Consider the following 121,215-nt stretch of genomic DNA (forward strand, 5'->3'; position numbering starts at 1 on the left):
CATGCATTTTTCAATTATTGATGATTGATTCTTGCTGTTATTATTGTCTTCGTTTTAACACATAATTTCACCAATTTCAGCAGTCCTGAAAACCTATTTCTGACCATAACTTGAACATAGTCAACTCATTTCTTGGCCAAGCCAATAAGGAAAGTCGTATTACCACTCTTTTGACGCTGTAACTCCCATCTTACCATGTGCCTATTCACTGAATGCTATTTTATTTTTTTTTTTTACGCGAAAGCAATGAACCTTGCAATTTACTCGGAGAAATTTTTTAAAGTCGTCTTCTCAATGATCGCTCATGATGCTTCATGATTTATAAGTCAGTGAAATTTGCTTAGGGTTTGCTGGTAAAGTGCTAAGAAAATGTCTTTATTTTCTTTATTCTTGTGTATTAGCGTATCTGCAATGTGTCTTGATGTATATCCCAGTGTAAGCATGTTTTCTTCAATGTGAATGTGCCACGTGCAGCGGAGAGAGTTGGCATAGCCTGAATTTACAGGTTATATATGCGTGCATAATTTGGTGAGCTGGTTTCAAAGGTTTTAGCGAGTCGCCTGCTGGTGTCGGCGTTTGCTTTCATCTATGAATTTCGCTGTCGTGACCGGGCGTGAATTGGTCAAGACGTAGCGTGATCGACCCACAGAATCCTGCCGCAATTGCTCGTCTACTTAGATTCAGGTTCCCATTAGACAACCCTATGTGGTTAAAATTAATCCGGAGTCCCCGAGCGTGCGCGTGTGTGTGTGCGTGCGTGCGCGCACACGCTACTACTGCTTGTGTGTTACTGCTAAAGTAACACACTGACGAACATAATGTGGATTACGATGAACATAATGGGGATTATGAATAACATGATGGGTATAACATAATCCGCTCAGCAACTACCGTTTTAATGGGAAAGGAAGTTTTGCAAAAGCTGGCTTCTTCTCACAACCACTCTTATTGTGGAGAAGCTAGGTTTAAAGGCACCCTCTTGAAACACCGTATTCACAATCGAAACTACCTCAGCACTTGCTGCTACAACCTAGCTGTTTAATGCATTTAAAAACCCTTTTCATTGCATAGCTACCTCTTCTTCGGCCCTGTAACGTGGGATGTAGAGTGTTATTGCGACAGCAATAATAGGGACACTTTAGGCAAGTTTCCGTCGTCGTCGTCGCCGTCAACGTAAGGTTCCGCATAAAGTCGAAGTGCGATAAGTTCCTATCGCACCCCGCGCGCCCACGTGCGCCCAAATACAAGTTAATGCCGTAGCACTGCCGCCGCGACGTCACGGGGTGGCGGCTAACACGTGCCGGAGGTTTGGCGCCGTGCTGAAGGAACTACATGGATTTACGGTTGCAGTAACTTTGCTTCATGAAGCATACTCACGCTATTTGCATGTCTCAATGTGAACAAACTCGGTAAAGACTTTGTCAAGAAAAACACGCAAGAAACAGTGGAAGAATGTGGACGAAATCACCGTTTGTTAATTTAGCAGTGGCATCCGCAGTTTTTTGGTTCATTAGGGAAGAAATTTTTTTTTTTTTTTAGCAGTGCATTCCTACTGCACCGCAGCACATGTTTGAGCACCACTTCACTTGTACGCCCGTCAACACGGGCGCCAAAATCAGACGAATCGTCTCTGATTATCAGCACTGTAAGGTAAGGTCCGTCACTACCTGACGCGGGCTGGGCAGGTATATAAAGAGCTATTTCTTTGATAACTCTTCAACAACAGCTTTCTTATGAGCTACAGCACTGGTGACAAGCGTCATTGAGTGTACCAGCCCACCTCGGTCTAGTGTTTTGATGAGATCATAGTGCACTTTAGCAATGGAGACACCTACTTCTTTTTTCACTATCAGTGCCTCCGTGCATCTTTCGCGTGTGAGTTCTTTTTTTTTTTTTTCAATGCAACCTATAGACGGCGCATCCCGCCGCCGCGTAGACCAAGACCGGTATGATGCCTCATCTTCGAAAGCGCCTCCTGAGACAACACTACGTTGCAGCAAGTAGTTGTCTTGCTTGTTTCCCTAGGTCAAGGTCCTACCATCGTTCATCAACGCTACAACTGCCAGCTGTGGTGGCCGTCGGCAGCGTGCTCTGCAACCGCAATTTGTTTTCACATTCCCATGCCTGTCTTACAGACATGTGGTATTGGGCGCCAGCTAACTGCCTTTACTTACCAGAGCGGTCTTCTTATGAGTCCGTTGGAATTTTGTCCAGCAGAACGTAAGGAAACTTGAGCTCATCAAAACGGTACCTGGTGCTTGCACTAAAGCGCTGTGTTGTTTGGGAAGGGCGGCAAGGGTCTCTTCCGTTATCTTACCATTGTCGTAGCTCATCGTTGTTTCCTCCCACAGTACTAGCCAATCAAGGAGCCTGTGCAGGAAGTTGATTTTTGGATCGACCAGTTAAAACACCGGTTTTTAGTACTGAACAAGAAGAAAGGGGGTTAACCGAGCGGCCCGTTTTTTATTCATCATATCATAAGAAGCCAACAAACACTGACATCAAAGACAACAGAGGGGAAATTACTTGTGCTTAAGAAATAAAATAATGTAATGATAAATTAATGGAAATGAAATTGGTTGAAAAAACAACTTGCCGCAGCTGGGGAACGATCCGACATCTTCGCATTACGCGTGCGATGGTCTACCAATTGAGCTTAAAACTTAAATGTTGAGGTTTTACTTGCCAAAACCACTTTCTCATTATGAGGCCCGTCGTAGTGGAGGACTCCGGAAATGACGACCAGCTGGGGTTCTTTAACGTGCACCTAAATCTACCCATTGAGCTACCGCGGCGCCGTCTCCCCATCCACTTTCTTGGGTATTTATGTTTCCTAGTAGAACCCTTGGAGTGTTAGTCAGCAGAAATCATTCCCCACCTGCGGCAAGGTGTTTCTTTTTTTTTCATGCATTTTCATTTCCATTAATTTATCATTTCTTTATTTAAGTTATTATGCACAAGTAAATTCCTCTATGTTATCCTTGGTGTCAGTGCTTGTTGGCTTCTTATGATACGGTTCTTGGTACTGGTCTCTCAGGTGGTCTCCTTTGCGCTAGTTTTCGCGTTCACAACGTTTCACCATTTCACGATAACCTCAATAATCGTCGCCGTTCCTTCTCAATGGTACAGGTTTTGCTTTGTGCCAGTGGCTCCATGGCCACGGGGTTACAGTGTTATTATATATTTACAAGGCAAGCTTCACATCTTGTCTCTACAAACAGGGTTAGCCCAAATAGCTTGTGGCTTCGTGTTCGCTGTGTTCTCGCAAGGTTGGTGTAGTGGATCCGATTCCGCCGCCGCCACCGCCGTGAGCGTCTGCACAACGAGCGGATGTTTATGTTCGCGGCGCCGGCCTCCTCCCCGGCGTGGAAGTCACGTACAATAAAGTTTCAGTTTCACCGCCGCTCGGCTGCTCGCCGGTCGCTCTCAAAGTTCGGTCTCTTCTCTCTGCGCGCGTCTGTCTATAGCGGACGCATTTCGCGCCCCTATAGCTTGGTGACCCGGACTTAGCAAGCTCACGCAATGGACGACGAAATGAACACTACAGTATTGAGCAACGACGCCCCGGCTCCTCAGCCCCAATCAACAGTGCCAGGCGACATCCCTGCCCCCAGCGCTGCCATGGACGCCATTTCCAGTGCCCAGCTGAGGCTGCCGCCGTTTTGGCCGAAGAATCCCGCCGTGTGGTTCACGCAAGTAGAAGCCCTCTTCGATCTGCGGCGCATCACATCGCAACGTGTGATGTACCTGCATGTCGTCTCAGCACTTTCCTCCGAGGTAGCTGATGAGTTCGACGACGTCATGAGAGCCCCACATCCGGCCACGCCCTACGACCATTTCAAGGCCATAGTGCTCACACGCAAAACCGTGTCCGAGAGAAGCCGCTTGCAGCAACTCCTCAACGCGGAAGAACTCGGCGATCGCCGACCATCGCAGCTATTACATCGGATGCGACAGCTACTCGGCGACCGTACCCAAGACTCCGAGAGTCCACTATTGCGCGAGCTGTTTCTGCAACGCTTGCCTCAGACACTTGTCGTGGTTTTGGCAGCTGCGGATGATATGCCTCTTGACAAACTGGCAGAACTCGCGGACCGCGTGAACGACTACTCCGGCGCAAGCTCCGCTGTGTCCTCGACCACTGTCACATCAGACCTCGAGGCCCGGCAATCTCGCCTCGAGGAGAAAATTGACAGGCTGATGGACACCATGGCAGCAATGCAGATGGACAGGCCTCGTCGCTCTCCACTGGCGAGGGGTGGCTCACGTTCGCGTTCCCGTTCCCGCCCAAGACACACTTCTGACGGCTTCTGCTGGTACCACACCAGGTTCGGCGCCAGCGCTGCAAAATGTCGACAGCCTTGTCGCTGGCAGGGAAACATGGAAGCGAGTCACTAATGGCGGCGCGTGACTCAACCGCTACGGGAAGCCGCCTATTCTACATCACAGACAGGATCGCAGGCCATTGCTTTCTTGTGGACACTGGTGCAGAGGTAAGCGTCATTCCTGCCTCTCGCCAGGACCGACACCGTTGTCCGAGGACTGCGCCTTTGCAAGCTGTAAATACATCCACAATCGCAACATATGGCCAACGCTCCCTCACCATTGACCTGGGCCTGCGTCGCATATTTCGGTGGATTTTCATCCTCGCCGACGTGCGCTTCGCCATATTAGGTGCGGACTTTCTTACCCATTTCGGTTTGAACGTGAATCTCCGCTCCCGTCAACTTGTGGACTGTACGACCAGCCTCTCCGTACAAGGTATCCTCGCACCGCTGTCCGCCTCTACGCAACCAGCTCCGCATTCGCCATCATCAGAATTTGCCTCTATCCTCAGTGAATTTCCTGAACTTACCAAACCTACCAATTTGGAACTTCCAGTGCGGCACACTGTGACGCACCACATCGTCACCACGGGTCCTCCAGCGTCCTGCAAGCCACGACGTCTTGCTGGAGAACGCCTCGCCACAGCTCGCAGAGAATTTGATCACATGCTGCAGTTAGGCATAATCCGCCCATCGTCAAGCAGCTGGTCATCTGCCCTACACATGGTGCCCAAGCGCGACCCCGCAGATTGGCGCCCTTGTGGAGACTATCGTGCATTGAATGCCCGCACTGCTCCCGACCGGTACCCGCTCCCGCACATTCACGACTTTGCTACCACTCTTGCTGGAACAACCATATTTAGCAAGATTGACCTAGTCAAGGCATATCATCAAATTCCTGTGGAACCAGCGGACATACCGAAGACTGCCATCACAACACCTTTTGGCCTATTCGAGTATGTCCGTATGCCATTCGGGTTACGGAACGCAGGCCAAACTTTCCAACGCTTCATCAACGAAGTCATACGCGGTCTGCACTTCGTCATCGCCTATCTTGATGATCTGCTCGTGGCAAGTTCTTCACCAGAGCAGCACGCTGACCATCTGCGGTTGCTGTTTTCGCGACTGCAGGAACATGGCTTAACTATCAACACAGCCAAATGTGTCTTTGGTGTTGACAACGTCGAATTTCTTGGACACCTTGTCACACCTGAAGGAATCAAGCCATTGGACAGAAAGGTTCAAGCTCTGCGGGATTTTCCACGTCCAACGTCGCTTCGCAAGCTCCGCGAATTTCTCGGGCTTCTGAACTTCCATCGTCGGTTCCTGCCGAATATAGCGCGCATCATTCTACCTCTGACCGACATGCTGAAGGCTCCAAAAACACCATCTGCGATCTTGGGGTGGACATCCGAAGCAGACGCCGCCTTCCAAGAAGCCAAGAATGCCCTGGCACAAGCCACCCTCCTAGTGCATACCCTAACTGACGCGCCCATGCGGCTCATCACCGACGCCTCCTCCAGTGCCGTTGGTGCAGTTTTACAACAATTCCAGCAGAATCTGTGGTGTCCACTCGGTTTCTTTTCGCAGAAGATGAAGCCGGCAGAGACTCGATACAGCACTTTCGACCGCGAACTCCTCGCTGTCTACCTTGGCATTCGCCACTTTCGCCACCTTCTCGAAGGTACCGTGTTCCACGTACTGACGGATCATAAGCCACTAACATTCGCTTTCCGTGGAAACCACAGCACACACACGTCCCGGCAAATTCGGCACCTGCATTTTATTTCCGAATTCACAACCGACCTACGGTACATCGAAGGACCCGTTAAATCGGCTGCCGATGCCTTGTCACGTGTCGACGCGCTTTCCACTGCTGCTGTGGATTTCGACATCATCGCAGAGGCACAACATTCTGACAACGAGCTGCGTGACCTGCGTGCAGGGTCCACATCTCTCTCGTTTGCTGAGGTGCCACTGCCGTTCTCCTCAGGTACGATCGTCTGCGACATGTCAACAGGCTGTGCCCGTCCATTTGTGCCTTCCTCGCACCGTCGTCAAGTTTTTGGCAAGCTACACGACTCGAGCCATCCAGGTGTTCGCGCCACTCAGCGCCTCATCACCTCCCGTTATGTGTGGCCCGGCATCAACGCAGATGTCCGCCGCTGGGCTCGAGAATGTCAACGCTGCCAACGTGCAAAAACGACCCGCCACACCAAGTCACCACTTCAACCCTTCCGTCCGCCTGACTCTCGCTTTGACCACGTTCACATCGACATTGTCGGTCCGCTGCCTTCATCGCGTGGTAAACGATACATCCTCACCTGCGTTGACCGCTACACGCGCTGGCCTGAAGCGTTTCCCGTACACGATATTACGGCGCCAACCGTGGCGTCCGTATTCGTAGCCGGTTGGATATCTCGTTTCGGCTGCCCCAGCGTGGTAACAACCGACCGCGGACGGCAATTTGAAAGTGAGCTCTTCGGAGCGTTAACAAGCATCCTCGGTATCCGCCACATCCACACAACTGCATACCATCCGTCAGCAAATGGAATGGTGGAAAGGCTTCACCGCCAGTTGAAAGCCGCCCTCATCGCCCGCGACGCTCGAACTTCATGGGTCGACGACCTGCCGCTAGTTCTATTAGGCATTCGGTCGGCCATAAAAGAGGACCTCGGGTGTACTGCTGCCGAAATGGTCTACGGGACGACACTACGTCTACCCGGCGAATTCTTCGCACCCCCTGCAGTCCCCAACCTCTCGCCTCCTGCCTACGTTGAGCAACTTCGGTCACTCTTCGAGCGCTTGCGACCTACATCACCTCGACAGCGCTTGTTACGAACTTTCACCGGTGCCACCAGTGTTACGACATCCAACCGGTGCCAGCAGTGTTACGAACTTTCACCGCTGCACCACGATTACGGCTTTGTGGTCCCGTAGCGCTCGTCACCCGTTTCGTGACAGAGCGTTGGTAGCGAAGACTCCGAGCCTGGCGTCGATGAGAATAACAAAAGGGACTTTATACATTATATACAGGTTATCATACAGGACATGAACGGATCGGCACTGGGGCCGAGAGCTCACACAAACGCGACTGTTCTCGCACGACGGCGTCCGGCGAAAACGCGTGACACATCTCACCCCAGTCGGGAGCGACCCTCTCTCCAGGTGGGGTCGGCGGATCCTGTTTTCGAGCGGCGTGTCTCTGCTTTTATAATCCCCGAGGCCCATTGTCACTCAACCGGCCCAATACAAAGTCAGCACACGACGGTCGTCCGAGGGGTCCAACCAGCGACCGCGCTGGCCACCCGGTTCAAAGTTCGCGCGCGCGGTGACCTCCAGGCAAGGGAGGTGCGGCGCCGGGCTGTCGGGCACACGCGGACACGTCAAAACACGCTGCTCCGCCGAGGCTTCTCCCGCACGAAGGCGCAGCATCTTGACTTGTGAAGGGAGAATTATGGCGCTCGCAGGATAGATTCTGCATCTTGCAGATTCGGGATCCGGGCTTGTGGTAATGGCACAACAGCATCCCCGCCCTCAGATAAGGCGCCGGGAAGACGAGCTGCCTCCACGTGGCTCGGATGCCAGGCGCGCACGTTCGTCAGGCTCGTCCAAGTTCACGTCCAGTGTCGGGACGCCAGGTAACCTCACGTGCCCAGGTCCGACTCGCCAGGACAGGAGCTCTGCTCACCACGTCGTCGCCAAGGCACCTTGACCAGCTCCGCTCGGGTCGTTCCTAAGACCTTGCTTCTCGCCACTGGTCCCGCTTGGTCGTTCTGCAGCTTGCAAAACCGACCGGCAAAAGGCAACACCCAACACGAACAAGTGCCCTCTGTCTCCCGTCAAACACCAGACAAGGCCATAATTCAAATCAACCTAACTAAATTGCTATCCCTCTTTTTGCTCCCGCTGCAACAAGAGGCAGGTGTACGATCTAGCACACAAGGCTCAAACAATCAGTTTTCAAATCAACAACTCAACAAAATAGAAACAATTATTAATCAGCAATAATAATTACAAATAGAATGGTCCCCTTGAAATCACTTGGACCGAAAACATACTTCTGAGGAAGCAAATGAGGTCATTCATTTTTCCCGGCGATATTTTCGCGGAATCTGAAGCTGCTTATATTTGCGACCCTGCTTATCCGTGTAGCGGCGGTACAATAAGCCAGGTTCCTTGCCAAATGAAACCCCCTTTTTTCCCACTCCCCGTTTGACGCTCTTCCTCAGATCGGCTAATGAACAATCTTCCTGTTGCTCGCGAATCAGACTTTTTCTTTCAACTGCAGCCTGCTCCTGCCGGCTGGCGGAAACCGGAGCGAGTGCGGAGCCCGCGTCGCCTAATTGCGGCGTCGAGTCTATATCGCGGCTAGCACTGCACGCGTCACTCCCACTCACTTCCAGGACCCGCTCGTCTAGGCCAGCCTCCGAGCTCTGCCTCTCCCGTGACTGCTCGCCACTCAAGTTACCGTGATCGGTCCGTGTGCCGCACCGCCTTTCGCTTCCCGACGCTAAGTCAAGTTCCCTCGACAGCGGGCGCGCTTTGGATCGCGTGGGGGCCATGTACGCCACGTCGGCAAAGAATGATTTGCCGTGATCCCTCAGCAACTGCTCCGAGCTATTTGAGAAGAGGTAGGAAAATTGCTCCGGGAGGGCGGCTGACACAGCGGCTTCGGTGTTAAGTTTTCCAAACTCTCCTTCAATGCTAACCGTTGCGATCGGTAAACAGACACTCTCCTTCTCGGCCACTTGCCGTATCCTAACGCACTCTCCCGTAAAATCACTCGAGGAGACGAAAGACGGGTGAACAACGTCCATAGTTGCTGCAGAGTCCCGCAGTGCTCGGCACTTCTTGCCGTTTACCTTAATTTCCTGCACATAGGGCTCCAATAGACGTATGTTTTTGTGAGTTTCCTGTATCGTTGCAAAAGCAATTCTCTCTGGGCAGCTTGCAGCGATGTGCCCTTGCTTTTTGCAATTGTAGCAGGTTAACGGTCTCCGTTTTTCAAAAGAACGCGTCATTTCGTTTCGCTGTTTCGGACCATCGTCATCATTCTGAGATGCATTCTGTCCATCCCTTACAGTTTCTTTGGGAAGGGACTCGTCGTCCCGAAACTCGCGACGCGTGATTTCCTTCCGTTCGTCGGGCTTCCCGTAAAACCCATCTCTTCTATCTGCTTTTTCTATGCGCACTGCCTTGCTGTGCAAGCTGCGGCGAGTGTAATACTCTTCCGCTAACTCTGCTGCCTTGTTTAGCTTAACCTCCTTTAGCCTATCTTGCAGCCAGAGCCGGACATCCTCATCAATGCAACGGTAGAACTGCTCCAACGCGATGCATTCGACAATTTTGTCGCGGTCGTCGTACACCTCTTCGCCCTTCAGCCATTCCACCAGGTCGGCTTTTAGACGAAACGCGAAGTCAACATTCGACTCCTTACCCTTTTTTGCATACCGGAACCTCTGCCGGAAAGCTTCGGGCGACAATTTGTACTTCCGCAGTAGCGCTTCCTTCACATCACTGTAGCTCTCAAACGCCTCTTTCGATAAGCAAGTTATTACGTCTGATGCCTCCCCAGGAAGCAACGCTAACAGATTCTGTGCCCAGAGGGATCGCTCAATGCTATTCCGTTCGCACACGTGCTCAAATTTCACGAGGTATTTGGCCATATCCTCTCCGACGACAAAGGGTGGAAGTTGATCGCGTATTCTTGGAACATTAGAAGTGAGACTAGGCGCTGGCGAGCTATTTCGGGTCTCCAACTCTTTCATTTTAAGCTCGTGCTCACGTCGCTCCCTCTCTCTCCTTTCCTCCTTTTCCTCCTCGCGAAGTTCCTTTTTTCTCCTTTCCTCCCGACGTTCATTGATATCCGCCCAGACCTCAGCGGCTTCCTCAGCCGTTACGTCCCCAGTCCTCATGACCTCAAGGATCGCATTCTTTCTTTTGGTCGAGCCCAACTCAATGCCCAACTCCTCACAAATTTCGAGAAGTTCCTTCACCTTGTACTTCTCCATCGTTCACACTGTCCTCCTGCTGTTTACCCTTTTTGAATATACCTGCCGTACGCTACTATAACACTACTAGTAAGACATATGCAAGTATTTCACACACTGCCCTGTTTACCCCCTTAGCATCCCCTGGTTTTCAAAACACTCTTACTAGGCTTGAAACACACAAGGTTATCACAATGCAACACCAAATCCTTCCCTAAGCTACTATAACCTGTGTCAAAGAAAGTCTGGTGTTTGAGGTAAACTTCAGGCACTCACCGCGCCGAGGTAGCTGATGCCGGTCAATCCCGTAGCTGCCATCCAGTGTTACGAACTTTCACCGGTGCCACCAGTGTTACGACATCCAACCGGTGCCAGCAGTGTTACGAACTTTCACCGCTGCACCACGATTACGGCTTTGTGGTCCCGTAGCGCTCGTCACCCGTTTCGTGACAGAGCGTTGGTAGCGAAGACTCCGAGCCTGGCGTCGATGAGAATAACAAAAGGGACTTTATACATTATATACAGGTTATCATACAGGACATGAACGGATCGGCACTGGGGCCGAGAGCTCACACAAACGCGACTGTTCTCGCACGACGGCGTCCGGCGAAAACGCGTGACACATCTCACCCCAGTCGGGAGCGACCCTCTCTCCAGGTGGGGTCGGCGGATCCTGTTTTCGAGCGGCGTGTCTCTGCTTTTATAATCCCCGAGGCCCATTGTCACTCAACCGGCCCAATACAAAGTCAGCACACGACGGTCGTCCGAGGGGTCCAACCAGCGACCGCGCTGGCCACCCGGTTCAAAGTTCGCGCGCGCGGTGACCTCCAGGCAAGGGAGGTGCGGCGCCGGGCTGTCGGGCACACGCGGACACGTCAAAACACGCTGCTCCGCCGAGGCTTCTCCCGCACGAAGGCGCAGCATCTTGACTTGTGAAGGGAGAATTATGGCGCTCGCAGGATAGATTCTGCATCTTGCAGATTCGGGATCCGGGCTTGTGGTAATGGCACAACACGCTCCACTTACGACGTTTTCGTAAGCAAAGACCTAGCTGCCTCAACTCACGTGTTCGTGCGCCGCGAAGGCATCCGGCCCGCACTTACTGCACCGTACGACGGCCCGTTCCAAGTGCTACAGCGCGGAGAAAAGACTTTTACTGTTTCTGTGAACGGCCGTGAAAACGTGATTTCAATCGACCGTGTGAAGCCTGCGTACATGGCAAACTTGTGCGTTCCTCTTGCACTCCCCACTCGTTCCCCGACCGATTCTCTCCCATCCGTACCCTGCCCCGTGAGCAAGCACGTGTCCTGGGCATCAGCGCGACAGCAGCGACCTTTGTATCTACGGGGGGGAGCCCTGTAGTGGATCCGATTCCGCCGCCGCCACCGCCGTGAGCGTCTGCACAACGAGCGGATGTTTATGTTCGCGGCGCCGGCCTCCTCCCCGGCGTGGAAGTCACGTACAATAAAGTTTCAGTTTCACCGCCGCTCGGCTGCTCGCCGGTCGCTCTCAAAGTTCGGTCTCTTCTCTCTGCGCGCGTCTGTCTATAGCGGACGCATTTCGCGCCCCTATAGTTGGTGTTGGATATCGCGTAATCTCAAGCGAGAGGCAGGACGACGCGGTCGCTCGCTCATGCTGCAGCCCTTCATCACACTAGCGCTGGGACAGCGGTTGCCCGCGGTCATCGATTTAGACCTGTTCATGTCCGCCTGTGCGCGCATGACACCGTGATTGTTAATTTCATTAGTAAGCGAACATTTAGTGCAATTTATATGGCCGTCGTTAAAACTACGACTTTTCAAGTCTAACGCTTTGCTGTCGCTATCAGTGCTTCGTCTTTCAGACGTAACTGTGCCTTTCTTCTTTCTGGACATCTTTGAGAGAACTGTTGTGATGGAACGGCGCGCCATTTGTCTCTTCGATTTCTGTGCAGTGAGATGGACGGCCAGATAAGTGCTGGAGCGCATGCCACATTCGTGACTCAGACAATGTAGTCACCAGAAACTGCATCGCTGTTCTACTTAGTAGCACCATCTCGAAAAGAGTTATAGGGACTTAAACAGCAAAAACAAAGAGAAAGAACAAGGAGAGAAAGGGAAAAAAGAAGGAAGAAACCAAGGGAACAACAAATGAAAGAAATATATAAGAAAAAATTATTTTAAATAGTGAAAGCGCAACTATCAAATTGATTAAAGCCTAATAACTAGCTGCTGTTTCCTGGGATATTATTTGATTTCTCATCGCACTAAGACAGAGTGAAACCATTGCGTTAATAGCAGCAGCAATAAACGCAAAAATAACGCATGCCTGTAGAAACAAGTTTCTCGTGTCTGCCCTACAACCTTATGTGTAGCCTCATGGTACCGCTGCAACCCGCATGCTCGGCGCTCCTCGCTACTTTCCTTTCGAGAAGCTGCGTCACACCGATAACGCGCATGCCGTTCGTGACTGGGAAGTACCGGGCTTCCAGCGTTAAAGAAAGGAAACGCGGGCAACACGGATGACGATTATTGTTGTGGGACAAGATACGCCCCAAAAGGGCGTAAATATTTCTAAGAGTGTAAAAACAGTTTGCACCCTTTGGGGTGCATATTTGTCCCACAACAATAATCGTCATCTGCCTTGCTTGCGTTTCCTTTCTTGAAAACTCGGCGCTCGCTACTTTCCTGTCGAGAATGCTGCGTCCCGCTGACAACGCGCATGCTGTTCGTGACTGGGAAGTACCCGGCTCGCAGCGTTAAAGGAAGGAAACGTGGACAAGACAGATGACGATTATTGTTGTGGGACAAGATAAACCCCAAAGTGAGTGAGTGAAGTAACTTTATTTTGGTCCAGAGAAGACGCAGGGAAGACCCCGCGCCACCCGGCTAGTCCCACGTAGGGACCGCCAAGCCGAGCTTGACGGCCCGATCGCGGGCACTCTGGACGGCCAGGGTTTGGTCGTTGAGTTCGGGGTTGCCCAAGAGCGCAGCCCACCTATCCTCGCTGAAGGAGGAGCCGATGGCTTCACACTCCCACAACACATGGTCCAATGTTGCCCTTAGTCCACAGGCAGGGCAGTCCGCACTGGGATATCTTTCAGGGTATATGACATGAAGAACCGCGAGGTTAGGGTATGCACGGGCTTGTAGAAGTCGAAGGGTAACCGCCCGCGCCCTACATAAGGCGGGGTGCGGGAGGGGGAAGACCCGTGGTGTAAATTTTTCTAAGAGTGCTGCAGTGTCAGAGTTGTCAGCCGTAGCTGTAGGAAGGAGCTTGACTCTTCGTCGGGACTTAGGAGAGCAGGATTTATTTACATTATATACATCTCAGACAAGACATATATCGACAGTCTATAGCATGACTCCCGTATGGAGCCCGCAAGACTAACATACAGCAAACAGTCTACGAGCACACAGCTCACGAGTGCATTTAGAGCATAACAACGAGCACACAGCGAGCACTAGTACATATCTAACATGACAACGAGCACACAAAGAGCACACTCTAGCAGCCGGCAATCGCTGCTTATAAGCACATGGTCCCCCCTTGATTCCAAGCGGATGGAAACATTCGTCCAGTCATCGTTCGACGTCACCGTTCGACGTCACCGAAGATGACCCGCCCTTTTGGAGGTGGAGGAGGGCTCACATACACGTGCCGCACACACGCACTGGTGTCAAGGTCCGGAGCCGACGTCAGAGCGGTTTCGTAGAACTCTGCTCCGTCCCGGGTGGCGCTGCTGGGTAGCACATTGACTGGTGTCTCGAAAAGCTCATGGGGAGGTTCCACCAATTACCTCCCCTCGAGAACTCCCCTGAGCTGACCCCGCGCCACGTGGCTGCCGGTTATTCGCAGTTTTCCGAAGTGCGCCCCGTCTGGTTGGATTGGAACACGTGCAGCGGGCTGAAATAGCTGGCACGTTGTCACCCCGTACGGCCATTCCTAACACCGGTCACGAACGGCATGCGCGTTATCAGTGTGACGCAGCTTCTCGAAAGGAAAGTAGCGAGCGCCGAGCTTTCAAGAAAGGAAACTCGGGCAAGAGAGATGACGATTATCGTTGTGGGACAAGATAAGCCCCAAAGGGTGTAAATATTTCTAAGAGTGTAAGAGTGTTGTATCTCATTGTTCTTTCTTGTGTCCTTGTCATTTATGCGCAACTCTGTACATAGTGGCATACTGACATGTCCAAACCTTATCTTTCGGCGTATGCAGTAGCTGCAAAGCATGGCCTTTGAGATTGGTTTTATCATTCGCGCCTATCGCACGTTGACAGGATGATTAGGAGGGACGCGGACAAGACCAACTTCGAATTTTTACCTGACAAATCATGTGGATACTCTGCTGCGTCCACAAACATGGTACCCCTGTCTTTGGCATGGAGATCGATGAGCGCCTTGGCCCTCGCCGCCCGCCGCTCTTTGTGGAACTCAGGGTTCATATTTCTTGGTACCGGACATACCCGTAGCCGTCTACTAATTGCGTCCGGTACAGGCACCTCTGTATTTCGGGTCCAATTTCGACTGCAGGGCATTCGCCGCTGCAGTCGTCGGGGCATCGACCGGTGCAACTAGAACAGCGGCGAGTGTGCGGACTCGAGGGGCGCATCAAGCCGAGGAGGTGGCCATGGCTTTGGCCATCGCCGACCCCGAGTGCACGACTGTGCTCTGTGATTCTAGGACGGCAGTGAAAAATTACGCCAGAGCAAGGGTGTGTGGTGAAGCCGCGCGTGTGTTGCGTGTGGTCGATCTCGCGAGTGAAAGTCGGTGTGTGGTGATAAAGTGGTTTCCGGCCCACATGGGCAGTGATGTGTCGGATCGCGGCAACGCTAACCACAACGAGACGGCGAACGCGGCGGCGCGAGGACTAACCAACCGTGCCGCTGCTACTACAGCCGACCCGTCGTGGTGGTGGGAAACCAAGGACAAAATGACTTCCTACAATGAAATTGTGAAATGGTACCGACTAGAGCGGAGGACTATGCCGCCACCTCATCCGGGCTTGACCCGTAAAGAGGCGGTTTTATACCGACAACTTCAAACGGGGTCGTTATTCACCCCGGTGCTGATGAGGCACGTGTGTCCAAGTGTTTATGAAAGTGATCTGTGTTGTGTGTGCCGAAAGGAAAGAGCCACTGCAGCTCACATCCTTTGGGACTGCGCTAAGAATCCGCATGAAGCTGCAACACTAACAACGATCCCGCCGCGGCTCGAGGCCGCAACGAGATGCTATGACCAAGATGTTCAAACCCAGGCCGTCCGGCAGATCTCGGCGGCCCTCGAAAGGCAACGACCGAGCGAAACCGGAGGGAGGCTGCCACCCCAAAGGAGGGGCAGGCGCGGTCGACCAAAGGGAATAGTGCGGCCGCGGCCGAAGTAGAGGCGCCACACGCCGCGAAGACGTCATGGCCGCGTCACGGTAACGCCTCCCTAACAGGGGAAGGCTAACCGTTCTGCAGGCGTTCAGAACAAAGTTTCGTCACTCACTCACTCACTCACTCACCTGACAAATCAGGCAAGTAACAGTGTTCCAGATCATGAAATTTAATGATGTTGTCAGCAGGAACAAAGTACCGCTAAGTAAACCTCGCAGGCCGTGCTGGCCTGAGTTAAGCGGTCAAAGCGTCAAGGTAACGTTATGGATGGATGGATGGATGCAAAACTTTAATAAGGTCCTGAGGTACGTGACTCAGCGCGCCGCGAGCGGCTTCCACGTTGGGACAGTCAGGCCTTGCCCGACCGCCGCATCGTGGCCCCTCTGGACAGCCCGTAGTTGCGCCCGGGCATCGGGGCTCTTGATAGCGGAGAGCCACTTGTCCTCATTGATTTGTTCTGTGCTTCGTAACGAGGGGCAACGCCAGAGCATATGGTCTAGGCTAGCGATGTCATTGCAGTGCCTGCAAGAACTAGTGGCATAGGTGTCGGGATAAATTTTGTGGAATAAAGCCGGGTTGGGATACGAACCTGTTTGCAATAATCTGAGGGTCAATGCCTGCGCTCTATTTAACTTCTTGTGTGGAAGGGGAAAGTCTCTCCTGCCGAGATAAAAGTGCTGCGCAATTTCGTTCTATGTGGTCGGTTGATCTCTGTTATAAAATATTTCATTGGAGAATCCTTTCTGCATGATTGGACGTTGACTAACGCCAATCCATCACTATCATCTCACCATCGAGGTACCACACGCGTCATAGTCACCATGTTGGGAACATCACCAACCAAGACGTACTTTTAGTAGAAAAAATGAATTTGCGCTTACCAGTGCTATGCTTGCGCTAAAAGGTTGCGCCATTATAGATATATCAAAGGTACCGGCCGGTACCGGCTATGTCATCTTCGGCCTTTGCAATTCAGAAAAGCATGTCCTTCGAGATTCGCTTTAATTATTTTCTCAGGCTTAGCGTCACAGGTTTGCATCCAAGAGGCGCAGAAAAAGACAAACTAGTAGTAAGTGTTATATTGCACAATTATATACATAAAATGCAATATTGCTGCAAAATTTGAGCAAGAACAGGGCAGTGGTACGCGGAAAATCCTTTTTCAACCATTTTTAGATGAAAAGCGCACGCCCCTTTATGAACTAGCAACTATGGTCTTTCTGTTCCGCGCGGAAAAAAATGAGAAAGTGCGGGAAACACATTTGGCATATGTTTGGCGGTAAGCGCGGCGCAGAGCTTGTGACTGTTTGTTGCTCGCTTTTGTGTTAAACCGTGTTATTTGAATGGAAATATTCACTTTTCCGTGCGAGTATAGCGATTGTGTTGTGCTGCGTAGGCACTGAACAGCTTGCTGCTGTGAGTGAAGGTTGTCTGTCGAACACCACCACAACGAAGACGCCAGGGAGACGCCGGAGTCGCTGCTTCTTCATGACGCCATAGATAATGGCAATTCCTCAAAATATATTGGCGTGAAAGTTGCTGCCGCATTCATTGTTACAATTATGCATAAATTCCGGGAAGACGTCAAGGATACTATACTCCAGCTCGTGAAGTCTCTCGAGTGCCCTATTTGGTAAGCAACTTGAATATTCATGTGTGAGGCAACCTTCGTTTAGCGTACGCGTTCGCGTAGCACTTCAAACGTAACAGATGCTTCTGTGATGGAAATTTTGCACTCAAAGTTCCTGTAGTAGTTTGTCAATTTGCAGTTGTAGTCTTGTGACTGAACTAATTGGGTGCCATTTGGTAATGCGCAAGTGAGCTGCCTTCCCAGTTTTTGTAGGGAGCGCGGACGCTTACCTGAACCATACAACTAACGGCAAATCGATCTCAAATCGTAAAATTTGCTGCTCAGTACTGCCTAAAGCCCTAGTGTGCACACTTCCTTAAAGTGTGTTTCGTGTTGCTCTGTCATTTACTCCGAATTGCTGTTTGACCTAGCTTTGTTTAGACCAATGCCTTGCGGTCATATGGCACTTGGAATATTTGATTGGTTGTAAGTTCTGGTTTGGTCAGCTTAAGAGAACAGGCTAATATTAGCTATATCAAGTATATAAGTTATTCAAGTATTGGCCAAATGAGCTCGTATACCATTCACACAGCCAATCACACTTAATGAAGCCTGTAATTTTAATCTAATGTGTGAGTCGAATCTTTGATAATAGCAGCTTCTTTTCAAGCACTTGCAGTTTATTTTTCAGTTTTTGTACAGCCTTCTGTATTATCGAAAACCAAGAGACACAGCCTGTGAATGTAGGTGGGGGGCAACCCCTTGTGCCGTCATAGATTTCCGTAATGCTTTCAATTTTGTGGGACGCGCTGAGATCAGCAATGATGTGAACGCTGTAATTGTGTGATCTATGTCAGTTTCTGGAAAGTGACCGTTTCCAGCTGCGACATGCAGTGGTCAATGTAGGCACCGCTGATAGACGATGTCACGTCGGTGGTAACTTAATAAATGAAAGCTTTTACATGTAGCCCTACAAAACCTAAATGGGACCAGTGCTTCGTAGTGTTTGAGCCGGGAAAATATGACTAACAAAAACATATCAACAAGGTTCTATTGTGCTTCCCAATATGCTTCTCATCTTGTAAAGTGTAGCACTGCAATATAGTAAAATGCTGTGGCAATTACATCGGTGAAACTGGTGAAGGAGGAAAGAGTAATGACGTCAAGAATGTTACCATGTTTCAAATATACAGAAAGCGCCTCTTAACACAGCTGCATCATGTGTTGGGCTAATGTTCCTATATGCTGTGGAGGAAGTTAGACTGCTTGAATTTTTATAATTACAAGCTCTGCATTGTACTGTTATATCATGTTGCCTCTTGAAATGTTTCAATGAAAGTCCTCTTCCGTGCAGAGTAGAGGGTCAAATGGGTCTGAGTAGTTCACAAAACTTTGACCCAATTAGTGTTCTCTGCAACATTTAACATACCACCTGTCAGGCAGGTGGTGGTCAAATCCTCCATTATATAAAATACTAATTCTTAATTTTTCTTTTAACCTAATAATGTGGCAAGCCATCTGCGGCAGCAGGGAGGTATCTTCAGTGCAAGCAGCACTTTTTGGACATCAGTGATGGGAATGTATCAGTCACCCAGATTGCTTAAACTGACTTGTTTGTCCCACTTGAAGCTGCAGTTTAGTGCCTTCTTGCTAATATATTAGTCAAGAATGGATAACACGCCTTGGGAACTTTGAAAGTGCATTCTGGTCATTAAAGTTGATGCCTCATTGCTATATTGATGCTTCACCTATAGCCTTAGCTGGGAGGTATAGAGGCAAACTTGTTCAGTAAAGCGCATTATTGCTGTCCAGTAGCTAGAGGGTGGTCATACTTTTTTGTACAACTGTCTTTTCTTTTTTCTTTTTCAAATGTGTAGGAAGTTGACATGGTTTTATATAGAAATACTATGCCTGTCACCTATGTCTTTATTTTCATATATCTAAGAAGACATAAATTTCTTCCTCTATAATGCAAAGACTCATGTCCACAATTTTGGCTGGTCTTACCAAGGAGTAAAATCTTGGATATTTGGTTTTAAGCTTTTCACCACCAAATTTATTGTTTAGGCAGAATATCATTGAAGAAGCCACCTTACAAAACAGCCCTAATGCTTTGTTTGCTTCCAAAAGTAATTAGCTGATTCCTTTTTTTTTTCTGCAGCCTGGAAATTCTGCGGGATCCATTGTCGACAAGCTGTCATCATCGATTCTGCAGGTGTGTGTTTCAAAATAGTGTTTCTAGAATGCAGTGAGACTGTTGTAACATGGCTGCTTTACTGTTTTTAGATTATGTCTGGAAAAAGCCCTCCAGGACAAGTACAAGATTCCATGTCCCCTTTGCAAAACTGTGGTCACAAAAAGGTACATGCAAGTCATTCTTTGTGTTTACTGTGTATTCACTGGACAGTGTTGTAACAGTTATGCACACACCTAGATCCGATCGTGTGATACTTGCAGAGGGCCTAAAAATGTTCAAGAAAAACAATAAGGCTTTGCCAAACAAAGGAAGCTACGCAGCCTTAAACAAATCATGGGAATGAAAGAAAGGCAAAAACCACATAATGTCAAGAAAAACTAAATATAAAGTGGATAATTTTGAAGGAACAGAAACTGGAACACTGTGAGGCTCTTTAAAAGCATTTTTGTGCAGCTCAAATAATTAAGAATGTCGCCTTTGGATAACTAGCACACAAAATTGTCATTGTTTTAGGAAGAAAGGTTTTTTTCCTTGTTTATTAACAGTGTAAGTAAGAGTGGGCAGGTCCAAACAGTTTTATTTGCAAAGGAAATGAGCTTCATAGCTATAAAATTATTGCATCTATATGGCTCAAATTGTTGTACATAAAATTTAGACATAAAAATAAGTGAGAAATTTATTATTTCTTTTCTATGAACCGTAGGCAAATTTAATTTTTCTGGGCTATCTTGCTAAGAAGTATCAATAGCCCCAATAATGAGTTCTAGTGTTTCGAAGGCCATAATATGCTTTACTTTTGTGCATTAGAAGTGACTACTTCAGTTGTATATTTTTAACATTTCCTTGCCTTGTTTTCTTTTACTTCGTGCAAATTTAGCTTAAATAAATGGTCACTTCTCTAAAAGAAAGGCTTGTGGTGACCCAAGACATTTTGTACAGGCTTTTCTAGAATTTCTACAGTCTAATATTTTCACGCCTAAATTACCTTGGCTTTTTTTTAGAAAACGTTTGACACATGCTATTCATCCCATTTTAGCAACGTTCTAATAAATCTCTAGTGTTGTCATGACATTGTTTAATAGCAATGAGAAAAGCATGAAAAAGGGGGTACCAGCGGAACACAAAGGACGCACACACAATGAAAAGGCATTACACACGGACAGACGCTGGAAAAACATCTGTGGCCCAATTGCCTTTGGTCAATTTTTGTTGGCAGGCAGCTGATGCTTTCCTTTAGCTGCGCACTGAGAAGGTTACCAAAATATACAAAAGTGTCAAATTGTAAAATCTTCTTGGAACTATTCACTGTGGCTGATGTAAGTACTTGACCAATGCTCTAAAAGTCTTGGCCAGCATGCTTAAGCTGCATAAGTGCTTTAGTATTACTGTGGATTTCTGAATGTGTGGCCAAGGCAGCAAGGTTGTCTCAGACATTGTTAACGCACAATTCTGATCACATCATCACATTTGGCGACTGTGGTAGCTCAATGGCTGCGGCGTTGCACTGCTGGACAGGAGATCACAGTGGCTGTGCTTGGATGGAGGGGGAATGCAAAACTGCTTGAGTACCATGTTTTGGGTGCATGGTAAAAAAATGGCTGTGGCTTAGCTAAGGTTAAGCCCAGGATGCAAAGCATACTAGCCTTTATTTTAGTTGTTGAACCACTGTTTAGCCTGGTGAACTGCTGTTGCTTGGCTATATTTGGTTCGGCTAGACGAAGAAACAACTCATGCGTTACTCTGCTTCGCCTTCAAGAGTGGAACGCGACAGCGTTCCCGTTGACCCGCCAAGGGGTGTAAGACAATGGGCTAGTAGTAGTAGTATAAAACTTTTATTTAAAAAAAAAAGAAAAAAAATCACATTCAGGTCCAGTGGGTGGGTCCCTCAGTCCAGGGCCCCACTGGCGATCGCGGCACGCCGGGCTTGGTCGAGAAGGGCCAATTGGTCCTCCCGCACCGTGCTGGCTAGCCACACCTCCCACTGCCTACTGTAGGAGTTTTGCCCCATAAGGGGTGATTGGATTTCTTGTGGCCGACTCTGGCACGACCATGTGATATGGTCAAGAGATGGCCGCCCTCCGCACCAAGGGCAAGTGAATGGGCTACGCCGCAGCGACTACGCGCCCCGCATTGGACGCGGTGAGCGTCGAGCAACGCAGCGTTCGGCGCGGCAACGAAATGTGCGCCTGAGCAAGCGACGCACGCCTGAGCCTTAGAAACAGCTCGTTTCTAAGGCAACGCCGCATTCACTAGAGGCGCTTTTGTACCGCTTTGAAGCATCGTACTCGTGGCTCACTGGTAGCGTCTCCGTCTCACACTCCGGAGACCCTGGTTCGATTCCCACCCAGCCCATCTTGCAAGAGTTGAGCCAAAGCCACCTAGAAAATCAGTCTCTGTAGCACGCCGGAACCTTCGCTTCTCATTACAACGAGCAGCTCTGTCTCCAGGAGGCATCTCACCTCGTGAGTGTTTAGCAGAGGCAAGCGCAGCTGCTTATATACCGCCGCGACGCCGCGAGCGACGGCGCGAGTTGAAGCCCCGTTTCTCCTCTGTCGTGACGTCACGGTGTCACGTGGTATTGAAGGCGACACCGCCGCGCCTGAGGAGCTGGGTTGAGCTCTCGTAATATGCTTCGCATAATAATTCCACATGGTCAAAATTAATCCAGTCCTTCACGGTGTGCCTCATAACGAGATTGGGGTTCCGGCACGTAAAGTAGTTTGATTAACTTAATTCATTCATTTTTTAATTTATTTATTTGCTTATTTATTAGTACCCTCAAAGAAAAGACAAACATTACTGAGGGGAGCAGTTTGACAATTCAGCTAGTGTGAAAATTTACAACAGCAGCAATAACAGCCAGCTTATAACAGCATTTAAAGTGTGAAAGAACAGAGAACACAAAATAACACTAAGTCGTTAGTGTTATAAATGACAAATGGTAGAGTTAAACAATGAAACATGACTACCATATAGACTCGTGTAAGGGCCTCACCAATCTAAGGGCCACAGCCCCAACTAAGCACCCCAAAATTTGGAGGAAAAAATTTCTGACAAAGAAGCAATTGTGTTTGGTGCCCCAATGCCCCCCGCACACATTGGTTAATTTTCGTGCATTGTGTACTTCCGCGTGCCGCTACTAGATGGCAAAAGCTGTGTGTTGACCTTGATGACCTTGATCTAGGGTGTGCACAAGTCGATGGCAACACTGGCACCATTTTGACCTAGAGGTTTGGTCCCGCGTAAGGGCCATACCTCGTCAAAATTGTGAAAAAAGAAATACGGCCCTTACAGAAGTCTGTACGAAATTGTGGCAATGGTAGAGGGAAAGCCATTCCAGTCATAGCATGTGCTAGCATTTAATGAATAAGGGAGGATTTTGGTTTTCCATATTACAGTGCCTACTTTATTTGTGTGATCAAGTCGTGAGGATATGTATGGAGGCGCAAGTGATGCAACTAATTGTTTGCAAGTGATGAGGGTTCTGCTCGGTGCTTGCAAGTGAAAAGGATGCTATTCACAACGAATGCGGTTCTATTCTATAAACAGAATGCATTTATACTCACTTGAACATTTAGGTGTGCCAGTGAATAGAATTTTTCATTAACATTTGAGTAAAGGGTCAGCCGCATGGTGCAGGAGAAGACTTATCAATGCTGTCATTTGCTTCATGTGCACTATTTTTGTGCACCAGAGGGAATTGAGACATATGGTAGTTTTAAAAGTGCTTTGCTACACAACCTAGTAAAATTAATGACATGTTGTCTCAAATTAAGTCAGCGTATGAGCACCGTGGTTGCTTATGAGCGCATGGTGCCTTGCTGTCTTTACTGCTTATCACACTGCAGGGCACCTAGACTGGTTTGAGTGTAATGGGCAGTAGATGTCAAGATGTAGATGTCAAGCTAAAGTTATCTAATCCTACCATTTGGTACTGGCAAACCCTTAGGTTTTTTTTTTGTCTATCTCATCTCATGCACCATCGAGTTGAGGTGCTTGCAATGTTGCTGCTGGCATTCCTTATCACGTCAGTTGTTGCGAGATTGCTGGTATCTACCAGGGTGCTGTGCTTGTATGCAACACTAAACCCTGCTATCACTTTGAACATTTGGCCTTTCAGGCAAAACTGCCAGATTTTTTTATCCCACCTTTGCACTGGAAACTTGCCTTCCTTTTTGTACACATAAAGAAATAAGCACTGGTGTTTGCCTGCTTTTGTTTTCTTCTTTGTTATTTCGTGCATGAATAATTGTAAGTTTCATATGCAGCTATGCTTCAACCTTGTTGTTGCAGGAGTCTCACACAGAGTGACCTCATAGTCAAGCTCGTTGATAAGGTGAAGCAACTGGTGTGTGCTGTCAAGAACGATGCAGGTGTGGAAGGTGAGAGTTGGCAGCTGCTACTTATAGCTAAAGGGGTAGTGAAACACTTTTCTTGAAACCTGAAAAACACACTGGGATGCTAACATATTTAAGCAACTATGTTTCTGAAGAAATTTTTGAAAGTACCTGATATGAACGGCGATGTATTTAGTGCAGTGCTTATTTTTCGCATTACACCCCCCTCCCCTGCTCAACTCATTGGTTTTCCAACGAGGCGATGCTGATGGCAGTGCCCTGCCTACAGCTCATTTGTCTTCTTTCTATGGTGTGCTTATGGTATACTTCTGAAGTTGTGTCTGACAAAAGTACCTGAGAGTGACAAAGTAGCAATGACAGGGCATACAGGATGCATTAACAACCACCACTTCCCTGTTTTCTAGATATGCAATTGTGATAGTAATGCATGGCTATGAACAATCACCCAGTGGCTGCCATCTATGGGCACTCACACTGGTTGTGATGTCATGGCTGATGTAACGTGGCAGATAAAGAGCGGAGGTTTTGGAAAGTCACAGGAGAGAGCAAGAAATCTGCTTTTATGCGAGATTGTAGACTTCCTGCTCTATGCAGTGGCAAAATAATATTTGGCTTACGTTCTCACATTGCAGCATTAAAGAGTTTCAGTGCACCTTTAAGCTGCCCTACTAAAACTTCTTGTGACTCTTCAGACAGAGCTGCAGTGGTGCAGTGTCTGCATTAGGTCAGAACACCAAGCGGCCCCGACCACCGTGATGCTGCGTTAGAGCGGTTTTGCCGCCAACTGTGCTGTTGTGGCCAAAGAGCAAAGCTCCAATTTATAATTAATTTAGCCAAAGTGAAAGTTTGTTTCTGTAGATCTTTAAATTTTTCTTAGAACTAAGTTTCAACTTAACAACTTAGGCAGTTTAACGTGCTATGGTGAGTCCCGCAGAGTGCTGCAAAATATAGTATGTAAGCAGGGCAGTGCCTGACGCATGTTTCAGAACCATGATTTATAGGGTGTGCGTGTGCCTGTAAGTTGGGTCAACTTGCAATAACTTGAACTCAGGTTATTAAAAATTTAGGTTATTGCTAACAAATCTGAAAGTTTAGTTGGCTCTCTGTACCTGCGGAGTTAACCTTAATTTCTTCTTGCGTCTTCCATTTTCATTGTCCTATTCCAGGAAACATGTCGGTCATTTTGGGTGAAGCAAAAGGGAAGAAGGCCAGTTAAAACATTATCGACCATTCCTGTGTCACTTAGAAAAGGGAGCGGTGACTAATATATGAGGTGTCATCTCATGGGGTAGCAGTGGTATGGCACCACATGTCCTAAGGCCTCAGCGTCAAAAAGGAGCACAGCTATCAGCATTCTTTGGTGCTAGTGTCTATTAAATATTGCTTACCATCCCAGTTGTTCAATGAATGTAATTACTTTTATGGAATTTGCACTAGAGTGTTAAATAATACTTTTAAAAAAATATACGGGGCAGTAAATCTACTGTGTTATCCTTCTTTGCATCTTCAGTCACATCACCAAAGGGCCAGCTAGAATCGGCAGACACATCGCTGGAGCAGCCTTCAGTCCTTTCATCTGTCCAGAAAGCGGTGACATCGTGCAAGAGTTCCCTGACATTTGTGAGTTTCCCTTTGGTTCAGATCCCCCACTATTTGTATGGCATGTACGAAGCTTATGTTTTGCAAATAGAGTGGACTCCTCATGAGACATAATCGTAATGTAATTGTAAGCATATTCGCAGTTATTGACAGTTTTTGCTGGCACTCAGTGGCCCCATCCTGTAGTTAATTATTCACTTCTCAATATCGTTGTTCTTGGGAAGGAGGCTTGAATGTTCACTCTTCAGAATTTGAATTTGCTAGAAGCTCTCTTACCTGCCACGGTGTGACGTGTAGTCGCGCATCAGGTCAGAGTTTCAGTTCTTGGCCTTGGCAGCTGTATTTCAATGGGGGTGGAATGAAAAAACACTTGTGTGCTTAGCTTTAAGACTTAGATGTGCATAAATTTATAACCCCACATGGCTGAAATCGATTTGAAACCCCCATCTATGGCATCTCCCACAAACCCGTGGGTTGGTTTTAGATGTCAGAGGCCCATGATTTGATTTGATTAGAACAGTTTGTCTTGCTTTGTTCTCTCCCCCCCTGTGTTATAGGTGGATGCTTACCCAGTAACTGCAATATGAAACCTGCTTTGCTACATTACACAAATAACCATGTCATCCTCCACTGCATCCACTCAAAGCAACTGCTGTTCCTAATGTGATTATTTAGTTTAGGCAGACATCAAAGGCAAACATTGAATCTTGAGAATGTTAAATTACAGCTTTAGAAACCTTGCATTGTTTGTTTTATAGGGATTATTAGGTCTCAGTGGGGATTGCCCAAAATACTGCATTACTAGCACAGCTAAAACACAAAATAGCAAAATAGTGGCCTTAAAATAGGCAGAAAGGGAGTTTTAACACCCGTAGTGCTGGTTATAAGTGAATTTCGCCTTTGTGTGGCTCCATGGCAGTGCGAGTTTCACATGATAGTGTAGCATTACAGCAGCGTGCTCCTTGCTGCCGTGAAACCACATCTGACAGGAGTACTGACATCATGGTCTCATAGTGACGTTGCGCCATCGGTGAGTAGAACGGCGTCCGCAGACGGCGCTACGGCTTTTCTGCGCAAAACACAAACGCGCGGCCAGAAACAGAGCCAAGACAGAGCCGACAGCAGAGCGAAAGCGGGAGTATGGTGGCTAGCGGAAGGAGAAACGAATTACGTCCCACATTACGTCCCATGGCACACGGAGAGTCCGTTTTCGTTAAACTATAGGCTACGGCGAGCTCGCAGCGTGGTCGGCGTGGTCTGTGAGAAGTGACGAGCCTTTTCGCACTCGCAACAGGGCATAAAAAAGTGCGAATCGACGCAAAACTCGGCCTAGAAACGTGCTTCGCCACAGCCGACCCAGATGTCGTTTCCCGCACCGCCACCAGGCGCCGCTACTATACCTCAAGCTCCAGCACAAGACGCCCATAAGCTGGTACTTCATTCTATGACGCAAACTTCGACGCTCGTCGCAATGGACCCTGACACCGACAGATTGGCTCGCGATGGTGGGCTCAACTTCAGCGATTTGAGCACCGACGAGCGCGACCTGCTGCTGAGAGCTCGCACTGCCGGCGTCGTTGCGTACTACGACGGCGGTCTCAACACCGACTCTCCGGAGCGGGAAAGCAACGAGGGCTTCCCACGACATCACATGGACGTGGCATTCTCGCTGCTTGTTCCAAATGAAAGTTTCGCGAGCCAGCAGAACCCTCACAGCACGACGCGATAACGAAAGTACTGAAACTCCAAAGCGTGCGCGGCGCAGAGTCGAGCGCGCAGAGTCGAGTGAAAACGAAACCTTTCGAACACCCATATTACTGAAGGGTAACGTCAAATTGTTATTTTTTCTTAGAATCAAATAGACGTAGACAAGCAGCATTTTTTCCCATCTTATAATCGAATGAAATGATATTTTTAATACGAGTAGTTGAGTATTAGTAACACAAATTATGAGGAGTCCTTTCGTCATCAGGCTAGTACCGGAATGCCGCTGGGGGGTCTCAAATCGTGTCATGCATTTACCTCAATTTCTCGGTTACTAAAGCTCTGTTCTCGATTAAATTCACGCCTTAGATGTTCTAGAACATTGCTCTACCACTTTAACTTGAGTTTCTGGTGTCCCTTTAAATTCGTTATTATTTTTGTTATTAAATGTTTGTGCAAGCCACCTCAGGTCTTGTGCTTCGAGACCAATTTTAGTATTGATTTTAAATACCTTATAAGTGTTTCCTAATATTCGTATTCGCTGAGTGCAGTCTCACGAGTGAAAATGGGTTGTGCAGTTTCTACAACTTCAAAAATATGTGTCACTGCTTTTGTAAAATAAGACACCATTCTCTGTCAATTTCAAAATACTACAATCACTTGTCTTCTTCCATCAGGGCTCACGTCCAACGACCAAAAGGGCATTTGTTGTGCATACTGGTAAGCTCATTTTTTCCCACATTTTGATTGTATGTACAGCCGAACTTTGCTATAATGAACACGGATATAATGAATTATCAGATATCAATGAAGTCATACAGTAGAACCTCATTCATACATTTTAGAAAAAAGTGTGCGTGGAAAAACATACTACAGTGAAACCTCGTTAAACCATAGTTGGCCGTAGCTCAGAATAACTACATACTAAATGGTAGTACTGTTTGACTGAAATAGCAGGAGATCGCCCACTTACCTGCCGAAAACGGAACTCAGAGAGAGTGCGATGAAAGGGAAAAAGGTATGCAGTATTTATTCACTTCGCGCAACAAAAGTGTTATTTTTATTTGATGCCGCAGCGGCCTAGCACGACTACAGCGGCCTCAAACTTACTGAAGCTGCGTACCAGCTTTTCAGCCAGCCCCCTCTTCTCGGCAAACACTCGCATGGCAGATTCCTCGTTGGCATTACATATTCTCCGTGCACGCGCGCAGTAGTGCTGCAGAAGTCTCGGGGGCACATTTTCATTGCTGGGTGCCGGAGTTTGGAATACTTTTCGTTTGGAATAGTGTTACGTTATCGCGCCCCTGTTCTCGTTGCGACGATTGCATTCATTAGGCTGACGTAACGCCTAGCTTTTGCCACTGTCGGGCCTGAATCGCCCGTGCTGTCGCTTTCCGTGTCGTCCTTATCACTGTCGCTAGGCGACATTTCGGGAACAACTCAGGCAGCGATAACGAAAAGTCGAACCTCATAGCCGACATGTCTTCGCGATCGCAGCAGCGCTGCCGAGCAACTTCTTCGCATTCCAAATGCGATGCACCATAGTCAACAGCAGATCCTTGTCGCGTGCCAGCGCCGACTTCGCGTCACGTTCGATAGCACGGACGATGTCTAATTTTTCTTCTATGCTGAGCACCTGGCGTCTTTTTTATCCAAGCTGCCGAATGATGCGAGTCCTCGCTTGCACGACGCCATAAAGCTCTCTGGCACGGCGTCGAAATGATTGTGACGTTGATGTGGCTTCACGTGCAAACGCACAGGGTGCTTGGAGGCCGTTGTTCCGATCTCTGAGGCTTGTTCTGCTGGGCCGCCGATGGAGACGATGCACCGCCGTGCATAGAGTTTCTCACTACATTACCTAGAGGGAAATCTTGCGCTGCTGCGGTGTGGTATGCATGGGAATGCCGGTATATTGTCACTTCGGATTGGCATCGTTCTCGGAGAGACAGGACACCTTGAAGACACGCTTGGCAAGTACCGTTCCGTCTGTCACAATGATTCATTTTCTACTAAAACAGCACGTGAAGAGCTGTTTTAGTTTTATTATTATGCGAAAACATATTTTGTTTATCTATGAGAACTTGTTATTGCCTGTACGACTATATCTTGCTTAAAAAGTATCAGCGGGCCGCTAAAGTTGTAGGACAGACGGCAAGGTTCGCGTTTGAAACAGGTGGTCGTCTGTTCTTGCTTTTCTTCGCCTGGTCATGCCATTGTAGGTGAGTAAAGATGTAATATGCGTGAGTAGAAACATTTTATGAAGATTTTACTTTGAAAATGCGTTATTTGTGTAGCCATATCCACGTTTTAGACGAAGCCTCTTACAACACCAGCCAACACGAGCCTCGTAGACACATATACCGTCATTCCCATGACAGCACAGTGCCTCCTTAAGAAACTCCTATAGAAGGTGGCGCCAGATTTCCCTCTAGGTGTTATTGTGAGAAACTCTATGCTGCTGTCTTTGCGCGACCAAAAGTTGAAACGCTACGTTTTAACTGATGCGTATGCAATAAGCTGGTACGGTTTATGTGGATACAAAACACATGTTCAATGGCCGCTGAGTCGGGGATTTGACTTTACTGCTTTTAAAACGAAACTACTGTTTAAGCTGGTACGGTTTAACGAGGTTTTACTGTAACCGCGAAAATGTACAATCCGAAGTCACTAAAAAATTTGGCAGACTCGACTGTAGTTGACATTTACCTAAGGCGAAGTATTCCCTGAATCATTGCGGCACGAGACATCGATGCGCGCTGTACTGGTGGGGCCCAAGCAACTCGAGATTCACATTGTAATTTTTCCTGCTTTGGCAAGCTTATGTTTGCGCTCCTCAAATTTGGCCTGCATCAGCAGCTTTTTTGGCCAAGGAATTTTTGTGATAAGCTTGGACATGTTCATTCAGCGCAAATCGTTGCAGCACGAGATGCCGATGCATGTCGAGCTAGTGAGGCCAGAGCAGCCCAATGCGAGCATTGTTGTTTGTTTATGGTGTGACAGTCTGAAATGAAATCGAGCTGTTGGGCTTTGCCGGAATACAAACCCGCCAGAGTGAAGCATGATGCTCACTTTGTAGCTTTGTCATGGTAGCTGCGGCAGCAGAAGGCTACTGTTCTCGATAGTGTGGACTTCGCACCTTTTCTTGTTTACATGGGATCAAGCAGCTGGAAAACATATCATGCGATCGCAATTTGGCAGTGTACTGAACGTTAGTGCCAAAAGATTGTGTTTTCTGAGAACCTATCAACCGGCAAAAACAAGGATAATTGTATTGACTAATTCTTGATGCGATTGGCAACCTTTAATGGCCCCAGATGTTTTAAGCCCGTCTCCTATCTACTCTATCCTCTTATGCCAATGCAGTGTACAAAGTTGTCTACCAGCTCGGGCCACTGCTTGTGTGCTCGTGGTGGTACCATCATCACTCAAGCTTAGTCGTCTGACTCTCGTCGTGACTTCCTCATCATGCCTTCTATACCGACCCAGTGGTCCAATTTCTAAATGGCTTGGTCCACTGTGTATGTGCTCGTAATCATTGCATCGTCGTCATTCCAGCTTTGTCATGTGACTTATATCGTACCGTTCTTGCCCTGCTATCGTCATCAGACAATCATCATGCATTCGTAGTCATACCATCATCATGATTCCATTAGCGCTTTTCCATCGTCGCCACTCCAGCTTCATCCAACTTTCATCATTTCGTTGTTGCACAATTGTTACCGTACAGTCATCGGGATACAATTGTTGTGATGCCATCTTCCTCTTATGGTTGTCGTCATCCCATTGTTTTCATACAATTGCCATGCCATCGTTGTCATTGCCTTCTCATTACACAGTCGCCATGATGCGCTCATTGTCATAGGCTTGCCCTGATGCTGTCGTGGTCCTTCCATCTTCGTCAATTGAACTTCGTAGTCTGACTCTTGCAGTCATCACACAATCGTCGTCATACCATTGTAATAATGTTGTTCACATTATTACGCTGTCGTTGTACCATTGTTATCACTTCAGAGACGTTGTCCCATTGTCGTCGTACATCAGTGATGTCCAAGGCATTTGTTATGTTGGACTCTTGAAGGCACATGCAACACTGTCATTGAGCAGTAAGTGATGTGCACTGGGCACTGTAGGTTTGGTGATCACTCTATGTAGCTGGACAGTCTCGAGTTACTGCTGGTCATTCACACATTATCACTTTCCTGTCCGCGCCTATTCCCATTGATAACCCGCTATCTATGGTTGCAAATGCAAAATTTTTTTTGCCGTTTTCAGAGTGCTCTCGGACAGCTAGCGGCATTTATTGCATTATTTAGGAACTATTTAGTGAGTTTCGATTTTCTTTTTTCCGCTGCGTGCGAATATTGAAAGTGCCTCCGGAGAAGGGACATGGTGGGGGGGATAAGTGCTCGCAATTTCTAAGATGCATCGTGCATGGAAGCATTGCATTTCTACCAATTGTAATGCATCTGCACGCAAGGTTTTGTACTTCAGAAGCAGCGCTGATGCGGAAGACAGCTTTGGCTTGTCAGATTTCATAACGCAGTTTCACTTTTTACTCTGAACCGCTTTAAAGCTGCCATGCATTGATAAAAACATATGCTGCATATTCTAAAGGTCACAGTTCTTACCTGCAGGGTGTTAACATCCTTCACTCTAGATTATTTGCTGGCGGCCATACGGGGAGTCAAGTTTCACAGGAAAAAAAGGCTGGGAGTCGACTTCAGCATTGTGCTAGAGCTAATCACTAGGGTTAATTATTTTCCTTTGTATTGCAAGAACTTTTTTTCCCTAGAAAGGTATATTCTGGTATATTGCACGGGTCCTCTACGTTGAAAATATGTATATTCTGAATTGTTTTTAAAGGTTTTTCAGTGTGAAAGCAACAATGACGTTTTGATATCTTCTTTTTTTTTTCTAAAAAGTAAATCTTTTCAAATTCTTTTGAATAAACATGTTATTTGGAACTAGCACTTTCGGAAAGAAAATTTCTTCTTCTTCAATTTGATACTATACACTTTAGTACCAAGCATGCTCTGTAATTGAAAAAAAAGCTTTTACTAGACTACCGAAGAGCTGCTGCTTTTCCCGCGGGCAGGAAGGTGCTAATTGCTTATGGGCTCAGTACTTAAAAGTGATGGCCTCCTGTCTAGCGCAGCTTCAGGATTTTTGTGCCCCGATCACATACTGTGATGACCAACGAGACCTCTCTTCTACACTGCTGATTCGTCCCAGCAGGTAGCTGTTACTCTGCCACTGTTTTACTACAAAAAGCTTAACATCATCTGCTTTTGCAGTTGCAACTTCCAATGAAAAGAGGAGCATTTCTGGCTTCTCATACACAAGCGAATTCAACTGTTTTTACAGTGAATTGTAACTGCTTTTACCGGCACAACTTGTGCATGATGCTTCTGAAGAAATTCTGCCATGGTGTCTTCAAGTTCATTATGAACAGTGTAGCTGCTGCAGAAGGGCTTTTTCAATCAGAATCAACAGTTAACGTCATTTCATTTTCTGTTCCTGGAAAGCCGCCACGGTTGCTTAGTGGCCATGGTGTTGTGCTGCTAAACACGAGGTCGCGGGATTGAATCCCGGCCACGGCAGCAGCATTTCGATGGGGGCAAAATGCGAAAACACCTGTGTACTTAAATTAAGGTACACGTTAAGAAACCCCAGGTGGTCTAAATTTTCGGAGTCCCCCACTACGGCGTGCCTCATAATCAGATTGTGGTTTTGTCACGAAAAACCCCATAATTTTTTTTCTGTTCCCGGGAGCATTAAAACGATGCAGTGTCACCATGCTCCCATTTACTTATATGTATTCTCTCACACTGTTTTCTGATGTACAGCCTTAAAGTCAAGCCCAGGACTTGCAATTTTGCACTCTGAGAGAGTAGTAAAGCACTGCCAGTAGTCGGCACTCATATACTGCTGGTAAATAAATTCAGGGCAGGGCCGTAGGAATTGCTGAAGTCAGTCGTCCTTTTTCTCATTGTAGTAATACAGCATTTGAAGTGCCAAAGACCTCTATATAAAGTGAGGGGGTACATTTCACTAAACTTACTTAACCTAGATTCCAGTTTTTATGGTAGCTTGCAAATTTGTCTCATCGTTATTGCACGTTTCAGCACATTCTTAGTCCTTACGCTTCGCTGCTCTGTAACAATATATATCCATTGTAGTTTGGCAAGTACGCAAGATAACAAAAGCATACATGATAACTAAGGTTCAGCGTTCTTGATTCCTAGAATTCAGCATACCTTTAAAGTGCATCTTATAGGTACCCGTTCATGCAGCAAGCAAACGCGAATTGCATCGGGGACGAAAGACGCAAGAGTGGAGAAATAGGTGGGTGGAGAAATGGGGTGCAGTGAAACCATGAGGTGGAAAGCAAAGAAGGAGGGTATCGTGAAAGCATGAGAAGAAAAGTGTAGTGTGGCGACAATGGCTACGTGATGGCGTCGGAGTATCGTGCGTCATCTGGAAAGTCTGTCTGCGGCGGCTGCTGTGAATCATGCCCACGTGTCCCCCATGCGCTGCCTCTCACAATCTCCATATTAGCAAGGCAGTCATGCCAGACTTTGCTCTGTTTGCAATGCGCTGCATGAGACAGATTGTCCGTGCCAGCCAATATCTCGCAAAATGAAAACACCTACAGAGCCGTGCTCTAATTTAGCATTAGGGAGTATCGTAATCGTCGGTGAATTTTTTGTTCTTATTGCCAACAGAAAATTCTTCTTTCTTTTTTTCATGTTTAATTTTTCATGTCAAGCTCACTGTTCCCCCCCTCCCCCCTTGTGAACATTTGTTCCACTAATTTTGCAGACAGTAGAACATGTATGTGACTACAGCTTCTGCTCTTCAACACTGTAGTCGTAACTATGTAACCAATACTCAAATAATAGTTTCCGAGAAGCAGTTTAGCAAGGGCACAGCGCTGTATGACCATGTGACTATTCAGGATTTCAAAGTGAGTGTATTTGATATCCAAACACAAATAGAATGAGACTTTATTTGAAACATTATGCAGGTAATAGCTTCATCAAATAATTAGAAAAATGGCTACGGATACCGAAAATTACGGTAATATCAGTGAACTTGTTCATCCACTGTAATTACAGCAGCACAAAGATTGCAGCGAACCAGAAGGCTCCCATGACTCTGTATACCCCCCACTTATCATTATTCTTTTTTGTTGCATTGCTGGCAAAACGGACACAGATAATAAATAGATTAGAGATCACGTCATCATCATCACATGCAGTGCTCGGCAGTATTGAAGATACATGTATCTTAGATACTATCTTAGATACTCTTTGGATATCTTGTATCTGTATTATGATACGTCTGCAAGACGTGCATCAGCATCTGTATTTCAGGTACATGAAAGAATGTATCTTGTATCTTAAGATACAAGATACTGGCTATTACAACATCACCATGCGAAACTATAAATGTTGGCTTAACCCCATTTCTCAAGCTGATACTGCTGCCATTAAGCTACCTGAATAAATGAATATGTCGCTAATGAATGCTTTAGACCAGCACACAAGTAGAATATGAGAGGTCATTTCAACTTTGTGTTCTCTGTATACACAATGCGTCATAAAAAATATCACTACCAGTGTTGTTGCTGCTCAGCACCTGTCTGGTGATCCGATATTGCGTAAACGGCAATGCATTTATGGACAACATAAAACTCTGTAGTGATATTTACACCATGGTGCAGAGGCTTCTTATTGAGGTTTGTGGCATGCTAGCTGGTCGGCAAGCTGAGCAGCGACTCCCATCACAAAAGTGACAAGCGAAACCGCTGACAGCGCAGCGTATCAAAAGCTTTCCCGATAAGCAGCTATAGCAGCCCCAATAAATTGTTTCAGAATGAAAATATACGTTGAGCGAGAAAGACACATTTTAAGATACATTTTAAGACACATTTAAGGCATAGATTTAAGATAAGGTTGGTCGGAGTTCAGAAATTTGCAAGCAAAAATGTTTCTGCATATGGATTTGCTGCTCTATTAATTATATAGATCTATAATAAGAAATTTGCAAATTTATCGAAGTATCTTAAGATAGAAATAGAAAGTATCTCATCGGATATTATAATTGTGGTAGTACTACTTGGTATTTGTATCTCAAATACTTGTTGCCCGAGTATCTTGTGTCATATCATGGTACAATTGCGGAGTATCTTTGCCGAGCCCTGATCACATGTGATGTAAAACGAATTTGTATCAACTTGCCCACTTTTCTCTCCTTTTCAGCACGCTTCTCGTTACGCTTTCTTATAGCAAGCATCACGACTGATAAGAAAGTTATCTCAAAAGAGCATGGAAAAAGAAACAATTTTTTTCTTAGTGCAGTAACTTTGGTTCATGAACTTTTGTTGTTGCGACTCATTCTCACTCTTTCATGGTGTCCTCTTTTTACTTCAGATGCAGACATTGTTGGTGCTGTTAGCAAAAAGCCACGGTCTACTTCCACTACTGTGTAAGCTTTTCATGCTTTTTTTTTTATAGTAAAATGCATTACTCCATTTTCATAATCAAAAAGCAGTGTTTGCACCAAATGTTTGCTTGTGCTGTAAAACCTTGTTGCTGTGTTCCCCTTTCATATGTCCATGGCAAGGAACATAGTGAATGCTACATTCAAGGCAAATGCTTTGAATAATGTGTTCACAGATAGAAGTCTTAACACAACATACAATTGCTGCATACTCAAGAACTCAGCTATGTTGTTTATCAAACTCCATATCTCCTAATGTTTAGTCCTATCCACAAATAGACTGGAATGAGATTGGAAATAGCTTTCTGGGAGTGAAGCTTTGACGCCAGAGTTGAGCCTTGTTATAGAGAAATGGGTTATAGTGAACTAATGGACTTAACAAAGCACTTGTATAGCTCCTTAAATTCTATGTAAATGCAAGCATTTAAAACTAATTTTAACCAATAAGAAATATTGCTTGGAAGCCGCCATAACAACTTAGTTCAGAATAAAAATTTACTGATAAGTCTGCACCAATTAGGCCAAAATCTGGTGGGATGTAATGCTGCTAGTAACTCGCCTGAAGCAGCAGTTCAAAAGTCTTGCACACTTTTAGGAACATAGGCTATGCACCAAACTGGCTGCACTGCCAAGTCTGCGGCAATGCCTCTGAGATCTGGTGGCACATCAAACCTGCCTTGGCCATGTGCTGAAGGTCTCGGAGGCCATGGAGGGACTGCACCTGCTTGTGTAGTCTATGCCATAGAGTTTCTTACAATAATTACTAGATGGAACTCTGCCGCTAGTGTCTACGGAAGTTGCAAAAAGAACGGCTGTACCAGCATGGGAATTATAGGAAGTACATGGATTTGCTTAGACTTCGTCTTTTTGGCTTCAAAAGGCTTTGTGACTTTGTAGACCAGTCATTTTCAATAATGTACTGTGTAGTAAATGATTAAACAAACATCATTAAAATTGTCCGACGGCAGGATTTGAACACAGGAACCCTAGAACAGATGCCTGATATTGAAACGATTAAGCCACGAATGCATGTAACGACACGCAAGTGCAACGCCCTTATGAATTTATCACGGGCATGTCATTGCCTTGAGACGCTTGGTGCGTTTCGATTTGGCCACCTGGACAAGCTCAGTCGTTGCAATTAATAGCAATTGTGCATGTTGGCGGCGTCTTCTGCACTTCGAAGAGTATATATTATGCTGAAATTTAGAACAATAAGATTTATATAGTGTAATATACAAAGCCACAAGAACGTATGAATCCATAAGCACGAAGATCAGATGAATCCATGTACAGTCGAACCCGGCTATGTCGAACTCGCAAAAAAACGCCGATCAGTTCGATATAGAGCATAATTCGATGTAAGCCTGCTGAATAATTGGATGTCATAAAAGCACATATAATTAATGAAACCACTTTATTGATGAAACTAGCTTAGTTTCGCATGAAATAGTCCTGCATTTCTTTCTGCTTGGGCAATTTTGCTGCCTGCGACGCACGCACTTCTCCACATTGTCTAAGGAGTCGGGAGCAGCTGAGGCCGCAACCTTCTGCATTCGTGCAGAAGCACGGGACTAGTGCGAGCGCACCAATCACTTCGGAGGATGTAGGCACAGGACCGTTGTTGATTCCTCATTGTGCCCACTTTCACTTGTGCTCGGTACGATGTAGTCTTCGTTTTCGGGCTCTCCCGTGGTCGTGACACTATCATTTGCACTCACAAACTCGTCCACTGTTGCTTTGTCAACAGCTTTCGGAAATTCTGACAGCTCGTTCCAAGTTTCGGCAACACCGGCAATGGCTGCGTCGCATTCACCAGAATTTACGGTCGACACCGAGCACGCGGAAGCCGGCACGGCTGAAGCAATTTCGGATGAACCACTCGTACACGGCCGTGCGCCATGAGCACCGGGGCGAGAGTTTGGACTCTTTAGCCCTAATTTCCCCCTTATTTTTCAAGATCGTCCTGAGAGTTCCTCGGAATCATTCACGCTGCGGGGACACATCCGACTTCTCACCGCATTCGACCCGATTTATGATTTCGAGCTTCACGACGAAAGGCAAATTCTGACGCTTAATTACGGCAACACTGTGGGATAAGGCCCACAAGGCACTCACACAATGTACAACATGATGGACAAGAAAAGCGCTAAGACAACTTGCACTTTCGCCATTTTGCGCGACGAGGGCACAAGAGCCTCTGATTGGCTGTCTGAGCAAGCGCTGCGGGCGCGCCAGGATCATTTTTTGCAGGGTGGTGTCAACGCACGGCCTACTGTATAAACCCTTATGCAGTAGGTCATGCGTCGACGGCTCGTCCGAAGCAGCGCAGTCACAATGGAGAGAGCGGTCGCGCAGCGGTCGCGCACAATGGAGAGAGCGGTCGAGCGGAGAGCAGCCGCGCTGTTGGGTTTCCCCACAACCGCAAGGGAAAGCCAACTTTTGGGGGCACTTTTCCGCCGCTTGATGTTTGATATATCGGGAGTCGCTGCCATTTTTGTTCGATGTAATTTTTGCTATACAGTCGACTCCCGTTAATACGAAGTTCACGGAGACCGCAAAAAACTTCGAATTAAACGAACTTCCAATTAAGCACAAAACACAAAAAACAGCACTTTATTTGTGGCGAAATCGAGTATTTTCTCTAAGAAAAATAGTCGGTCATCTTTCTTTGCTTCTTCTTGCCGAATCGCACTGCTGAAAGCAAGTTCTGCAGGCTGTAGATGTGGCGGAACGCTTCTTCCGCGTTACCTTCAGCGGCAAAGAAGTGCTCCGCGAGAGCAAGGCCCGCAGCTACATCGGCAGCCTTAGGTTGCGGCTCGCCTTCAACGTCATCGTCGCTTTCCTGGGTCGCTTCCTGGGGCCGAATAATCTCTACAATTTCGCTATCCGTCAGCGCACCGCACGTTTCGACTGCCTTGTCTACGGCGACGTAATCTTCAAAATTGACGTCCCCGAGAGCATCACCAAAATCAGTGCCGCCAAGCTTGCTTGTTGACGCTTCCTCTGCTGAAATTTCAGAGGCATCCTCCGAAGAAGCTGCCACAAAACCGCAAGCCCTGAAGCAGTTTGCGATTGTTTCTTGCTTCACACGATCCCATGCTCGCGCCAACATGTGGATGGCACTAAGCAGGCTCACCTCGTACTTTGTGGAGCTATCCATACACAAAATCATGCGCTCAAGGAGGTGCCGCCTGTACAGGACTTTAACATTCTTGATGATGCCTTGGTCCATTGGCTGCAAAACAGCCGTCGTGTTTGCAAGCAAAAATGGGAGGCGTATTGCACTCAAGGCTGGCACATTCACGTGAGCACTGCAGTGATCGACAAGGAACAACACCTTGCGGTTCGAAGCAGCAAACTTGCGGTCCAGTTTGCTTATCCAGCTCTTGAAGATTTTGGCCGTCATCCACTCTTTCTTGTTCGCCTCATAGTCCACAGGCAGCGTCTTCACGCCTTTAAAACATCTCGGCTTCGCGGCTTTCCCGATCACAAGTAACCGACATCGTTCCGTGCCAGTCATGCTTGCCGCAATCAGCACCGACACTCTCTCCTTGCTGCGTTTGCCCCCAGCACAGTCGTCGTCCTTGAATGTCAGGGTCTTCTCTGGTAGAAGCCGATAGAAGAGTGCAGTCTGATCGGCATTGAAGATGTCTTCCGGTCTGTATTCGGCGAGATATTCACGCAGCTTTCCGTCCTTCCACGTGGCGCATGTTTCCTGGTTAACGGATGCCTTTTCACCACACACGCTCTTGAAAACCAGGTCATGGCGATCTTTAAAGCGCGTCAGCCATCCATCGGACGAAACGAAGTCATCGATCCCCAACATTGCTGCAAGCGTTCGGGCTTTCATCGCAACGATGTCTCCGCTGAGAGGAAGTTTGTTGCTCCTGGCCTCCTTAATCCAAACCAGCAGAGCCTTCTCCAACTCTGGGTAAGCGTCGGTGCGCATTCGCTTCCGAGAAGTCTTGAACTTGTCGTTCTCAAATGCATCGATTATTGTGCGCTTGTTCTTGATGTAGTTTGAGAGCGTGTTCGGCTTGATCTCGTACTTCCGCGCTGTGTCTTGTTTGGCGGCACCTCCCTTCTCAACTTCCTTCAAAATCTCGACTTTCATTGCCAGGTCGAGTGTGCGATAAGAGCCACGGTTTGCCATGGCTATAAACTGCGCGACTAGGTACAGTCAATTCCGAATCACCCGTGGAACAACCTAGCCTACGAGCTTCCCGCACAAAGGCGCTCGACCAACGCACGCCTCGACATACGCTGCGCACGCTGCAAGACTAATCTCGCACAATCTCGCCACAGCCAGTATGCAACGCTGCATGCACCTATGGCACCCGCGTGGCCTCGGCGATCAGCTCCGGCCACGCGCGGCAGCCGCACATGGCCACCCGCCGGAGGTGATCGCGGATACCACGGCAGCCGTAGCAATGAATAATCGCGCCGCTCCAAGAAGGATGGCGTTGTGGGCGGCTGCGGTGGCGATGACACCAATGCGGAGCACGGAACTGTTGCAACACTTGAAAAATTGCACATTCTACCAAAGAATGACGGTCACCTCGAGGATCCCGGCTGAAAATTAACTTCCAATTAAACAATATTACTGGATGAGGACTTCGAATTATCGAGCGATTTTTTCTATAGGATTACATGCAAAACTGACGGGACCAGCACTTCACTTCTAATTAACCGAAAATTCCAATTAAGCGGCTTCGAATTATCGGGAGTCGACTGTATATACTCATTGTAACTATGCCGTGCCCAGAAATGGTTCGATATATAGAATCATTCGATGTAAACGGGTTCGATATAGTCGGGTTCGACTGTACTTCCCATCATTCCCATGGTGGTACAACGACTGCAGTGCCAGAGTTCCGTCTAGTAATTATTGTAGGAAACTCTATGGTCTATACCACTGATTCCTGCGTTCTGTGTGCATAACGCACTGCGCTTTGGTTTAGTGTTGTAGCATTACTATTACTCTGGAATAAGGCATGAACAGTGGAGAATGATGCATGCTGCACATGCACATGCACAGTGATGTTCGGGGTGTTGTGTTCAGCTCTTGTGTTCTCAGCGATTGTTCAGCTTACAACCTTTCTTGAACATGCCAGCAAAATGTTACAAGGCACTGAATTTGTACAAATCTTGTTGCTGGACCCCAGCATAGGGAAAATGATTTTGTCGTTCAGAGGTGTCCACTTGCGTCTAGTGACGAGTGTTGTACGAAATCAATGTATAGCATTGCTTTGCCCGTGCACCCTTGAAACCCTGAAAAACAGGGTGAACGGTTTATGGCTATGCTGAGAAAATAAATTTACACATGTCTGCTCTTTATTTATTTTCTTCATGATTCATGGCAGGCTGTTTCATCAGTGTCAGCTTACCTGGTATAGCAACTGTGCCCACCCCACCTCCCACAGTCAGCATTAGCCGGGGAAGTGAACAGTGCTAATAGCAAAGTAATGGCTGTAATAAAGTCTTCTTGGTTCCCTCCTTCGACATTATTATGTCAAGGTTTTACTATATGCTGCAGTTATTCAATTATAATGCAGTCACGATTCATATCTTGTCTATTAATAATAAAACCTCATTCATAAGGTGAGAAAGAGGCCAAGGAAAGAAAAAAAATATACACACTAATATAAGCTGATATAAAGTAGCTGCCGGTTTATTCAGACTTGCCTGGGACTGCCCAATATACTGAATTACTAACACAGCCAATATGAAACAGAGGGCAAGGGAGCTTCAACATGTGGAGGCTTGGAGAGGGAGGGGGGTTCTCTAGGAGATAACGAAATTCGATTGGTGAAAACTTTCCCCTTGAGGTGTGGCTTGACCGCAGCTTGTGCCATTTGTCTGTGAAGCCACACCTCAAGGCAAAATTTGCATATAGTTCACATTCTACCTTTACTGTTAAAGGGCAACTCCAGCATTTTTTTCACCATGTTCGGATATTGTCATTTTCAAATGGCATAGACAGTCCTGTCACTGGTAGGGTGGTTCAATTTGCTTATAATCTCATTAATAATGTTAAATAACCAATAAAGAGGTATCAAAGCTCAATCGGGTTGCTGCTTCGTGTGACATCTGCAATAAGTCCATAATGTCAGATCCCACACTGCCATAATGTAATGTAATGTAATGTGTAAGCACGCAGAATGTGTGCTAAATGTGCAGTACATGTGGTGCTAATACCAAAAAGTGAAGCTGACTGTGTCTTCTGACAACATGGGGAGCTTTTCCAGCTCTCTCGAACTAGACAGCGATAATTTCAGCAACGATTTCAGCGACGATATGAGCGCTAAAGGATCGCTGTTTGCTTTTGACCCGCCACCACCACGCGAGGCAGCTGAAGTGCCCCAAGCTCAACTCATTGTGCTGCGGCAAGACGAAGAGAAGCACCAGTTACCATGCCTGTCAAAACGATTGTTGGTGGTCGTCTCGTAGAAAAAGGAGCCAGTCATCGTTTCTGGGTGAGGTGGCAGTGTAGTCCCCAACGTGACAAACACAGGGTGTCATACATTCATGGGCACAAGTCGGGAACACGCAACCAATCTTTTAAATTCATTTTCATGAAAACTCAATGACTTGCAGTTACATACTTTGGCACAGATAATCGGAGTGCAAAATAGAGCATAAATTCAAAATTTTATCAATATTCATGAACACCTGTATGTCGTCGGAGTTGGCCTTTAACTCTTTCGGGACCGGGGAAAAAACAGGCAATTCTGATGGGTGTCAAAAATTATTTTTTATTACGAATAGTCATTACGCTATATTGCTGCAATGTTTATCCAAATGTAGCTAATTAGATGGTCTTTCATGCATAAAGAAAGGTTAGACTTAAAAGTGATATATAATATTTTTAAAAAAATCTCAAATTCAAGATTTGCTGAAAGAACAACATAAAAAAGTTGGAAAAGTCATGGATATACAAGTGGAAAAACATAATAAAAAAATTCAAGATATACAAAATGTGCTACAATGCCTCCTTTCTTGCTTGTGAAAATTTGGCACGCGTATCTACAACTGTCTTTTTTTTGTGTGAAATCTAGCTTGCACCAGTGGTCAGCCACTCAGGTCCCACGGTTCTTGTGCCACTCGACGAAGCAGTTCCGGGCAGTCGTAAAACACAAGTGAACTTGGCATGTGCTGCAAAAGACATTAGTTTTGAGCTCGATTTTCTTCTGCTCATAGCACAGCTTGCAGTTTCTGCGTTTTGCCACTTTTTCCGGCTTGTGGAGTGCATGTTTTGCGACGGGTGGTGGAGGCGTGTGTGTTTGCTTGGCACCGTCAAGATTCAGAAGCTGCCGAATGAGCTCTTCTCTAAAAGCTAGGTGGTCAAACCCGGCAGTCCGTGCCAGCTCAGGAATCTCTGGGTGCAATGTGCGGTGAGCTTGGAAGAGTACGAAACTGTTCACACATGCAATATCGATGCAGTGGAAGAACAGAGTCTTCCACCACCGTACGCTTCTCATGAGAACATTATAATATCCAATCATTTGATCCGATTTATCTACGCCTAGCATGCCAGCATTATAATCATGGATCAGCAGAGGCTTTGTTATAGATATCTGAGTCCAGGAGTTTTGCCTTCTTTCCCTTCTTTTTGCGGTGACCGTGTCATTTGCAGTATGAACCGTGCTCATCATGTTGACAACACGCCGGTCTTTCCACTGAAGGTACAGGATGTTCTGATCGCGCAACCATCGAATGTCGCCACGTCGAGCTTTTTTTTCCCACCGTGCATCCTTCAGTTCGGCAGGAAATCCTCGGCGATCCTTGCGTGTGGTTCCGCAAGCCAATGTTTTTTGGCTGAGAAGATGACTGAACAGGCTAGTAGAAGTGTAAAAATTGTCCATAAAGATCCTGTAGCCCTGATCAAGATATGTGACACAGCTGGCAAACTACGTCGAAAGCTAAGCCATGGGGCCCTGGCTGCTCACGCTTACCGGTATACACACTAAACTGCACAGTATATCCGGTGCCAGGGTCAGCTAGGACCCACAGCTTGTAGCCCCATTTTGTTACTTTATCTTTGATATACTGTCGGATGCCTGACCGCCCTTTCGATTTCACCATGCGCTCATCCACGGAAAGATCGCGATGTGGCTGGAAAAGATTCGCTGACACTTCGTTCATGTGTTGCAGGAGCCACCACATGTATCGGAGCTTTCCTCTTGAACTTTGAGTGACATCGTCCAAGTCTGCAACTTGCAACATTGCGAGTAGAGCTATGAACCGGCGTCGCCGCATGATCCGTGGTGGGAGCAGACCGCTGTACAGATCTCCTACGTTCCAATACAGCTTCAGCCGAGGAACCTTCACAACGCCCATGTAAATTACGAGTCCGATAAACTTTAGCATTTCACTCGGGGTGACTTCTTCCCAAGATCCATCGGAACAAGCATGCGTTGGTTTTTCCAAAATGTGAGTCCAAGCATACTTGTTCGTGTTGTCACAAATTGTTTCGATCACATTCATCGAGAAAAACAGAAGAAAGAAGTCCAGAGCAGTCAAGAATTTCTTTGATCCGCTTCTGAGCGCCACGCCCACTTCTGCGTCCAAGTACACGCCAGGTTCCCGTCGCGGCGAAAACTCAATCCGCTTCTGCGCTGGCGGCAGCAGATCATTGCCGTAGCTTGTTGAGACCCTATCAAGTAAAGATAAAATAATGAGAACATATAGCGAGCCCGTTCACCTACTCCAGAAAGAAATGAATGTGGAACTATGCTCACCTTCGGCTACTAGATGAAGTCCGTGGCTCATCATCATCCGAATCGGAGTCCGAAATAAAATCGGAGCTGCCGAAGTCGTCTTCAGACTCTTCGCTGCTCGGTTCATCAAAAAAATCCGTTGCCGAAGCAGCGGAATCGCGCGATTGACGGCGTTCTTTTCGAGCGACCGGACGCGAGCATGACGCCATTTTCCACTGCGTCCGCCGCCGCCGCAATCGAGAAAATTCTCTCTCGCGTATCGCCACCTGCTGGAAATGAAAGAAACTATGCCGAAACCGAGAGTCTAGTTCCTGACGACCTCCTAGATGGAGCTACATGTCCAAGCGCGCGGAAATTTGAACGGGGCAGTGCGCGCAAAACCGTCGATCATATATGATCGATGGCCTATGGGCCGGTCCCGAAAGTGTTAAGTTGTTTAATTCTCAGTGAGGGCTATGTGTGCAAAAATAAGGTAATGCCTTAGATGCCGGATTGGTACAATTCGTGCTGTCATTTAATATCTGGATCACTGGAGATAGCGCACTGCGGCCGCCATAATAAAGCAATAACAGGCGGGGGGTGCCTTCAAAGATAAGGATACTGGGGGGGGGGGGAACTGACCTTATATTAGAATAAATAGGATAACTGTTGCCTTGGCTAGCATCTGGCTTGGCTTTCACTTCTCCTCATAAACTTATAGGACACAAAAGCAAAAAAATTTAAGCTCTAAATATCACAGCACATATGCCCTGTGCATTTTGCTATGGCCTCTGTCATTTCATAGGTATGTGCTGGAGACATGCTCAATAACAATTTCTTCTTTATTACAGGCATGACAAGCTGGGAGCATCTAAGGACATCGAGTCTCATGGAAGTAATAGCTCTAAGAAACCAAATGAGAGCTTGCAAAATGGCAAAGATAACGGTCATGCTAGAACAAAGTTAATTCACGCTGCACATGCCAAGTTATCATCAGTAGCTTCTGCTAGCATTACCGCTGACAATGTGTCCCTGACATCAACATGCTCAGTGAGACAGGAATGCCATTCAAACTTCTCAGAAGCTCCCATGGACGCAGAAATGCAGCTATGCAACCTGGGCACTGGCAGGAACTTGGAAGAAAGTGGTGAAAATCAATCTGAAAAGGTGCAAGATTGGCTTAAAAAGTGCGATAGCATTCCTCAGAAGAACCCACCTTCAGGACAGGAAAGGTCTGAAGCTCAGGAAAGCTGCAATGTTCCCACAGAAAAACAGCTTGGTTCGAACCGCTTCTTCACCATGGCCAATCAAGAATCTAGTGTTTCAGCAAAAAGAAATTCAGTGCTAGACGTTTCAGACACTGACCCATACAAGTTCATCCCAAGTCAAAAGTCTGTGCAAGCAGCACAGCGCGGTAAGAGGAGACGGCTCCGCGGGAGTGGCCGTGCAGCAGGCCTAACGGCAAAGCGTTCATCACGAAGAAAGTCTGACCATCAAAAGTCTGTGTGTGAGTTTGAGAATTTGAGAGACCTGTTTGCAGAAGGGGAGGCCCAAGAAAAAGATGATGCCCAAGAGCTTGAGATAGAGCTCTTTGTGACGCCAGGTGTCAGGCCCTGTGTTGAGAAAAAGGTTGTTAATCAGAGAAGGTCCCACACAACAGCAAGAAAGCGACCAAGGAAGATTAAGAGCAACCTACAGCTGAAGCCGTTGGAAGAGCAAGCAGAGGAACTTCAAAGAAAAATTTCAGAAGCTGAAAGCCATGAGCTTGTGATTGTGAAAGCTTTGCCTGAAAATGTGGAGGGCAGGCACACTGAAAAGATCAGGAATACTAATGCTCTGAAGGATGTTTCCAACCTGAAGGCCCAAGTAGAAAATAAGGTGCAAAATGTCACCGCATCGTCAGTGCGTATGTCGCCAAGTGAAGAAGAGAACCTGCTTCAGCAACCTCCTCCCGAGGTTGATGAGCCAATTACTTGCCAAGCAGGAAAGACCAGCACGATACTGCACTTCAAAACGCGTGTCGAACCAACGAAGGAAAAGGATATTGTTGATTTGTGTTCTGATGATGAAGGGAACAGGGTGGAAGCTTCCGAGAAATGCAAAGATTCAGCACCAGAAGGCATACCTGGCGAGGTGAGACCTGATGAGAGTTGCATTCACAATGACACACATAGAAATGCAGCCACCTCTGGTGGATCTTCTGCCGATGTCCTTTGCAGTTTGGGAGGTAAAGGCACCAAACAAAGTGACAGTGCTCCAGATGAACAGTGCCAGAAGGACAATCAGTCAGAGGAGCAGAGTAGTGGCCGTCCACTGTCTCTCAAGGACTTTGAAGGAATGTTCAAGAAGTCAAGCAGGAAAACATTTGACCTCAATGCTAGTACACAGGATTTGGAATCGCTCGGTAGTGGAGCGGTGGACACCCTTGAACTGATGACAGAAGTTTGCAATAGCCTGAAGCAGGTTCCGGCTAGTGAACCAGATATAGCCCCAGTGTATGATGAGCCACAATCTACAGTCATACACACCAACTGTGATGCAAACCCGCAAGTCAATGTACCACAAGTGAGAGATACAATGTTACCTCATGAAAATAACAAAGTAGACGGGTATTCTTGCTCTAGTAACAGTGCACACATGAGCAAAAATGACAGACACTCATCTTCGAGTTCCATCAGTTGTCCTGCTTCAATAGTTACTCCTGTTGTTGAACCAGGTGCCAAGGATGGTAGTGAGGATTTATGTCACGTGACCAATACTGAATCAGCTTGTCCAGCATGTAATGCACACCTCTCTTTAGTATGTGTGGATGGCATCATCAAAGTAATACTCAAAGGGCAGCCACAGAAGCCAGCCCTCGTAGAAGTAGGAATGTGCACCGAAAGGCCTTTTACAAAGGTCATCATTTGTAGAGAAGCTATGACTCAAACTGAGAGCTCTGATATTAAGGAACTTGATCCCGGAAGCTTTGGTGATAGTTCCTCAAGTTTGCCATCGCCTCACCTGCCGTCGATAGCACCTGATGCCATGCAAACACAAACTGCAGTGATTGAAAATGGTGCAACTGGCAAAGTGCTTCATAACACTAAGGATCGCTCTGTTTCAAACACTTCAATCCAGTGTAACAACAGTTCTGCGAGCGCCGCCTTTAGTGGCCTTGAGGAAGAGCCAGTCATGCTTGGTTTTGTGCAACATACAACACCGGCAGTTGAGGTTGCAGTGCTGAAAACTTCGAAAGAAAGTGTGGACTCCCACCATGCTAATAAGCAGATTCAAGGCACAGAAATACTATGCGAAAATACGGAAGATCAGGCAGTCCTGACAAGCCGATCTAACCTCTTTCAAGCATCACAGTTTGGGCTGAAGACAATTGTCGAAGACACTGAAGAGATGGACACTACCCCATCGATAGAATCAAAGAATATAGACAAACTCCCAAGCAGCAGTAGACCTTTGCTAAGTGAAGATAATCCTCCCAAATGTGATTGGGACGAAAACAGGGAAAATCAGAGTCAGCTTCAGTGTTCTGCTGAGAAGTCCCTGTTAAAGAGCCAAAATGAAGCCTTTTTGAGACGAGAGGGCGCGAAACTTCCAGAGCTTGGACGCAAATGTTCAGGTAGTGGTCTCCCTTCATGCCACCCTAAAAGAGTGCTACCTCAATATAAACAGAGCATAGGCTGCAGTTCCAAACATGATGGAATGGAGACAGGCAATAATGACATCAATTCTTGTAGTGGAGAAGAATGCTTTCCATCATACAAGCGTATGCACCAAAGCATACAAGAGGAGCGTCATGACCCCGAGGCATTGCCTACTGAAAACACCTGCCACCAGCCTGCACCTACCATGCATTCGTCTGGTGTCGCTAGTGGGCCAGTACCAGAAGCAAAGTTTGACCAAGACCTAAGCAGTTCTGTGACGCCTTCATTTGCAACAGCCTACGATGAATCTGATTTGCAGAAGGCCTCTTCACTTCGTGCACATGGTGCGTGTTCCCCTGAAAATGTTGTTGCCAGTGGTGGTCTCGAAGTAGTTGCCCCAAACCAAGACGACGGCCACACTTCGGAGGAGTCTTCACCATGGTCTTCTCCAATTCTCATCAGAAGGGCAGCTCCGCGAAGTGTCAGGAACAATGCAAGAAAGGCCTTGGTGTCCAGTGACACGACCTCTCGGGAAGAGACGCCTGACTCCTGCGAAATCATCGAGGCGTCTTCCAAAGCTGATTCAGGGCGCAAGTCATCCAGGCAGGTGCCTAGTATGGCCGTGGAAAGTGACAGCGACAGTGATCCTGTGACAGAATCGGAGGCCGAAGAGCTCCTGAGGCGTGCAGTGCAGGAAGACAACAGCGAAGAAGCTGCTGTCATTTTTGCTAAGCGAGCTGTTGCACCTCTTGAAGTAGGTAAAAAGCCACGTGTGCCAGTGCAGCAAATGTTGAAGAGGTCTTCCTTGTCTCCAGAAAGGCACCACAACATCGGGCGACCCACTCAGCAATCTGGAACACCTTCGCAAGGTGCGTGAAAAAGAACTGTTAATCTCAAAATGTGCCCCTGTTCATCAAACAGCATAAAAGGGGTGCTGAAAAATTCTAAACTTTACTATTTTATGAAATATCTTTAACATGCATTTAGGAAAGGCGTCTGGCTGTACACTATATATGCCAATCAAGATGTAAATTGGTCATTGTTTTGTCTGAATATTTTTTTCTTGCAGAAATTAATTCTGACAGATATTCACCATTATACACACTGTAAACATTAAGTTATGAGTGCTTGTCATATATGACTACTTTGTTCCAAATTTCAATGGGGATGGTTTCATAGTGAACCTATTGGCAAGGCTGGTGTATCAGCCGACAGAAGTGCTAAGCCATGTTTTTTGCACTGTGCCAGATCCCAGCTAAATCAATAGCTGAGGCCATTTTTTTTTTTGTAACTTTTGAAGAGCACCATTTTCAAACTTATATCTTTAAACTCTTTATTACTTTGAACTGATCAGAAGTTTGTTGGCTAACAACACCAAAACCAGCTTTAGGCTTGTGTGCTGTGGGCATTCTCCGGTACTTTGGTAGAGGTTACTAGTTTGTCAGTCCCTTTTAACTACTGTGAACATGAATTACATCATGCTGTTCTGCCTATGTCTTGTGTCGCCGTCATTTCTGTTGTGACGGCTATGTGCATAGATTTTGTAGGCCATAGTTTTGCAATGATGTATCAAGAGCCGCAACATAAGTGTTGTTCCCCCTCTTGACTTTCTCTTTCCCAATGGCACTAAGTGCTTGCTGTATTTACTGGAGATGTGAAATTTCATGAAATTTTGAGGGGCACGAAAGAAACTGGTTTCTTTCAGAAAACTACGAAAATTTGAAGATAAAAAGTAGATTGCGCATGGAGCTATGAAAAACCCGACACATTTAGTTCTTTAACACTGAAAAGAATATAATTGTTAAATTATTGCACCGTAAAAGTCCCAGCAGAGCTTCCGGGTTCAAAATCTAGGCACGATTTCACATGAAGGCATTTATTTCACAACAAAGTGTCAAGACTGACATTAGTGTCAATCTGCGTTTGATTAATTTCTGCTTGACATGTCAATACTTCACTGTGCAGTGGACAAAGCCTTCTGGACGTTGAGGTTCGAGTGCACGTACACTAGTTTTTGCAGGCAATCCGTTGCAAGTCTGTTTTGTAGCTTGGTGTGCACATTTCCAGTCTCTGACCAGTTTCTTTCACAGGCCGCAGAAGAAGGGGGAATCTGCAGTATGCAACAGGCCAGAGAGCTCAAGGGCGGTCTTTTTACTGTGTCTCTATCGTCGTCCCTTCCTTGTGTTTCAGGCTGTTGTGTAAGTTGCAATCAATCGACTAGCCCCGCAAGCAATTATACTTAAGGGTTGGTTGAAGCAAAGTACTTCCGACCATGTGGATGGATCCAGGTGCTTCACAGGCTCCCAAACTCCTTCTTTTGACCAAATTACCTTGCAGATTCTGTATACTGCGACGTTACTCAGAAGTTTCCCGACATACAGTGAGAGGTGCTCTGCCTGTAGAGAAATCCAGTCAAACGTGAGCACGGTCTGCACGTCACCAAGGTTCTTGTCATGATACGTTGGGTCTAATAGATTAGCAGCGATGGGAATGGGTCGCACACAAAACGGCTCATGGCCGTAGATTACACGCATTATATGAGCCTGTTCTCCTTGCGTCAAGGATCTAGTTTCCAGCCTCGCTGGGATCTCCCCTTTGATGGAATGAAATACTTCGAAGACGTCTGACAACAAGGTCTGGTCAGACTCAAGCTTAGTAATTGCTGGGGAGACTGGTGTCACAAAGTCCAAGCAGCTGCAAAGGTCCTTCCAAAACACATTCTCATCCAAGATGGCCTGGCGTATCAGTTTGGGCACCTCGATATCTTCCACATTACAGTCGCTTGCAGTGCTTCTTTGTTGTTGAGAAGACTTTGCAACGAGAGGGTGACAACGCCCAAGCTTGTCTTGCTAGCCAATTTGAGCGTTCTAAGATTTCCTTTATCGTTTCTTGACTCCTGTTTTCGTTGGAGCACAGCAGGACCTACATGAGTGCATTTCACATATTTGATTATTTTCATGGACATCTCATAAATTTCTTCAAAAGCTTTCAGGTGCCTAAGATCGTTGAGGAGCAGGTTCAGTCCATGTGCTGCACATGCATTGGTTGCAATGTGTGGAAATTTTTCAACAACTTTCTGGCGTGCTGCCTGCATGTTACTCGTAAACATTGTCGGTGACTAGGGCAACTACCTTGTGTCGTTGCAGAGAGACAGTGACGTTAGAGATCTCATTGCTCATGTAAGCCGCAGTGTGCCGGTTAGTGCCTGTTTCAACCGATTCGTAGAACATAGGCCTTGGTGTAGCGATGGCATAATTCGTGAGTGAATCTCTGCAGATGTTGGTCCATCCATCAGTGAATATGGTAAGGCATGTCGTATTCATCAGAGTCTCTTGCACATCAGTTTTTGTACGTTCATACTCAGCGTCAAGCAGGTAGCCACTCAAAACGTAACGGCTAGGTGGATTGTATGAAGGTTGAAGCATCTTGAAAGCAGCAAGCCAGCACTCGTTTTCCGCTAAAGAGAATGTGTTTGTCACATACACAGTCCTAGTCAAAGCTTCATCAATATTTTGTTGCATTCCGGGTGTGATTTTGTTAAAAGAAGAGAGACATGTGGATTTTTTAATTGAGATTGCTTCCACTGAGATACTGGAACTTTGGTACTCACTTGATGAAGCCGCCGCCGAGCTCCCAGATTGTTTGTTTTCAGATGGAATGTCGTGCAGCTCCTTCACCTCTTATGGGCACATTTTGCAGGACAACAGATGTTTCGTAAGGCTTGTAGCTTTAGGGAAACCAGGCGATGCATCACAGTACTTGCAGAATGCTTGCAGCTCTTTCCCCTCTGTAGGCAAGTCACACTCATCCGAATGTTTCCAAACGTGCGGCCGCAGACTAACCATTGTGGAAACTTAGCTATATATGCTATGGTGAAGTACTGGTGAATATTGTTACGCGAAGGATCAGTCGGTAAGACGAGCAACTATTTGCAGGTTATATTTGCAACTGCGGTTGCAACGCTGACCGGTTAGATTAACAGTGCGAGCCCAGTTCATTCTTCCTTCTCTTTTCTCGCATGATGGTGCCCACGCGCCTCGTTTAAACTATCAAATACCACACGCGTGTAGCATAATCCCCCGGCCCAGAAGCGACGTCCCAGAGCGGCTAAAGGTCATCACTGGAAGGGTGATACTGCTTCAATCGTGTAATGTGCATGATATCACTGGGCTGCGAAGCAGATAGGGTGTCGGGGGCAATCTCGTAGCTGACGGGAGTCACGGGACGAAGCACTCGGTACGGGCCTGTGTAAGGAGACAGCAGTTTTTCTGACAGGTCGACCGGACGTGACAGAGACCATAGAAGCACCAAAGAACCAGGCGGGAAGTGTACGTCTCGGGTGCCAGTCGTAAAAACGCCTTTCACTCTCTTGGGATTTCAGAAGGCAGTCACGGGCAATTTCCCTTGCGTGGGCTCAGCGCGATGGCGTCAAGTGCATATTCACTGGTCGGTGCCGCATGAACAGGGAGGGTTGTGTCAAGGGGCAGTGCTGGTTCTCGGCCGAACAGAAGGAAAAATGGAGAATAACCGGCTGTGTCGTGGCGCGAGCAGTTATAGGCAAATGTGACAAACGGTAGAGCGAGGTCCCAGTCAGTGTGGTCTGAAGAGAAATATTTCGTGAGCATGTCTGTGACAGTGCGATTGAGACGCTTTGTGAAACCATTTGTTTGCAGATGGTATGACATGGATAGCATGTGCCTCGTGGCATAGGACTGCAGGATGTCTGCGATAACTTTTGATGGGAATGTCCGACCGCAGTCTGTGAGAAGTTCTTGCGGAGCTCCATGTAATAAAATCGCGTCATGTAGAAGAAAATCTTCGGCATCTGTGGCGCAGCTTGTAGGAGGCGCTCGGGTGATGGCGTAATGAGTGGCGTAATCCGTGGCCACAGCGATCCACCTGTTCCCAGAGGTAGAAAGAGGAAAAAGGTCAAGTAAGTCCAAGCCAACCCAAAAGATTGGTCTGTGGGAAGCTCGAGTGGTTGAAGATACCCAGCAGGGAGCGTCGATGGTGTCTTGTGTTGCAGGCATTTCTCACACGCAGCTACGTATCTTCGAACGGAGCGAGCAAGCCCTGGCCAAAAGAAATGTTGGCTGATCTGGTCGTAGAAACATGACACATCCAGATGACTGGCAGTGGGGAGGTCGTGAAAATCATGGAGAACAGCCGAGCGAAGGTGTTTAGGGATCACAAGGAGTAATGCAGGGCTGTCGGGGTGAACGTTATGGCGGTAGAGTATGCCATCTTGAAGTGTGAATAAGTGAAGGGAACTGTCTGCAGGTCATGATTCCAGGCATTCAATGATGGTACACAAGGACGGGTCACGGCGCTGCTCGTCGGTGACATGGAGCAGTGGTAAAAGAGAGAACGCAGGTGTCGGTGTCAGTATCAGACGTAGAGGTCGCGCCTTCAACTGGATAGCAAAAGAGGCAATCTGCGTCCTGGTGTTGGCATCCAGACTTGTAAGTTAATGCATAGGGGTATTCCTGTAGTCGAAGGGCCCAATGACCGAGTTGGCCAGTAGGATTCTTGAGCGATGAAAACCAACAGAGTGCATGATAATCTGTGATTACTGAGAAGGGCTTGCCGTATAAATATGGGCGGAACTTTGAAACAGCCCAGATGAGAGCAAGACATTCGCGCTCAGTAATCGAATAGTTGCGCTCTGCAGTTGTCAGGAGCCGGCTAGAGTAGGCTATACCGCGGTCGTGTTCTTGTTGCCGTTGCGATAAGACGGCGCCGATCCCATAACCACTGGCATCGGTTCAGACCTCTGTAGGTGCGGACGACTCAAAGTGGGCCAAGACCGGTGGATTGGCGAAAATCGTAATAAGGCGTGAAAATGCGGCAGCCTGAGGGGAACCCCACAAAAAAGGCATGTCTTTCTTCAGAAGTTCAGTGAGTGGTCGAGCGATTGCTGCGAAACCTTTCACGAACCTTCGGAAATAAGAACAGAGCCCCACAAAACACCGGATGTCTTTGACGGACTGAGGTAGAGGAAAAGCTGTTACTGCTCGAACTATCTCCGGGTCGGGTTGTACTCTGGAAGCATCGACGAGATGTCCTAGCATTGTAATCTGTTGGCGCCCGAAGTGGCACTTCGATGAGTTTAATTGGAGCCCAGCCTTGTGGAAGACGTCAAGGATAGCTGCGATGCGCTCAAGGTGCATCTCAAATGTAGGAGAGAACACAAGGACGTCGTCGAGGTAACAAAGGAAAGTTGACCGTTTGAAACCTTGAAGCAGAAAGTCAATCATCCATTCGAACGTGGCGGGGGCATTGCATAAACCGAACGACATAACCTTGAATTGGTAGAGGCCATCTGAAGTGACAGAAGCGGTCTTTTCTTGGTCTTGCTCATCGATGGAATTCTGCCAATAACACGATCGAAGGTTGATGGACAAAAGGTATTTGGCACCGTGAAGACGAGCATCGTCAATTCGTGGTAAAGGGTAAACGTCCTTTTTAGTAATTTAGTTTAGGTGGCGATAATCAACACAGAAACGCCACGTGCCATCTTTCTTTTTGACGAGCACGACCGGCAGCACCCAAGGACTCGACGAGGGCTCAACAATGCCTCTGGCAAGCATCTTGTTTACTTCCTGCTGAATAACTTGCCGCTCTGCCGTGGACACGCGATACGGTCGGTGGTGGATGGGAACAGCATCACCAGTGTTTATCTGATGCTTAACAAGGGACATCTGACCAAGTGGTCGATTGTCAGTGTCAAATATGTCGCGGTAAGAGAGCAAAAGGTGATATATGGTGGCTGCTTGGTCAGGTGCGAAGTCCGGAGCAACCATGGGACGTAATAGGCTGTCGAAGTTCAAGGCATCCTGCGGGTAATCGGGAGGATCTGGAGATGCGTCGGCTGCAAAAGCAGTGACGTGGTCGTCTGTCACTGACCGGAGCGTGGCCACCGCTATGCCTTCATGTGGCACTTGCTTCGTCAAGCCAAAATTGATAACGGGGAGACACATCCGATTAGTTGCAAGGGTTACGACGGAGTGTGGCACAGAGATGTCGCGTGCAAGGTCACGAAGAGGTGAGACGTCATAGTCGCCATCAGGCACAGTTGTCGTTGAGGCCAATTCGACAAAGGTTGGGGCTTTTGAAGGTAAGGGAACGAACGCTGTAATGCAGAGGGTGTTCGGTTGTTTGGGGCGAATGTCTGAAAGAAGAGGAAGCTCAAGGCACAGCGTACCAGTGGCACAGTTGATGCGGGTAGAATGCGTCGTCAGAAAGTCGAGCCCGAAGATTAGGTCATGAGGGTAACTGGTCCGCACGGGGAACAGAACTGGAATTTGGCAGCCAGCAATTCCTATGGGAGCAGTGCACATACCCATGACAGCAACAGTGGTGCCAGTGGTGACTTGTACGGCTCGAGTGATGGCAGCCGTAAGAACTTTTTTAGGCGACTACGTGGGTTAGCATTCATTACGGACACTTGTGCTCTAGTATCAATTAATGCCGTCAACGGGACACTATCTACGGCTACTTCAGTTAGGTTTGTATTGGTGAAGAGCATCAACGGAGGATTTATGCAGGACGAGTGTGATGCAGCACTACCTCCAAGAGCTGCAAGGCCTAGTTTTCCGTCCATCAGTTTGGCGAGGAAAAGCAGCGAGGCTGGGGTGATGGGGACTGACTGCGTTGAGGCGATGGTGATTGCACGGAGGAGCGGCTGTCGGGAGATCAGAAGTAGGATACGGATGGCGAGGTGAATAATGGCGAGCATTGGTGTATGGGCGAGGAGCAGGGAATGAGCTCCTGTACGGCGGCATCCAGGTGGTGTGGCGGGGGAGGGATACATGACCAACGCAGTGGCAGCAGAAGCAGATCGGTTTGTCGTCTGGGGTTTGCCATTCAGCAGGATTGTGTGGTCTGGGAACGAAATACGAATGGGAATGGGTGCTGAATCAGGTCGGGAGACAGAGCAGGTGGTAGGGATGCCAAGGTTTGCAATTTCTTGCCCCACAACTGCTTGAATAACGGAGATAGTGGGGGCTGCTTTGTCAACGGTACCATCAGGGGGTCGTGGATGAAGGGAGGCCGGCTTGGCGCTTCAATCTCACGGCAAACGATATGTGTGACGTTCTCTTGAAATGGTTGTTTGGCGGTAAGAGCGGAGCAAGAGGACGTGGCAGGGGTGTTTGAGAGTCGTGAAAACTGTGGGACGACGCGGCAGCTTTTGGCTACCTTGAAGCGGCAGCATTCTTTGACGATGGTATCTGCGGTAGAAACGTTGTTATAGACGAGCAAATCGAAGGCGTCGTCCGCGATGCTTTTTAGGATATGGCCCGCCTTGTCAACCTCGGTCGTGTGCTCGTCAACTTGCCGGCAAAGTGCGAGCACTTCCTGCATGTAGGAGACATGCACGAAGTCGGTCGACGACTGGACACGGGTGGAAAGCTCTTTTCGAGCGGCCTGTTGGCGACCTGACAGGTTGCCAAGTAGGTCGCGAAGCCGCTCTTTGAAAATGTCCCAGCTGGAGAGCTCAAACTCATGGGTGCGAAACCAGACATGCGGTGCCCCGTCCAAATAAAAGATCACATTGGCAGGCATGATAGTAGGGTCCCAGTGGTGGCTTTGGCTAACACGCTCATACATGCTGAGCCAGTCGTCGATGTCAACGTCATTTTGGGCGGAGAATGTCCTAGGATCATGGAGACTAGGAACCGTAATGGAAGTCGCGGTTGGCGCCGCCGGTGTAGGTGGCGACGGGGTAGTTTCATCAGAAGCCATGGCTGAGGAGACGACGGTGCGACCGCTTCAGAGCTCCGTGGCGACGACGGGAACCACAATGTCATGCGAAGACTGAGTCAGTAAGATGGGCAACTATTTACAGGTTACATTTACAACAGTGGTTGCAGCGCTGACCGGTTAGATTCACAGCACGAGCCCAGCTCGTTCTTCCTCCTCTTTTCTCGAGTAATGGCGCCCATGCACCTCGTTCAAACAATCAAATACAACACGTGTGTAGCAATATGACTGAAATAATTGCATGTTAATGGGAGGACTATATACATTTAATTAGGAAAACATATTACAAGAAATAAAAACTTCACTGAAGTGCCCATCCACTTGGTTCACTCACATATGCTCTGTACAGTCGAGTTTGCGGATACTCTGGCGCCATTTGCCACAGCGATGTGACAGCACTGGGCAGGTGGCTCTGCGGATTGGCCAGCTGTCCATACACTGCACTTCATGTTGGCCACGGTTGGAGCAGGTTAGAACACCGCAGTGTCACAGTCACTTCGAATCAAGATAGCTCCTGATTCGGATCAAATTTCCCAGTTTCGATCAAGCGTGGTCGCTGCTGCACGGTCCAACAATTTGAATTGAGATAGTGTAGCCAGAGGTTTAGTTCAATTGGCATAATAGTGCTGGCGTCAGCCTTTTAAAAAAGGAACATTTAGGTACATCAAAAGAAGTGGCATTGCAACAGAATTTCGCAGGAAAGCTCTGCAATTTTTTTCTTGTTCTTTTTTTTTCAATTCATCCTGATTGAAAAAAAGAATGACTGAACTTTCCGAAATTTTCAATGTTTCCTTCAACAGCTCACATCTCTAGTATTTACTCTTGATAGCTCACTAAAGAACAGTGCAGTATGCAATGATGCTGTTAACACATATATGCATAATGTTATCTTGGCAGTCAAATTTGCTTGAAAGTTGGTTTTCTCGCAAAGAAAAAGTGAATGTACATGAAATGAACATGCGAAAATGTATGCATGGATTGGGTGCATGGGGTATTCGAGGACATAGCGCCGACTTCAGGAATAGCAGCAATATTTCTGGCAAGATTAGATATTATACCAATTTTTTAGAACTTTTATATTGTTTCTCAGGCAATTTCATAAAACTTTTCAATGAACACAGCCTTAATGATTCGGTTTCAGTAATGGCCCTCTGCTCAGATCAGATAGTACTTGTTGATGTTGACTAATGCTTCCATAACAGCAGCCTTTGGTGAGTATTTAGCATTGTGTGGCTATTTGTTAGTTTTCCTCTCTCAGTGATGCCCCCCATACAGAGCAGTGTAGTGGGTTTATAAGTATTGGGGACTAGGACACCAACTCGAGGTCAACATGGCGACAGAAGTTCACAGCCATTCTTGGGTTGCACAGCTCCTGTGGGAAGAACGAAATCTACCCCTTAAGAGTGATTCCTAATATTCTCGCACCCAGAAAGTCTGTCTGCTTGAAACCTAAAGCTGCCCAGCAATGGCCATTGTGGGCTTTTCAAGGTCATCACTCGTGATGGCCTCCACTTGCTGTAGAAACTGAACTGCCTGAATGATGTCTAACAACTGGCAGTGTTTTACGTCTTTTTCCTGCAGATGAAAATTGGCCATGAGCTTTTGTCTCAGCCCAACAACAAAGGATTTTGCCACATTTGAGGAGGTGGCCAAAGTGCATGTTACTATGAGCAGCATGTAAGGCGACTAGGACTGCATATGGTTTCGTTGCCTGTGTCAGATTCGAAGCTGCTAGCCTGGTATAATGTGCTAGATAGGTGACAGGCATTGCTGAAGATGAAGTGCCTAGACAGATAAAATTAGAATGTTAATGTCTGTGGCAATCCGGAGCTACATCCTCAAACACCTTGTACACCTTCTGTGTGCGTGAATGTACACTACTCAGCGATTCAAATGCAATAGTACTCAAACCACATGGTGGTTGGTGCTTATTGTGCCAACACTGAGAACATGCAGTTGCTCTACCCTCGTCGTATATCAGAATGCATCAACTTGGTGTCCCCTGCAACAAGTGCCAACAGCCATGTGGCCCAAGTATCACATTTGAATCACTGAGCTCTGCATGTATGTGAATGTAGAAAATGTATGGCAGCCTTACATTTGCATTTCATGTGTTCAGGGAAATACCACAGCCACTGGAAGAAGCATGACAGCTCCATGAACGATGGTGAGTGGCCATTGTGCTGCCAACACATTCCACATTCTTGTGCACAGTGATGGAATCAGCGATGTATATGTGTCACCTTATCGCAATTCTCTAAAGGTGACAGCTCCGAGAATACTGGCGGACGCAGCATGGCGACCCCTATGTCAAGCACACTTTCAGAAGGCCTAGACAGAACACTGGTAAGAAACAGGCCTCTTTTTTGTCCCTCTTTTTCTCTTTTGGAACAGGGTTAAGTACACTCATTTTAGGATCAACTTCATCAAGTTGAGGAACTGTGGTGTTTCTTCAGTTTTTCCAAGATGTAGTGCACTTATGGTAAGGTGCAGTTCTGATGATTCCTAAGTCCCCTTCTTGTTCGTTCTAAAATGTGAACATTTGTTTCGCTTGTTTACAAATGTGAGTGAGGCCCATGCGACCTTGGGAGTGTATAAATATATTTTCCTGATAGCGTTGTCCCAGAGCAGGCGACACTATCAGTCGCGGCGGCGGAGTGCACATGAAAGTGTGGCTGGCTACGCTCAATTCTTCCCGCCAAGATGATGTATGTGGCATGAAACCGTATCATTCATTGCCAACCCCTAATTTATCAAAATGATTTGGTTTCTCATTCAAATTTGCTTTTCTTGATTCCCCTATAATTTGGAAAATTCTGCGGGCCCTTTCCATGTAAGAAATACGTATCGGTTTGTGGTAGTACTTACTTGCATAAAAGGTTGAATTTCTATAGAACGAAATTTCGATATAACAAAGCAAATTGACGATTTTACCAACTTCGTTTAGTGAGGTTTAACTGTAGTAGTGTGACCGTGCTTCTAAACGAATTAGCAGGAGATTACAAGCATTGCTCAGCACTTAATAGAAATTGTGGAATGTCAGAAAAAGCACTTTTCAGCAAAAAAAGATACAAAAAGAAGTATCACATTTTTACTACCTCTAGTTCTTTTTTCCTTTTTCACATCTACTATACATGCCACAGTTCTCATGCTTTCAGAATAGCACCAGCATTTCCTCATTTCACTCTATAAAATTTAGGGTTTTGCCCAGGTTAGGGATTTCACCCAGGTTAACTGGATAAATAAAGTGCCAAGGTATGTATGTTATGTCATTCTCGACCATCTCCGGTTTCTTAAGAATTAGTGCCTTTTTAGAGCCTGCAAACAGTCTTTTCCTTAATGATCCCTTTTGAAAAAAAGAAGTTACAAGATGAGCACTGTTTGAAATATGTTATCAAGCTTAAATGTATAATGCATAATTCTGCAGATCGTGCTCGTGCAATCGTGAATGAAAGTTTGGAAATCATGGCTGTTGCTGAAATATTTTCCAGCCTGATAACACGTTGTACAATGCATATACGACTAGTGCTGTGCTCATCCCTATTGCATGCTGAATGGCTGTTCCAGAAGAAAATTACATTTCTTGCTGCTTGCCTCCAGTTTTTGCTCACAATTATTTGTGAAATTACCCCCTTGTGGGGGGAGTTAAAAAAAAGTAAAAGAATGGCTTCTCTTTAATTTTTCTTTAAGGTTTTCGATTAGCGAAATTCCACAACTGATTATGAATATTGGAAAAAAATGAGCTCTGAATGTAAAATATTTTCTTATTTAAAAAATAAATGTGAAATGACGTTTGCACAGAGTCCATTTGGTAAAGAATCTTATATGCTTAGGTACATGAGGCTTACGTACATTAGCACTACTGGGCAACTAAGGAGTTTGAAAATCGGAAAGCCACCTTTAGTTATCTGGGGCACCGCAACAATAGCACTCATGGAACAAGGGAACTGCGTGTCACCAGATGCATGCACAGTGTTGCATTCGTTGAAGGGGACAAGTGTGATATTACCGCAACACATTATTTTAATGGGTTACAAACTTGGCGAGACTGGCCAAGTAAGAAATTGTGACAGCAAGCTCATATACAGGGTGCTCCAGCTAACTTTAGCCAGAGTTTAAAATTATGCAAATGCCACATAGCTGGACAGAACAAAGGTAGTGTTATTTGCCATTGCTTGGATATACCCAAACTATTTTTTTTCATTGCACCTAATTAGATAGTCTTAGGTAATTAATCAACTTTTCAAATATGAGATGAAAAATGTCAATGAGGAAATCGTAGAGTGACATGAGAAACTCCCAATACAGCTTTCTGTTCCTCAATACGTGCTACATAAAAGTGTTTTCCTGAGCGTGAAAGAAGCACGCAAAGTGCCTCGAGTGGCCAGTCGAGCTGCAGTTTTGTGTGCATTTGCACTCCTTTCAGGCTGAGAAAAACATTTATGTAGCATGTATTGAGTGACAGAAGGCTTTATTGGGAGTTTCTCATGTCACTTTACAATTTTCTCATTTACACTTTTCATCTAAACATAATATTTAAGAACTTAATTAATTAAGACTAATTATCTAATAGGCAGAATGAAAAAAAATAGCATGAGTATCTCCAAGCGATGGCAAACAACATTACCTTTGTTCTGTCCAGTTACGTGCCATTTGCATATTTTTAAACTCTGGCTAAAGTTAGGTAAGGCACCTAACTTTAGTATGGTGTCCTACCTTCAATAAGAATGGCTGCATGACTGCGAGCGATTCTTATTGAATGAATGGAAATTGTTGAGCTAAGTTACCTGTCCAGCATGTTCAACCAGGTAACAGTACCTCTGTGCAGCAACTGCAGTCCCCTGCAGCAGAATTCAGAATGCTAGTCCTTTCTTCCCGCATCGCTCTGTCCCCCTCAAGACTATAATACAACCAGTGTTGTTTTCCGTAATAGTATTAGAAAGAAACACATATTCAGCAATTAGAATAGTGAATCATCGAATAGAATACGAATGGGATAGGAGACTATCCACTTTGTATTTGAAATTTCAAATATTTGCTCACTCATATTTATCTTTTCAGACAATGCATTTATCAGACACCCACAGAGCACTTTTTGGAATTTCTTGCTACGAAGTATATTTAGCAAAGATGTTAACGAGTTTCTGCATTGCATGCTAGGTCAGAATCTCGACCATTTCAAATTTGGAAGTGTGCTTCTAAGGAGCAATGTGAGGATGGCCGACATGATGTGCCATCATTCCTACTTGTATTTGGGAAAAACAAAGCAGCCAGTGGAGTGGTGGCTGTGGCATCCAGCCCAGCCGAGAACAAAAGTAGATTCTTTTCACCGCTTGCGACTAATGACGGCACATGATGAGGATGCGCAGCAATCACAATGACACTACATACTTGCACTTAATTTCTTTCCTCCAAATCAGAGAATTGATGTTCCATGATAACGAGTTAAGATCAGTACCATTCATCCGTAATGTTTCAAAAGATAATTGTTAGGCCACTTTGGGACCTAACACAAATATAGATTTGGCAAAACTTGTGAAAGGTGCTTCTGGTACAGATGGTGCTTTCCGATTTTCTTTCGTGTTAACCACTTTTTCTCAGAAAACATTGATCATTTTCTTTCTCATGGCTATTCAGTCAGAAAGCCCATTTTCTTTTTCATCAAGTTAAATATACTATGTAGTCGCAAAAGATGCGTTGCTCCGAACTTACTGGAACATGTCTGAACTAACTTTGGTTACCTGTGATCAATTTTTGATCTTCAAACCTTTTGCCTACTATACAGAAGGAGAAGCTGCTAGAACAAGACATTGAAGAGATGAAGAAGCAGATGATGATGTTGGAGAATGAGCTGCAGAAAACCACTGTTGGAAAGAGAATAACTGACAGCTACTCCCACAAAGATTCGTCTGCCAACAACGTCGTTGCCATGAATGGTGAGTCAAGCTAAAAATTTTGTAGCTGAGTGGCAAAGCAGTGTAGGAGAGAGCTTGAATCTATGGCTTTTTTTATGTGTGTGCCTCAGATCAAAAGAGGAAAAAGAATTATGCAAATGCCGCACATTGTGAGAATTGAAAAGAAGAAAAAACTTCAACCAAAATTTGTTTTAAAACACAATGCTTCGGAGCCCGACTAGCTCCTTCTTCAGGGTTGAGGTGGCGTGAGGCGTAGCAGTGCTTATATGCGTTTTTGGCACTTTGACAGGCACGTTGATACTTCTTGTAAGCCTTGAGAATAAATGGCAGGAAGTGTTCCTCGTGAACGATTGATGTTATACCCCTGTCACACTGGATTTTTTAATGGCATTCAAACCGAATGGCATTAGCATCAAACGAATTTATTTGGTTGCTAAACAATTAAATTTAATGCCATTAAAATTGAATGTATTCCGCAATAGAATGAGTTCGAGAAATTCATTCGGCTTCACACTCAAAGCGAATGTATACTCTCCACCCCAGAGACAAGGCAAAATATGACATTGAGCATTCGTAACTTCAGAAGCACTTATGTAAAGAGGTAATTAATTTTGCGTGGTTTAACTAGAGACAAGCTGTACGGCAGGCTGTCACAAAATGTTTTTACTCTCCACCTCAGTGGCGTTTGGCGGCCATCGCTTTGCTAGTCGGCTATACTGTAAACAATCGGGTGCCTGTATGCACTTGTTTCCCACTTCTTAAAGGGCATCTGCATCTATTTGACTATCGAGCATCTTCCTCTGATCAGTATGCGTTGCTTGCAATGCAAAGCATGCATAAAGTATTAACTGCTTCACTTACTCAAGGTGTCTACCAACCGGGAAAACCAAGATTTCTCAGGGATATTGAGTCGTCTGGAAATACTCAGGGAAACTCAGGGAATTTGTGCTTCTATCAGGGTAAAGGAGCTGTAACTTTATTGAAAGGGAACGAAAGTCGCGGTAATGCTGGCTCGAGTAACAGAGGGATCGTAACGAATCGTCTTTTGATGCTGTGTCATTGGTTAGAGGAGTTGCCAGTGTACAGTCAACAACTGACTTTCTTGATGCATGATAATTCAGACGGCTTCGCAGCACCAACACGTGCCCGATAGAGTCAATGTATAAGAATGTCTGAAATTTCAGACGCGAGAGCCCTTCGCCATCCGATTTTCCGGACTTTTGCCGCGACCGCAGGTCTGAAACGGCATTGATCAAAGCCAATACTGCCGTTTTGATTATCTCGCCACCTCGAACCGGCGCTCTCACTCGAAGTCCATCCGCTGGCTCCCATAGCCACCACCGTGGCAACGCTAGGCCTAGCTGCTTCGACGTTCACTATTAAGCTTCTTGATGTTTTGTGCCGTGCTTTTCATTAAAAGAATTCGCCACTGCCAAGAATGGCACCGACTCCACCTTTGTGGTCCTCGCGATTGACTTCGAATTTAGAAAAGCACGATGCGTTGCATAGTGCTGGTTCCCGAAAGTCGGCTTCGCCTCAGTACAGTAGTGTTACGCGGTGAATCATACACGAAAGTATTGTGGTGAAGCATAACAAGCGTGGAAAGAGGCAATTGTCATGGGAAACGGTATGTATTCCTTCAATATACACGCAGGCACCCGCAATCTCCTGTCACGGTACAAGCACCGATATGCTTAATAAGTGTATTGGCATGCCTTCAGAGCTTCTTTATATGTGCCTGCGGCGAGTTTAGCCCTTAAGGGCGGTAAAAGACGTACATTCATTTTTTCGGAATGCCCGATTTTTCTGATGTTCTCGCGGCCCCTAGGGAGCCTGAAAAATTGGACAGTGACTGCACAACTGACCAAGAAGATGCTTCAAGTGGTCCGTGAATAGGGAGGACCTATGCATTGAGGAACAAATGAGAAAGGAAGCCTGTCGTCGCTTCTTTTAAGGTGCTTGAGCGCAAAAAACAAAGTGTTGGCTCTCGCTGAGAGGCAGTTGCCCCTAATACAAACCAAAAGGAACTCTTTAAAGCAGTAAAACACAACACTAAGCCGTTGTGTGTGATGATGATGATGAGTTGAGGTTACCAGCCATTGAGAGAGAATCTCCCTTGTGACAAAGTTCGGGTCTCACACCAGTAAGCTTGCTGTCAGTTGAAAGAAATAGCTCATCTTCAAAAATATTTGCTTCTGTATGCATCTCCTTTTTATTTGCATTTGGGAATATTCGACAATCTGTGCTGCCACAATTTTTTTAAGATAATTTCTTTTTGCTGTGCATTTTACGAACCCCTCCTTTCTGTTTTCTTTTTGAAGAATATAAGCACTACTCCTTACTATTCAAACTGGATTAAGTCGTTTTTTATTTTTTAACGTGCTTACTAGAGAGCGACAGCATCGGGAAACATGGTGTCAGCCTGTCTTGACATAAAACAGTTCTGTGTACCTCAGGGAATTTTGCAAAGGCACTCAGTGAAAACATGGAAAACTCAAGGAATTTGGAAACGTCAGCTTAGACACCGTGCTACTGCAACTGAGCATCGTCGTTCAGCGCTGCCATGTCAGTCATACTGTTTGCCTGCAATTTATTGGCTATGGCTACTTCACTGGCTAAGCCTTGTCTTTGCCTATAGTGGCCAGACATTCGGGAATTAGAAATTTTATGTGTGCGTTATTTCAATGGGGCAATTGCCTATATTTATATTAAAATAGATTGACTTTTCAGACATCTACACATACCTTGTTCTACTTTTCTCACAAATTTTTCGGCAATGATTGCCATTAATGTCATAACCGAACGACATTTTTTTCCTGTGTAGCACTACCACGGGTCGAATGGCATTCGTTGCATCAAATGTCATTCGAATCTAATCATATTCAAATGTCCAGGTATTAGTCATTACCTTCCAGATGTGCTACGATTCCCAAAAGAGCTGCCGCCAGTGGTCGTTTTCTCTCTCCATGATGGCACTATCGGAGATAAACTTTTGATCAAAATTAGTTGGAGTTTTCCTTATCTTTAATTCAGTGGTCCCCGACCAGGCAGATATCTGCCAAATGTTTACCTTTGATTGTAGAAATGTGTTATGCAAAGTGATTAGCAACTATCTGGCTATTCAACACCACTTGGCATTCCATAGAGCATCACCAGATGGGTCAACATGTTTGAGTAAGGCAAACAAATGCTTATGTGACGTGAGCAAACGTGTGACAACAGCAGCAATGAAGTTGCGGCGGTGACTCACAGATATGGCAGATACAGCCATGGCATGACGTCTGAGTTATTGTACTCGGGCAAAGAAGCGTTACCTGTTTTGTTACGGCCTGGGCCAATCCCAAAGACAGTCAGTGCAATGTAATGTTGAGTATCAAAGCTCTAGCTGCTATTAGGGAAAAACTGGGAAAAGTAAGGCCAATGCCAAAGCCGGTGCACTGCTACATAAAAAGCAGTCACCGCTATAGGAGAAGCATGGGGGAAACTGATGCACTCTTACTTTTACAACCAACCCTTTGCAATGCGACATGACGCATGCAAAAGAGCAGTAAGGTTGACAGTTAGCAATCATGAATTCCATTCCTGCATATGTAACCTGACAGAAACTGGTGCATGCACTTGTGTTCTCACTTTTAACCCCTTCTGTGCCTCGTTATTGTTCTAAATTCCGGCCAAAAATGGCCAAATTATTTTTCAAGACCCCCAGTTGCCAACGTGGTTTACTTCCTCTGGCAGAGTAAACTCGCTCCTGCTTGCACTGCCCTGCAGATTGAGTGCTGGCATCTACCAAAAGCATGACAAACTGCTGAGATGAAACCAGCTCATTCACAGCAATGCTAGAAAATCAAAAGTATTGTCGACGAGCTCTGCTCGTCCATGGCATGGAAGTGGTTTAAAGCAAACTGTTGCTTTGTGACACGACGCACACGCCAGTCGTCTCCATTTCAAAGCACTAATTGGCATTGACAGAAGAGAAGTGTGCATGCATATGTGGCCTCATGTGTGGCCAGCCCCATGAGCTACACATTAGGCTACAGATGCATGCTAACATGTTGGACTGGAATGCAGAATCAATTCTTCAAAATCACGTTTCGGTGAAATTATACCACAGTTCAGGCTTTTGTAATCTATAATTGGCTTTACACTGGACTGGAATCCTCTGTTGATGAAGTGCATTTGCTGGCTTATCTTTTAGAGAACTGTACAATATCAGTTGTCTTGCACTTGTTGACGTTACTATCAGCTGGCTGCTGCATATTACTTTTTGCCCATATATATGTATTTTTCTTTTCTTAATAAATGCCACGAAAGAAAAAAAAAAAACCTGTGGTCTAATCAAGCTTTTGTGCTGGGGGACACTCGTTCAATCCCTCCATTAGACACAACTTTGTTTTTATTGAAAAGAACCGAAACGAAGCATAAAGAATTAGAATTAGCTCGTGAATCACAAAAAACAATTGAAGAAGCTAAAGATCATTATTTGACTTATACCCTGCGCACTTCATTAAAGTCTGATCCAACCCGCCGTGTTTGCTCAGTGGCTATGGTGTTGGGCTGCTGAGCACGAGGTTGCGGGATCGAATCCCGGCCACGGCGGCCGCATTTCAATGGGGAAGAAATGCGAAAACACACGTGTGCTTAGATTTAGGTGCACGTTAAGAACTCCAGGTGGTCGAAATTTCCAGAGTCCTCCACTACGGCGTGCCTCATAATCAGAAAGTGGTTTTGGTACGGAAAACCCCATAATTTAATTTTTAAAGTCTGATCCAAAAAAGTTTTGGCGTGTAATTAACCCTAAAGATACGGACACTGTAATAACCCTAAAGGACGCAGATGGTTGCATGGTGCCCAATGAAGCATGTGGTGACCTCTTGAACAACACTTTCAGTCAAGCTTTTACCAACAAACCGCCACTCGACCAGTTTTGTACCATCTCTCTTTCTACGATAACTCATCCAAGCGAGCCCATCACCGTTACTGCAGCAGGTGTATCATGGGCTATTGACAGGCTTGGATTAATGAGTTCTTATCTGGTCGCTCTCAATCAGTAACTATTAATAACAACCAGGCACGTACCCAGGATTTTTTTTTCGAGGGTGGCCCACCACCTCTTCCATCATCATCATCATCATCCTGTTTTATGTCCACTGCAGGATGAAGGCCTCTCCCTGCGATCTTCATTTACCCCTGTCCTGCGCCAACCGATTCCAACTAGCACCCGCGAATTTCCTAATTTCATCGCTCCACTTAGTACGTTGTCGTCCTCGATTGCGTTTTCCTTCTCTTGGTACCTATTCTGTAACCCTAATTGTCCAACGGTTATCTACCCGGCGCATTACATGACCTGCCCAGCTTCATTTTTTCCTCTTGATGTCAATTAGAATATCGTCTATACCCGTTCGCTCTCTGATCCAAACCGCTCTCTTTCTCTCTCTTAACGTTATGGCTAGCAATCCTCGTTCGACCGCTCTTTGCGCGGTCCTTAACTTATTCTCAAGTCTCTGCCCCATATGTAAGCACTGGCAAAATGCACTGATTGCACACCTTAGTTTTCAATAATAATGGTAAGCTTCCAGTCAGGAGCTGGCAATGTCTGCCGTATGCGATCCAACCTATTTTTATTCTTCTGTGAATTTCCTTCTCGTGATCAGGGTTCCCTGTGATTAATTGACCTAGGTAAACATACTCCTTCGCAGTCTCTAGTGGCCGACTGGCGATCCTGATCTCTTGTTCCTTTGCCCGGCTATTTATGATTATCTTCATCTTCTGCATATTCAGCCCCACTCTTACACTCTCTCTGTTAAGGTCTCCAATCATTTGTTGTAACTCGTCTGCATTGTTGTACAATGGAACAATGTCACCGGTAAACCGAAGGCTGCTGAGATATTTGTCGTCGATCTTTACTCCTAAGCCTTCCCAGTTGAATAGTTCGAATTCTTCTAAGCACGCAGTGAATAGCTTTGGAGAAATTATGTCTCCCTGTCTGAGCCCCTCTCCCTATAGGTATCTCCCTGCTTTTCTTGTGTAGAATTAAGGTAGCTGTAGAACCTCTGTAGATATTCTTACGCGAAGGACGAGTCAGCAAGACGAGAAACTATTTACAGATTATATTTACAACAACGGTTGCAGTGCTGACCGGTTAGATTCACAGCGCGAGCCCAGTTCGTTCTTCCTCCTCTTTTCTGGAGTGATGGCACCCACGCACCTTGTTCAAACAAACAAATAGCACACGCATGTAGCAATATTTTTCAAGCTTTTGACGTAAGCGTTCTGTAGTCCTTGATTACGTAGTGCCTCTATGACTGCTGGTATCTCTACTGAATAAAATGCATTTTCGTAATCTATATAAGCCACATAGAGTGGCTTATTGTACTCTGCAGATTTCGTGATAACCTGATTGATGACATGGATGTGATCCATTGTAAGGTATCTCTTCCTGAAGCCAGCCTGTTCCCTTGGTTGACAAAATCCAGTGTTGCCCTTAATCTATTGGATATTATTTTGGTAAATATCTTATATAATACTGGGAACAAGCTAATGGTCCAATAATTTTTCAATTCCTTATCATCTCCTTTTTTGTGGATTAGTATAATGTCTGCATTCTTCCAGTTTTCTGGGACCCTTGCAGTCGAAAGACACTTCGTATAAAGAGCCGCCAGTTTTCTGAGCATTATGTCTCCTCCATCTTTGATTAAATCGACTGTTATTCCATCTTCTCCCCCCGCTCTTCATCGTTTCATGTCTTGCAGGGCTCTTCTGACATCGCTAGTTATAGGAGAGTTTCTGTATCCTGTTCATTACTGTTTCTAAGTGAGGTATCGTGACTCCTCTGGGTACTGTATACAGGTCAGCTTAGAATTTTTCCGCTGTTTTTACTATATCTTCGAGATCGCTTATGATATTATCCTTCTTATCTTTTAGTACATACATCATGGTTTGTCCTATGCCAGGTTTCTTTTTTACTGATTTCAGGCTGCGTTCATTTTTTTATGGCTTCTTCAGTCTTTCTCATGTTATTGTTTCGAATATCAGTTATTTTCGCCTTGTGGATAAGTTTTGACAGTTCCGCGAATTGCGTAGCGCTGTGCGGCCACCATTCCCATACAACCGCGTAGAGCGCAGTACTCTGCGATTCTAGACGTACTGCGCTCACCGCGAAAGGTTAGAAAAACACCCACATAAGCACAGCAGAGAAGTGGCTACGTGAGGCGGTTCGACCAATAACTGTAGAAGCGACATTCAAAACAAGTAATTATTCTCCACTTCCAGCGCGGCGTTTTCTCTACTTCCTTTTTAAACAAAAAGACGTTGATCCATAAATATTCTCATAAACAAAGGTTACCTTTTCTTTTTATTCGCTGTTGCTTGCAGTTTGGTTGTTGCCTTGGCTTTCTCCCTTAGTAGATCGCTTAATTTCTCAACTCCTTGCGATTTTTGTTTCCAGTTGCCAACTTTGCACGAAAAGTGCTATACAATTACGGAAAAACAGACGAGATAACGGGCGACCGTCATCTTGCATATGGGTTTAAGGGTTATTGCAGGGTTTCATGATGGACGCTCTTTCACATTATTTTATTTCCCATCTTATCTAACCCACATCACGTGTATATGGTTCCGGGCATCTGTCAGCGTCGCGGCGAGCCGTAACTCAAGGAAATAATGAAGCAAAGGGAAAAGTTAAACGCAATTGGCGTTTTCTCAGGCCGCAACTCGTTCCATGAGAGTACAGACCAGCTGAGTAACAGCCGCATCCCTCTCCTCGTCCCAGGATCAGCCTAAACAAAGAAGGTTGAACTAACAAAAGCAACAGCTATGCGCGTGACGATTGAATAGATGGTGACAACTGAACGCATCTCGAGTTAATCGTGCGGGTGCGGAATCTATGAGAAAACTGTCCTTCACATTACAAGAGATGCCGATAACTACCGCCATCTAAAAGGAGTGAAAAAGGCAGCATAATGCTGACCGATGAACAGCTGCCAAGTCACAACATTGATCTGGCGGCGCTTTAGAAATATGTGAGGAGTGGTGGCGTGGGTGGGGAGGGGTATGCCACTTGATTTCGGAGGGGGGGGGGCGGGCCGCCCCGGGCCCCCCCCCCCCTGGGTACGTGCCTGATAACAACCTATCTACTTTCTGCCCCGTTAGGTCAGGGGTCAGTGTTAGGCCCGTTATTATTCCTAATATATATTAATGACATAGCTACTAGTATAACTTAAACAATACGGCTGTTTGCCGATGATTGTGTAATTTATAGACAGATAACCACCCCTGATGACGTTGCCATATTACAAAAACATTTAACCACATAACCACATTAGCTGAGTGGTGTCACGTATGGAAGATGGAAATGAATGCAGATAAAACTGAGGTCATGACATTTTCTTCCAAGCTAAGCTTTCCATCTAACGTATACACTCTACGCAATTGCATACTCGAACGAACCTCTTTTTTTAAAATATCTTGGCGTTACTCTTACATCTGATTTAAGCTGGGCCATGCATGTTGAGCACATTATTAACTAGGCAATAAAAAAAACTTGGCTTTTTAAAGCGCCATCTGTACCTTGCAAACAGTGACACAAGACTTCGTGCATACATTGCGTACAGTGTGCATTGGTCAAAACCTACCGTAAACCACACACACTGCACTAAATCCATCAAATGCAGGATTACATTTATTTTGGGACCTAGGGTTCTTTGCAGCAATAAAACCGTGTTATGCAGTGAAGCATATCAAGAGTGCAAAGTGTATGAGTGCTGAGGCATCGACTGTACTGGCAGCCATTTAGAGCTATTCCTAACTTTGCTGTGGGGTGATTACACGAGAGACCAACACGGGTCCAAAAAATTCACATTTAAGGTTTCATTGAATATTTATATTTTATGCACATATCGCTCTGGTAGCACAAAAGTGAACTTGCCTTCTTTACCAAATGGATACTTGAGGAGGAAAAAATACAAAAATTGTTTAGTGTGGAGGCGCCATATTCATGCACTGGGCATTCTGGGAAATTTGCAGAAATGTGAAATACAAGATATTATGGCTGCAAAGAATATAGTTTGTGTGTAAAACATATACATAAAGAAGAGTCAGCTAGCATTGTTTGAGGCTTCTGTGCAAAACAGAAGTGTTTTAGAAAAATTTCATAATTTGCTATACTTTTCAAAAGGTGGCTGTATTTATGAATTTTTATCTGCTAAACCAATGCATGTAGTCTTTAGAAATTTGGCGGCTTGTGAGACCTTAACATGTTCAACACTTATGCTGAATATGATTGCTCTATCACAATTTACCATTCTTACAATTTGCCTCAAATGTGGTTTTGACACAAATGAACACTAAAAAATAAAAATTAAGAAGACATCATTAATTTTTCTTAAAATCTTGTAAACAGCTGTTCACAGACCCTGTAAAAAGAGCATTAAAAATTGTGGAGCCATTCCACTTTGTGAAGGTGGATGACCAGCAAAGCTGTAGCACATCACACAGAGTTAGACAAGTGTAAATGTACTCATATATTTATTTTCATCATTTGATAATGGCAGTGATCATAGCTTTGGGATTACTGCAATATACACCGATTGGTTTGATTACAACCTTAGACAGAATCTTGGTTAAATGAGTGCATGACTGTTGTTCAATAGTTGGCTGACTTTGATTGGTGTGGCACTTTAAACCAAACCTTTCTAGTACAAAATCAGCGAGCCATTTCTTGTGTGGTTTTAAAATGTCGACATTGAAGCCTCCAACGATGATGACAGGAATAGTGTCATCACGGCTAACCACTGCAAAGTGCGTGGTCATAAACTTCTCAATATCTCACTTGGGTGTGCCTGGAGATATACGTACAGTGGATACCACAATTCCATCTTTTGTTTGTAACATAACTGCGAGTCGGCCTAGTTGGAACAGATTTATCTTAAAACTTTTTGTGCGCAAACGAACAGGGACGAAGAATAGGGGCAACACAAGGACGAGCGCTCATCCTTGTGTTGCCCCTATTCTTCGTCCCTGTTTGTTTGTGCACAAAAAGTTTTAAGATGAATTTTGTTTGTATGGCACACACATCCATCTCTACACTCGCTGGCATTGTCCTCTCCGTGTGAAGAGGACAAATGTACATAAATTTTGTAGCCATGAGCCTTACGGGTCTATAAGCCACTGAACGTTTTTATTGCTTACAGAAGTACAGTCGAACCCACTTATAATGATACCAGTTTTAACAATATATTGGTTATAACAATGAGAAGCTGCTGCACCGTCAACTTTTGTATGTTTTCCATGGTTAAATAACCCGCTTGCTACAATGCCCCGATGCCGCATTATCGGTTATAATGATGAAGCCTGGCTGCTGGATGTCCAAGCCGAAAGGTAATGAAATGCGAAATCCTCAAAAAGAAAGAAATAAAAAGAGAAATTTGAGCCGCTGCACGATTGGCCGCTGCTCCAACAGGTGCCATGCGCCTCTTTCCCATCGCCCTTCCACCCTTCCGAACATGAATAGGCTGCACCCACAGCTCTACACTGCCCCGCCCTCCGAAACATGAATGGGCCACGCCATCTGCGCTCTTCACAGATTGCTCGCATGTTGCTTGCTGGCCCCTCATTCAGCGCAGTTTTGCAAACAGCTTAATCGATTTGCTCGCGTTCGTCTTCGTTGGTTGCGTCGAAATTGCTCCTGGTCATGCGGTTTCTCAGCCTCGTTTGACTTGCCGCCAAAACAGAATATGGCTGATCCGCCCGCTGATCATCGGCAATGCATGATGTTGCCGGTGAAAAGAAAGTGCACAGCTATAGATTTGAAAACTAAGGGCTTCTAACTGATAAGGCGATCATCATGAACGCGCTTGCATCAGATAGCGATGGCGACAACGGCAGCAATGAAGCGGTAGGGCAGGCTGCCTCAACGTTGTCCTCACAGGAGGCCCGGCCGATTATTCAGTCCCTCCTGACCTCGTTTTTGCAAGAAACCTTCTGCTGCAGTATGTGGAGCACGTGGATGCCTTGGAGAAGGATGTCGGCAAGCTTCGCATAAAGGATGCAAGTTTGACAGACGTAGGGTTTTTTTGTGCAAGGCAGTGACAAGTATGTGGCAAGATGCTTGTGGCAATCTCGCCTCAGCGTTTCTTCTGGATTTCTAACGCTGACAGGATGCCGTGGCAGCTTTCTCGCAATTTTAAAAAGCCCCTTTTGGGGCCATCAAAGCGACTGCATATCGCTTGCCGCCTGTGACCTCTCTTTGCAGTTATAACAGTGCCATTCTTTAATGCCGACAGCCGCGGCTTGTTACGTGTGATCGGAGCACCCAGGAAGCAGTTAATCAAGTGAACACAAGCAGCAGCCGGATGGAGGAAGGTGGTGGGGAGGGGCGCTGGCCTCCCTGCCATTATAGTTTTCTCACATCAGCTCTGCCATCCCCCTATTTGGAGTTTTTCATTCAACCTGGTTACAACAATTATCGGTTATAACAATACAATTTTCGTGGCACTTGAATATTGTTATAGATGGGTTCGACTGCATGAGCCATTGCTTATAAGCCAGTGATGACACTTTTTGACGTCTATTCTCTGTTGGGGATGAGGACTTGCGGAGTCGCCATCTGTTGGAAGCGCCTCTCTTGCGTAGTATGAGGGATAATGCGGTATGCTCCTCATAAATCTGGCTTACGGCGCCCAATAAAAACACTACGTGCCAGCCCTCCTGGAGATTTCTGTAAGAATTCTCAAAACGAGGGAAGTCTTTGTTGTCAAAATAATAATCTTGGGCAAACTGAAAGCACAAAGTCGTTTACAGATGCTATCGCTTTACCGAATATGTACAGTGAGTGCCACTGCCCGCGGTCACCGTCATGGAGTCTCCCGAACCGGCTTCCTACATGAAACGTAGGCATATTGCTGAAAGCAAACTATGTGAAATATGTTCTTATAGTGGGCTGTCTGTATAACCGAATGGAGCAAACTATGTGAAACATGTTCTTATAGTGGGATGTCTGTATAACCGAATGGAGCTTAACAGAATGAAGCCTCAATGCAGCGATCAACTGCAAGTCCATGCACAATGTTTTGCTGCGAGCGTGTTTTCGCGTCGTGCCTTGAGCTTTAGGTCGCATAATATGAGCGTTTGACAGTGCACAAGCAACCATTGTTGCTTAGATGATATCAGAGCTGTTCAAAAATAATTTCGTGATGTGCCGTCGCGAAGATTCCATCTTTTTTTCTTTTCTCCTAAATTATTATGTTTTAGTATCATTATTTCTCATGTTGCGCTGCACTGTATCTTTATTGGTCTTCTCGGCGTTCGATTTCCCGCTGCTTCTTTTTCACAATCCAGTGCATTAATTCATACACAAACATGAGCAGTGCCATGGCTTTATTTTTTTTATGTGCTTCTTCCGCTCCCTTTCCATTCCAATGAACTTGCCAATGTCTAGCATCAACAAGTTCATAGATGAAATAAAGGGTCATGTCACTAGCCGTGCAGCTGGTGTGGGCGGGCGTCTGAGTGCGCGTTTTCTGCTACTCACCGAACATCGCAGTCCCGACGCCATATCATAAATCTTCCTCGCGTCTGTGCTTGCTGCATACCCGAGTTGTAGCCGATGGCTGTTTGCCGGTTCCAATCCAAGTTTCGCGAGTCAAGCTTCAAGCAGCTTCTTGTCCTGCGGCTACGTGTGAATAAGGCTGACACTAAGCTCTGTTGCGTACGTCTGGCACTGCGGCACCGAGCAGTAACCTGCCATGCTGCACGCCTCCAAAAGCAGCTACTGCCTGTTATAGTGCTTTCAAATGCTGTGAAGCCGGTAGCCAAGGCGGGAGAACCTCGCCACTTAATCAGAACAGCAGCGCAGGTGGGACTTTAAACTTTTGTTTTCAGTCCGCTTCGGCACTTCCGAAGCAGCCGACGCGGCCGCTGTGTCCGCGTGATCTCTCATGCCATGTCACGCCGACAGTGGCACTAGCTTTTCCAGTGGTGGAGCTCGCCCCCAATATTGTATGCATGATTAGAAATAATGTAAACACTGTTTGCTTTACTTTGCCAAGTGCTTGTAGCCTCTGCTTTATGAAGCAATGAGCCATCGAATTTTTTGCTTGCTTACCGGGATACGAGTGCTTACGAAGGTACAAGCCATTCATGATGATGATGATGATGATGATGATAGTTTTTGTTGACGCACATGAAAAATACACTGAGTGAACCCTAACCATATGTAGCTTCACTGTAAAAACATGTTGCATTATTTTATTTGTAATTACAGTATAGCTGGTAGAAATGAGAGCTTTGCCAGGATGCAGCAAGATGCCAAGGAAAAAGGACATCGGGGTAAAAAAATGTGCATAAGCCTCCGACTTACTTAAACATGATCATGATTGTTGTGACAGAAAGGCAATTTTGGCCTTATGATTAATACTTATGCTAAAAGTATGTTTAGTAAAATACTCATTCTCTTGAATGCAAATAAAGATACGTCAACAGGACAACTTCTACATGGCTAATTTTATTAACAGCAAGTGTGCATAGTTTGCAGCGTAAATAATTTATTCTTTCTGTTAATGAAGGTTTGTATTTCCTTTTGCTGCAGATTCAAGGGTGAGCTCCTGTGCATGTACACAAGTAACAGTTTTTAAAGCAGGTAAATCTCTCTTAAAATGTCGTACTGGCCAGGGCTCCATCAGAAACGTCATTATGTAACCAAAGATGCAGTGGTGGGGGTAGCAGTAGTGTTGGTTAGGGCAAGACTAGCTGGCAGATGGTGCGAATTATTGCTCTTATCTACCGCCTCTTCAAAAAGATTAGAAAGGAGTTGTTAGATTACTACTTAACGAAAAGTTCACAGTCCTTGACAATGATCACCACTTTTCAGAAAGTTCATTTTCTTAGCAAAGCTAGAAAGACGTGCGACACTTCCTCTCTCAGAAACTTGTGTGTTTTGGGAAACACTACCTACTCCACACTCTCATGAGAAAATTGTCTTCTGCGCAAAACCTCAAGTAGAGCATTTCTCTTTTTATTGAAGCATCGCCAATTTTGTCACTGTCGGTGCAGCGCAGAGAAGCTTGTCCAATCTTGAAGGCCCAAGCTGGGGTGTTTTCAGGGCTAGTTCAAAACTGTGTATACCTTCTGCGTGGTGGATTTTTTGAACCACTCCTGGAGTATGCGGTGATATTCAAAGTGCTCAAAAGTGTCTTGTCTTTACATAAGGGATGATTCATTGGCAATCTTAATTTCATCTGCTGCTTCATTGTCTGCAAGACCAACACGTGGTGCTGCCCACTGAAACTTCAGACTCAAATGACTATTGCTGAACTCCTTACGCAACGTCAATGACTGCCAGCCGAACTCGCTGGCATGCAATGCGCGGGATAGTTGGAGCACCACTGACGAATCCGAAAGGATGATAGCGTGCTGAGGAGAACACGTCCTCAGTTTACAAAGCGCTGCAGTAATGGCAACACTTTCTGCATTTTTCTATAAGACCATCTGATCCAGAGGGCCACAGATCATGGCGATCTATTGAAGAGAATCCAGTATGCAGTGGCACGGCTGCTTGCCTCTTGACTTACTGACCCGTCAGTGTACACTTGTAGGTTATCCGGATATGCGGCATTGAAGTGCTCCACCATGAAGGTAGGGAGAGGGAACAAAACACTTTGAGCATAGCCAGTGGATGCGCTCATAGAGGCTTGATCCTTTTCCAGTGATCTGCAGCAGTGCAAGACACTAGCAAAACGCAGTCAGCATTGGTGGTGTCAGGCACGCTTAACTATATCTGCCAAGGCTGTATACTTGGAAGACGTGGCAAAGATTTCCACTGGTTCCTTTTGAGGTGGCGAAAGTTCTTTACCACGTACGCATCTGCATAGAGCAGTTTTACATTTTTCAGCGTTGCAGTCATCTACGCCACCATTTCAGAGGGTGATTTAATGACTGCAGTGCTGGCTGCTCTTCGATTGTAGAGTGAGGCTTGATGCTTTACCAAGCCTCCAACGCCATCAAAAGGATTCTTGCTTTGCCCTGTGGCTGAAAAAAGCCACTTGTTCTGGAAATGGCTACTGGTGCTGTCAGGCATGTATGTAACATGCATGTCAGGCTGAAGTTCTTCCTTCATAAAGATTCTTTCCAGTGCAAAGCAAGTGTGTGCAGCATCATGGCATATGTCATCTTTGATGACTGCAAAACTTTGAGTAGATCATCTACTCGTGATGACACGTATATAGAGAGACCTGTTTTTTTGTACCAATGGTATGACTGTACCTCGATCGGTATGACAACTGTCCAATTCTCTGCAAAGTCAAAAGGGAAGATGCAGGATCCTTGCTGTTGATTCTGTTTGGTGTCTCATATCGCAGGTGCTTGAATGCCCCTTATATGTAATCACAGGCAATCCACCTGACAAGCCAAACACCAAGCTCCTGCAGAAAGGCAGTAGCATGTGTTGTCTTTTTGACGAGGTCACACTTTTCCCATACCGCATGGTTCACCTGTCTCTTCAGGGATTCCCGAAGTTGTAGTAGTTAAAGCACCATCTTTTGCACAGTAATCACAATCTCCCAGGAAACAATTGGTCATAAGCGAGGTGCAAATACATAGTTATTTGAGGTGTTCAAGGGTGTAGGCACCATCAGTGAGCTGTTCAACGTGGAAACATACTGTTCGACATTGGTGCAAAATATGCAAAGGCACACTTGTCGTAGGGCAACAAGAAACCATTTTGGAGGGAGTGAATAAAACTTTGAGAGCCCAATAAAGCTATCCGCAGGATTCGTGCGGGTCCTTGAAACCCTTGAATTTGAAAAGATCATTTTCAAGGCCTTGAAAGTCCTGGAATTTTAGGAGATCCTTGAAAATCCTGGAATTTCCTAAATATTTATTTTTAATAAACTTCCTGTGATTGTATTTAAGAAAATTTCAACCCTCCTGAATACCCGCTACTATTCTGTTTAAAAAAAAACGGGAATTCTCAGGCATTTTTAATTGTCTGGTAAAACTCGGGGAATTATGCTTCAATTGGAAAATTGGCTGTCATTTTATTGAAAGCGAACGAAAGTCGCCCTACTGCTGGCTCGAGTAAAAGAGAGGACTCGTAATAAATTGTCTTTGACGCCATGTCGTTGGCTGGAGGAGTTGCCTGTGTGCAGTCAACAACCGATTTTCCGGACGCCCGATTTTTGTGAAATGCCCGATAGCACGAACGCCCTTGCGGCTCCACCACGCGCCCCATAGAGTCAATGTATAAGAACGTCTGATTTCAGACACATGAATCCTTTGCTGTCCGATTTTCCGGAGTTTCAGCCGCTACCACAAGTCCCAAATGGCATCAATCAAATCCATCACTGCCGTTTTTATTATCTCGCCACCTTGAGCCAGCTCTCTCGCACGCCGATCCGCTGGCGGCCGTGGCTACCACTGCGGCAACACTAGGCTTCGCTGCTTTGACGTCCGCTATTAAGGTTCTTGCCGTTCAGTGCCGTGTTTTTCATTGAAAGGATTCACCGCTGTCAGTAACCGAACCAACTCCGCATCCGTAATACTCGCTTATGGCTTCGAAGCTTAGAATGCATGGCGCGTGGCGTAATGCTGGTTCCCGAAAGGCAGCTGCACCTCGGCACAGAAATGTTACGCGGTGAAGTGTACATGAACTATTGCGGTGAGGCTTAACAAGCGTGGGAAGGGGCAATTGTCACGGGACACAGTACGTATTCCATAATTATACACGCGTGCACCCTCCTTGAAAAGGAGGGTGCACGCATGTATAATTATGGCCCTGTGTGTGGTCCTTGAAAATCCACACACAGGACCTTGAAAGTCCTTAAAAACCCTTGAATTTTTGTCATATACACCAGCATGAACCCTGTATCCGGTTCGGCTTCTTTGAAGAGACGATAGGTCTCTCATACTGAGCAGGTAATAAATCTGGCAGCATACTCTTTGTTCCTGTGAATCGAAACAGACACTAATCTTTTTCGTTGGGGCTCTGCCCACAACCATGCTCGTCTTTGTTATATTCCACAGCAGTCTGGATGTTGGTTGGGTTTAACCATGTTTTCCTATGAGCATCTAGTGCTGACCATATTCCATGTTTCTCGTGCCAGTGTCGGGATTTATCCATGATTGTATTGTTCTCAGTGTTACACTGACAGCCATAACGAACAAGACGTGGACATATGTGGCACAAACTAGTTTGCCATGAACGTCTACCAACTAGCCCCATTCATTGCTTTACTAAATGTTGTTTTGGGATTTGTATATCACATAGGCTGACAAATTTGGAATGAGAGCTTAGATTTTTCAGCTCTCCAGTTAGCTTATCAGCAAAGTCAACAAGTGCATTCACTCTTGATAGGAAGAGCACGTACCTAAAGGGTCTAGATGGTGATTGCAACCGCCGAAATGAGATTTGGCCCTCGCACTGTCATTGATTTCTGTTTACTTTTGCACTGGGCAAAGGTTTCTGCATCGCGAATGCGGCAAAGTTTCATGTGTATGCACTGCTCTCAACCTCCTACGAATTCACCAGCTGTTTCAGCAGGGGGTACAAAGTTTGACGAGTACACTGAATTAGTAGTGGTTACTTTTATGAAAGGGTAACAGACTATTTGATGTCAGAAAAAGACGAGATTGGTGCTACACTTGCTTAGATTTGTGGTAATGTGTGTACAAGCTCCTACCCCATAGATTTCACCATTATGGCTGTTAAAAGTTGCACCCCTATGTAGATTGTGACAATGCAGCAATAGGTTAAGCTGGGTATGATTGTGGTTGCACAAGCAGTGGCAGGATTGTAATCAAATCGAGAAGAAAGTGGAGCTGTTTTGCCAGTGTTAATACATGTTTTCACCCTCTTTTTTAATTAGCAGTGAGCGAATATTCTAAATTTCAAATACAAATTTAATATTACACACTAACTATTCATATTCAAAAGAAAGGAACTATTTGTTAATTTTTATTAGTCCTTTTTGACAATTTCAAATTATTTCACAAAGCCAAATGTTAGTCTGGATACTATACCTCGTCTGCTCATCAAAGTATCGCAAATTATCAGAAGCAAGACAACAAAAGCATTTGCAGAAACAAAATGTGTAATGCAAGCATTGTTCTTGCTTTCACGGTGGAAGCCTACATGCAAATGATTTTTGCGTGTAGTCTGTCATTTACTGCTTTTGACAGTCTAGTCATCTATCAGTTTTATCTTTTATGCTACAACCTATGATGTTCTCCTTGCAGCGGGCCCTTTTATACATGTGCAGAGCACAAGTCCTTTAACAGTTTTTTTTTTTTCTTTCTCCATAACTTTCGAACTATTTTCCACCACTTAGCGTTTTTATAAAGATGGTCATTCAGCAGCCATTCATTCTTGAAAAGCTTGTTTCAGGGTGTCTACCAAGTTGACATTTCCGAATTCCCTGAGTTTTCCAGGTTTTCCCTCAGTGCCTTTGCAAAATTATCCGAGTGATGCAGAACTATGTTTTAGCTCAAGTCGGGCTAAAACCATATCGCCCGATGTTGTCACTCTCTAGTAAGCATATAAAAAAATTAAAAGAAAACGACTTAATCCAGTTTGAATACTAATGAGTAGGGTTTATGTTATTCAAAAAAAGAATAGAAGGGAAGGGTTAGTAAAATGCACAGCAAATAATATGTCTTTGAAAAGAAATTGCAAATCGAGTCGGACATTCTCAAATACAAATAAAAAGGAGGTGCATGCAGAAGCAAATATTTTTGAATGTGAGCTATTTCTATCAACTGATAGCAAGCTCAGTGGTATGAGGCCCGAACTTTGTCACAACTGAGATTCTCTCAACAGCTCGTAAGTCAACCTCAACTGTCCTGACATACTCTCAGCCCGCGCATGACGCCTCAGTGTTGTGTTTCACTGCTTTAAATAGTTTATTTCGGTTTGGATGAGGGACACCTGCATCTCGGCACGAGCCAACGCTTTGTTTTTTTAGCTCAAAAAGGCAGCACCAAGCTTCCTTTCCCGTTTATTCCTCGATGCGTGGGTCCTCTCTGTTCTTGTCCTCCTTCGGCCACTTGTTCGCCCCGTGGACCATTTGAAGCATCTTCTTGGTCAGTTGCACAGTCCCCGTCCGATTTTTCTAACCCCCTAGGGGCCGCGAAAACGTTCAAAAAATCGGCCAGTTGGAAAAAATAAATGCATGTCGTTTACTGCCCTTAAGGGCTCAATCCATCACAGGCACATTTGAAAACATTCTGCAGGCCTGTCGGTACACGTATTAGGCATATTGGTGCTCATACTGTGACTGGAAATACCGGGTGCACGCGCGTATAATTAAGGAATACATACCGTGTCCCGTGGCAATAGCCCCTTCCCACGCTTGTGCATCACTGCAATACTGTTGCGTATGCTTCACCAAGTAACACTTCTGTACAGAGGTGAAGCTGACTTTCGGGAGCCGGCATTATGTAACGCACCATGCTTTCCTAGCTTCTAAGCCAATCGCGAGGACCACAAAGGCAGAGTCCATGCCATTGCTAACAGCAGTGAATTCTTTTAATAAAAAATGCGGCACCCAATGGCAAGAAGCTTCATAGCAAATATCGAAGCAGCGAGGCCTAGCGTTGCCGCAGTGGTGGCTATGACTGCCAGCGGATCTGCGTGCAAGAGCGCCGGTTCGAGGCGGCAAGCTAATCAAAATGGCAGCGGTGATGGCGTTGATTAATGCCATTTCGGACCTACAGTAACAACAAAACGTCCGGAAAGTCGGACGGCAAAGAGTTCTTGCATCCGAAATTTCAGACATTCTGATACATTGACTCTATAAGGTACGTGGTGGTGCCGCAAAGCCATCCAAGTTATCGGGAATCCGGAAAGTCGGTCATTAACTGTACATTGGCAACTCCTCCAGCCGATAGGGCATCAAAGACAATTCATTACGATTCCTGTCTGTTACTCGAGCCAGCAGTACCACGACTTTCGACCCTTTCAATAAAATTGCAGCTAATTTCCCCTGATAGAGGCACAAATTCTGAGTTCTCCCTGAGTTTTTCCAGACTACTCAAAATCCCCGAGAATTCCCGGTTTTCCCAGTTGGTAGACACCCTGTTATTTGCGTGGAACCAGGTTCCATGTTGCCGAGTGGTAATTTGTGTAATATCTTTAATAACAGTTGTTTATCTTGTGCTGAAAAATTTATACTTTGTTTCTGATATTCTTTTTTGCACTAGTCAGTACCACCACGGTACCTAATTATACCGAAATATTCCTGCTGTAAATGTGTGCGTTATTGTTTGACCATTCAATACTTACTACAGTATTTGTATTAGAAAATGTTGATATTCGCCCAACTCTACTCTTTAGCTCTTTCTCCACTGTTGTCTCCTCGCTTTCGAAGGGTGCTCTCCAAACAGTGGTGCTAATGTCAGCATTCATTCTTTTGTTTCCCTTGAGGTTTATCACTACTATGCTGTTTTCTCCCTTATTGTTGCCTATAATCTTTGCACGTGACCTTGTGAAAACATTCCCTTATGCTGCATATGATAATCTTTTCTTTTCAAACATTCTTTTTTTTTGTCATAAGGGCTTTAACCATTGAGGGACTGCCGATAGTTTTATTATGCCGAACATAAAACCAATATTTATTGCGCAAGTTACACCACTGGCCTGGTCCCGTGATCAGGATGTCTCCTTCCCGAACGACAGGGCTCTTGGTATGAATCCTGTGGTTGCCATGGTGTTTTATTTATTTTCTCAGACTGTTTACTTGCTGGCCGTTCGCAACGATTAAAGCTGCATTGAGGAATGGCACACCAAGAGCAACAATATCGAGCCTAGCACTGGTGTTCATCTTTTGTCAGCACTCACAGTTGTTATTACAGTTCGTTTTTAATGTATGTTGCTTGACAATATGCTTTATGCTCATTAACAGCTTGCTTTCATGAAAACCCTGCAAAGTATACATGTTTGTGCATAGTTAGCCAGAAAAGAAATGCATCATTGTAATGACATGGTAACTCACAAAACGTCATGTCAACCTGCATTGAGACAGTGCGTATTTCAGTCGCAGTGTATTGCAACTTGAAACCTTGCCAGCTTCGTAGCATTGATGGTCTAGCATGGTAGACATTGCAACTTTTTTCAGTTTTGGTCAACTGCATAATGCTGCAACTGTCGGTTTATGGAGGCTTAAATCACTTGGCTTTGGGCAGAGCAGTAAAAGTGAGTATTAACCCTTTCCATATGGAAAACCTGTTGAGTTTGTCAAGCACACACTTGCAAAAAGCACGAACAACAAGCACAACTCGTCCAGCGCTGTTGTAAGAGCATGCACCGCTTGGCTAGTTGGTTTAACATGGCTTTTGAGGGTAAAAGCAACGCATGAAACTACGATAGAAGAAACGAGAACATGTTCTGAAACACTGAGTAAGTCTCCAAGTTTTTATTCAGAGCTTTGTAGTGTTCTTTTCTTCAGTCATTTTATGCACTGTTTTTATCCTCAAAAGCGAGCGTTATTGTACTTTTTCTGCAGCCCTCAAGCCAAATTGAGCGCATCTATTAATATCTGTGCTTGTTGTAAACAGATGGCACAAAAAAGGCCTGTTCAAGAGTGAAGTTGCGAATGTAACTCTTTTTTGTTATGTCACCAGCCATCTAAGCATCTCAACATGGCATCCTTTGTGGGACAAGCAAAAGCTTTGAGATATGTAGAAAAGAAAGCGTGGCGATTTGGAGAGTTCAGCTTTTTCAAGCGAGAACAGTTTTAGGATACAGTGCATCGTGTTGAAAATTGTAGATAACCAAAGCTGAAACGTGCTCTGAAACTCGCCTGTGTCCAGTCTGACCGTTACTGAAAAAAAAAAAGAAAAACTTGTATAAACTTTGTTTCTCAGACACAAAATTTTCAAGTCTGATGAACTGAATCATTCACTGTGAAAGAACATTTTCTTCAAGTTCTTTTCATTCTTTTACTAACCTTAAACGTTAAATATTTTTTTGTCTCTAGGTAAAGACGACAATTGGGACTGGGACGACAGCGACGGTGCTGATGAAGCTATGGAACTTGTGCCCCCAACACCACCGAGGAAGTCGCGGTCCAGCAATGATGAATCCTGTTACAGCACCACAAAATAAGCAGCATGGTCCAGCTTTTTTTTTTTTGTATAGAGTAAAATACATCTTCAGAATTTTGATCTCTTAATGCACAAGGTCACACATAACATTTACACAAGCCTTTTGTAACATTTCTAGCTTTCGGACACTTGTGCCTTAGTATGTTGAGTGAAGCTGACGATGCTTGATATTTTCCTATATGAAAGCTTTCCCCAAACCTAGAAACATATGTCTGGGAATAAAGTCACTTGCTGCAGTTTGCACAGAATTCCTCACATGTGATGCTACTACTAAGGTGCTTATTTGATTAATGGCCAGTTTTCTACTGTCACCTCATAAGCTCATCTAACAAGTTTAAGGCTACATTTATTCTACGACTTGCATTTTGTAAAAACATGAGAAAAAGAACACACACTCATATGATATTGTAAATAAAAAAATATATTTGTGCACTTCTTCAGTGGTCTTTTGACTTGCTCTTCTTCAAGACTTCTTTGCTGAAGGGTAGATAACAAAGAGCGCCAGTTGACAAGCTGTAATGAGGGCACCCAGTATATTTGGAGTCTGCAAAAAAAAAAAAAAGTGACTGTGGCTTAGGTAAGGTTAAGCCCAGGATGCGAAGCATACTAGCCTTTATTTTAGTTGTTGAACCACTGTCTAGCTTGGTGAACTGCTGTTGCTTGGCTATATTTGGTTCGGCTAGACGAAGAAACAACTCATGCGTTACTCTGCTTCGCCTTGGACGCGGTGAGCGTCGAGCAACGCAGCGTTCGGCACGGCAACGAAATGTGCGCCTGAGCAAGCGACGCACGCCTGAGCCTTAGAAACAGCTCGTTTCTAAGGCAACACCGCATTCACTAGAGGCGCTTTTGTACCGCTTTGAAGCATCGTACTCGTGGCTCAGTGGTAGCGTCTCCGTCTCTCACTCCGGAGACCCTGGTTCGATTCCCACCCAGCCCATCTTGCAAGAGTTGAGCCAAAGCCACTTCTCCTCTGTCGTGACGTCACGGTGTCACGTGGTATTCAAGGCGACACCGCCGCGCCTGAGGAGCTGGGTTGAGCCCTCGTAATATGCTTCGCATAAAAAAAACCGCAATCGTAGCCACTGTGTTAGTGAGGCTTTTCGCAGTGTGCCGAGTGGACAGGCAACATTAACCCTGCCACCCTTAACGGTGGTGTGCACTGCCTGCAGGGGTGCCACATTTCAAAATCTTAGACTGGATAAGAAGTGCACCAAGGGCAGCAGACGTACTGGAATGCAATTTTCTGTTTGTGCACTTCAAATAAAACTACTTTCATGATGTCAGTGTTCATAAGGGAAATGCACTCTACAAGAGTGGACATGTTTCCGAAGCAACATTGACGAGAGATGGCCCGACATCAAGTGCACAATACTGCCAACACGGCAGGAAAGCGGGCAGCACTTATCAAGCCAATGGTAAAGTAAGCTTACTGGTTTTTACGAAGGTTTGTAATACCAGGGGCAGATTTTATAAACATTTCACACACTAACCTTTTGGCGCTAGTTATTGGCTTGGATGTGGACTAGGCATGACAGGGAAAAGATGATTTGGAAATTTTACAACAGAAAGGCACTCAACGTATCGTGTTAGCCCACAGGATAACAGATGCTGTATGCATAGCCCTTTAAAAAGTATTGGCGGATCCCACGCTTGTGTGGGAATCGGTGTTAAGAGACGCGCTCGGTGATGTTTGAGCAAGTGGAAAAGTAAATGTCATGCAAACTTAGCGCTAATAACACAAATGCACAAAATGATGTAAAGGGTTTATTACTTTACACAAATATAATAGACAAAGGCAATGCAATGTACCATGGTAAAGCAAGTGTAACAATGACGCAGATGTTTAGGTGCATGCGGCCTTTATTTAAGTGCAACAAATGCACACACCCACTACTGGGATGACATGTTGCCATGTTCTCGTGTACCTCTCTCTTAGCGAGTTCTTTAGTTGTTACCTCTGTTAGTGGGTATTAACAGCAATGGAATGATAACAATGGCCTGAAACTGGCATGACAACTGCGTGTGAAGGAGTGACAAGGCAATAGAATGAAGACGACGGATTGATGATGGGACCATGGCTATGCTGCATGCCAACGATGGCATGCGAAGAAGAAATGGTGATGATGTAAAAACAAAGAAACACAGAATGATAATGACATTACGACATGTGGTGAACGAAAAGACGACAAAAAAATGACAGAGTGACGACAACATACTAGTATATCCAGTATCTGGTCACTGATTGATGATGAAAGTGAAGTGTATTCTTGTTACAGATCACATTGGTGCCTGCATATATAATCTCCTACCCCCTGCCACCTCGTTTTGTACTATAGCCGATGCTAGTCGGCATATACCTGGGACAGCAATTGTACAAGGCAGTAGGCAGCACCCGAAAATTGGGGCAACACGCAAAGAAAGCTTCGCATTAGAAAGCTTGCTATTAGTACCCTAGAATTTGTTTTCCTCGCAAGAAGCTGATTCCTGCTGTAAATAGCTGCCTACAGGACTCTTATTTTCATTTTTGAATCATACCTTCAGCTCTTTCTAAAATTGAGATATCAACAGTTGCATGTGAAAACAAAAGTACCAGTTAAAAATTTTAAGCAACCCCATGCACGAAGAAAAACATTTTGACGTTAAGGATCTCTCAATTCATGTACTTCATGACCGTGACCATGTGACTTGATCATTTATGACAATGTATTTGAATCCTGGGTGCAAGCAAAACAAAACATGCGCACGAGGAGGCAACGAGAGGCATCAATTGCATCGGGCAAAGGGTGCAGTGGTATGTCGCACCAGTTGTCTTGTGTGTCTGAGTACTATTTCTGCACTCGTCAACGAGACACACACACAGGTTATCGGCAACAGTTGCAAATTCAACACATGCACTCTATTACACAGCATGCAATGAAAGCACATGAAAATACGGCATCAGCTCACATCAGCCTATGCAAGCGTCTTCAGCGTCCCCATTTGCTGTACTATGTACAAATGCATGGCAGTCACAAATCTCTCCACTAGAGCATCAAGAACCTTTGACACAGACTGCGTAGGCCATAATTATAACAAGGATGATCGTAAGTGCAAAATCTATATTCTGCATCTTGCAGTGAGCAGACCACGAAGCAGAGTGCATACCTACTACTGGGCATACAAGTAGTACATGAGCTAGCATTTCTTTTGGTACAAGCAGCATGTCCACTGAGTCAGAAACATCAACACATGATGCACAAAGCTGTGCTCAAATTAGACATTGTACAGGTATGGAGAGAAGTAAGAAAGGTCAGCCAGAAAAAAGTCAAGTTTGCTGCCTTGTACAGGGGGGAGAGAATTAGAGATGGGAATGACGAGTTGGCAAACAGATTTGAAACTTAATATTCTGAGGAGGCCCACGTCGCTGTTACAGTATCTCGAAGACCTGCAGACCACAGGAAGCGAATTCACCCTCTCTACAGTGCATACATCCATTGTGACCTCTCCTAATTTCTTTTGTTCTGACAGTGGCCATCTGTCCGATATCTTTAGTGCACTACACAGCACCTGCCTCTACATAATACCACAACATGGCAGACACAGAGAAGATGTGCGATTGTTTCACTACAGGCAATATGGAAATGCAATATTTACTGTGGCATTCTTAACACTAGCTATATTTAACCACAGCTGAACAGCATTCAAGCAAACGGGAGCAGCAAGACATTGCACTTCTATATTTGCATTCCAATAAACAGAAGAGTAAACACATCACATATTCTATTTGTTTATTAGCTGGAGGAGAAAATTCAGGATCTTACTTTTGTTTTTGCTTTCAAATGAGTCGGGGAAGCACTGCTGGTTAGATACTAACTTAAAAACGTGAAGGCACCAGTCTTCCTGCATGGGTGTTTTTGTTTTTTTTTTTTTTCATACAGCTGAGTGCACCTATCATGGAGCTTAATGCCATTGAGTGCAAACTTCAACATGGCATGTCAGTATTACAGATATTGACCTGTAGTATATGCTGTGTTTGTGTCAAATCACAATTTTGCCAGAAGCAAAGATGAAATGTCACTTCCACAACTGACTCCGTCCACACAATATTTACATGTACCATCAGCACGAATAAAAATGCATAAAAGAAAAAGTTGCTGCACATCTCTAGCATGATTACATATGAATGGACAGTGCTGTATCTTAGTATATATATATATCTGCCACAAACTAGATTGGTGCAATGTAACACATTAGCAACTTCAGAATTGAAAAGACGTGCACTAGGTTGAACAGGCCACATACCTGGCCTGGGCTAACAGCTATGTCTAGGGCACCCAACTCCCCTCTGCCTAGAGCTAGGGCTGGGCCTGAGCTATGATAAGGGACTTTCATGTCAACTGGGCCCAGTGAATACTTTTTTAAAGCAAAGCTTTCTTTACCTCCCCCGCCCTGGCCTTAGTTTGACATGGTTGATTTGGTATCTTGCTCAGCGCTCTGGCTTATGTACAGTGTCCCAGCTAGCATTAGCCATGCTTAAAAAAAAAAATATGAAAACTGGCACAATATACAATTGTGAGACTTGCACAGTGTGTAGGTTTACATTTACATATAATTTGTCATCCTTACCCATACCACACACCTCTCATCACCAGTCTTCTTTTGACAAGCATCCATACATTGCCTTCATGCATGTGGTATTGTTGCATTGACATATTATTATTATTATTTGTTTTGAAAACACACATTTGACAAGAAAGGGAAAGTGAGGAGCAGGCTGGCAACTGCAACTGGAAGGGGTGTTACAACGCCTGCCTACTCTTCAGAAAGGAGGTGCAGCATATCTTGTGAATAACGCAATGCATACACATAGACATTGCGTGAGGTTAATGTTGTGGCCTGCGCAGTGCATAAACAAACACTGCACGAGATTACATGATGCATACAGGGAAAAGACAATTGTAGGCATCACATTTAGTTGCAAACATTTAATGAAGTAGTTAATTTAGTATTAGCAATCGCACATGTTATAATCTATGCAAAGCTTTGCTTTGCATAGATGTTCAAATGTGTGCTGTACCAGCATACTTATATTTTTTTACGTAATTGCAGGGATTGTGCATCAAATCATCAATGTGCAAAGCAATAAGGTGAACTTGCTCCGAGAAGTACTGGTCTACATGTGGTCTGAAGTGCAGTGCATATTTTGGGATTTTTCCTTGATGGTTTAACTGTCACGATAAGTACCATTGAGGCCAAGCTGAAAGAGATGCATGCTTGGCAACCCAGACCACTACTATGCTGCAAAGGCTACCTGCTGTAATAGTGACTCCTGTACTGTGTCCTAATCTCCTTTGCAACACTTCCCTGAAACTATATTTGCAAAGAACTGCCGAATCTCTGCAATTTCTTTACATCTTGAGCAGGTCTGTAGTTATTTTACGAAAAAAATCTTGAGTAGACCCTTTATCGGGCATGCCCAATAAAGGTTAGCAGGCCTAGAGACGCAAGGAATGACCAGTTTTTGCACATATTCATGTGCATGGAGTTCCACCTATCTGCAAAATCGTAATTTCCTTTTTAAACCAAATTTGCTAGAGTACTGACAAAGTACACAGACACACAAATACAGAAAACTTGGCATTGTCAAGGTGATCTTTCCTACTGCAGTGGTAGTTGTAAGTAGCAAAAAAAAGTTTAGTATTTATAATTATAGAATGTAAAGGCAATGAAATTGAATCAAGCCTGCATTGCGTCCAGTCCAATGCACTTACTTTCTTTCTTTCTTTTTAAAATTCTCACAGGAAAGCGGTTTGGATGATTAGCTGTGGTTTGGCAAATCCATTTCTAAGGCTAGGGGTATGGTAATTGTCAGCAGCAATGCATCATTATAAGTTTGCCTGTGCAGTAACAGCACACAGTGGAAAGTGAACTAAAATATTGACAAAAATGTGGCTTCGGCTACTTGCAAGATTGCTGCTTGCAAGTAAGTCATTTCAAAATTAGTAATGCTACATAACTAAGGGCAGGCAAATGTCTGCTGAGCTCATGAGAGTACGAATGTGAGCGACGAGTATGCAGCCTCCACTAACAGCACTGTCTTATCTCTTGCCATAACGGGACAAAGAAAATCCACAACTAACAGCCTGTCAAAGGACAGGTGGATTCGTGTATTATAAACATGGTAAAACTGTCACTTATAAAAGATAAGCAGTATCTTTGACGTTTCACTGCAGAAAGGAAAAAAATGAAGTCACAGTAGCAGCACCAGTTAATTCTGCTTAGTCATATTGAAGTATGCATGCTGCCACTAAAGCATGTTGCCTCATACAGTTTATGATGGTCCTCTAGGGATGATGAGGGAGTCAAAAACTTGGCAAGGATAGAATTACAGTTACCTCCATGCAGGATTAGCACTGTTACTTTTTTTCCCCCGTTTTTCATAATCTTTGCAAAATTCTAAAGCAAGGGAAAGCTCCACATCTGCCACTGGGGATCACTATTTGCACATGAGGTCACTGTATTTCAGAACCGACTTGTAAACTCTTAACATGTACTAGTTAACAGACTTAATGACAGCATCCCACAAATGGCATATGACCTGTCTTCAGAAAGTGGTAAACTTGGGTATTTGGCATTCTATACAAGAGGAGAGCACCAGCTAGGAAAACCGATTTCAACAATATGCACATGCTTGCAAAGCTTTTCCATTATCAATTCCTTGGACCATAAGTTTAGTTTGGTGAATACACCCGTGCATAAAGTGGTCACACTTATGTCTAGAGCGCAAAAATAAGCAGACAGCTCTCTGCAATCTATATACAGCCTGCTGAATGTAAAACACAATAGAAGTTGTTGACAATAAAGACCACACAGCCTATGAAAATTTTAGACAACAATGAAGCGACTGGTTGCCTGCACAAAGTTACAAGAAGATAAAGGGTAAATGGTACTCACATAAATGAACGCATCTTCACAAATAAAGCCATACAGTGTCCACAGGCTTGACACAACAAATGCAGACAGGATGAGCGAAAACGGGAGAGTTTCAACACTTTGTGTCCGGACCACATGAAGCTGCAGTGTCAACAGAATGTTTCAGGAACACAGTTGAAATGCTAAGCAGTGAACACTTGCCAAGATGTACTTACCAAGCTGGACAGAGGTGATGCAAAGAACAAGAATGCCGCAATACAGCCCATCATCCCCACAACGGAGAGTGCAATATCTTTGTCATCGATGAAATAGGTGACCTCATAATAGACTCCCGCCAGCACAACAATAAGGACTAAAATCTTCCAGTTCAAGGTGCCCTGTCAGGGGCGGGTGACAAAAGAAGCAAGAAGAAAAGCTCTATTATAAATTACACTGATGAGGAAAACTACGCTCATTCTACATTCATACTATGGCTCAAAGAAGAGCGCAAATCATATCAAGATAGCAGCAATCAAAATTGCAATCATATGTCACAAATGGCTATATAGAACGAAAGCAGGATGGTCACACAGGCACATTCTAAGAGCTACAATAGAACTTACAATATTAACCCAAGAGCCAAAGCAATACAAAAGTTTCATATGTTAATGCCATTGGTTGCTTATCAGTTGCTTATGCTTTCTGCTAAGAAATGCAGGCATAGTTCCTGAGAATGGCCAATGCATAAGTTCATGAAAACTGTCCTAGTTTAACAAAAGCTCGTATAGCAATCCACATGTTTAGATGAGAACAGACAGCCACTAACTGAGTGAGTAGCCAGCTGAAAGCTGCAAATAGATCTAAGAACTGCAGCTTGGCCATTGCTAGACAGCAAGCACAGCAATAGAAAGCTTTTTTTCTTACGCAAAGAAAACCAAACAGTATCTGACTGCCTAGTCCAGCAATCTATCAGGAATATTTATAGGAGTCATCCATCAGCACACTCAATGTTTGATTGCCTGGTCTAGCAATCTGTCAGCAACCTTTACAGGAGTCTGCCACACGGCAGACTCCCATAAAGATCCACGTGGTTAAGCCAAATTTTGAAATGTGAGAGACAATGAATGCAGATTTGTTTTGTTTTCCATATGCCCAATGGAAAAAAAAGAAGTGGACCTATGAACCTAACACGAATTGGTAATCCACCTAACTGAGCCTTTGCGCCCACTTATTTTGCTCACCAAGAGAGCTGGATCGGCAGACTCTCAGACTCTAAGGATGTAACTTAGCTAGCTACACGGCTTTCCCACATCATTGATGTTTTGCCCGCTTCAGTACGATTTACTGTCATCTCAATTTAATTACAATTTTTTCTGCATTAGTTACTTTTTATGCATGTTGTGGTGAACTGAATTACGTCAGCATAAGTAGAGACTACTGATGCTTGGACCCTGCATTACGCATTGTAACATGTACAGTATTTACAACTTCATGTCAAAGACTTATTATGCAGACCGAGTTGCTTTTACACTAAGAGATTGTGAAAAGTTCCAATTCTATCTTTTACAAATAGTATACATTTTGTTTTATTACCTACTATTTCATTTTTGTTTTTCTCTATGATTTTGGAACTGTCAAAAGTCCTATACAGTTGCAGTTATTAAACAATGACATGAAAATGTGTTTCTGTGGGCAAAAACAGTTAAGCCAGTATCTATGGTGATGTGGAAACCTACAAAGCTGACACCATACAAACATTAACCAAGGAAGTCATCCAGGTGTGTCTGCAGATTGATAATGAATTGAGGACATTGTGCAGGAGCCACAAGAAACAGCACAGTTTACACATAATGCAGCTAATAATGACCTAGATGCTTTAGTGAATCTTTTTAACACCATAAGGCACTGAAGCAGTTACCAGAAAGCTCTGTGAAATGTCAGGTTTTGTGATGGCACAATTTTTAAAGCACCTGAAAGCAGCAATTACTCAATGAGAGCAGCATTCCGGGCAAGTTGGTAATCCATTGCTTAAATGATATTGCGCAACATAAAAACGACACGGACGTGAAAGAAGATGACACACCGACGATGGTGTGTCGTCTTCTTTCACGTCCGTGTCGTTTTTATGTCGCGCAATATCATTTAAGCAGCAATTACTCAATGGTGTAAGAGTGCATACACCGGTACTTTTCATCACACAAACACAATTAATGTTAGCAAGGATTGACTTCTGGCCTTGTTGGTGCGACGTCTTTGATATAGTGTTTTAGCACAGTGACTTTTTCACTTGGATACAGGAAGGGACATACATAGCGCTTGTGCGTGTCCCTTGCTCTGTCTATGTGAGAGAGTTTCCACGCTAAAGCACTATGTGAAAAAACAATAAATGTCTCTTTTTTACATATTCAGTTTCGTTTTAATACTGATTCATCTATTGTTTTAATTGAGAGGCTGACAGAAGCCTGTCTGGCCGATATGAAACGGGACAAAGAAAGACGTACACCAGCTAATTAAAACTTTTGAAAAAAATGTTTTATAAAGCAAGACGTTTCGCCAAAACAAGCCAAAACGCCTTGTTTGTTTTTCTTTTTTTTACTTGGTTGGTGTACGTCTTTCCTTGTCACCTATGGTTTTGAGTCATGGATATTTGTGCGAACCAGGAATAGCACATTTTTACTTTTACGGGTCACCTCTAATAAAACTAAGATTTTCACGCTCACTTTGAGTTTGTCTTAACAGGAGACTACAGCAATTCTGCACATTAATCCACCCCTACAAGTGACAGACCCTGACTGCAGTGTCTGTCACATTCCCGAGACAATAGCTCACATACCTTGTGTGTGCCCTCAATATGTGACCTAGCAAAGAACACTTAACTCTAGTGTTGACTGCTTGGACTCCCACCCATTTTCGGAAGAAAATGTTTTAAACGCATGGAGAGTTGACCATGCCCAACACACCATAGAGTCACTCTTGAACTTTCTACATGAGACTGCATGGCTTAGATGACTGCCTCTAGAACTTGTAAGATGTGCAGACAGCGTGAAGTGTGTTTGCACAATAATGTTGTGTGTAGACAGGATTACTTCTGCATGTATTGTGTCTACAGCGCGCATCCGTGTATTGGACAATGTGCATATAGTAGCTCATTGTACCATAACACAATCCTCTCCCTGTATCTACCACTTCCCCTTACCCCATCGAGGAGTAGTAGGCTAAAGACACACTCTCCAGGCTGACCTCTCCTTTCTCTTCATTAAAAACTCCTCCTCCTCCTCCTTTTTAAACCCTCCAAAAAGAAAAAGCAGAAAATGTGTACACATAAGCAACCACATACAGAGTTGTAGCTTAAACAAAGCCATCCTGTACAATAAAGGAACTGCAAAATACTAGAAGTAGGCTTTTCCACATGGTTTGGTTGCCCTAAACACAATGGCCGACTTGCAGGACACAGCACCATTGAGCCGAAAGCAAGCCAGCAAACTGCGAGGATTTATTAAGGAAAAAACAGTGGCAAGCATAACGGCACCAGGTCATGCACCCCTACTTTATTTTCCCTTCTAGGGCAACATCTACGATCTCGTGAGTAAAATGAGATGTGTGGGATATTTTCCCTTCTAGGGCAACATTTACTATCTCGTGAGTAAAATGAGATGTGTGGGGTAGCAAACGAAGAATTTCGCATATCCCCTATTATTACCACAAGCAATCCAAAGATACGCTAATGAATGCTGCTACAGCTCTATTCCATGAATACCCATCCATACAGTCTGGAAGTTTGGAACTTTATTTCAACTTAGGGTGTTAAATAGTACATATAAACGACTCCTGGGAACCAACAACATTGCCTTAAGGGTCTCAACATCACAAATAAATAGGTATACAAAAACTGGTAGCAACATTGACTGGACTTAACAGGACAATCGAGTATTAAATTCATGCCCCAAACAAAACAAATGTCTCTTTCTACCTCTTCATTTTGCTTTTATACCGACTCATTTACTGTTTCTTCCAACGTAATATAACTCGCCCAGCTTTCTATTCTAGTGCAGTAGATTAAATTATAATACAGACTAGGAGTTAATAATGGCACATTTGACTGTTCCCTACCACGTTCCAACTCGGTTTACAGCAATGCGGAGCCCTCTCGAGACTGGAGAGAAAAAAAGCCTACCCCAGCCAAATGTGCTAGCTGGTACCAGAACATTCAAAGTAGCCACATAATTTAGCTCCTGTCAGATCTCGGTTGGGCTACCATGTTGAATCTGGGAATGGCTCCAATTCCTCTGAATGAACCAGGTGAATGTGTTCAGAGTACTGAGTTTTGACCAGCCAAATGTAAACTACACTGCAAGAGTGCTCTAGAGTGCTTGAAAGCAACCAGTTGAACATACGATTAGTGACCTCTCATTTTTTAAACATATGCAAAGGAGGAAGACGTCTACAGCTATATTTCAGATTATTCCAGCTCTGACTTCCCAAAAGTTCGAATGTAAACATTCACACTTTTGGAAACAGAAAGTGGTATGGGGAGCATTTCTTATTTCTCCGACTATTTCAGAGTCAGTGTGTAGTTAACTCAGTTCTTAATGCTTGTTTTGATTTCACTAAATTACTGTGAACATGCAACTGGTGGCATTTTCGGCAAACATAGGAAGGTAATGCAGCAACTGCACTGCAAACCATACATCATAATTGTCTCCAGGCTTAATAGGGCATTACGACTCCCACTGAAAACACAACTAGACACACCATATATGCCCCAGCTTCCCTTCTCGTCCACTTATAACTTTGGTGTGGATACTATATTTCTAGGGAGCAAAGTAGCGCAATGCCACCTTTGCACATTCACACGAAATTTTGGCTCAGTTCTATGTGTTGATGCAGTGGAAGCAAGTGATGAGTATTTCTTCGGTGAGGAAGTAAGTGTAGACAGGGACACAGCTGCGTCAATTATCTTCTGGTGCTGCCCGTGATCATATGCACGAGAGAACAGGTGCACAATTAAATACAACAGATGTTTTCGTACCGGAATCTTCTGTAACGTCTCTCACACAAACTAAACGAGTTGAAATTTGTTTAATGTATTCAAATGTATTCACCAGCATGCTATGTCTGATACGAAATTAGAAACATAGAAAGAAAACGCGATGCTCCTCATAGTTGTCGGCCAGAGGTGCAACATTACTACCGATTGGTAAAAAAGAAACGAAAGGGAATTATGTAAACTTGATACTCACTTTTACTTTCGTGTATGAATAGAAATAGCCCAGGAAACTCAACTGCAGCAGGAAGCCAATAGAATTCACCCACACCAATATTCCATCTTCTTTCATAAAACCGTACTCGAACCATAGGAATGTGCTAGAGAAGGTACGAAAGAAAATGTATTAAATGTCAAAAGCTTACGCTTCGAACTGCCACGTCTAAGCAACGCTTACGCAAGCATTCCCGCCAAGAACGGCAACGGGGACAAGTCATGTGTTCCACCTTTTTCCCGCACTTTTCTGCATATTTGTCTGCAATAAAAACAGCAAATGCGCACAGTTTCGGCGATCGCAACATCATTTAGTGAGTGCCTTCCAAGGCATTACTTCCCTCGTTCTGCATGCGTGTTACGCTGCGCACCTGCGCGGTCGCAAAACGCCGCATGAGGCACGTTACTTCGGTTGACATGATAACGGGAATTTATGAGCCAATAAATTGAGTCACTCACACTCCGCTTGCGTAGTTGACAATGGTAAAGACGAGCGCCAGGTCGCCTACGATCGTTTTGGCCGTTTCCGTCGAATACATGCTGCAGCAAAATGCTATGACGATTCACGTCTCTCGATAATGTGCTGAGCAAACAGTCATAAGTCATGTCCAACCGGCGAACACGCAAGCAACATCTCGGAGACGGAGCAGCAGAAAGCAGACACTCCTACCGCCGGCGAAACCAACAGCCATCCAAGAGGCTATTCGAAAACGACCGAACAATCAAAAGGAAGCGAGCGACGTAGATCACTGTTGCCGGCCAAATGGGTAGCACCCAAGCACCGCACGGGTTCAAAACGCTTCATTGTGCGAAAGTGAATGACAGAGGAGTGGATTTATTTAACTTTTTTTACTATAAATTAATGAGGTAAAACTGAAACAGTGCATTATTCTCAGGCGTGGACTAGGCGCGCGAAATTCAAGAGACTTAACGCAGAGCGCCAGATTTGAACTCGTTGTTCACTCGTTGTGAATCACTCTTGTGGTTCACAACGATCTCACTTCTGAGAATCTCACTTGTTGAGAATCACTCGTTGTTGTGATGCATGTTCAAGTCTGCAACTGTCTGTAAGTGACGGCCTGTGCATTTTTGAGCTTTGGGTGAGGAGGAGGAAGAATTCTTCGTCCTAACGTATGATTTGAAGTGATTTCGTGGTATGACACGAGCGGGTCTTTGTTGTCTAGGTCCCTCCAGGCTGGGTCGAAGCTAGGGGACAGACCGCAGACGCGGAACGCGAGTTCTTGCGCCAGTTGGTGTGCCCGCTCGTTCGGATTACAGTCAGGACGTTCGGAAATGTGGGCCGGGAACCATGTTATGTGTGGGGAGATGAGGTTGTAATCTCCCGTTTCTCCGAAGAGGATTTTGTTGACAACCGCAACTGCTTTCCAAGAGACGAGGGCCGCCGAGAAGGTTCTAATGGTTGTTCTTGAATGCGAGTAAATGACGGAGGCTCCTTTGAAGCTTCGAAGGGCTATCGCAATGGCCTTTTCTTCTCCCTCATGAGTGAAGTTGGTAACTACCGTGGCTGCGTTGACGAGTGAGCCATAGGCGCAGGCACGTACCCAGGATTTTTTTTCGGGGGGGGGGGGGGGGGGCCCACCACCTTCATCATCATCATCATCATCGTCGTCGTCGTCATCATCATCATCATCAGCCTGTTTTAAGTCCACTGCAGAACGAAGGCCTCTCCCTGCGATCTCCAATTACCCCTGTCCTGCGCCAACCGATTCCAACTAGCGCCCGCGAATTTCCTAATTTCATCGCTCCACCTAGTCTTTTGTCATCCTCGATTGCGTTTTCCTTCTCTTGGTACCCATTCTGCAACCCTAATGGTCCAACGGTTATCTAACCAGCGCATTACATGACTTGCCCAGCTCCATTTTTTTCCTCTTGATGTCAATTAGAATATCGTCTATACCCGTTTGCTCTCTGATCCAAACAACTGTCTTTCTGTATCTTAATGTTATGCCTAGCAATCTTCGTTCCATCGCTCTTTGCGTGGTCCTTGCTCTCAAACATCTTTGTCAGTCTCCAACTCTCTGCCCCATATGTCAGCATTGGCAAAATGCGCTGATTGCACATCTTACTTTTCAATGATAATGGCAAGCTTCCAGTCAGGAGCTGGCAATGTCTGCCGTATGCGATCCAACCCATTTTTATTCTAAATTAAGCGCTAATAATTTTACTTTTTTAGTGGTTACCGCCTTATTTGGGTAACAGGAAAAGTTTGAAGTACGGATTATTTGCAGCCTCGTGGAGGAACAGTGGCTGGTTGTAATGAGGGCGTGGGCGAGGCTTCACTGTAGACTTAAGGTGTCTCCGACTATAGTAGCATTTTTTATTAGCTCTGGAAGAATTACAGCGAAATATATATTTGCGGAACAATCACAGTTCTTTTGGATTCCTCGTTTACTGCTCCAAGTGCGAAAACGACTCGTGTTGTTATTTGGGAAGTTGCGTACCGCTATGTGGCCGCCAGTCCCATACAACCGCGTAGAGCGCACCATACTGCGATTGTAGACGTACTGCGCCCACCGCGAAAGGTTAGAAAAACACCCACATAAGCACAATAGAGAAGTGGCTACGTGAGGCGGTTCGACCGATAACTGTAGAAGCGTCATTCAAAACACGTAATTGTTCTCCGCTTCCGACGGCGTTTTCTCTACTTCCTATTTAAATAAAAAGATGTTGATCCATAAATATTTTATGAAGCAACGGTTATATTTGTTAGATTTGTTGTTAAATTCGCTTTTCCTTGCAGTTTGGTTGTTGCCTTGGCTCTCTCCCTTAGTAGATCGCTTGATTTCTCAACTCCTTGCGATTTTTGTTTCCAGTTGCCAATTTTGCATGAAAAGTGCTATAAATTAGGAAAAAACCAGACGAGGTAATGGGCGACAGTCATCTTGATTATGAGTTTGAGGGTTATTGCAGGTTTTCGTGATGGAAGCTGTTTCACATTATTTCATTTCTCACCTTATCTAATCCATATCAGAATCAGAATCAGAATCAGAATTTATTGTTAGAATTTGGGTCAAATTACATCTATTTAGTATGCAGGAGGAGGTCCCATAGTCAAAGACTGTATCGGGACCTCCTGTACAAAAATAGTTATGATAATTGACATCGCAAAGCAACAGTAGCATATAATAAGGTATTAAACAAGCAACAGGAAATGAACGTTAACAGAGCAAAATACAGAATTCATTACAAATAATAACAAGGTTTAGCTTATCTCACAGTAACATAAAAAATTGCATGTGAAACATATACCAGTAGTTTATTTACAAGAACAAAAACAAAAAAAAGGCAAAAAAGCAAGAAAGAACGAAAAAAAAACGGATACAGTAAATTTTCTCATTAGTTTGTCAATAATAAATGCATTTTCAGTTCCCTTTTGAATTGTTGTAAAGATCTTGTAGTTTTCATGATGAGAGGAAGAGTGTTCCATACTGATATGGAAGTGAATTCCACGGTTTGTTTACCGTAGTTAGTGCGGATTTGTGGTAAAAGAAAATTGTTATTTAACGCGAATCTGGTGGTACTATTAGTTGTCAAGTTAGATGGTGAAAATGTGATCGACGGTAGCTCATTATGTAGAAATCTGTAGAAAAATATACCGAGGTTGTATGTAGTGAGCCCGGAAATAGTAAGGATGTTATTCTCGTGTAGTAGGGAAGTGGCATTAGAAAACCATGAACTATATGTAATTATTCTGATGGCTCGGTTCTGAATTGTTTGTAAAGACTTAATATGAGTATTATAGGTGTTTCCCCAACATATGATCCCATAAGTAATGTGAGAGTGAACGAAAGAGTGGTAAAGTGAGAGCAATGTGGTACGTGTGAAGTAAGGGCGTGCTTTAATTAATATGCGTATACCATAAGCTATTTTCTTTTTTATGTGAGCAATATGATTGTGATATTTCAGATTACAGTCAAGTAGAACGCCAAGGAAAGATGAACATGAACTTGGATGAAGGCAGTGGGGACCAAGACTGATAGATGGAATGGACGCTATGTTTCGCTGATGTGAAGAGAATACAACAAATTTAGTCTTAGATGCATTAATAGATAACATGTTAACGTTGCACCACCTCCGAATATTTTCTAAGTCAGCATTTAGTTTGTTAACGAGAGATGAGATATCTTTATGAAAAGTAAATATAGTGGTATCATCAGCGTACAGAATGCATTTTGTCGAAGAAAGACAGTTAGGCAAATCATTAATGTAAACTAAAAACAGGAGTGGCCCCAGGATGGAGCCCTGAGGCACACCGATGTTAGTAGTACGCTGTCGAGAATAAGCACTGGAAATTGAAACAATTTGAACCCGGTTATATAAGTAGCTTTTTAGTATCGAAAGGGCGGGACCGCAAATGCCTATTGCTTCGAGCTTAGAAAATAGGATATTATGATTAATGCTATCAAATGCTTGCGTTAGATCGATGAAAACAGAGGCGGTGAGAAATCCCTCGTCAATAAATTTTTTTAGTTGGTCCGTAAGATGAATGAGTGCCAGCTCTGTGGAATACCCGGGGCGAAAACCGAACTGACATGGAGAGATGATATTAAATTTAGAGAGATATTTTGTTAGTCGTACTTCGATTAGTTTCTCAATAACTTTCCCAAAGAACGGCAGAATGGAAATAGGTCTGTAATTGTGCAGTAGGGAGTTGTCGCCTTTTTTAAAAACTGGGATAACTTTGCCACGCTTAAGTTCAGAGGGAAATAAACCAGTTCTGAATAATAAATTAACAATAAATGAAAATATGTCTGAAATTAGGTGCGAGATAAGTTTAATGTTAGCAGGGTGGACCTCATCAATTCCAGCGCTTGTCACTTTTAGGTTATTTATAACGGCAGTTATTTCTTCTGGCGTTGTGGGAAATAAAAAGAATGAATGAGGTAGACGGTTCATGTTAATGTTTTCTGCAAGTTTAGGTGGATTGTTAGGAAAGAAAAAACTACTAAAAGCCTCAGCTATTTCAGCAGGGGAATCGAGCTCTACTCCATCCTTTAAAATTCTGGCTACCTGGTTTAGTCGTGTGTTATTTAAAAAGGAGTTGACAACCTCCCATTTCTTTTTAGTGTTATTACCTGCCTGTAAAATTCTTTGCTCGAAATAAAAACGTTTAGCTGTTTTTATTTTACAGTTAAGAGTGTTACAGAAGTTTTTATATCTCGCACGTAAGTTCATGTTAAATGGTTGTCTTTTAGTTTTCCTATATAAGTTATCCCGTTTGCGCATTTGTGCTAATAACTGCTGTGAGAGCCATGGATTGTGAACAAATGACACATTTTTTTTGCATTTCTTTTTGGAGGTGAACTTACGGAAGTATGATGTAATTAGAGCAAAAAATTTGGAAAAAGCTTTCTGTGGGTCATGTAGTGATTTAATTTCAGACCAGTTTGTATTAGCAACAGCAGTTATGAAGCCATCTTTATCAAGAACGTCTTTAGTGTGTGAAATTGGGTAAGGTCGTACATTAGAATTGAAACGTAAAAGCAGGGGGTAATGATCACTGATGTCGATGTGCAAAACTTTTGCCTCTGGTGAATGAAGCAGGTTAGAAAAAGCATGATCAATAAGTGAGCCTGTACCACAAGAGACTTCGCGTGTGGGCACATTGATTAAGCAATCATATCCGTAGCTGTGGAATATACTAGTGTAGTTAATACAGATGGGTGATGTTTCATCGAGTAAATTAATGTTTATATCACCTATTATAACAACATTTTTATTTTCTAGAGATATGGTATGTAAAATATGATCGAGATTGGTACAGAATTCATTGACTGACGATGAGGGAGAACGGTAAATGCAGCCAAATATGAAGTTCTTGTTATCTTGAGCAAAAAGGCAGTTACTGATTTCAATCCAAACAGATTCGCACTTAGTAACGGTTAAAGATAGATCATGTCTTCTTTGATAAGCAATATTAGAAGAAACATATATAGCAGCACCACCGTGATTAGTCGTCAATCTATTGCAGTATTCCACTTTATAGTTAGGGAAGCAATACAAATTTTTGTCATCGTCAGATAACCAGGTTTCAGTAATGGCAATTAGTGAAAACGGATTAGTTAGTGATGCGAGAAAATTATCGATAGCGTCGAAGTGTTTACGAAGACTCCTAGCATTAAAATGAATGATGGAATGAAATCCATTTAAGAAAGAATTCAATTGATCGGTTTCCAGTGTAGAAGCCATGTTTGTTGTGTCAACTGGTTAAACAATTTATGCCTAGTCTAATTTGGTTAAGTCGGATTCGTCACGAATACGCAGAACTTTGCTGTTAGTGGTCTTCCTAGCCTTAATTTGGCAGTTGTCTGTCCAAAGGAACATCCATTTTCTTTCTTTCTTCAAAGTTAGAGCCTTGGAGAAGAGAGCCTTGTTAGATGGGGTCAAATGCTCATTTACAAAAACGGGAGCGTTGGAAGAGCCGGAAAATCCAATGTCACTAAGACAAAGTTTAGCTTTACGTGCTTTACTGACAAAGTCAGCTTTCTTCGTTCTAGAATGAAAACGAGCGATGATGTTTTTCTGGTCATTAGATCTGGTGGGAACGCGATGAACAATGTCCAGATCGCTAGGCGATACTGGACAGCCAATTCTGTCCCCTACCGTTTGCATAATTGTAACGCAGTCCTCTCCTTGGGAACAGGGAACGCCTTTGACTTCGACATTGCTAAGGCGAGAGTACTGTTCTAGTTCCTCAACCTTGCGAGTCAATGACTGGTTCTGAGATTTCAGCTTGGTGTTCTCAACGATTAGTGTAGCATTTTGGCTACGTAGTTCTTCTATAAGTCCATTGAAGTGTTCAGTGCTTGTACTCAAGGAATCAACTTCCTTTTTTAGTTCCACAACATCAATCCCAGATTCCTTCATCCTCAACAAGATCTTGCCAAAGACGAGTTCATGCGTGTTTTTAGCCATGTTGTTGAGCCTTAGTTCCAGCTCCTCAATTTTTTTCGATAGTTCTGCATTCGTCGGCATGGTATGCGTATTAAAAATAGGCTCAGATAGAAACAAAGAGAAAAAAGAAAGAAACGCGATTGATGGCAGCAGCAGCAGCGGAGAGAAAAAATAAAAAAATTAAAAAAATAAAAAAAGATCAAAGTCTGAATACCTGCGCAAACAGAAGATTCTGGCTTAGCTTTGGGTCATGCAATGCCGCTGCTGCCAATGAAGAGCAGGCGTCGATGTCGGCTTGTTTATAGGGCACCCTGCGATCGCAGCGAACTCCAGTGGTGATCTTGCCGATGCTGGGCGCAGGCCCCGATGAGGCTACGCAATCGCAGATTCACCCCGTGTGGATGATGCAGCGCCTTCCAGGAAGCAAAGCGGTGGGACAGCACCACGAAGATGATCGCCGAAGAAACAGAGGCCGACAAAGAGAGCTGCGCAAACAGAAGATTCTGGCTTAGCTTTGGGTCATGCAATGCCGCTGCTGCCAATGAAGAGCAGGCGTCGATGTCGGCTTGTTTATAGGGCACCCTGCGATCGCAGCGAACTCCAGTGGTGATCTTGCCGATGCTGGGCGCAGGCCCCGATGAGGCTACGCAATCGCAGATTCACCCCGTGTGGATGATGCAGCGCCTTCCAGGAAGCAAAGCGGTGGGACAGCACCACGAAGATGATCGCCGAAGAAACAGAGGCCGACAAAGAGAGCTGCGCAAACAGAAGATTCTGGCTTAGCTTTGGGTCATGCAATGCCGCTGCTGCCAATGAAGAGCAGGCGTCGATGTCGGCTTGTTTATAGGGCACCCTGCGATCGCAGCGAACTCCAGTGGTGATCTTGCCGATGCTGGGCGCAGGCCCCGATGAGGCTACGCAATCGCAGATTCACCCCGTGTGGATGATGCAGCGCCTTCCAGGAAGCAAAGCGGTGGGACAGCACCACGAAGATGATCGCCGAAGAAACAGAGGCCGACAAAGAGAGCTGCGCAAACAGAAGATTCTGGCTTAGCTTTGGGTCATGCAATGCCGCTGCTGCCAATGCATTAATATCACGTGTATATGATTCCGGGCATCTGCCAGCGTCGCGACGAGCGGTCATTCAAGGAAATAATGAATCAAAAGGAAAAGTTAAACGCAATTGGCGTTTTCTCCGCCCGCACCTCGTTCCACGAGAGTACAGACCAGCTGACTAACAGCCGCATCCCTTTCCTGGTCCCAGGATGAGCCTAAACAAAGAAGGTTGAACTAACAAAAGCAACAGCTATGCGCGTGACAGTTGAATGGATGGTGACAAATGAACGCATCTCGAGTTAATCTCGCGGGCGCCGAATCTATGAGAAAACTGGCCTTCACATCCCAAGAGATGCTGATAACTACGGCCATCCAAAAGGAGTGAAAAGGGCAGCATAATGCTGACCGATGAATAGCTGCCAAGTCTCAACATTGATCTGGCAGCGCTTTAGGAATGTGTGAGGAGTGGTGGCGTTAGTGGGGAGGGGGGGGGGGGGGTATGCCATCTGATTTCGGGGGGGGGGGCCCGGGCCCCCCCGGGCCCCCCCCCTGGGTACGTGCCTGCATAGGCGTCCACCACGGAGACCGCGTAGGCACCTCGATTCTAATATCTGGCCGCGTCAACGAAGAGGTCTTGCGTTTCGTTACGTTTGATGTTGTCGAGGGTTGCCTTGGCTTTCGCTTTTCTCCGCCCTTCGTTGTGGGTCGGATGTATGTTTCTTGGGATTGTATCAACTGTTATTGCCCTCTTGGCGTTTGTGCATAGTTGCGACTTCTCTGGTGGCATGAAGAGGGGCTGTATGCCTGCTTCTAGTAAGATCTCGGAGCCTGCCCTTGTGAGTGAGAGCTGACTAATTAGGGCGTTTCGCTGTGCCTCAAGGAGTTCAGTTGCCATGTTGTCTAGCCCCAGTTGAAGTAGTCGTCCCGTGCTAGTGTTTCTAGGGAAGCTTCGGACCTTTTTTAATCCTGTTCTGATTAGTGTGTCGATTTTGTTCAGCTCCGTCTTCTTCCAGTTAAGGAAGGGGGCGGCGTAGGTTATGTGGCTGATGAGGAAGGCGTGAAATGCTTTCAGGAGGATGTCCTCTTAAATAAAGTATACTGACTCTTCCTTTTTCAAAGTACATTTTACCGTAAATGAAGAGAGCTATGTTTTCAATTCGGTGTTTATTATTATTATTATTATTATTATTATTATTATTATTATTATTATTATTATTATTATTATTATTATTATTATTATTATTATTATTAGTGAAGTGTCTGACGCGGAACCTCCATGAAGATAAAGACGACGACCGAGACTTGTGGTGCGAGAATCATAGAGTTATTATAACCAACTCTGGAGAAAAAGCTGGCCCGGAAAAGGGGGAACTGCTAGGGCGCCGCCCTGTTGCTACTTGTCAATGTGGCCAGCGCAATTACTATTGATAACCTTATGGTTCGTCATTAGAAAACGCAAGCCTGATGGCTTTATGAAGGTGATGTGTGCATATTAGGTTTACAGAAAGCGCTTGCTAAGTGTATTATTTATGTAAATCACGATGTATGCGTTCATTCAATAAAGCATGGCGCGAATTTTGGTTTCGAATCTGTGTTCGTGGATGCGTACTAGTTTCGTACAGTTTAGATCTCACATGCAATCGTGCGACGACATCGGACGCTATGGCACCTTCTTGCCTTTTGTGCCACCCTCAAGCCCCTAAGCGCCCTGGCATTTACCTTCACATGTGAGTGAATGAATGTATCTTCTTTTTCAGAACACCACTCGAGTAGGAAGGAAAACAGGAAATCAACTTTATTCGAGGTCCTGCAGGCCACGAGAGCTTTGGGCTCTCATAGAGTGGGCGTCTCCTACGACGGAACCGGGAAGTTGATTTTCCTGGCGGCGTCGTGGACCTGCTGGACGCCCAGAGTTGGCTCGAGTAGACAGCTCTCGTGATGCATCACAATCGTTTGAGAAGCGTCACAGGAGAGCATTTTTCTTTAAACCTATCGCTGCAAATCTACAAAGAAAGAAGACAGTGAACATGCGGAGCAGTGTTTTTATTTGCAGGTTTCCCTTCAGTAATAAGGAACAGCTGGATAGGTGGATCAGCGCAACCGGAATTGTACTGGCGAATCTACAAGCAAGTCATAGAATCTGTTTAATTATTGCACTTTGAACAATCATGCTTCTGCAAAGGCCACAGCAGAAATACATTGAAGCCTGATGTTGTGCCGAGTATTTCTGTGCCAGGAGGCAATCAACAGGTGAGTGCCTAATACGGACGAAATAAAGTGCATGAACCAACATATTAATAGCGTAGGCGTTTTATTAACTGTGCAATATTTTCAACACTTCCTTGCGTGCCATTTCATGTTACATATCTTTTCTGGCCACAAATGTGTGCAGCGAATCTATTTGCATGGTCGTCTGCGGGCCTCTGGGACCCATTCACTTGCGCTTGATGCTGAGTCTTTTATATGTATCCATAAACCATGCACGTACCCTAGAGGGGGCCCGCCCCCCCCCCCATCATATATATATATATATATATATATATATATATATATATATATATATATATATATATATATATATATATCGGAATAAGAACAGAGAAAACAAATAAGGGATGGCACATTCTCGTATTTTGGGCTTTCACAGGGAACCATTCGACACACGGGTCTTGGCTCGCTCACATATAGTTTCTGGGCAACCGCCCACGTCCTTGCAAACAGCGCAGCTCTGTGCATTGTAGGGGATATGCCATAACTACGTCTTTCAGGAAACAGTTCCTGTGCATCTCCTCAATCAGTAGGTATACAGTCAGACCCGATTTTCGATGAACCCAAGCATGTATACAGTGCAGCTATACTCCGTGTGGAAAACGCAAAACTTCCTTGCTCTTTTCCTTGCGATATTCTCGAAAAACAAATATCTTGCAATGAACTCGATATCGGCATATAACAGACTCTGAGCGCCTACAACCTGCGCTGTAAAACCGCCCGTGGAGTTGCTGCTTTTTTTTTCAGTTATTTTCCTTTCAGACATGCTTTTCAGAGCATGTTTTGTGCTTTGTTCACCGGCCATGTATCTGAGCATGCTTGACAGCGTGTCCTCACATAATATTGAAGGAAATAGCCTTCAACACATCCATCATTGTCCCATCGACAATGCTTTTCACAAAAACATTGGGAAGCTAGAGCCAAAATTACTGCCGCTTGGATTTGCCCCGCTTTAAATAAATTTCTTGCGTCATAAGTAAGTATTGCGCGTGCTTTTTTTTTATTGTAAATATTCATCGTAAATATTTGTTGTACTCTGGTTCGTATATATCAAATTTCTTGATGTATCGAGCTATTTTTAACGCACAGAGCCGTTTCATAGGCGGACTTGACTTTACATCCACTGAATGTGAATGTATACAGTCACCGCTGTTCTTGTTCTGTATGTTAAATGAAAATTTTGAACCTGCTGGTGCTTTGTTTTCGTCCAAATTTCGCAACACGATTGTATGAGAAAATGTATTTGAAATACCGTCGCGCGTGCATCTAACGGCCGAAGAAGCGAGACACCTAGATTGGTTTCGCTGCGTGTAGGCAGCATATATAAATGTCAGAACGAAACAGCCAAACAGAATTCCAAGTGAACAGCATGCATGCGTCTGCGGCCTAATTTTATTGTACTTCATGGTATTCAGTGCATGGCACAAATGGCACTTTAGAGTATACCATAAAGAAATAAACGAGCTAATAAGTGGGTTCCACTTGCACGTCGCCCCAGACACTTACAAAGGGTCCCATAAACAGCGAGAGAGCAAACAAGGAGAAGAAAGGCAGGGAGATCAACCAGGCGAGCACCCTGCTTGCTACCGTATACATTGGGGGTAAAGGAAATGGAGAATAGAAAGAGGGAAAGAGGGAGAGCGTGAACACTGCTGTGCAAAGAGCCCCATAAAAGCTGCTGCACATCTTTGGGACATGGTGTCAGGCAAACCTCAAGCTTTCCAGGTAACACTAAAATGGTTGTAGGGATACTTGACCAATGTGAAATACCACTCTCTACTAAATTCAGTTTGATCCTTTACATCCTTCAGTTGGAGAGTTATTTGGTTGAAGTGAGTTACTGAAGAAAGAAAGCTGTGGCCTAACGGGAAGAGCATCGGGCTCTTGTACTGGAGTACCCGCGTTCGATCTTGCCATCTGGATCGTAATTCTTTCTTTTTTAATGCATCAGCTTTAGAACGCTCATGCGAACGAAAACCCGGTGGAGTCCGTAGGGTTACACCGTGGCGTGGGAGACGAGGAAAGAGTGAAGAGGAGGACGGAAGTGTGCGACGTCACAAGTAGAGAGGAGGAATGAAGGTGTGCGGAGGTAGGAGAAGATGGTCTAACGTCCAACGTTAGGAGCCAATGGGGCTACAAGTGGTGCGCGACGTAGCTCTTCGGCGCTCACAGCCAACGCCTTCTAGATAGCACAAGGTCGGTGCACTTCGACCCATGACGTCATGCTACCTTGCCTGACTGCCATAAAAGCTAATGTGGATGCTTCAGAGCGGGCACATGCCTTCTATCTAGGAGGCTGGCAGGCCACCAAATCACCATGGGCGAGGAGGGAATCGCACTGTGGTGCGCTGGGTCAAGCTTGGCAAATTGCCTGCGGCATTTGACAGGTTCAGACATGTCTTGTGAAGGCGCGTGCCTTTGAGTGCAGTTAAATATGGGCATAGTGCCGTCAACGAGGGGTATGGAAATTCATGTTGAGGAATGACTCTGAAAGAAGGCCGAAGCGATGCGACGGCGACGACAGGACGAATTAGAGGAAGCTCGCAAGGCTCACTTGGCTGCAGCAGTCGAAGAAAAGCAGCGAAAATTTGCTGCAGAGTCATATAGGAGGAACGGCAACATCGGTTAGCAGGGTAAGCTTGAGCGAAGCGGGCTTGCGAGGGGTTAAGAGGAAGCTATACCTCGGTGGCTCCTATATCTACATACATGAAAAAGGAGAAATAGTTTTCTCGGTATCTACTGCACCAAATTTGATGAGGTTTGTTGCACTTAAATGAAAATGTTACATATCTATAGTGACTGTTGGCAGCGAATCTTTATTGAGGGGGTATTTTTTTACTAAGAATTGTTAGAAATACAAGTTTTCATAAAACGACGCTACGCATATCAAGTTTACAACTCTGTAACTCAGTAATGAAAAAAGATAACATAATTATGTAAATTGTATCTAACAGTACATTTAATGTGGACAAAATTGATGTACGTATTATACATGGCTCTCAAATACAGCTATTATGTGAATAGGACTTTTGCAAAACCCTTGTAAACAATGTAACAAACTCACGTAAGATATAAATTGGTATATCAAATTTCTCCGCTTTCTATTTATATCGGACGCAGTTGACAGAACTGCGATATCTATTGTTGGTGCATAGCTACGGATTTGTAAACTTCGTGCACCTATTCTTTTACCCTTCAAACTTATGAATTTACGAAAATTGCGTTTAAATAATTCAGGCCTTGAAATAATAATCCACTTCCAACAGTCACTAGAATTTAACTTTCTCTTTTGAATGCAACAAATTTCATTAAAATCGGCCAAGCGGTCACCTTCGAAAACCGCTTCTGCTTTTTGTTATGCAAAATGTTTGCATAATGAATCTTTACCAACTAGCTCAGCTTTCTGTCGTTCTCTGCTTTTTGTATGTATTTTAATAGGCGGCATCGGAGTTGGGCCCGGCCGTGCCCGAGCTAACGCTTCCTATTAAATGCTAACGCATTTCTGCCGGATCAACCAGTTGATCGAACATTTAATTTTTTCGGGTAGGTTTCTCTGGAGCTTTCGCCTGTTTTCGTGGTGGTCGAAGATCGGAGGTTCGTGGTTGTTGGACTTTTACCGGCCACACGAAGGCGCCAATGCATCGGACGCGTGCTCTCGTGCAAGAGAGTTTCGGGGCACGTACGTCGCCGAACGCCAACGTTAAGGCGCCCGTGTTGGCCACCTGGAGCCTCCGTCCGAGACTGGAGCCTACCGCCGTCCACCAACTTTAGTGTGCCTGGTACGAGGCAAGCAGGTTGGCATGGGGTAAAGAATGCTTCACGTTGAAAAAGAAAGAATAAAGAAAAAAATTATGTGGATCCCATGCACTGTGGGAATCGATGTAAGCGAAGCTTCTTGTACTGTTTGCATTGAGTGAAGATAATTAGCGGTGTGACGTTGACGGCGAATGTGTAATTTCTTCAGCATTTAGCGCAACACGAGAGTGGTGAGCTGATGTTAAACTTGTACCTTGCATGAACCAGTTCGATTTGTCTGCGTAGTATACGCAGAACACACAGCGAGACGTGTTTGCTTGAGGCGTTGTCGTGCGCCATTGATCGTAACCTCCGAGAAGGTTAGCGGTGTCATTGCATCATGCGGCAAATCGCACCATGGCAGAAGTGTGAAATTTTAATTGAATTACGAGGAGATACGGGCGAAAACCACAATTATGAGGCATGCCGTAGCGGCTTTGAATCCCTGCGGTTCTTTAACGGGCAGCTAAATCTAAGTGCACGAGCGTTTTCCTATTTCGTCCGAGCGTTCACCAAGGGCACCGTCTCGAAACCGGTCTTGCGGATCCTACGGGACAAAGAAATCAAGCAGCACACGATCGTGTGGTTTCCCGCTTACATGGGACAGATCAAGGGTGCCCCGTTCAACCTTAACGAATCGGCCCACAGAGCTGCGCTAGGAGTCGTCGACCACGCAGCTACCGGGTGGCGCGGCACTGAGGTTCTTGACAATAGGGATCCCCCTGCCTCGTACAACGAACTCACAAAGTACTTTTATCTGACTGACTGACTGAATAAACTTTATTGAAACCAGCAAGAGATGGTGGCTGGGCCTAGGCCTCCCACGTGGGGACGTCGAGGTGTTGCCTCGTCGCCGCTTCGCAGGCCTGCTGGGTCGCCCAGAGTTGGTCGTCAAGGTTGGGGCTACGCAGGGCAGCGTGCCATCTCGACGAGAGGGTCGTGGGGTTAGTGTCGGGGTATTGGTGTGTACAGTCCCAAAGCATGTGTGGAAGTGTGGCTGGCTGTGTCTTGCAGATATGGCACGTGGGATTGGGGTAAATGTCTGGGTAGATCTTGTTGTAAAGTTGTAACGAGGGGTAAGTATTGGTTTGTAGCAGGCGGAAAGTTGTAGCCTGCGCTCGGGATAGTTTGCTGTGTGGGCCGGGGAAGGTTCTAAGCTCTAAGTAGAAGGACTTCACAAGATCATTGTAGCGTGTCAGGCGATCCCTACCGGTGGGGGCAGCCTCCCCTTCTCCTGGGAGGCGGAAATATCCGCCGCCGCACAGTAATGTGACCATACTTCAGGCATTGACACGCAGACTCTCGCAAGTCGTAGCATACCCTAGCCTCGCACTCTTACACCAGATCTATCCCTAAATTCAAACGTCAAACACTTGCGCGCTTTGCTCAGACTTTGCCAACTTAGAACACATGCTCTGGCGGTGCCCCGCGTTACTGGGCGATAAAGACGTTACGTCGTCCAAGTGGGAAGCTGCCCTACGCAGTCCCAATTTTGAACTATGGGCTTCAACTACGGTCCCATGACGTAGCCGAGAGGCTAGACCTTTCTGTCCCAACGTGGGAGCGCGCCCCGCTACGTGCTAGTGCACGTTCCGGTAGGCCTCAATAAAGGTTTCCATTCCATTCCATCAAAATTCGGCTGCTGTGGTCGGGATCGAACCCGCGACTTCGAGCAACGCCATAGCCGCAATGCTACCGCGATATGCACAGAAGTGTTGATTTGACGGGCGGTTGCTTCCGTAGTGTCGACTAGACGCTACGGTGCTTGAGTGCGGCTTTGCATCTGCACGTCCTGCGTCAGTCGTCCACTTAATAAATTTACATGGTGTTTATTTTTCAAAAATAGCAGAAACGTACCGTGCCGTAGGTTTATTTATCCCGTTTGTCGCCTTCCATGCGTTTCCTTGCCTTCTTACGTCGCCTTTGCCCTCGCACCTAACCCCCACCCCCAGCCCCCATACATTGCACCTGCTAGCGCAGACCGGTACAGAGTGGTATTCACTCGTTTCGTGCCTGCTTCGGTTCTACTCATTATCTGCCTCCTCTCTACCATACAGTCTACCTCCCTTCTGGACTGGTACACGTTAGTACGAAGATAAGCGCTGAAGTTTCCCCAGTGCTTTTGCAGGGGGTCACAGTCGATTGCCGCAGCCGAGAGGGTATTGTGGCAACGCCTAGGGAGCTCCAGTGGGCATTGTGGCGACGGCATGTAAAAGTCCAAACGAGTTTCTCGCGTCGCCTTTTCTCTCTGCTCGCTCATGCCTTGTTGTGAATGCTGTGAATCATCACCCGACGCGGCGTGCAAGACAGTAACAGCAGCAGCAGCCGTGAAAAAGTAGAAGGAAGAAGCAGAAAAAGCTTCGCTTAAGGAACGCAGATCCCAAGCACTGTGGGAATGGATATTGTGCGAAACATTTTGAGGTACCTAGCTATGCAGCATTGCCTGGAACACGGTGGTCTGGAATTCTACAAAGCATTACAAGGTAAACCTACATGTTTGTTTTGAAGGTAAGTAACAGTGCGCGCGTGTGTGCGATAGTATATATGACGTCGATGGCATGACGACTGATTTATTGTACTCCGGCAGAAAGACGTTACTATCTGCTCCGTCTTGATCTGGGTCGATCCTGAAGGTGGTACAATATAGAGGAACCCGATGCTCTCTCATAAACAACTTGTTGCTATGCAACGTGCAGCACGGGAAGAACAGTGGTGAGGTTGACAGCCATTCGCGTGCCACTCCTGCGACTGTGGCTTATAAATATTATGTGGCGCGCGTGCATATGCTGGGGGAACCCTGGTTAGAACTCGCCATGTCGGCAAGAAATTGGAGGGAGCTTGAGGCCACGCAGTCAGCCATGTCGCCTCGGCTACGGGACGTCGTGGGCTCAAAATCGCGGGGTCAACGGTGACGAACTGGTCATTCAAATGGTCTCAGGTGACCGCCTGCCCGACACTCGGCTTTCTTTAGAGGTGAATCATCCTGGGGAAGGAGTCTGCGCCATGCAAATCACGTCGACCCCTGTGACTAGTGACCAAATGACCGAACCCTGTAAAAGGAGTCTGGTGGTCCTGTGCCGCCAACTTCAGGTAGGTGGGCGTCATTTCAAGCCTATGGAGCGCCGAGAACCAGGCCGGGAGTGCGCTTGTACCTACTTGACCAGTAGGTGACCGGCAGTCGCACTCATCGGCCCCTCAGAGCAGCGACGCATGCTCGCCTATTTCACCGAAGCTGTTGCGGGAGAAGGGGCATCTAGAGACCTTCGCAAGTCTCTATATAGCCCCGTTTTGAGATGAAAAACCCGCGTATATAAACAACCGAACGCCAGGTCGTGGTACCTCTACCCATTAGAGGAAAAATAAATACGGATGGGATTCTGGCCACACCGGGATTCGGACCCAGTACCCCTCTCATACCAGCCAGACGCTTTACGATTTCACCTCCGCTGCTACCAGTTGGCTTGGCAACCTTGGCATGCGAATTCTCTGTGAATCCATTCCCTTAGCTGTTTCCCTCGCTGTATCGGCCCATCACCTCCGAGACTCGGCGTATTGGCCGGGAATGTTTGGTTCTTGATAGCTTTTAATCGATGCACACTTCTCCGGCTGCTCGGCCTGCCTGCAGATCGGGGGCACTAAAAAACATACCGCGTGCTTTGACGTGACTATCGCGAGTTGGGCCGACTCGTTTGGCTTCAATCGTGTTGCGCAATGCATCCTCCTAGTTCTTTCCTTCCTCTGTGGAACTCGCCGTCGGACAAGTATACTATTTATTTACTAGTACTTAAAGTATTATTTTTTTATATTATCACCTAACTTCTCAACAGGCCCCTGCCACTTGCATCCAGTCTTACCTTCGACGATGCGCTTGAAGTTCGCGACCTGCGGACGAACCCGTACGCCACGCTAAAGGCCACCATCCCATAGTGGTACAATGTTTTCCGAATGTAAGCTCCTATAGCACCTTATCTGAGCGTATAGGTCTGAGCTATGCGACTGCCGACCTACACACAACGAATTCGTCACATGCAAGCCCACTTAGGAGTCTAAATAGAGGGCAGCACCGTTCGTACGGACGATCTTGGCTACGGCGTAGAACATTGCGCTGTCGACCTTGGCTACTTACGTCGACAAAAACGACGGAGTGATACCATAGTGAACGAACCCGTCAGCCGCCATCGCCATTTCATTGACGCGCACTGAGAACTGCTCCCGTGGCGGCGCTACAATGCCTATATCCTCTTCTGCATACTCAGTTTTGGGGATTACGCTTACGTATACGCCAAGACACGGACACAACGAACTACAAAACCCTCCAGTGGCTCTTGCTGGTGCAATAAACGGTGTTAACGTGCGCCATCACGGAACGTTACACACACCCTGACGCCCTGCAGGCAAGCAAGAACAGCGTTGCAAGGACAGCCGGCAGCCAGGGTGACCTGTTTTACCTCGCCTACATCATTAGCCGCGTCAAGTTCGGTGTCGACCCTGGCGTCGAGATCAGTGCTCGTTCCGCCGCTTGGACTGACCGTATACCCTCGCCCCGTCTATAATATCGAAAGGGTCAATAGGAGCGCTGTGTCAATTTCTTCGCGCAGGAAGCCTACATGCAAGCATATTGTTCTCCATACCTTCGCGTATCCCGAAGTATCAGAGAGCGTCGCTGTTTTTGAACCCTAGTCTAATCGCAGATTTTCTTTTTGTATATTTATTGTCGTTGAGCCAGTCCCGCCCGGCGGACACTTCCCTTTCCTAGTTCTCCGCACTCGTTCACACAGTACGCGGGAAAATCCTCTACTTTTGCACATGCACAACTCCTCTCCTATACCTGTTCGCTATTGCTCCAGCCGGGGTTTCCTCTCTGCCAGCCAGCGAAGTACTCTCGGACAGCAAAGCATGCACTGTTAAACGGTGTGCCTTTCAGATGAAGTAGCGAAGCTTTCTTGAAGAAACCTTTTGAACGGTGACAGATGCCGAAAAGATCACAATGTGCAGAATAACAACATCGCTTGTAAAAGAGCACATGAGTGAAACGTGCTAGTAGAAATAGAAAAGAAAGCTCTCGAAAGAGCAGCGCGTAGCACGTTTAGCTTAACGTCCGTGGATTGGCAAGTCTGACTGCCACTTACCGCAAGCCATGATAAACAACGCAGAAAAATGTGTGCAAACAAAAAGAATAGCACATAAATTGTTGTAATAATTTATTTTCAGTTACTTCGTAAACCCATATTTGACGTGCACACATGCTGTTACCATCATATTGGATAGGACCACGTACGCTCGGAGGAGTTTCCGCTTGACGTGAACACACCACTTGCAGTCGACATAGTTCCGTGAAACTGTGCCAAGACGAACTGCGAGAGTTTATTAGGGTTACCTTATAAAAACCTAAATATCTGCATCTTGCAACCGGCCGTCCACCCCCTTCAGGACAACATTGAAAAAACAATCTAACCGCCAAGCTTGCGAGCAATAAAATCTGACAAAGCGAGCAGTACGTTATAGGCACCAGCAAAATACAATGGGCAGATACTTTCACCATTCCACGAACTTTTTCTTAAATACTCGTCAACCCAAAAATAAATATTTCCGTACATTCACAAGTAACACTTTCGTAACAGCAGGAACATGTAGATATCTATACACGCTGTGCACGAAACAACGATTTTGGTCACTTTATCAACGACAGCACCTGTTTTAGACTGCATGGTATACGGCGGTTATACAGAGTCACAAACGCTCTCTTTAGTATTTTTTTTTTCTGGTGAATACACACACATGCAAGTCTTGAGCGCATACATGTACACAACCTTTTAGCCAGACACTCCAACTGGGACTGCCCGGCTCACGATGTGGCGCTGAAGAAAAAAACATATCCGAAAGAAGTGCCGAACTACGAGGATCCTACCGGTGTGTGGCCGCCTAGGTGACAATCGCGGAGTCTCTCCTGCAAATCCGAGCTATGGTACTCCGGCTGTAGATCCTGCTCCCCGCAGCATGCCCCAATTCCACTTCCAACACACTTTCTCACATTTCACGTATCTCGTGCTATAAACCCAAAGAGCCATATCCCTTAGAAAGCAAAACATGTCTTCAATCAAGCAACGCTGTACAAATCTCCAGTAACTTTACTTTAATCTGCGAGGAGCAGCAAATTCTCGCTCACATTCCTGGCGCGAACGCTGTCCATTGCGACCCACGCCTGTTTGGCACAGGAGTGTACTATAATACGCTAGTATAATAGTGCACATAAATGCTATGGTCCACCCGTGTACTTATAGCGCCAACATTCGCGGGGATCACAGTAATCTTGGGGCTGTTTGCGGTGCAGTGAGCACTGGATATGTGAGCGTCGAGGTATGCGAAGCCTCGACAACTTTGTGTTATTCGGCGCGAATCGGGGCGTGCATTCGCAAAAAGCTCTTACGCTAGAATTGTTCGTAAGAGAAAATTCCGGCCAATCAGGACGCTGGACATATTATTAGCGAAAGCTGCCAGCCAATAGCAAAAAAAAAAGAGCGCTTAAGAAGGAAAATGTATGTGAATTCGGCCCCCGATTTGGATAGTAAGGGTGCGATCATGTACGCGTTCCAAAATAGAACGGAGGCGGTTCGTTCCAGCGAGCCAAATACGATTCGTCAATTTGAACCGTGCCGAATGCCATGACGTCAATTGTGACGTAATATCTGCTGTCAATCATTCCGTGTCATCTGCTATCGGACGAACGGAACGGAACATACCGCCTATTTCGTGACGTAAAGAACGAACCGCCTCCGTTCTATTTTGGAACGCGTACAAGATCGCACCCTAATTGTGCATACCATGACTCGTAGACTGAATTACCACACGATAAAGTAAGTGGCAGATATTTAAATAGAAGCAGAATACCGCAGTTAGATGCTGCATAATTTAAAAAAAAATTATGCAGAGGTGGACACCTGATCCCATTTCCTGCGATGTTTTGGAACGTGCCAAATTCAGCTTTCGTTCACAGCTTTACATTGGCAATATAAGTGTGTCTCCGTGGGACAAGCTTTCGTGTTGAATTCACTTAAAAGACAGAAGCGTCGATGAAATGCCGATGTGATTACTTGTTTACCAAGCTACAGGTGTCTGGACCAGCAGCCTTTTTTTCTCTGGGGGAAAACGCGATATACTATACCGCATATAGTTCTAACAATCACTGATCAGTGAACAGTGAGCAGCCAGCGAAGAGGTTTGTGGATTTTGCAGACTTTTTACTCTCGTACAACGAAACAGAGAAACACTGCTATAGAGAAGATTACACGTCATCGAATCCGCCGCCTGAAACGTGTGTCTGCGACAGAAAAAGCGCCTACATTTTAGACAACGCCAGCTGGGTTTGTCGTACTTCGGCACAAAGCCTTGGCGGCTTATGGAACAGGTGGTGTGCGTGTTTACAAAACACGATCACGTGGCCCGCTATAGTGCCCTCACAGGAGAAGGCAAGAGCAAAATTGGGGACGAGAACGCAAGAACAAAAAAAATGCGAGTTTATTCAACAGCATTTGCTATTAACGCACTTGATAAAGAAAGTTTTTTTCAATATCGCTGCCACGCAATGCCGCTACCAACACAGTCACGTACCATACCAGATCGCTGACTGGATCGCGCAGCGCTTGCGCGTCTGAAAAATGGCAGGAGCGGCATCGATATTGTGGACATGATTGCTGTAGAGATGCACACAGATGGGAAAACGCAGCAGCCACGTATAGTGAATCCTTTCGGGAACCCAATTTTTCTGCAAGCACTTAGCGTGCAAGTCACTCCCCCCCCCCCCTTTTTTTTTTCTTCGCGCCCTGTGTGCAGTGGTTCAACGCCAGCGTTGAAGGGCAGCTTCCTACACCGAGTTCTCATTCTGATAGCAGGGAATAAAGTTCCGATAACGCAGGTTTTGAGGGCGAGTAGATGCCCTGAAATTTAGTCTAGATGAGACAGGTGCAGTGGGTTATTCCTGTGAGCAGCTCATAGGTCTTCGAGCGTTGCTGTGCTTTATTAATTTATCGATAGTGTCCTTGTTGGCACATTTGTGTGGCTTCCGAGTTTGAAAAAAAGCGAGTGTCTGTCGCTAGCAGATGGTTCACTTCGCCATGATTTCCGAACGCGCCGTAGAAACGGGAGCACGAAACGGAAACGCACTTATCTGCACCGATTATTGCCTCAAACATCGAGACGCATTTTTCCTGTTCTAGATGGTTCAATATTACGTGCGCTTTAATAACGGGTGGGATTAACGACGTATATGAGATATTGCTATACATTTAGCTTCTGTAGCCTTCTTAGTATATTTCAAGAAGAATAAAGCATCTGAATCTAAAAAAGAAGATATAAAATGAGGCAGCTCACAGCAGCTAGAACAAAATTTGTTTCTGTAACATGATGAAGGTACCAGACATCGAGCAAAATTTTTGGTTTTGCTGTGAGGCGAAACAAACGATTTATTTGTACTAAATTTATGATATGAGCAGCTAATTTATGAGCAGCTCCATATATGGCTATGATATGGAGCTGCTCAAACACCAGCTTGGCAACATTCTTTATATCAACACAATTTACGGACGCAATAACGTAAACTTAATTTATTCTTACTTTATTCCAACCTCATTACGTCAAAGTTACATCACCGCCAACGCAATTACAGGCAATGTCCCGCAAGGTTGTTTCAACAATCCAATCAAGCGCTCTCCTCGTTTAGATAAGGTGACTGGTTTCAAAGCGAATAGTCTTGCCTGCAGCGACAGGTTTTCCTTATCTAACCGGCTGACTAGAGGCGAAGAGTGCGCAGAAGGGGAAAGTGCTTTGGTGGGGCCGAGCGAGCGCAGTGAAAGGAGATAACCGGGACAGGAATGTTGTGCCGGCGTCTCCGTTTGGTCCGCTTTAGACTTACGTAGGTAAAGTGCCGTGTGGACTATAGTCGGCCCAGGGTGCTTCGCATAGTCTTTGATAACTGTTCCCATGTGGCATTGCCCAATAGCCAGCAGTGATCAACACGGCATCTGATGCTGATTAGACGTTTTCCCTTACTGGAAGCTGGGCGAGTTGGTGCAATACGTTAACAGCATTGTGAACTACGTTAACAACGCCAAGATGAGACACAAAACACGTACGCGCAATCTGTGCTTCGCAACGCACCCTCGTTCCTTACGCGTCGCCGTTCTATATCTGACTCACTTTCTCTTAAAGGACACACTGACGTCGTCACTTCAATATATTTAGGCGAAGATGACCTAGATGTTTTTCAAGTCTCTTTCGTTAGCGGAAGGCTCAAATATTTTAATCAGAGGTTGCGCGTATTTGCAACGAGAGATGCAAGTCCCACAGAAGTCCTTGGCACCGAAAAAGACAATGAATGGCCGTTACCGCTTTGTAAACAGATGAAGTAACATTATTTCCTCCGCATTCACTCGGGGTGACTTGTACTAATTATGTAAACAAACAAACAAACAAACAAACAAACAAACAAACAAACAAACAAACAAGCAAACAAACAAACAAACAAACAAACAAACAAACAGAATAATTCACGTTCTTCCATATAGGAAAATCGTTTAACAGTGCTTAGTTCAAGGCTTTCTCTTCTTACATTCTTACAGAGGGTTGTTCGCAGACGTGTTGTAAACTCTAATAACTGCTGCTATAGCACCTTAATCAACATAATGCAACATGCATGAATCGTGCGTGAACCAGCATTTGGACGCAGTTACATCGTCATCCTTGACGCGCCTACTGCTGCTAATGTAAACGTGCAATGTTTCAAGTGCTCGCGAAAAATGCCTTTGCAGAATGCTCGACTGTCGGGACTCGCGTATAGATTGTGACGTGTTAAGCACTTTCAACTGTCATATGAACCGTGCTTAAGGCCATGTTGACAAGGAACACAAGAAACGCGTCATCAAAACGTCATCATACTTCTTGGACTGTTTGCCTTTTTCATTTTGGGAGCTTCATGCACTTCCCTTTTTGTCCATGCGTATCTAACCTCTTTCATTCAAGCTTGAGGTATCGAGTAACCATGCCGCTGGGTTTGTGTGCGAATAGACAACTTGGGCCACTGGATACGTGGAACTGGGCATGTGTCCTTGGGCACGTGCCCGAACAGACAACTTGTGCTATCTTCAACTGGGCATGCAACCCTAGGTACATAACCATTCTTGACCAATTATCCAGAATAGGCAATCAGATTTCGAGGCAAGAAATGAAGGAGTAGGCAACGAAAAAAAATTGAAGCTGTCAGCTAGAGAGTTGTGAAAAGGTCAGCGTCAAAAGCAGCCGAGTGTGGAGAAAGAAGTGAC

General features: G+C 45.3%; 2 protein-coding genes across 2 annotated transcripts; one reads left to right on the forward strand and one right to left on the reverse strand.

Annotated features, from left to right (window-relative positions):
- Window positions 1-16,897: 16,897 nt before the first annotated feature.
- LOC135900392 (uncharacterized) lies at window positions 16,898-85,157 on the forward strand. The gene is made up of 12 exons (XM_065429882.2): window positions 16,898-17,307; window positions 19,406-19,459; window positions 19,531-19,605; window positions 23,735-23,823; window positions 25,310-25,419; window positions 27,780-27,822; window positions 35,538-35,592; window positions 45,161-48,819; window positions 58,833-58,880; window positions 58,977-59,059; window positions 62,499-62,649; window positions 84,591-85,157. The coding sequence occupies exons 1-12, from the start codon at window positions 17,237-17,239 to the stop codon at window positions 84,716-84,718; spliced, it is 4,566 nt and encodes a 1,521-aa protein (XP_065285954.1). The 5' UTR covers window positions 16,898-17,236; the 3' UTR covers window positions 84,719-85,157.
- Window positions 85,118-97,620, reverse strand: LOC135900393 (sugar transporter SWEET1-like). Its single transcript, XM_065429883.2, has 6 exons — window positions 97,328-97,620; window positions 97,053-97,130; window positions 96,852-96,975; window positions 91,848-92,009; window positions 91,654-91,773; window positions 85,118-85,261 (listed from the first exon to the last, which is right to left on the reverse strand). The coding sequence occupies exons 1-6, from the start codon at window positions 97,405-97,407 to the stop codon at window positions 85,181-85,183; spliced, it is 645 nt and encodes a 214-aa protein (XP_065285955.1). The 5' UTR covers window positions 97,408-97,620; the 3' UTR covers window positions 85,118-85,180.
- Window positions 97,621-121,215: the final 23,595 nt, after the last annotated feature.

Source organism: Dermacentor albipictus, chromosome 1, assembly GCF_038994185.2.
Source record: "Dermacentor albipictus isolate Rhodes 1998 colony chromosome 1, USDA_Dalb.pri_finalv2, whole genome shotgun sequence".
NCBI lineage: Eukaryota > Metazoa > Arthropoda > Arachnida > Ixodida > Ixodidae > Dermacentor > Dermacentor albipictus.

What these genes read in the sequence shown, in the direction of transcription:
- LOC135900392 (XM_065429882.2), top strand. Translation starts at nt 17,237, where the DNA reads ATGCATAAATTCCGGGAAGACGTCAAGGATACTATACTCCAGCTCGTG. An exon ending in TGTCATCATCGATTCTGCAG is followed by an intron (nt 19,460 to 19,530) that starts GTGTGTGTTTCA and finishes TACTGTTTTTAG; the next exon opens with ATTATGTCTGGAAAAAGCCC. An exon ending in AAGGCCTAGACAGAACACTG is followed by an intron (nt 59,060 to 62,498) that starts GTAAGAAACAGG and finishes CCTACTATACAG; the next exon opens with AAGGAGAAGCTGCTAGAACA.
- LOC135900393 (XM_065429883.2), bottom strand. Translation starts at nt 97,407, where the DNA reads ATGTATTCGACGGAAACGGCCAAAACGATCGTAGGCGACCTGGCGCTC. An exon ending in TTCTTGGCGGGAATGCTTGC is followed by an intron (nt 96,976 to 97,052) that starts GTAAGCGTTGCT and finishes TACCTTCTCTAG; the next exon opens with CACATTCCTATGGTTCGAGT. An exon ending in ATTCATACACGAAAGTAAAA is followed by an intron (nt 92,010 to 96,851) that starts GTGAGTATCAAG and finishes CGCCCCTGACAG; the next exon opens with GGCACCTTGAACTGGAAGAT.